Source organism: Chiloscyllium punctatum, chromosome 2 (genome assembly GCF_047496795.1).
Source record: "Chiloscyllium punctatum isolate Juve2018m chromosome 2, sChiPun1.3, whole genome shotgun sequence".
NCBI classification, from domain to species: domain Eukaryota; kingdom Metazoa; phylum Chordata; class Chondrichthyes; order Orectolobiformes; family Hemiscylliidae; genus Chiloscyllium; species Chiloscyllium punctatum.
In genome coordinates this window covers 113,292,721-113,436,899 of record NC_092740.1, presented here as the reverse complement: position 1 = coordinate 113,436,899, position 144,179 = coordinate 113,292,721, and the positions used below count along the sequence as shown (strand labels likewise).

The 144,179-nt window shown below is 41.5% G+C and overlaps 2 protein-coding genes across 3 annotated transcripts; one reads left to right on the top strand and one right to left on the bottom strand.

Annotated features, from left to right (window-relative positions):
• The first annotated feature begins 19,577 nt into the window (after positions 1 to 19,577).
• mlana (melan-A) lies at positions 19,578 to 28,149 on the top strand. Of its 2 annotated transcripts, none has more exons than XM_072591906.1 (5): positions 19,578 to 19,689; positions 19,962 to 20,059; positions 26,655 to 26,751; positions 27,239 to 27,355; positions 27,943 to 28,149. In XM_072591906.1, exons 2-5 carry the CDS (start codon positions 19,986 to 19,988, stop codon positions 28,009 to 28,011), a joined length of 357 nt encoding a protein of 118 aa, XP_072448007.1. In that variant the 5' UTR covers positions 19,578 to 19,689; positions 19,962 to 19,985; the 3' UTR covers positions 28,012 to 28,149. The 2 variants fall into 2 exon arrangements, with proteins under 2 accessions (XP_072448007.1, XP_072448017.1); XM_072591916.1 differs by having other exon boundaries at positions 19,639 to 19,689; positions 19,923 to 20,059.
• Positions 28,150 to 33,447: 5,298 nt separating this feature from the next.
• LOC140487939 (uncharacterized bromodomain-containing protein 10-like) lies at positions 33,448 to 133,363 on the bottom strand. Its single transcript, XM_072587389.1, has 8 exons — positions 132,150 to 133,363; positions 109,634 to 109,834; positions 88,446 to 89,896; positions 68,145 to 68,227; positions 58,042 to 58,131; positions 52,170 to 52,285; positions 48,973 to 49,157; positions 33,448 to 37,753 (listed from the first exon to the last, which is right to left on the bottom strand). Exons 1-8 carry the CDS (start codon positions 133,043 to 133,045, stop codon positions 34,122 to 34,124), a joined length of 6,654 nt encoding a protein of 2,217 aa, XP_072443490.1. The 5' UTR covers positions 133,046 to 133,363; the 3' UTR covers positions 33,448 to 34,121.
• Between the last annotated feature and the right edge of the window lie 10,816 nt (positions 133,364 to 144,179).

Here is a 144,179-nt window from a genome sequence, read left to right as displayed (position 1 = left end):
ATGAGGGTAAAGCAGTTGATGTGGTGTATATACATTTCAGTAAGGCGTTTGATAATGTTCTCCACAGTAGGCTATTGCACAAAATATGGAGGCATGAGATTGAGGGTGCTTTAGCGGTTTGGATCAGAAATTTGCTAGTTGAAAGAAGACAGAGAGTGATGATTGATGGGAAATATTCATCCTGGAGTTCAGTTACTAGTGGGGTACCACAAAGATCGGTTTTGGGTCCACTGTTGTTTGTCATTTATTCAAATGACTTGGATGAAGATGTAGAAGGATGGGTTAGTAAATTTACAGATGACACTAAGGTTGGTAGAGTTGTGGATAGTGACAAAGGACGTTGTAGTTTACAGAGAGATACAGATAAGCTGCAGAGCCATGCTGAGAGCTGGCAAATCAGGTTTAATGCAGAAAAGTGTGAGGTGATTCATTTTGGAAGAAATAACAGGAACACATAGTACTGGGCTAAAGGTAAGATTCTTAGTAGTGTAGATGAGCAGAGAGATCTCAGTGTCCAGGTATATAGATCCTTTAAAGTTGCCACCCAGGTTGATAGGGTTGTTAAGAAGACATAAAGTGTGTTAGCTTTTATTGGTAGAGGGATTGAGTTTCGGAACAATGAGATCATGCTGCAGCTGTACAAAACTCTGGGTCGGCCACATTTGGAGTATTGTGTACAGTTCTGGTCAATGCATTATCGGAAGGATGTGGAAGCTTTGGAAAGGGTTCAGACACGATTAACTAGGATGTTGCCTGGTCTGAAGGGAAGATCTTACGAGGAAAGGCTGAGGGACTTGATTGTGTTTTTGTTCAAGAGAAGAAGGTTGAAAGGTGACTTAATTGAGACATATAAGATTATCAGAGGGTTAGATAGGTTGAACAGTGAGAGCTTTTTTCTTCGAATGGCAATGGCTAGCACGGGGGGACATAGCTTTAAATTGAGAGGTGTTAGACATAGGACAGATGTCAGAGGTAGTTTCTTTATTCAGAGAGTAGTCGGAGCATGGTAGGCACCGCCTGCAACAGTAGTAGACTCGTCAACTTTAAGGGCATTTAAATGGTTATTGGACAGGCATATGGACGAGAACGGAATAGTGTAGGTTAATGGACTTCAAACTCATTCCACAGGTTGGCGCTAAATCGAGGGCCGAAGGGCCTGTACTGTGCTGTAATGTTCTATGTTCTACAAGTCTCTGTGCCAAATGTGTGCATTATTTAGAATTAGATGTGCACATGACCAGTCCTGACCAGTCCTGAGAAGTCCAAATGTATGCCTTATTTGGACTTATCCATGCACATGTCCAGGAGCAACAGGAGACAGAGTGGAGGTGACATTGGAGACAAGGAGGCTGCCGGGTAGGTAAGGGAACAGTATACATTTGGGCAACAGCTAAGCCCGAGATACTACCCGTGTAGTATCTCCCTCCCGCCCACCCTCCTCTTGCCAGAAAAGAAAGGACTCTGTAAGATAAGGGTTTTTTTCTTTCTTTTCTTTCATATATTTAAGTGCATTGTTTGGTTTTAGTAAGTTGATATATAGCTAAGCCTTACAATGGCAGGGGACCTCAGACCCATGGCATGTGCCTCTTGCCTGAAGTGGGATCTCAGGGAAGTGGCTGACTTCCCTGACTCTTAGACTTGCAAGAAGTGTGTCCAGGTGCAGCTGTTGTTTGACCATATGACGGCTCTGGAGCTGCAGATGGACTCACTGTGGAGCATCCACGACGCTGAGGAGGTCATGGATATCATGTTTAATGAATTGGTCACACCGCAGGTTAGATTTGCTGAGGGAGAGAGTGAATGGGTGAGCAAAAGGCAGAGAAAGCGTAGGAAGGCAATGCAGGTGTCCCTTGCTGTCATCTCCCTCCAAAACAGGTATACTGTTTTGGTTACTGTTGGGGGAGATGGCTCACCAGGGGAGGGCAGCCGTTGCCAGGATCATGGCACTGTGGCGGGAACTGCTGTTCAGAAGGGCGGGATAAAGACTCGTAGGGCCATAGTCATAGGGGATTCTATTGTAAAGGGAGTAAATAGGCAGTTCTGTGACTGAAAAAGAGACTCCTGGATGGCATGTTGCCTCCTAGGTGCTTGGGTCAGGGATGTCATCAATCGGCTGCAGAGCATTCTGAAAAGGGAGGACGAACAGCCAGTTGTCGTGGTGCATATAGGCACCAATGATATAAGTAAAAAACAGGATGAGGTCCTAAAAGCAGAATTCAGGAAGCTAGAAGAGAAGTTAAAGAGGAGGCCCAGGAGCGTTTTCTACAGCAGTATGTCAATAGTCCGACGAGGGAAGGGGAATGAGCCAGGCCAGGTGGTAGAAATTTCAGTGGGAATTTCTTTGAGAATAGTGACCACAATTCTGTAAGTTTTAGAATACTCGAAGACAAAGATGTGAGTGGTCCTAAGGGACGAGTACTAAAGTGGGCCAAGGCCAATTATACCAAAATTAGGCAGGAGCTGGGAAATGTGGATGAGACACAGCTATTTGAAGGAAAGTCCACATTTGATATGCGGGAGGCTTTCAAAAGTAGGTTGAAGATAGTGCAGGATAGGCATGTCCCTTTGAAAACAAGGGATAGGAAAGGTAAGATTCATGAACCGTGAATGACAGGAGAAGTCATGTGACTAGCCAAGAGGAAAAGCGAAGCGTACATGAGATCCAGGCAGCTAAGGCCTTGGAGGAATATCGGGAGAGTAGAACCAATCTTAAACGAGGAATCAAGTGGGATAAAAGGGGTCATGAAATAACTTTAGCTAGCACACTTAGGGAGAATCCCAAGGCCTTTTATTCTTATAGAAGACACAAGAGGGTAACCAGAGAAAGGGTTGGTCCACTAAAGGATAAGGAAGGAAGATTGTGTGTCGAACCTGACAAAATGGGTGAGATTCTCAATGATTACTTTACATCAGTGTTCACTGAGGAACGGGAGGTGGTGAACGCTGAGATTAGAGATAGGGGTTTGTTTACTCTGAATCACGTTGACCTAAGGAGGGAAGATGTGTTGGGTAGGCTAAAGGATATTAAGGTGGATAAATCCTCAGAACCAGATGGGAGCTATCCCAGGTTGCTGAGGGAGACGAGAGAAGAAATAGCTGGGGCCCTGACAGATATCTTTGTCGCATCCTTAAACACAGGTGAGGTGCCGGAGGGCTGGAGGTTTGCTAATGTTGTCCCCCTGTACAAGAAGGATAGTGGAGATATTCCAGGTAACTACATTCCAGTGAGCCTGATGTCAGTGGTGGGAAAGTGGCTGGAAAAGGTACTGGAGGATAAAGTCTATTTATATTTGGAAAAGAATGGGCTTATCAGTGATAGGCAACATGGTTTTGTGTGGGGTAGATAGTGTCTTACCAACTTAATAGAGTTCTTTGAGGAAGTGACCAAGTTGATAGATGAATGAGGGGCTGTAGTTGTCATATACATGGACTTTAGAAAGGTGTTTGATAAGGCTCCCCATGGTCAACTTATGGAGAAAGTGAAGTCACATGGTGTGCAGAATGTTCTAGCTAGGTGGATAAAGAACAGGTTGAGCAACAGGAGACAGAGAGTAGTAGTTTAAGGGAGTTTCTCGAAATGGAGAAAGGTGACCAGTGATGTTCCACAGGGATCAGTGCTGGGGCCACTGTTGTTTGTAATATACATCAATGATCTGGAAGAGGGCGTTGTTGGTCTGATCAGTAAGTTTGTAGATGACACAAAGATTGGTGGAGTAGCAGAAAGCATAGGGGACTGTCAAATAATACAAGAGAATATAGATAGACTGGAAACTTGGGCAGAGAAGTGGCAGATGGAGTTCAATCCAGACAAATGTGAAGTGATGCATTTTGGGAAGTCTAATTCCAGAGCGAACTATACTGTAAATGGAAGATCCTTGGGGAAAGTTGATGAGTAGAGAGATCTGGGAGTTCAGGTCCATTGTACCCTGAAGGTGGCTGCACTGGTGGATAGAGTGGTCAAGAAGGCATATGGTATGCTTGCCTTCATCAGATGGGGTATTGAGTATAAGAGCTGGCAGGTCATGTAAAATTGTACAAGAGTTTGGTTCGGTCGCATTTAGAATACTGTGTACAGCACTGGGTGCCACATTACCAAAAGTTTGTGGACGCTTTAGAGAGTGGCATAGAGGGTTTACATGGATGTTGCCTGGTATGGAAGGTGATAGCTGTGAAGAGAGGTTGAGTACGTTAGGATTATTTTCATTAGAAAAAAGGAGACTGAGGGGGCACCTGATTGAAGTCAACAAAATCATGAAGGGTATAGACAGGGTATGTAGAGATAAGCTTTTTCCCAGGGTGAGGGATTCAATAACGAGAGCTCAGGCATTCAAGGTGAGAGGTGAAAGGTTTAAGGGGAGCAAGTACTTTACACAGAGGATGGTAGGTGCCTGGAACGTGTTGCCAGCAGAGATAGCAGAGGCAGACACGGTAGATTCACTTAAGGTGCGTCTGGACAGAAGCATGAGTAGGTGGGGAGCAGAGGGATACAAATGCTTAAGAATTGGACGATAGGTTTAGACAGTGGATTTGGATCGGCTCAGGCTTGGAGGGCTGTAGGGCCTGATCCTGGGCTGTAAATTTTCTTTGTACTTTGCTCTTTGTATGAGCAACGCCAAATGTTTTGTTCAAATGTATGCATTATCTGGTAGAGGCAGCAGTTCCTGATTTCCTGCAGTTTTAACTCTTCTCAGACCAGACTGACTCATTCTTATTCCATTCACATGACACACCATTGTTAAGCCTCTTATCAATTCCTGTTATCTTCAGCCTTTTCCAACACCCTCTTAATCTTAAAAATTGAAATTTTTTTTCTTGTAAAGTATGTCTTCATTCACAATCCCTTTTCTTGTACAGGATCACAAACCCATTATTGAAAATCAAACCATAATTTCTCAGGTTGTCACTGAGCAAACCTGGAGTTCTTCCTCTCATGGATTCCAACGTTGTAGTTCCTCATCATTGTGCAGCCAACTTGTACCTGCTTCCCGACATCTACAAACACGAAGGCCTAGAAAAGTCCATCACTTCTTAGTCAGTTCTTGCCCCAACAAACTGGTTTCTTCTCATCTTCAACACTTTAAAGAGAGTCAGGGGACAGAGGTGAGTGTAGGGTCCATCACTAAGGCCAGGAGGGGCTGAAAGGTCTGAAGGCAGACAACTTTTTCGGACTGGATGAACTACACCTTAGAATTCTGAAGGAGATAACTAAGGAGATTGTGAAGATATTAATGGTGATCATTCATGCATCACGGAGTTAGGGAGGGTTGCAGAGGACTGGAAAATGGATAATATAACACCCGTGTTTAAGAAGGGAGGGAGGCAGAAAATAAGAAACTATAGGCCAATTAGCATGACCTCAGTCATGAATAAGATTTTACAGTTCATTATTAGCTACGAGAGTATGGAATATTTGGACGTGCATGGTAAAATAGGGTTGATTCAGCATGGCTTTGTAAAGGGAAGGTCATGCCTGACAAATCTGTTAGAATTCTTTGAGAAAGATATGAGCAAATTAGATAAAGGAGAGCCAGTAGATATGATCTATTTGAATTTCCAAATGGCCTGTGACAAGGTGCCAGACAGGTGGCTACTACGTAAGCACCTATAGGATTAGCGGCAAGATACTGGCATGGACAGAGGATTGGCTGACTGGTAAAGGCAGACAGAAAGTCGGGTCTTTTTTTCAGGATGGTAGCTGGTGACTAGTGGAGTTTCACAGGGCTCAGTGTTGGGATCACAACTCTTCAAGTTATACATTAACGATCTGGAGGAAGGAATTGAGAACATTATTGCTAAGTTTACAGGTGATATAAAAATAGGTGGAGGGACTGGTAGTGTTGAGGAAGCAGGAAGACTGCAGAAGGAATTGGATTAGTGGTGCTGGAAGAGCACAGCAGTTCAGGCAGCATCCAACGAGCAGCGAAATCAACGTTTCGGGCAAAAGCCCTTCATCAGGAATAAAGTTCACTGCCTTTATTCCTGATGAAGGGCTTTTGCCCGAAACGTTGATTTCGCTGCTCGTTGGATGCTGCCTGAACTGCTGTGCTCTTCCAGCACCACTAATCCAGTATTTGATTTTCAGCATCTGCAGTCATTGTTTTTACCTTGAAGAAGGAATTGGACAGACTAGAAGAGTGGGAAAAGAAGTAGAATATGTGAGAAATGTGAGGTCATGCAGTTTGGTAGAAAGGATAGAGGTATAGACCAATTTTTAAATGGGAAAGGCTTCATAAATCTGAACCACAAAGGATCTTAGGAGTCTGTTCGGGATTCTTTTAAGATTAACATGCAGGTTCATTTGGCAACTGGAGTGCAATGTTAGCACTCATTCTGAAAAGACTGGAATACATAGGCAGGCTTGTACTGCTAAGGATGTGTTAGACTCTGGTCAGATCAGATTTGGAATATTGTGTGCAGTTTTGCGCCCCAGATCAAATTGTTTTGGGACAAACACCAGTCTCAGAGTCAGAATCGGGGTTAAATGACAGAGTTTATTGCATAAGGAAATAGCGGAGATCTGAGGAAAGAAAAACACCAACAGCACAGTGGTCAGCTGCGAGACTTCTCTCGACCCAAAGCACATGTCAAGAAACCTTTATACATCTTGTGATACAATTGGTCAGTGATGAGATTATTGTCTTTGTAACATGGTTTGTTTATGGCAATCATTGCAGATTCGTTGATCGTTTCGATACAGCTTTTGTCAGTTCCAGTGCAACCTTTGTTAATTTCAGAGTGGTCATTGTCAGTTTTAATACTGGATTAGTGGTGCTGGAAGAGCACAGCAGTTCAGGCAGCATCCAACGAGCAGCGAAATCGACGTTTCGGGCAAAAGCCCTTCATCAGGAATAAAGGCAGTGAGCCTGAAGCATGGAGAGATAAGCTAGAGGAGGGTGGGGGTGGGGAGAGAGTAGCATAGAGTACAATGGGTGAGTGGGGGAGGAGATGAAGGTGATAGGTCAAGGAGGAGAGGGTGGAGTGGATAGGTGGAAAAGAAGATAGGCAGATCGGACAAGTCAAGGAGACAGTAACTGAGCTGGAAGTTTGAAACTAGGATGAGGCAGGGGAAGGGAAAATGAGGAAGCTGTTGAAGTCCACATTGATGCCCTGGGGTTGAGGTGTTCCGAGGCAGAAGATGAGGCGTTCTTCCTCCAGGCGTCTGGTGGTGAGGGAGCGGCGGTGAAGGAGGCCCAGGACCTCCATGTCCTCGGCAGAGTGGGAGGGGGAGTTGAAATGTTGGGCCACGGGGTGGTTTGGTTGATTGGTGCGGGTGTCTCGGAGATGTTCCCTAAAGCGCTCTGCTAGGAGGCGCCCAGTCTCCCCAATGTAGAGGAGACCACATCGGGAGCAACGGATACAATAAATGATATTGGTGGATGTGCAGGTGAAACTTTGATGGATGTGGAAGGCTCCTTTAGGGCCTTGGATAGAGGTGAGGGAGGAGGTGTGGGCACAGGTTTTACAGTTCCTGCGGTGGCAGGGGAAAGTGCCAGAATGGGAGGGTGGGTCGTAGGGGGGTGTGGACCTGACCAGGTAGTCACGGAGGGAACGGTCTTTGCAGAAGGCGGAAAGGGGTGGGGAGGGAAATATATCCCTGGTGGTGGGGTCTTTTTGGAGGTTGCGGAAATGTCGGTGGATGATTTGGTTGATGCGAAGGTTTGTAGGGTGGAAGGTGAGCACCAGGGGCGTTCTGTCCTTGTTACGGTTGGAGGGGTGGGGTCTGAGGGCGGAGGTGCGGGATGTGGACGAGATGCGTTGGAGGGCATCTTTAACCACGTGGGAAGGGAAATTGCGGTCTCTAAAGAAGGAGGCCATCTGGTGTGTCCTATGGTGGAACTGGTCCTCCTGGGAGTAGATACGGCGGAGGCGGAGGCGGAGAAAGTGGGAATACGGGATGGCATTTTTGCAAGAGATAGGGTGGGAAGAGGTGAAATCCAGGTAGCTATGGGAGTCAGTGGGTTTGTAAAAAATGTCAGTGTCAAGTCGGTCGTCACTGATGGAGATGGAGAGGTCCAGGAAGGGGAGCGAGGTGTAAGAGATAGTCCAGGTAAATTTAAGGTCAGGGTGGAATGCGTTGGTGAAGTTGATGAATTGCTCAACCTCCTCGCGGGAGCACGAGGTGGCGCCAATGCAGTCATCAATGTAGCGGAGGAAGAGGTGGGGAGTGGTGCCGGTGTAATTACGGAAGATCAACTGTTCTACATAGCCAACAAAGAGACAGGCATAGCTGGGGCCCATACGTGTGCCCATGGCTACGCCTTTGGTCTGGAGGAAGTGGCATGATTCAAAGGAGAAATTGTTAAGGGTGAGGACCAGTTCGGCCAAACGAATGAGAGTGTCAGTGGAAGGGTCCTGTTGGCGACGTCTGGAGAGGAAAAAACGGAGGGCTTGGAGGCCCTGGTCATGGCGAATGGAGGTGTAGAGGGATTGGATATCCATGGTGAAGATAAGGCATTGGGGGCCGGGGAAACGGAAGTCTTGGAGAAGGTGGAGGGCGTGGGAGGTGTCTCGAACGTATGTGGGGAGTTCGTGGACTAGGGGGGATAGGACAGTGTCAAGGTAGGTAGAGATGAGTTCAGTGGGACAGGAGCATGCTGAGACAATGGGTCGGCCAGGGTGGTCAGGCTTGTGGATCTTGGGAAGGAGGTAGAACCGGGCAGTGCGGGGTTCCCGGACTATGAGGTTGGAAGCTGTGGGTGGGAGATCTCCTGAGGTGATGAGGTTCTGTATGGTCTGGGAGATGATGGTTTGGTGATGGGGGATGGGGTCATGGTCGAGGGAACAGTAGGAAGAGGTGTCCTCGAGTTGGTGTTTGGCTTCAGCGGTGTAGAGGTCAGTGCGCCAGACTACCACTGCGCCCCCTTTACCCGCTGGCTTGATGGTGAGGTTGGGATTGGAGCAGAGGGATTGGAGGGCTGCGTGTTGTGAGGGTGAGAGGTTGGAGTGGGGGAGGGGGGACGAGAGGTTGAGGCGGTTAATGTCCCGGCGGCAGTTGGAAATGAAGAGGTCGAGGGCAGGTAATAGGCCAGCGCGGGGTGTCCAGGTGGATGCAGTGTGTTGGAGGTGGGTGAAGGGGTCCTCGGAAGGTGGGCAGGAGTCCTGATTGTGAAAGTAAGCTCGGAGGCGGAGGCGACGAAAGAATTGTTCGATGTCACGTCGTGTATTAAATTCATTGATGCGTGGACGGAGGGGGATGAAGGTGAGTCCTTTGCTGAGGACTGATCGTTCGTCCTCAGTGAGTGGGAGGTCTGGAGGGATGGTGAAAACTCGGCAGGGCCGGGAGCTGGGATCTGGTGCGGGTGTGGAGCTGGGAGTGGGGTCGGAGCCAGTACCTGGAGTGGGTGTGATGGTGGGGGGAATGGGGGTGGAGGCATGAGCTGGGGTAATGTTGCCCTCGGGGTTCTGGGGTGTGGGGATAGTGACAGTGGGGTCTGTGGGGGGCGTGTCAGCAGAATGCAGGTGAGTGGCGCTGGTGGGGGCGGAAGTGGTGGTGATCATGGCAGTAGGGGAAGTCACTGAGCGTGTGGCATCAGCGATGATGTGAGGGCCAGAAGTGGCTGTGGGAGTGGCCATGATGTGGGCGGAAGTGACATCATCACTCAGCGTGGGGGTGGTAGCTGCGTCAGCCGCATGGCTAATGGCGTTTCCGAGGCCAGGGGAATCTTCTGGAATGTTTCAGGAGCGCTGGTTATGGAGGTGGGTGGATAAAAGTTTGTTGTACTTACAGTTTTTGATGTTTGAGATGGAATTGAAATACTGTTTGTTGAGAGTATGAATTCTCCTGAGGATGTAGTACAGAGTGGGTCCTTTGCAATTCTGAGAGAGTGCTAATCCAGTATTTGGTTTTCAGCATCTGCAGTCATTGTTTTTACCTTGTTGATTTTAACCCTACTGCGAATCCTCTTCAAGGATGCCTGCCTTGAAGAAGTTTTCCTCCTCTCTCTACAAGAATCTCAGGGAGTCCCTCTCCCACTGCAACTCCCAGGTCAATTCCTCTGCTCTGAAGCTCTTCAACCATGTTGTGAAACAAACTCGGTACCACAGCCACATTTGCTTCCTCAGTGCATGCCTCCGTAACCAACTCATCCCACACGGACTCCAGACCACCTTTAAACCAGCAGAGTTCGGACCCGAACAGGACAAACAGTACAGACTACAGATTCAAAAACACCAGCAACAGTTCTCTTTCAGGATCCTCCGCTCCACGCTTGCAGCAATGCGCCGTCACCTAACCTCTCTCCAGTCAGCCCTGCCTCAGCTGAGGGCCACATTCTCTCAGAATTGCAAAGGACCCACTCTGCAAGAGGATTCATAGTAGGGTTAAAATCAACAAGGTAAAAACAATGACTGCAGATGCTGAAAACCAAATACTGGATTAGCACTCTCTCAGAATTGCAAAGGACCCACTCTGTACTACATCCTCAGGAGAATTCATACTCTCAACAAACAGTATTTCAATTCCATCTCAAACATCAAAAACTGTAAGTACAACAAACTTTTATCCACCCACCTCCATAACCAGCGCTCCTGAAACATTCCAGAAGATTCCCCTGGCCTTGGAAACGCCATTAGCCATGCGGCTGACGCAGCTACCACTCCCACGCTGAGTGATGATGTCACTTCCACCCACATCATGGCCACTCCCACAGCCACTTCCGGCCCTCACATCATCGCTGATGCCACACGCTCAGTGACTTCCCCTACTGCCATGATCACCACCACTTCCGCCTCCACCAGCGCCACTCACCTGCATTCTGCTGACACGCCCCCCACAGACCCCACTGTCACTATCCCCACACTCCAGAACCCCGAGGGCAACATTACCCCAGCTCATGCCTCCACCCCCATTCCCCCCACCATCACACCCACTCCAGGTACTGGCTCCGACCCCACTCCCAGCTCCACACCCGCACCAGATCCCAGCTCCCGGCCCTGCCGAGTTTTCACCATCCCTCCAGACCTCCCACTCACTGAGGACGAACGATCAGTCCTCAGCAAAGGACTCACCTTCATGCCCCTCCGTCCACGCATCAATGAATTTAATACACGACGTGACATCGAACAATTCTTTCGTCGCCTCCGCCTCCGAGCTTACTTTCACAATCAGGACTCCCACCCACATTCCGAGGACCCCTTCGCCCACCTCCAACACACTGCATCCACCTGGACACCCCGCGCTGGCCTATTACCTGCCCTCGACCTCTTCATTTCCAACTGCCGCCAGGACATTAACCGCCTCAACCTGTCGTCCCCCCTCCCCCACTCCAACCTCTCACCCTCACAACGCGCAGCCCTCCAATCCCTCTGCTCCAATCCCAACCTCACCATCAAGCCAGCGGATAAAGGGGGCGCAGTGGTAGTCTGGCGCACTGACCTCTACAACGCTGAAGCCAAACGCCAACTCGAGGACACCTCTTCCTACTGTTCCCTCGACCATGACCCCACACCCCATCATCAAACCATCATCTCCCAGACCATACAGAACCTCATCACCTCAGGAGATCTCCCACCCACAGCTTCCAACCTCATAGTCCGGGAACCCCGCACTGCCCGGTTCTACCTCCTTCCCAAGATCCACAAGCCTGACTACCCTGGCCGACCCATTGTCTCAGCATGCTCCTGTCCCACTGAACTCATCTCTACCTACCTTGACACTGTCCTATCCCCCCTAGTCCACGAACTCCCCACATACGTTCGAGACACCTCCCACGCCCTCCACCTTCTCCAAGATTCCGTTTCCCCGGCCCCCAATGCCTTATCTTCACCATGGATATCCAATCCCTCTACACCTCCATTCGCCATGACCAGGGCCTCCAAGCCCTCCGTTTTTTCCTCTCCAGACGTCCCCAACAGTACCCTTCCACTGACACTCTCATTCGTTTGGCCGAACTGGTCCTCACCCTTAACAATTTCTCCTTTGAATCATGCCACTTCCTCCAGACCAAAGGCGTAGCCATGGGCACATGTATGGGCCCCAGCTATGCCTGTCTCTTTGTTGGCTATGTAGAACAGTTGATCTTCCGTAATTACACCGGCACCACTCCCCTCCGCTACATTGATGACTGCATTGGCGCCACCTCGTGCTCCCGCGAGGAGGTTGAGCAATTCATCAACTTCACCAACGCATTCCACCCTGACCTTAAATTTACCTGGACTATCTCTTACACCTCGCTCCCCTTCCTGGACCTCTCCATCTCCATCAGTGACGACCGACTTGACACTGACATTTTTTACAAACCCACTGACTCCCAAAGCTACCTGGATTACACCTCTTCCCACCCTATCTCTTGCAAAAATGCCATCCCGTATTCCCAATTTCTCTGCCTCCGCCGTATCTGCTCCCAGGAGGACCAGTTTCACCATAGGACACACCAGATGGCCTCCTTCTTTAGAGACCGCAATTTCCCTTCCCATGTGGTTAAAGATGCCCTCCAACGCATCTCGTCCACATCCCGCACCTCCGCCCTCAGACCCAACCCCTCCAACCGTAACAAGGACAGAACGCCCCTGGTGCTCACCTTCCACCCTACAAACCTTCACATCAACCAAATCATCCACCGACATTTCCGCAACCTCCAAAAAGACCCCACCACCAGGGATATATTTCCCTCCCCACCCCTTTCCGCCTTCTGCAAAGACCGTTCCCTCCGTGACTACCTGGTCAGGTCCACACCCCCCTACGACCCACCCTCCCATTCTGGCACTTTCCCCTGCCACCGCAGGAACTGTAAAACCTGTGCCCACACCTCCTCCCTCACCTCTATCCAAGGCCCTAAAGGAGCCTTCCACATCCATCAAAGTTTCACCTGCACATCCACCAATATCATTTATTGTATCCGTTGCTCCCGATGTGGTCTCCTCTACATTGGGGAGACTGGGCGCCTCCTAGCAGAGCGCTTTAGGGAACATCTCCGAGACACCCGCACCAATCAACCAAACCGCCCCGTGGCCCAACATTTCAACTCCCCCTCCCACTCTGCCGAGGACATGGAGGTCCTGGGCCTCCTTCACCGCCGCTCCCTCACCACCAGACGCCTGGAGGAAGAACGCCTCATCTTCTGCCTCGGAACACCTCAACCCCAGGGCATCAATGTGGACTTCAACAGCTTCCTCATTTTCCCTTCCCCTGCCTCATCCTAGTTTCAAACTTCCAGCTCAGTTACTGTCTCCTTGACTTGTCCGATCTGCCTATCTTCTTTTCCACCTATCCACTCCACCCTCTCCTCCTTGACCTATCACCTTCATCTCCTCCCCCACTCACCCATTGTACTCTATGCTACTCTCTCCCCACCCCCACCCTCCTCTAGCTTATCTCTCCATGCTTCAGGCTCACTGCCTTTATTCCTGATGAAGGGCTTTTGCCCGAAACGTCGATTTCGCTGCTCGTTGGATGCTGCCTGAACTGCTGTGCTCTTCCAGCACCACTAATCCAGTATTTGGTTTTCAGCATCTGCAGTCATTGTTTTTACATTGTCAGTTTTAATGTCTGCTCAGAAATCTATTGCTGTGGTAATGGGCACTAATCGCTCTTCCTGAGAAGGCCAATTACTGCAGCCCTGGCTATTAGCATTTCAAATTGAGTCTGTATCAATCTGTTAGCATTTCTGTAAGAGGTGTTGGCTGGCCCCAGACAATTCGGCAGACAGTGTTGATTACTCATGTGTATTCTCTCCCCCATCCACCTTAAACTCCTCAACTGGGTTGTAACTGCATTGTGCTGGCATTCTGGTGGCCCCAGGCAGTGTCTATATCTGCTGTACTGTTTCTCTCCAAATTGCGATCCAGCAGCCATCTTGTGTGTCAAGTTGGCCAGCTAATGGCTCAGCAGCCATCTTGTGTGTCCGTCTTCAGAAAGAAGGACCTGCTGGCATTGGAGGCAGTCCTGAGGGGGTTTACAAGAATGATCCTGGGGATGAAAAGCTTGTCAAATGAAGAGCACTTAATGACTCTAGGTCTGTCCTCGATGGAGTTTCGAAGGATGAGTGGGGTCACAATGAAACTTTCAGAATACTGAGCGGTGATTGTAGAGAAGGTTCCACTAATTGGAGAGACTAGGACTGAGTGAATAGACAACCTTTTAGAACCGAGGTGATGAGGAATCTCTTCAGCCAGAAGGTGGCGAATCTGTGGAAGCCATTGCCACAGAACGCTGTGGAGGTCAATTCATTTAGTGTATTTACAACCACAATAGATAGGTTTTTGATTTGTAAGGGGATCTAAAGGTTACAGGAAAAAGTTGGGAGAATGGAGTTTGAAAATCATATCAGCCATGATTGAATGGCAAAGCAGGCTCAATGGGCCAAATAGCCTAATTTTGCTTGTATGTTTTCTGTCTTTTTCTCCCCTTGTCTAGTCCAAGACACTTCCAATTCCCCATGCCAATTTGACAGTTTTCATTTTTCTAGTCCTAACTGTTTTACCAGGGATATCCTGGTCCTCCATGTCTCCATTGTCCACCAGGATGGCTTGAGAGGTCTTGGCATCATGTTTGAATGGAGATCTAGCAAATCCTCATCCACCACCACACTCTTTTGACCTGGAAAATGTCTGCTTGCATTTGTGCAAACTCTCCTTTGACTATATGTGACCTGGCTATGCCTGCCTCTTCATAGGAAGAATTCTTTGTTCCAGTCCTAGTCTGGTTTCCTCTTTTTCTAGCACATTGACCAATGTATTAGTACTTAACCAGGTTGGAGATATCATTAACATTGTTTCAGATATATTCTCCTTTCTTATCTTCAACTGGTCCACCTCAAACTCTTTCCCTTCCCTGCTGTAACAAATATATTTTCTAGGCCCATTGATTTAATCCAGTAATGAGTCTATTACAATACTCCCAATTTCTCTGTATCTATCACTTTTTGATAATACCACTGACTACCTTTTTTATTTTTCAAGTTAGATTTCCCTCTGCCATAATTACCTATCTCATTTATTTCCCACACTTTGCCCTCACACTCCCAGCTGCACAAGAAAGTTCCACCTTCCCTCAGTGGATTTTTGCCCACCTCCTTTTCCAATCTTCACAGTAAAATTGATCAAGAATGGCTGTACTTCCAAAGATAATGTAGACAGATATAATGGCTATTCTGCATACTACACCAATACAGGCCACATTGACGACAATGATTGGCTAATCAGTTTTAAGTGCTTTAGATTGTGAGTTAAATGTTGTTCAAAACACAAGTCATATTGGATGCTTCCACATATCACTGTAATATGACTGGATAGCAGAATGAATCAAATTATTTTGGTACTTGGCTGTTTCAGTTTATGCTATGGGATATCCTGTGTCTTGAGCCAAATATGGTTTGGATGAACAAGCAGTGGGAAATTGAATAAAAGATACAAGAAAGCAATGAGCAAGTATGCGAAAATATAATAAAATAATAATAAACTTAGAATCAAATAAATAAATGATGCATACTAATTAAAGAGGGCACAAAGTCTGCTGATGGGAATGTTTGCCACATGACCAAAGTAGATTATTGAACATCCAATCCAAAAATGTCATTGAGCTGATAGGATGAACAGAATATAAGCACTACTGCAGTTAGGCGGTAGTGTGGGGGTTAGCAGTAAAAGAAAAAAGAAAAAAAAAGAGAAAAAAAGCAGGAGTGTCAGAGGTTCTATTCTCTCTAAGAGCTGGCTCTGAGGGAGCTGAAAAAAAAGAAAAAGGATGAACAGAATATCTTGATCATGACATTGGCTTCAGTCAGTAATATCTCAAACTCACTTCACACTTCAATTTGGAGTTCTCTTTCTTTCTGTTGGAAAGTTAATATTCTACATAACAGTAACACAAAGTTTGTCCCAAAAACATTTTCACTTTACACTATCAGAGTATAATAACTGACAATAACTAATTGTTAAGTGCAAACTGTCTACGTAATTTGCTGCCATCCTTTTGAAGAGGGTAATGCTCTTGATGTGTATATGGATTTTTTTTTAAAAAGGAGTTTGATAAAGTGCTTTTTAGAGAAAAGTTAGAGCTCATGGAATAAAAGGGACACACAAATATTAACTAGGTTGATATACAGAGCACAGAGATTACTTGTGAAGGATTTAAGATCATGCTTCCTAGGGGCAGTTTTAGAATCTATGTTCTTCCCAATACTTATCAATGACCTAGACTTTATAGGAATCACAATTTCTAAACAGGAATGAAATGAAATTTGGAATTATTGTGAATTGTGAGGACGATGGTGTTAAACAGTTATTTAGTAGTATATAACTTGAGATTTGTTGAAATAATGGCTTTTGTCAAAGCTTTTTGTCTTGCACTTATCAGGATTTTTCATAACAATACAAATTTAAGTGGAAAACCAACGTTTATATTGCATGAGGAAAACATTGATTGGTTGGCAATTGGACTCTGATAAAGATAGTGCTATGGAGAATGCACCCATTAACACTGATTGACAGTTAACAACCAAGCTTTGTTAAATTTTAGTCCAGGCAGGGATGATCAGTTGATCAGGCCCTGAGAAATGAACCAGTGAATAGGTGTCAACTGTTGTGTTGAATTGAAACAGATATAATACAAGTAAATAACATTTATGTCTGCAAAGAACAGGGTTCTGGGTCTGAATAAATGTAGCTTCTAGTATGATGAAGTGCACCATTCTCCTAACACCAACTGACTATCCTAAATTAGTTGTTTATATAATTCTTCACACATGCAGTACTATTCAGATGTTGTCCAACTGCAGAATTACATTAATGTTGAACACTTGTGTTGTGCATTTTGCAAGCACAGGCAGGTTGTGTTGGGTTAGTACCTTGATGCATACATCCAAAGGACATGTTATTTGATACAAACTGCCTGTCTTTAGGGCATACAGCCCACATACCTGGCATCATACCAGCACTGAAATTCATATACAACATTACAACATTACAGCATTTATGCAATAGCAGCATGTCTTTATTGCCTTGACAGTAGCTTCCTGTGAATGTTTGGACACAACCTGTATTGCTATATTTTCTGGAGTTTAGAAGAATGAGAAGACATCTAATTGAGGTATATAAGATGCTAAAAGGTATTGACAAATTCGATGCAGAAAGGATGTTTCCTCTTTTGGGGCAATCTTGAACAAGAGGTGATAATTTGGGTTAAGGGGTACTAAACTAAAGAGAGATGAACATAAATTACTTCTCTCAACAGGGTTGTAAATCATTACCACAGAGTGCAGTGGATGCTCAGCCATTAAGTAAACTGAAAGAAGAGATAGGCTGATTTTTAATTAGTAATGGGTTGAAGGGTTATGAAAAACAGGTAATAAAATGAAATTGAGGCCAAGATGAGATCAGCCATGATTCTATTGAATGGTGGAGGAGGCTTAAAGGGCTGTATTACATCCTCCTGCTCCTAATGGGCGGCACAGTGGTTAGCATTGCTACCTCACAGTACCAGAGACCCGGGTTCAATTCCTGCTTCAGGCAATTGTCTGTGTGGATTTTGCACATTCTCCCTGTGTCTGCGTGGGTTTCCTCCGGGTGCTCCAGTTTCCTCTCACAGTCTAAAAATGTGAAGGTTAGGTGAATTGGCCATGCTAAATTGCTCGTAGTGTTAGGTGAAGGGGTAAATGTAGGGGAATGGGTCTGGGTGGGTTGCTCCTCGGAGGGTCGGTGTGGACTTATTGGGCCAAAGGGCCTGTTTCTACACTGTAAGTAATCTAAAGAATCTAATTCCTATGTACTGCAGCAAGCAACATGAATCAACTAGTTTCACCTACAGCCTAAATTGTAAGATAATTTATCCTAGCACAGAAATCCAAGGTAGACAGGACACTTCTCACAATCAAGGACTGATTTCAAAAAAATTCAATGTCTTCCTATTTCTCAATAGAAACTCATCTTCTTTAAGTAATTAAATAAAAGTCAATAATAGGACAATTCGTGCATAATCTTTGGCACATGTGTACTTGATGGGCTGAATGGCTTTTGGCCTGCAAATGTTCCTACATTTTGTACTTTTTGCTGTTGCAGTTATAATTCTAAAGTTATTATGTATCTGTGTCAGTGTTGGGTATGACTCCAACTAACTGGGAGAGATGGTTTTGCAAAAGCATAACACATGTCTTACATAAATAGAAGGTTTTTATATAAACCAGGCTACTTTACATTGTCAATAAAATTATGACCATAGCTTCTCTACTGCAATAACACTTTATCTTTCAACAACGTACCAGGCAAAGGAATCAGTACATGTGCCTGCAAACAACATTTTCTAATCCTTTGAGATGTGATTAAATATTCCCAGTCATCTTAACTAATTCTTAAATACACAGAGGCAACAATGTGGTTGATTTGGACTAGTCTCTTAAATAGCTTAGCAAATCATCCAATTGGATCAAACTGCTACAAAGAACTCTAATAATAAAGCAAATGAACCCATCATTAGCCTAAGTACTAAACAAAACAAAGACACGTCATGTCCTAGCAACCTGCCATATCCATCTCACTAACATGTGGGACTTGTGCAAATGTTAGTAGTTCTATTATCTCTATGCCCTGGCAAAGTAAATGTTCATTAGTTAAAACTTTAACTAAAAGAGATTTCAAATCATTAAAGGTGCACAGACAGCATTGCTAGCTATTGACATAGTCTTAATAGTAAGAATCAATTCTGGGTTATAGTAATGATTACAATATCAGATTACAATACAGTCAGGTAAAGATTGTTATAGCACCTGATATATTGGCAAAGTAGACCAGGAATCTCTTCTGCCCCTATTGCTTACCATTAGTGTATGTTGGAATAATTTGCAGATTGGCATTGTTTGGCCATATGGTGGATGTACCTTGCTTGAAGATCAAGTTCTGGATTTGGACCTGAACCTGGATCTTCTGGCTCAGAGGTAGGGATGCTACCCACTGTGATAAGCTTACTCAGAGTTTATTTCAGAGTGTGGGTACGAGATCTAGGCTTCAGTTCACATAAGCTTTAATTATAGTTTTAAAGCAACAGCATGCATCACAAACTCTATCTTGGACTTGACAGTGGGAACCAGTTATTAGAAACAATTTGTTGTAAATGGAATGTGGTTACCAATCCAAGATGCCCCCTGCAATCTAACAGTCTATCTTACACCCTGGGCTCTCACAAATATCTATACGGATGTAACATCAACAGACTAAAAACATGAGCTGAACAAATCCCAGCATGAAGTAGAAACATTAAGAGTAGAAACATAGGCTCAGACTGGGATAAAAACCAATGCATAATCAGGAATAATGCTTAAGAACTCGTGTATGAATGATATGAATCTCCTTGAATTATATTGAGAGAAACATTGTCTGCCTTTGGAGTTGAAGCAATAATTAAATAAATGACATGCTGGAAAAAGCAACAAAGAGGTTCTGTTTGCACTAAAACTAAATTTTTTTTCTTCTGCCTATTCAGTGGTATTAAAACAGACAGTATATTGAATTGGTAGAATCTGCTAATGGTTCTCTTAGATTCCTGTATGTTGCTATGCTACTTATTCATGCCTATTAGAGCTAAGAAATGTCTAATGGTCAGGTCTCAGTCTCATGATAGTCATGAGAACTCTGCTTAGAGGAGGGAGGAGAATATTAGGAATGATATGAATAGAGTCATACAGCACGGAAAAGAGTAATACCATTGCTGCTCAGTTCAGGAATCAGGAGTCCACCAGACGTCAGCACCAGCTTCTAACACGGGTAAAGTTGCTTCTACTTATTATTGGTACAATTAAATTAGCTTGTGTTTTGTTTTTGTTTTAATTCAATTGATTAACATTTAAACAGAGGAAATTTGCTCAATGTTCAATGGTGTGACAAACTGTTATTTAATATACTTCATAACCTGAGTAATCATAAACTTACTGAGTATTGTCGTGCTTACTGTGAATCAAATGGTGGAAAGATCTGGCATTTAACTATTTTTTATTAAGGGATCTGTGCTCACGTTTATATTCTTCCCCCACCCCAAGACTGATTGACACTAAATCTCAGAGATGCCAAAAGGCGATTACATCGTGCCAGGATCATTTGGAGCTCGGAGAGGTGGACTTTACCTCAAATCAGAAGAGTAAGTTTGAGCATCCTTTACCAAGAAAGGCAGGCATTTTGATCACTTTCTCTACTGTAGTGTTATTCTGAGAGTTTATAGTCTCTACCATTGCCATCATTTGATGGCAGTCTTCCAATTTTGCTAAATTGGGTCACGTATTGGATGTAAGTTTGCATGCTGAGCTGGAAGGTTCATTTTCAGATGTTTCATCACCATACTAGGCAACATCATCAGTGAGCCTCTGGTGAAGCCCTGGTGTTAGTGACCTGCTTTCTATTTACATGTTTAGGTTTCTTTGGGTTGGTGATGTATTTTCCAGTGATTTCCATAGGAAATGACATCACCAACCCAAGGAAACCTAAACACAAATATAAAGTGGGTCACTAACACCAGCGCTTCACCAGAGGCTCACTGATGATGTTACCGAGTATGGTGATGAAACATCTGAAAACGAACCTTCCAGCTCAGCAGGCAAACTTTCATCTAGAATCTCAAACTGAGCTACAAAGTCTTCTCAAAACTGGGTCATATATTCATTTGGTCCCTTAGTTAAAACCTGCTTACATTCATCTGTAACTACCAAAATCAACTTTAGAAATTCTATTGTGAAAGGCCACAGATTTAGCACAGTTGATTTTAATATTGTTCTGTTGTTTGATTCGAGAGTGTGGTGCTGGAAAAGCACAGCAGGTCAGGCAGCATCTGAGGAGCAGGAGAATTGACTTTTTGGGCATAAGCCCTTCATCAGGACTGAATGGAGACCACACTGGTCCATTCCTGATCAAGGGCTTATGCCCGAAACATCAATTCTCCTGCTCCTCGGATACTGCCCAATCTGCTGTGCTTTTCCAGCAACATACTCTTGACTCTGGTCTCCAGCATCTGCAGTACTCACTTTCTACTACTCTGTTGTCTGATTGTCAATTTAAGCTCTGACCTAATTAACTTGTCTCTTCCAAGTTTCTACTATTGTTGCATGGAAACAAATATCTTTTCTGAATTCTTGGAAGAGGCTGTAAATGCATTACTACTTTGCAAACCTCCTTGCAACCTATAATGCAGATTTAAAATAGTAAATGTGGATTGTGCCCAGTAACCTTGATGGTATTATTTTTAAAAAGTCTATATTGAATTATAGACAATTAGTTGCAGCTCTATAACTTGCTTGCAAATTCAATTTGTACATGGAATTGATAGAAGCCTCTTTACTGAAAAGGTTCATTTAAAAATGATGAAAAGCTAGATAACCTGAAGGAGAAAAGAACAAAGGTATGTGATAGAACAAGATAGAAGTTATATGACAGCAGACTGGGGTGCAACACAGACAAGGACATTGAACTTCTGGAGATGGATATCTCATTTCTGTATTATATGTAGAATATAATTCTCCCAGATTCAAAGTTTTACAGCAAGGAAACAGGACCTTCAGCCCATTGTCTCCACACTGGTCATCAAGCATCTATCTACCCCACTTGGCTCTGTAGCTTGCACACTGTGGCATTTCAGGTGTTCATCTAAATAGATTAGATTACTTAGATTACTTACAGTGTGGAAACAGGCCCTTCGGCCCAACAAGTCCACACCGCCCCGCCGAAGCGCAACCCACCCATACCCCTATATCTACCCCTTACCTAACACTACGGGCAATTTAACATGGCCAATTCACCTGACCTGCACATCTTTGGACTGTGGGAGGAAACCGGAGCAAACCCACGCAGACACGGGGAGAACGTGCAAACTCCACACAGTCAGTCGCCTGAGGCAGGAACTGAACCCGGGTCTCTGGTGCTGTGAGGCAGCAGTGCTAACCACTGTGCCATCGTGCATTTTCTAAGGGTTACTGCTTTTATTACTTTTTCAACCTGTGACTTCAGATAAAACCTATCCTGTGGGGAAAAATAAATCCTCAAATTCCCTCTAAATCTCCCCCCTTTCCATTCTAGTTTGTCTAAGAATATCAAGGCTTAATCCTTGATTTCTATGCTAACACTGCATCGCTATTTGCTACACAGAAGATCAAAGTACTTTTTTTTCCACTAAAAGTTCACATTTGCTTCAATCTGGCTAGATTTAGACTCAGATTTCCAATGTTAAGGGATAGAGAACAAGTAGGCAACTGATTTGTTAAATAAATCTACATTATATTTTAAGAATAGAACATCCTTTACTGTCGCTTTTTTTCATAAATCTGTTCAGAGGTGTTATAACACATCTGGAGTAGATGCAACTTGAACACAGTTTTCATAGCCCAAAGGTTGGAATACTACTACTAGAACTCAACAAAGTACAAATCTAAAACCTCACCAGTCTTCTAGCTTCCCACAGACATTGGCAGGGCCTTATGTTTTCACTAGTTATCTCCTTACTCCTAATATACTGATAAACAGCTTTGGATTTCCTTTTTTTCTATTTGCTAATGGGTTTCCATGCCATTTCACTATTTTTTTTTCAGTAACCCCCCTGAACTTTCTATAGTTCCTATGGGCTTCTGCTGTTTTGAGCTTTCAGTCAGAAAATGTGAAGTTGTTCATTTTGGATAGGAGAACAAAATAACAGAATATTATTTAATTGGAGAGAAACTGCAGAAAGCTGTGACACAAAGGGATTTAGGTACAGTTCAGCATGAAAACACACAAAGCTAGCACACTGGTGCAGCAGGTAATCAGGAAGGCTAACTAGTGTTGGTTTTTATTTCAAGGGGGTCCAAGTATAAGATGAGGGAAAGTTTACTGCAACTATCCAAGTTTATGATGACACCACAGTGGAGCATTGTGAAATGCAGCACTATTTCCTCTCTTGTGGGACTTTCTATATGCTGGCTTAAAAAATTCTGCTGGACACATTTTAAGAATTCTGCCCCTTTCTAAGCTTTTCACATTTTGTTGATCCTAGTTGATATTGCAAAAGTTGAAATCTCCTACTATTACTATACTAATATTTTTGCACTTCTGAAATTTGATTTCATATAGCTATCCTTTTTCTCTCCCTGAACGTTTGGTTCTCTATATAACACTCCCAGCAATGTGATTCCCTTTTAGATTTTTAAAAAACGTTCTACCTGTTTGGGTCATTTGAGAAACTTTCAAAAACATCATTCATTCCTATTGCAATAATTGACTTCTTGCTCAATATTGTTACACCATCTGCTCCTCCAGAATATAGAGTTCTGTCCCTCCCTCAGTCATGCCTCAATGATAACACATCCCCATGTTTTGAGAAGGTTTGTAGCTCACGTTGAGGTTCTGGATGTAGGCTTGCTCACTGAGCTGGAAAGTTAATTTCCAGACATTTTGTCACCCTACTAGATAACATCTTCAGTGGGCCTCCGGACGAAGCTCTAATGATAATTCCTGCTTTCTATGTTTGGGTTGGTGATGTCATTTCCTATGGTGATGTCATTTCCTGTTCTTTTTCTCAGGGGGTTGGCAGATGGTGTCTAACTCGATGTGTTTATTGATAGAGTTCCGGTTGGAATGCCATGCTTCTAGGAATTCTCATGCGTGTCTCTGTTTGGCTTGTCCTAGGATGGATGTGTTGTCCTCCCTTATCCGTATGTAAGGATACCAGTGAGAGAGGATACATGAATATTAACTAGCCACAAAACATCATAACCTTCTCTCACTAGTATCCTTACAAACAGATAAGGAAGGACACCACTTCGACTGGGACAACATATCCATCATAGGATAAGCCAAACAGAGAAACACACAAGAATTCCTAGAAGCATGGCATTCCAACTGGATCTCTATTAACAAACACATCGAGTTAGACCCCATCTACCACCCCCCTGTGAAAAAGAACAGGAAATGGCATCACCACAGGAAATGATATCATCAACTCAAACATATAAGGAGAAAGCAGGAATTATCAGCAGTGCTTCACCTGGAGGCCCACTGAAGAGGTTAACTTGTAGGGTGCTGAAACGTCTAGAAACGAACCTTCCAGCTCAGTGAGCAAACCTACATCCAGACATCCCCATATATTAATCAACACACTCAATTCATTTGCCTTATCTGCAAGACTTCATGCATTGAAATAAATGTCATTCAAGCTTGCCATGCTCCCTTTTGTCTTAAGTTGAAAATGTGCACTTTACCTGCCAGATTGACTCAATTTTTCCTCTATAGTTATCGGTGCATCATCTTCAACCATACTTCCAACAAAATTAACTTAAACCTCACCAACTGTACAATGTCCCCCATCTCACCCTGCAAGCATGTTGGTTCCTCTGTTGTTCAGGTGCAAAATGTCAGACTTGTCCAGGTCCCTCCTTTCTCAGAAATAGTCCCAGTGCTTCAAGAATCTAAAGTCCCCTCTTCTGCAGTAACTCTTCAGACGCACGTTCATCTGTTCTATCCTCTTGTTCCTACACTCACTATCACGTGGCAATGGAAGTAATTCAGAGATTAAACAGTGGGATCTCAAAGGCTGTAATCTGCTACAGAACATTCTAACATTTTAATGCACAACCTCATTCCTCTTTCTACCCATATCATTGCCAGGTATGTGAATCACAATCTCTAAATGTTCCATCTCCTGCTTCAGATTTGCCGACAACTGTTCAGCGCGTTCTTTGACGTTGGCCCCCCCCACAATCCTGGAGTAAAATCTGTGGCCACAGAAACACTTGTCTGAACCCTTCACTATCACTCTCCCTGATTTTCCCCTCCCCTTGTACAATTTGGCCCCAGAGGAACAATCACAGTCACTGTATTCCAACACTGAATGATCTGTTCTTTAGTGAGACTCTCTGGAATTTTCCTGAATACCTGCCTACTTCTCTTCATCTGATAAATGGTCACCAATTCTTTCTCTGACTGTACTTCCTTGAGCTATGGGGTCTAAAAAATGAGATCCGTGTAATATTCAGCCTCGTGGATGCTGTGCATCTAGCCAATGCTCAAGCAATGAGAAATGGCCCTCAAACTGGTCACATATCCTGCAGATGCACTCTTTTAAATAAAGAAGTGACTTCCCAATTCGAGGCTGTGGAACACACAGTACTGAACTCTTCTGCATATCGAGTTAAAATACTCTTGACCTAAATTTAAGCTAAGTAGATAATTGTTTCTCTTTTTTTTAAAAAAAAGCTAAAATTGTTCCCTTTCCTTAATGCAACCTTAAAGAGAAACAACAGGGTGGCACAGTGGTTAGTACTGCTGGGTCAGTACCCAGGTTCGATTCCAACCTTGGATGATCGTGTAGCGTTTACATGTTCTCATCTGTCGAGGTTTTCTGCTCAGTGCTCTGGTTTTCTCCCACCGTCCCAAGATGTGGGGGATAGGTGGACTGGTCATGGTAAACGTGGGGTCGCAGTGTGTGGGTGGGATGCAGTTTGGAGGTACAGTGCAGACTTGATGAGCCAAATGGCCTCTTTCTGCATTGTAGGAATTCCGAGATTCTATAAACCCATTGACAATATGCTCACTTCTTTGCTTTGCACTAATATCACTTCTTTCAGCCTTGGGTTCTGGTGGTTTTAGCTGCTGGAAATGAGCTTGAACATACATAGAACATTACAGCACGTACAGGCCCTTTGGCCCTTGGTTACGCCGACCTATGAAACCAATCTGAAGCCCTTCTAACCTACACTATTCCGTTATCATCCATATGTTTATCCAATGACCATTTAAGTGCCTTAAAGTTGGCGAGTCTACTACTGTTGCAGGCAGAGCATTCCACACCCGAGACTTTTATTGACATACTCTGCTGCTACCATTCACTCTCAGATTCCTTTACTCCCTGCTCTTCTTCAAAAGTGTCTGAAAGACCGAGCAAAGAAAATCTGAGCTTCAGATAATAGGGAGCAGTTAACTCAGCTCAGTTGGCCAAATGGTTACAGTGCAATACAGAATGAATTCTAGAGTGTGTGTCCAATCCGCATAGCAACTGAGATAATTCTCGAGGCCTGCCTCCTTCCCTTGACTCACGGTGATATTGTGGCATAAAACACCATTACTAATCCTCAATCACAAGCATGTGGAAAGTAGCCACTATGGAAATACTGTAATTTCTATTATTTCTAAAAATGCATTTGCATTACGAGAGATGTATGTCAGTTTAGAATGTCATGGTTCCAGCACCTCACTGTCCTCCATCTCAGGTTTACTCAGGTCTTCAAAAAAATCTTCTCCGTGCATCTCAGCTTCTACAGACCAGAAACATGAGTGCATCACTAAACAACAAAAAAAACAAAGAACTTTGGATGTTGGAAATCAGAACCAAAGAGAGAAATTGCTGAAAAAACTCAGCAAGTCTGGTAGTATCTATGGAGAGAAAGCAGAGTTAACAATTTGGGTCCAAAACTGAATAGAGTCCAAAACCACAATTTTGAAGCCATTGACAAAGGTGACAGAACATACGTTGATGGGTTAATATGCAGGGTCAGCCATGATTTAATTGGTTTAGTGAAGGGTTGCACAATCTAGGAAGTTGTAAAGACTGAAAAGCCTACATTAACTTTTCCAAATAATCACTGCTAAGAGATGTACTTTTTGGAAAACAAGAAATGAAAAGATTGCATTTGGCATTAGAGAAAAAGAAGAGAACCTTAATATGATACTTGAACTGATAATTCTGTTTTTTCTTCCCCCCCACCCCCCCTCCCTTTCAGGATTATTGGCATTGTTCTTCTGGTTATAATTCTTGTATTTCTATTGATAATTGGATGCTGGTACTACAAGAAACGTAATGGATACTTAATTCTCCAGGTAACCTAAAAAAAAGCTATTTGACTGCAGTTGTATTCAACTTGAAGGTGCTGTGTATATTGTCAAGACAATTTACAGGGGAATAAATATAATGTCTGATTTTTAATTATTTAGTGGTTAGGTCAGACCTCGTGTGGTTTTAGTCTCAAGATTTCAGCAATGCTAAATTCCATTAGTTTATGGACATTATTCTGGATCTTTGTTCAGTCTTGTGCATGGATTTTGCAGTTTTGATTGTACTTGAATTAGCAATTGCATATTGGAGAGATTAACACGAATTGCATTATAATTCCCTGAATGTTTTATAGCAAGGCAACAATTCAGCTAAACTAGGTAAATATTTAGAAGCAAACAAATCTCAAATGTGGGAATTGAAAAACCACATCCCAGTTAACTCATTTAGTTATGTGCTGCATTGCCTATTTGATATTGCATGATTGGGATTTCACTCTTCAAGCTGTATTTGTTAATAACCTTCTAATTTCAGAACCGACACTTGTCTAATGCTGTTATGGGTTCTTTGATGACAAGATACCATGACAATGAAGAAGGAACCCCACTGGAGAATAAAGCATCATTGAATGATTTCACAAATTCAAATCTGGTAAGACTTTTTCCCCCAAAAAACTTATCTAATACCTTTCAGACTTGGAAGTTTGCACTACATGACTTACAATTTTGGCTCTTCTGGAAAACTGAAGAGGTGGCATTTTGTGTAATCAAAAAGATTGAATTTTAACACCTCGTGTTAAAATATGATCGCTCTGAATAACAAATTCAAAAGCAATGTGCGCTAAACCAATCAGAACAGAAGTAGATCTCTTAATGACATCATGGCTGATCTGCGGACAACCTCATATCCCTTAATATCTTTGCTTAACAAAAGTTCATCTCAGATTTAAAATTAGCAACTGATCTAGCACCAACTGCTATTTGTGGAAGAGTGATCCAAATCTCTACCACAGTGTGCAGAAGGGTTTCCTAAAGGTACGTACAGACTAAATTGAAGTGCCTTCATATTTTTCAATACTTTAATTAATTTAAGATTACTATGCTCCCACATACCTGTACAAAAAAATGTTAAGCCTGTTGTGAATGTCATAAATCATCCATCAATTCCTGTTGATTTAATCTATCAGATTAAGCATGCAAGTTAATGTAAAAAAAACTGTCATTATCTTCTCTTAACAGATTCCAAATGCTCCTCCTCCATACGAGAAAAATGCTTCAGAACAACTTCCACCAGAATATTCCCTTTAAATTGTCAATGGTTATGAATCCAGTGCTTCTGATGAGTTATTATCCCAAGCTTGGTTACACAGCAATGTAATCTTTGTTTTCATTTCACATTAGTTGCTCAATCCTGATTTTTGCATGAAATAAACTGAAATTAAGTAACTTGTTTAAAATTTGAATTGCATTTAGCTAGACCCTTTAAAAATTTCACCAGACAAAAGCCCGATATTTATTAAAATGGTTGAACTTTTACTAACTGAACGACATGGGAATCATACACATTAGATATATGTTATTATGTGAATTACAACTAGTGCTCAGAAGCTTGGCTTTCTTTAAGATGGAAAGCAAACTGTGGGTTTACAATCAGAATTTGATTTTGGGGAGTTGTTCACAGAGGTCAACTTTGTTCCAAAAAAATTTAACTAACAGAACAAATGTTGTTATTATATTAAATTCCCTTCTAGTAAAATTAAAAAAGGGCGACAAGCAAGATTCACCTTAAATGGGTTTCTGCATCAAGTGCTATGAAAATTATGGGGAGTTGGTTATCGAGTGAAGCTATGGAATTTCATTTTGCTTTTTAGCTATCAGTTCATTCATTAAGTATTTTATTGTATTTTACCTAACATAAGATAATTAAGTGAGGAAATCACAGGGAAGCTCCACATTGTTGAGGGGCTGTTTTGGCCAGCATGGTCAACATACAACATGTTCAAGTAGCAAACCACCAGCTGCAACCACTGCACTCCCAAATGTGCCACCAACGGGGAACGTAAGGTAAAACAAAAATCAGTTAATTTCCTTTTCTCTGCTCACCTCATCCCCAGACAACCCAGGTCTATCTTGTATTACATTTAGCATAGAATAATAGAAAGCCATTAGCAAAGATTTTGCACATTTATTACAAAACTTCTTTATCCCCCTGTACTATCTAAAAACAGTAGGACAGAAATTTGGTTATTACAATTATCTAGTCTAATATTAGTTGTAGGCAAGTACATAGGATCTGGCATGAGAGACAGAGTGACTGATACTTGGAGAAATGAGGTGATCAATACCAGCCTAAACTTGAGAGGGCAAGTCATGTCTGATTTAACCGAGTTAAATATTCTTGAACAGGTCACAAACATGGTTGGTAAGGTACTATCTATGGATGTTAACTCTATGAGCTGAAAGAAAGTGATGAAGTAGAGAACAGGACAGCAAAAACCTAAGTAAAAACAATTGTAAGTAATCTTGCAACACACTGAAAATTGCCTAGAAGATCAGAGATAGACAAAAGTGCACACATGCTTTGATTGGCAGGATGCAATGTGTTCCCCATAAAATTACAAAAGGGATATTGATTGAATAAGTGAATGGGCAAAACTGTGACAGATGAAGTTTGATGAAAGCAAGTATGTGGTTATCCATTTTGGGCTGAAGAAGCATAGATAAGGGTCCTTTCTAGATGGTATGAAGTTAAATAAAGTAGATGTCCAAAGAATTTGGGGGTGCAGGTGCACAGATCTTTAAAACGCCACAAATAAGTGCAGAAAATAATCAAGAAAGCAAATAGAATGGTAGCCTTTATATCTAGAGGACTGGAGTATAAGGATTTAGAAATTACACAAAACCCTGGTTAGACGCCACTTGGAGTGCTGTGAACAGTTTGGGCACCGCACCTTAGGAAGGAAATATTGGCCTGGAGGGAATACAAAATTCGTTTACAAAAATAACTTAATCCCTAAAGTACATATATGAGATTATTCAAATTAAGTCAGTTTTCTTTAGAAGATTCAGGATGATTTGATTGAAGGTTTAAAGATGTTATGAATAAAAGACAGGGTGGATAAACTATTTTTGTTGGTCAGTTATCCTAGAATTAGGGCTTACTGGTTAGGAATAATATTAGGAAGCACTATTACACACAAAGGGTGGTAGATATCATGAATGAATGCTGAATCAGTTGTTAATCTTAAATCTGAGCTAGATGTTTGTCAAGCCAAGATATTAAGGAATAGGGATCAAAGGCAGATTTATGGAGTTAGATGACAGATTAGCCAGGATAGGCTAAAGGGACTGACTGGGTAAAAACAATAACTGCAGATGCTGGAAACCAAATACTGGATTAGTGGTGCTGGAAGAGCACAGCAGTTCAGGCAGCATCCAACGAGCAGCGAAATCGACGTTTCGGGCAAAAGCCCTTCATCAGGAATAAAGGCAGTGAGCATGAAGTGTGGAGAGATAAGCTAGAGGAGGGTGGGGGTGGGGAGAGAGTAGCATAGAGTACAATGGGTGAGTGGGGGAGGAGATGAAGGTGATAGGTCAAGGAGGAGAGGGTGGAGTGGATAGGTGGAAAAGAAGATAGGCAGGTAGGACAAGTCAAGGGGACAGTGCTGAGCTGGAAGTTTGAAACTAGGATGAGGTGGGGTAAGGGGAAATGAGGAAGCTGTTGAAGTCCACATTGATGCCCTGGGGTTGAAGTGTTCCGAGGCGGAAGATGAGGCGTTTTTCCTCCAGGCGTCTGGTGGTGAGGGAGCGGCGGTGAAGGAGGCCCAGGACCTCCATGTCCTCGGCAGAGTGGGAGGGGGAGTTGAAATGTTGGGCCACGGGGCGGTTTGGTTGATTGGTGCGGGTGTCTCGGAGATGTTCCCTAAAGCGCTCTACTAGGAGGCGCCCAGTCTCCCCAATGTAGAGGAGAACACATCGGGAGCAACGGATACAATAAATGATATTAGTGGATGTGCACATCCACTAATATCATTTATTGTATCCGTTGCTCCCGATGTGATCTCCTCTACATTGGGGAGACTGGGCGCCTCCTAGCAGAGCGCTTTAGGGAACATCTCCGAGACACCCGCACCAATCAACCAAACCGCCCCGTGGCCCAACATTTCAACTCCCCCTCCCACTCTACCGAGGACATGGAGGTCCTGTGCCTCCTTCACCACCAGACGCCTGGAGGAAGAACGCCTCATCTTCCGCCTCAGAACACTTCAACCCCAGGGCATCAATGTGGACTTCAACAGCTTCCTCATTTCCCCTTACCCCACCTCATCCTAGTTTCAAACTTCCAGCTCACACTGTCTCCTTGACTTGTCCGACCTGCCTATCTCCTTTTCCACCTATCCACTCCACCCTCTCCTCCTTGATCTATCACCTTCATCTCCTCCCCCACTCACCCATTGTACTCTATGCTACTCTCTCCCCACCCCCACCCTCCTCTAGCTTATCTCTCCACGCTTCAGGCTCACTGCCTTTATTCCTGATGAAGGGCTTTTGCCCGAAACGTCGATTTCGCTGCTCGTTGGATGCTGCCTGAACTGCTGTGCTCTTCCAGCACCACTAATCCAGTAAAGGGACTGACTGGCCCACTATTTCCATATTCTCAGGAATCTGCATGAGAATGGAAGTATACAGTTTATATCTGATTTTGCAGATACGTTAGTGGGACAGTAAATTGACCAGTTTTTTTACATTTATTCATGAGATATGGGCATCACTGGCAAGGCCAGCATTAATTTGGCATCCTTAAGCTTCTGAGAGCAGTGGGAAGGCTCAAGAGACATCTTTAAACCACTGCAGCCCTTGTTGTGTGAATCAGAGTGATTTTAGGTTGTTCCAGGATTTTCAGCCAAGTACAATAATGGAACAGTGATATACTTTGAATGAGTGACTCAGCAGAATATAGCAGATAAGTGGTATGCCTGTACTTCTGCCCTTACCCTTCAGTTCATTGGTTTGGAAGATTCTATCAGAGGGGCCTTGTCAAGTTGTAGCAGTGCACTGTGTAAATTAGTACCTCTTAAACATTGTCCCAGTGACCCCATTATTTATTTTGCAAACTGTAGCAACTCCTTATTCAGCAGTCAGAGCAGAAAAGACTAAGTAGTCTGGGAAGTAGGGAAATGGGGGCAACTATCATGGCCTTAAAAGCTCTTAAAGTTCCAGTTCGTAATTCCATTTGAGACCCAGAATCTCTACTTTGAGAAGCCCCGATGTAGATGATACACATTTTACCATGAAAATTCATCTGCATGTATCATCTTTGAACTGATGATGCAATTATATCCTTTCTCAAATAAGAATACCAAACCTGTACTCAGATACAATCTCATTGGCAGCTGGAGCAATGTCTCCCTACTTTTGTCGTCAATATCGCTTATAGTAAATGAGCATTACAATTTCATTCTTAATCACTTGCTCTAACTGCATACTTTTATAATTCATGTACCAGGAAATTCAACTTAGTAGAATAGGCATTGACAAACGCATCAACTGTAATTTGACATTGAAGAAAAAAAATACAAGCAGTTCTCTTCATTTAAAAAAAAATTCCTTCAAAAAATAAATTTACTAGACTCTTTGAAGACAAATGAAACAGTGTTTCAAAACTAGCCTGAAGCAGTATTAAGTCAAACTAATGCCAAGTTGAAGCATGCAAATTGTTGCTACTGTTACTAATGGGCGAAAGAAACAGCCACAATAAAAATCTGAGACTCAAATTTTGCCAGGACAGGGTCCATCAAGGACAAAACATGTAGGAAATACAATCCTCTACATCATGTTACATCGTCATAAATTAATCATTTTAAGTTTATTTAGTAAAGTTCCTAAAATTTTAAGCAAAAAAACCATGAAGAAATTTTATCATACCTAAATAACATGCTAACTTAACCTTGTGCATATTTATTCACAGATATGATTATCTACTCAAAATTAAAAACTTTGGGACTCTGTTTCCTGAGTGATTGAATACAGGAGCAATTTTAGATAAAGCAATGCAGTGAGAGAATTATCTTTTTGCCAGAAGAGGTAAAATTGATGGGTCATAAAATGCATGCTCATGCTTTGATTTCTGTTTTGGAAGCTAAATAATTTTGTACGAAGACAAGAATTTCATTAAAAGTGTGATAGTGGTTTGCAAAAACCTAACCTTATGTAAGAACATATGGAGATAAAAGGTTAATTTTGGAAATTATTTATAAATCAGGACAAAAAGTTATTTTCTTCACAATGTATCAGAAGAGAGTAATGTCCATAATATAGAGAACATGGAGTTATTCTTACAATAGCATTTGTCACATCATACTATCAATAGAAAATCTCCTTGAATAGGTTATAAACCTCCAATGTATGATTTAGAATTGTAAATGGCTGGAACACCCACTTTCTTACGCCAGCACTTTCCTTCCCTGTCATTATTCACAGCCCCATAATTGCCCGAATATGGTAACTCTGTATAGAGTAGTTTCACAAGAGATTATAAAAATGGCAAAACAAAAACAAAATGCACAGCTTTACAGGACATCATTCCCCTCTAATATCCAACTGCAATGCAGTTAAGAAATACAGAACGTAGCCGACTTAGTCAAATTCTGAGGTAGGTATTACTACTGGAGACTTGGAATTGGATTAACAGAATTATAATTGAAGTGGGAAATTAATTCAAATAAAAACATAAGATCGGAAGTAACAAGTGCACACATTTTTAATCATGCAGATTTGACTGCATTTTTCTAAACACTGGTCCGTAAAAGCTACTAAACAGCTTAAAAACCTATACATTATATAAACAAGAAACAAATAAATTAGCAAAATTCTTTTATACATTCACTTTAGTACAACTTGAGTTCAAAAGTATTTACAACTGTACAACAGACTGAAGTTTCTATATTAAATACTTAAAAAGGAAGCAATAGCATATAAACAAGTCATGTGGGTTTTTTTTGACTGCACTTCTTAAAAAAATCACACTTAAAAGTGGAACATTGCAGCACACCAAAGATATGGACATTGATAACAGGTTGTACTGCTTGTGTGCAAGAAGCTTTTGAGTGCACAGTAAGCAATCACTAAAATTGCTATGCTTTAGTTAAAATTATAAACCAGGAAAATTTACAAGGTCATTCAAATTTGCTGTCTTACAATTTTTAACAATGTTTTGTACATTGAAATACACAGATTTCACAGGTAAAACACAGGGAAAACAGCTTTGCAGACTAAATAAATACTTGTGCCTCTCAAGACATCTTAGTTACTGTTAATAAGTTGTGCCTTCTCCAAAACCAAAATATAATTAGAGAATGATTTCAATTGTACTGATGGTTCTCATAATCTCAGTTATTTGGACATCTTACAGTTGTAGTTTATAGACTAGAAGATGCAGAAACAGTTCTAGTAGGATCGAGTACTTCTGATGCCTTAACTGATGGAAAGACTACAGCAGGACTTGCACTTGAACTTCCCAAAACATGAGTTAGAGAGGACTTTGATGCCACTTTTGTAACAGGATTAACCACAGTGTTAATAGCATTTAAAACAGCCCCTTCTGGGCTGACCAATAACTTATTGAAAGAAGTGTCTACTGGAAGACCTAGGGCACTCTGGCTTGTAGGGACTTGGAATTTGCATACTGCATTCTGAAGTGAAGGTCTTGCAGTAGGGCCATGTATTGGTGTTGATCCTGTTGTAAGTTGAACAGGTCTGGAGACAGCAGTTATTGTTTGTGCAGCGCTCTGAACACACAGCGTTTGAAGCAGCTTCTCAGGTGAAACATAAGGAGATGGAAAGGATTGACAATGATGGGATAAAGCAGATACTATCGTTGTCTTTTGACTTGCAGATGTAACATCAGTTCCCGTGAGAGATCCAGGGCTTAAACTTACTGCTCGAGAATTACTTGGTTTCAGTGTATTGGAAATCAGCAGGACATGGCTACCAGATCCAAGACCTTGAGGTGGAACTACAAATCGATGATTGTTAATGACTATTTGAGTCCCTGGTGCCAAAGGTGTACTTGTGTTGATAACTATTCTCTGCCGTACACAAGATTCATTTAATGGTTCAGAAACTTTGCTGATAGAAGATGGCACAGTTGCTACAGACTGTATTAGTGAAGTAGATGCCATAACTGTTTTAGGACCGACTGGATGTTTTGTTAAACTCTGTACTGTTGTTTGATGGGCCAAGCTAAGACCCAAAGAAGCAGCAAACACGTTACCAACAGTTGATGCACTCAGCCGAGTAGCTGCTTGCACAGCTGCTGATCTTGGAACAGTACTTGTATTGGTTGGTGATGCTATTGTGTTTGGATTAGGAAAACGAATGACTGTTTGAGAACTATCCTTTGAAAAATGTGCAACTTGTGGGGAAAATGTTGTACTTATTGGTTGAGTGTTTGTTGGTACCAACTTTGAATTGACTGTGTTTGGGTTTGGTAAAGGAGCTGTAATTGGCAAGGGAAGAGAAGACAATGACTGATGTGACATCTTTGGCTGTGGAGATGCAAGAAGCATTGAGGATGCAAGGTGTTCTGCCTTCACTGTTGAAATGGCAACAGGGAGTCTAGTTGCTAACACCCCTTGATTAGATCCAGAGATATTATCATTTCCTTTAAGCATAGCAGTGGGAAGAGAACCAAATGTTGTAAAAGTTGGCGTTGGCAGAGTTGTACCTGTAGCTGCTGTTGCTACTGTATATGCGTTTTGAACACACATTTTGATTCCTGTAGAATTCCTGAAAGGTGGAGAGCTCTGATTTCCCACCACAACTGAAGGAATTGCTGAAGTACTAACACAACTTGTTGGTAAAACAGCATTCTTCATAGATAATCCCTCTCCTACTTTTGCAGTGGGCAGAATACTGATTCCTGGAACTTTCTGGATGCTGTTTCTTATAAGATTTCCCTTTTTAACTTCTTTCATTTGAAATGAGCTGGGCAGTGGATTGCCTTTAATTGGTGTTTCCCCAGTATAAGGTACCAGCACCACCTGATAAGGATCTGAATTTTTCACTGGCATTTGTGATGCGTTTAAAGGCGTTGCAGGTTGTTGTTGGGGTGGTTTGGTTAATACTAAGTTGGAGGATGAGGACATTGAAGACACAGATGGACTCATGAAGACTAACTTTTGAGGCTGAGCATTTGTGGGTGCCATGCTGACTTGACTTGTGCCACAAAGTGTAGCAGGAGGATTTGGAACCAACAGAAATTTCGGCATTGTAGTTCCAGTCAGGAATGTGCTACCTCCTGACTTATTACATTCAGGTGGCGTTAAAAATAACTGCTTGCCACTTACAGTATCAAGTGAGAATTGCAATGATGGTGCTTGAGTAACCGTTACCTTATTCTGGACTGCACTTTCACTAGATAATCCACCAACAGGTCCACTAACTAAATTCAAGGCATTGTGGCTACTGGCGTGCACAGTTGGATTCTCTGAAACAGTTGACAAGACTGTTGGCAGAGGCACAGGTACAACAGGTACTACTCCTGCATTATTCACAGTTTTGCAAGAGCCTAACTTAAGTGGTTCCGCACCCAACTGGTTTAGACCCAAAGAAACTGATGAAATGGAATTGGAAACAGGAAGCTGACTGATGTTTGTTAGGGAAGTCTGCGCTGGAACGAGGATAGAGGTCAATGGCGACAATGGTTGTGTTTTTGAGACCACAAAGTTCTGAACTTCCGGTAAAAACGTGAATATTGGTCTTGGAGTAATAGCATTTGGTGAGTTTTGATCAGAGTTGCTTTGCACCTTAACAACGCCTGTGTTTCCGCCACGTGTCATGACTAAAATGGACTGAGAATCTCGTATACATACAGTTTTAAGTTCCTGCTTTGTTTCATTTGATTCCTTTGACTGCTGTGGGTTAAAACTCTGAGCAGTTCCAGTATTACCTGACTTAGTTTGTGTTTTTGTTGGCATTACTGGCTCATTAGCTGTTGACTGACCACCTCTAGCATTTGATGTCATAACTGAAGGTGCTGTAACTTCTGCCCTTCCTTGTGGTGCAATAACTGATGATGCTAAAACATTACAAGATGATACAACTTTTGTTGGCTGACTAACAGAAGTTATTACTGTTGTTAAACTTGCAGTGCTCTTACTCGGCCTTAAATTAGAAACCTGTGACTGCACCTGAACAGATGACAGAGGCTGAAGGTCTACTGTAGGAGAATGGCCTAAATCAGCTGTTTGAGATCCAACTGAAGCTCTTTTCTCCACCTCCTTTAGTGCCTTGGGCAGACTTCCTTTCTCAGCATACCTTCCATCTTGTTGTTGGGCTAATAAATTTTTGGGTACAATAAGTACCTGCTGCATGATCCTCTCTCCAGTCTTTGCATCAATGACAGGTTGGACTGCAATCTTAATCTGGCTGCTACTCAGATCAATTGGCACACAAGATCCATCAGGCATTTTGTACACCATTTGCAGTGGCCCTTTTGGAGATGAAATAGTCGGTAAACATGACTTTGTTGGGCTTGGATGAGGTGCGATTGCAGTTACTTTCTCTTCCGGACTGCTCATCTCTCTCACAGAGGAGGATGTCTGACTGGTTAAGGTCACTTTGTTCCCATTATGTTTTGCAAGTAAGGCTTGAATAGGTTTGGTCCTTTTCTGAACAGCTGATCTTGATATATTAGATATCTCACCTTTTGAAACATCTAACATCATAGAATGTTCATCTGGCTTGTTCAAGTTGGTAACTGATTCAACTGGAAGCCGCACTGTTGCAGATTTTGATTCAATCTCTTGGTTTCTGGGCTCAGAACCGGATGACATTTTTACTGGGCTGTGTCCTGCAGCAGCTTCATTTGTGCTTAATTTCATCTTTTTATTTGGGGAGGATTCTTTGCCACATTCATCAAGATCACTGCATTTCATTTGCCTTTTAGGATTCTTGGAAGTTTGTTTCTGTGTTTCTTTATTAGAACTTTCTCTTCTTATGGGCTTCGGTTTACCTACAGATATCGCCGTGTCAGTCTGCATCATGTCATCTGAAAGACATCAAAATATTTAACACTAAACATTAGAAACATCAATAATATCAGTAGATCAGGATATGTGCACAATTGCACCACAGATAATTATTTAACTATGTTTATGGCATGTTAACCATTACGTTGAACAACTACAATAACGGCTAGTCATGGTAAGGTAATCAGAAAAACTAACCTAACAATTTGGAAGTGATTTACAGATTAGCATTTATAGTATTGTGTTAAGCAATAAATTAGGCAAGAATGTTAACAAGATATTCTTTTATGGGTGTTAAGATATCGTGTTTATTAAATTAGAGACCATTGTATTACTCAACAGCATGATCATAGCTAAACATACTGGAAATGCTGTTGTCAAATGAACAAAAATGATAGATTATTAATGTCATTTCTGAAAAATCTTTCAGCAGCTCATTTGTTTTAACTAATAGAAGTATTATTTTATTCAAAATTTCTGAAAATTTAGAATGTACAGTTGAAAGCCACCAGCTTACTTCAGGTAATGGAATTCAAGTCAAGTATTGTACTTCTCCTAAAATCCCTACTTTAAAGCAAGTCTTTAAGCAACTCATCTAAATTTGAGCAGATATTTTCCTGTACAAGTTACCATATTAACCTAATAATATTATAGTAATTTTCTTGATCTGGCTAAGGTGCACATTTTGAAAGTTAGACACATGCTGTCTAATTCTCATCACTAAATACAGACAAAAATCTTAGCTAGAAATATCACTGAAGTGGGAGATAGACAACCACCATAGAAGATTCCATAATATGCAATGAAAAGCATTTTTGTGTGGCTTTTTCCACTTTCATGATCAATTTTTGGCTCAAAAAATTGAAGTTGTGCAATACCTTAAGCAAGAGTGTAACTGTGTACCAACATAACACAAAACTCGGTTAGAGTTAGCTAAACTAATTTTATCTATGTGCCTGAATTAAGTATTAATGATTAGTTTCAAACTGAGCGCCAATGAACTTTTCTTCTGCTTCTTAGATGCATATACATCATATAGAACTGCCCCTAAATTGACACCAGCCTCACGTGCCAATATAAAAAGATGATTGAATTGAAGATTAATACTTTTTCCAAGTCTGATCAGAGGGCTTTGCCAACAATTTAACCAACAAATGAGTAGATCTGGAAACATGTGAATTTAAGAGAAAGGTTCATATTTAATCATTTCTGTGAATTCCATTTCGAAGGATCATGGACATATTGGAATAGTTTTTAAGAAAAGTCAATGAAAAGACATATTGAATTTTTTTTTGTAAAAGCAAGGCTTGTCAGAAATGAATATTGTGATAAACTGCTGATCTTGGTTACTTGAATGCATTTCAGGGAAAACATCTGACTGTTTTAAGAAGGGGCTTTCAAGCTGTTTCATTTGAACAGTGTTTGCAGAATTGCAGTTCGTCTTTTTGGCTCGTCAACTGAGAAAAAAACCTGCTTCAAAACAAGTTGCTCAGCTCACATCTCATTTATGAAACACCTTTGCTGTAAGATCAGGGTGAAACCTGATTCATTTACTCTTTCAGAAGAATGAAAAACTTCTGAATATTTCCTGAGTTTCATTTTCCCACATCTGCCAAGGTCCTAGAGACAGCCATGAGCAATAAGTGACTTAGCCACACATGTAAGAACACCAGATTGTCAGACTTCAAACATTCTGACCTTATTTTTTTGCCTTCAAGTTTAACTTCCATTGGCCAGAAAGTTTTTTTTAAAAAAAAAGTTAGTCTCTGCAAAAAGAAATTAATTTTTCACATTCCCTGAAGAACGAGAGAGATTGTGTGCAGGTGCTGGTTTTGAATTAGAGGTTTAAACATATACACGTTTACATCACAAAACACGTTAACGAATTCTGCATCTTCACTGAATGGGCTTTGTTTCATAATAAATCAATAACTTTATAGTTATTATAGAACTTTTGGATCTTTTCATGTTTTAAGTAAAAATTTGTACTTTTAACTGCTCTCACCTTCTTCCAATATCTGAGCATGGGTACCTGCACGGGCCCCGATAATGGCTACCTCTTTGTCAGCTATTTGGAACATTCCTAGTCCCAATCCTACCTGGGTGCCTCTCCACAATTCTCTCTCAGGCACATTGATCACATCATCGGTACAGCTTCTCACATTCTGAACTGGAAAAATTTACTAATTTCACTTCTAACGTCCACCCCGACCTTACCTTTACCTGGCCATCTCCAAATCCTCTCTTCTTCGGCATCCTCTGTTTCCATTTCTGAGAATAGACTGGCCACTGATTCCATTACAAACTCACTGACTCCCATAATCATGTCGACTATAGCTTCTCACCTTGCTCCATGTAAGGACTCTATCTCATTCTCCCAGTTTCTCTGTCCTATTTGTTTTAACAATGTCAATTCCCACAGGAGGGCCTCAGAAATGTCCATCTTTCTCCTCAACAAACTGTCCTTTGGATGCAGAGCCTGGTGGGGTGATTAGTGAGTACTAGGGAGACTCTATCATTGTTGTGGGAGGAAAGTAATGGGGGTGAGGGCGAAAGTTGAAGAGATGGGTCAAACATAGCTTAGGGCCCTGTTGCCCACTGTAGCAGGGGAATCGCTGTTGAGGATAAAGGTGGACATTTCTGAGGCCCTTCTGCAGGAACTAACATTGTTAGAACAAATCGGACAGAGAAATTCAGAGAATGAGATGGAGTCCTTACAAGAAGTAAGGTGAGAAGCTATAGTCAACATGATTATGGGAGTCAGAGAGTTTGTAATGGAATCAGTGGCCAGTCTATTCTCAGAAATGGAAACAGAGGATGTCAAGGAAAAGAGAGGAACTGAAAATGGATCAGGTAAAGGCGAGGGCAGGGTGGAAATTAGAAGTGAAATTGGTAAATTTTTCCAGTTCAGCCACCATTTCCGTCACCTCCACAGAATGCAATGGCCACATACGTTTCCCCCACCTTGTCAGCACCTCGCAGTGATCATTCCCTTGCAATTGCCTAAGGTGTAACACCTGCCCATTTACCTTCTCACTCCTCACCATCCAAGGCTCCAGACATACCTTCCAGGTGATGTAATAATTTACTTGTACTTCAATTAATCAACTTTATTATATTTGCTGCTCACAGTGTGGCCTCCTTTACATTGGGGAGGCAAAATGCAGACTTGGTGAACACTTTGCAGAACACCTACTACTTGTCCACAAAAATGACCCTGCGCTTCCAGTCATACAGTCATGAAGTCATAGAGATGTACAGCACGGAAAGAGACCCCCTGGTCCAACTTGTCCATGCCGACCAGATATTCTAACTCTATCTAGTTCCACCTGCCAGCACACGGCCCATATTGCTCCAAACCCTTCCTATTCATATACCCATCCAGATGCCTTTTAAATATTGCAATTGTACTAGCCTCCACAACTTCCTCTGCAAGCTCATTCCATACACGCACCACTCTCTGCATAAAAAAAGTTGCCCCTATCTTTTCCCTCTCACCCTAAACCCTCTAGTTCTGGACTCCCACACCCCAGAGAAAAGACTTTGTCTATTACCCTATCCATCCCCTCATGATTTTATAAACCTCTATAAAGGTCACCCCTCAGCCTCCAACGCTTCAGAGAAAACAGCCTCAGCCTATTCAACCTATAGCTCAAATCCTCCAACCCTGGCAACATCCTTGTAAATCTTTTCCAAACCCTTTCAAGTTTCACAACATCTTTCCAATAGGAAGGAGACCAGAACTACATGCAAATGTGGCCTAACCAATGTCCTGTACAGCCACAGCACGACCTCCCAACTCCTGTACTCAATACTCTGAACAATACAAGAAAGCATACCAAATGCTTTCTTCACTATGCTATCTACCTGCAACTCCACATTCTAGGAGCTATGAATCTGCACTTCAAGGTCTCTTTGTTCAGCAACACTCCCTAGGGTCTTACCATTAAATGTATAAGTCCTGCTAAGATTTGCTTTCCCAAAATGCAGCACCTTGCATTTATCTAAATTAGACTCCATCTGCCACATCTCAGCCCATTGGCCCATCTGATCAAGATCCAATTGAAATCTGAGGTAACCTTCTTTGCTGTCAACTACAATTTTGGGTTATCTGCAAACTTATTAACTATACCATTTATGCTCACATCCAAATCATTTATATAAATGAGGAAAAGTAGAGGACCCAGCACTGTTCGTCATGACAGTCCACTGGTCACAGGCCTCCAGTCTGAAAAACAACCCTCCACCACCACCCTCTGGCTTCTACCTTTGAGCCAGTTCTGTATCCAAATGGCTAGTTCTCCCTGTATTCCATGAGATTTAACCTTGCTAACCAGTCTCCCATGGGGAACCTTGTCGAATGCCTTACTGAAGTCCATATAGATCACACTTACCACTCTGCCCTCATCAATCTTCTTTGGTACTTCTTCAAAAAACTCAATCAAGTTTGTGAGTCATGATTTCCCATGCACAAAGCCATGTTGACTATCCCTAACAGTCCTTGCCTTTCCAAATACATGTAACATCCTGTCCCTCAGGATTCCCTCCAACAACTTGCCCACCATTGACGTCAGGCTCACTGGTCTATAGTTACCTGACTTGTCCTTACCACCCTTCTTAAACGGTGGCAACACATCAGCCAATCTCCAGTCTTCTTGCTCCTCACCTGTGACTACTGATGATAAAAATATCTCAGTAAGAGGCCCAGCAATCATTTCCCTAGCTTCCCATGGAGTTCTAGGGTACATCTGATCAGGTCCTGGGAATTTATCCAATTTTATGCATTTCAAGACTACCAGCACTTCCTCCTCTGTAATATGGACATTTTTCAAGATCTCACCATCTCTTTCCCTACATTCTGTATCTTCCATGTCCTTTTCCACAGTAAACACTGATGCAAAATATTCATTTAGTATCTCCCCCATCTGCTGCGGCTCCACATAAAGGCCACCTTGCTGATCCTTGAGGGGCCCTATTCTCCCCCTAGTTACCCTTTTGTCCTTAATGTATTTGTAAAAGCCCACTGGATTCTCCTTAACTCTATTTGCCAAAGCTATCTCATGTCCCCTTTTTGCCCTCCTGATTTCCCTCTTAAGTATACTCCTACTGCATTTATAGTCTTCTAAGGATTCACTTGATCTCTCCTGTCTATACTTGACATATGCTTCCTTCTTTTTCTTAACCAAACCCTCAACTTCTTTAGTCATCCAGCATTCCCTATACCTACCAGCCTTTCCTTTCACCCTAACAGGAATACACTGTCTCTAGATTCTCCTTTCTGAAAGCTTCCCATTTTCCAGCTGTCCCTTTACCTGCAAACATCTGCCCCCAATCAGCTTTTGAAAGTTCTTGTCTAATACTGTCAAAATTGGCTTTCCTCCAATTAAGAAATTCAACTTTTAGATCTGGTCTATCCTTTCCATCACATTTTAAAACTAATAGAATTATGGTCACTAGCCCCAAAGTGCTCCCCCACTGACGCCTCAGTCACCTGCCATGCCTTACTTCCCAAGAGTAGGTCAAGTTTTGCACCTTCTCTAGTAGGTACATCCATATACTGAATCTGAAAATTTTCTTGTACGTTCCTCTCCATCTAAACCCTTGAGAGACAGAGAGTGCACCAGAGACAGAGTGTGTGTAAGAGTGAGCGAGAGCGCTTGCGGCTTTTCTGAAATCAGGAAGCATGAAAGTTTCCCAAACACATTACTGCTCCTTAATTTTTTTATTTGGCGGTTTCCTCCCTATATTCAGCCTGATTAATTTGATGTCTGGAATCTAATAGTGGTGGTAGAAGATAGCAGTGGAAGTTGTTATTTACACAAAGGCTGGAGAGAGGATCATACAGCTAACCCCAAAGACTGAAAGATGGAAGATATGCATTTGGGGTTAGGATTTACTGGGTAGCTTGCTAATACATATTCCAACTCATGCAACATACAGCTTTATTATATTAACTAAATGGCCATCCCTCCTCATCTGTGTCGTTTGGTCATCCACTCCAATATTATCTCCTTTCTAGTGGTTCTGACGTTGTAGATTTTTCAAATTTAACCTCTGAATCAACCAAACCCACCTGTTATGGAAGTTACGATTACTCAAAGAAATGGAAACGTTACGATACTCTAGCTGGATACTGCTAAATGTAGCAGGCTAAATACTCAAACTAACAGCTACATTTTTAAAGTTTGTTGTGAAATTAAACTGAAACCACAAACCACTTACCACCCAAATGATTGATTTACACCATTCCCACCCACCCCACACTACCACCTATTATCCTGCAAAGACACATAAGTGGGGTCACATTGCTTAGAAAATAAGTAACCAAATATTTCTCACTGCCCACGGGTTAGTTAATCTTGTTTCCTCATCCCATATTCTCTAACCAATTTGGGAGTCAAACCAAGTACCTTAAAGTTAGGAAGAGATTGTCCTGCACGGAAGTCATCCAATCAGTTGTTAGAACAGACAACTAAAATGCACTTGAGAAAGATCTATGCAGTGTACCAGGATTACTTACAATCACAGCTTTGCAGCCACAGGAAGGCTGAAGCCTACTCCCAAGTTTGCTCCAAAATAAGCAATGTCACTGACTACCCAGTCACCAATTATTGTATCACTGATAAAAATGAGTAACTATCAAGCTCCTAAATAAATCTGCCATATATACATCCATAGCCTCTTCAGGCATTTAAACAAAATTCTGATACGTTGTGGCAGGGAGTTAAAACAATTGAATGATTTCTTGACTTAAATCAGCAAGTCCCATGTATCATCACATTAAATTATTAAATCAATGTTTTGCACATGCTAACCTCAGAAGCCAATTCTCAATGTATGAAATATGTTGGGAAGTCTGAATCATGTAAATTATAAAATTAAACTGAAGATTCAAATGGAAAGAAGAGTAATCTCCAAACATTTTGCATTATGAATTATTTACTACAGAGGTGTGAAAGACAAATGGTTGAGCATAAAACCAGAGGTTTTGTTAAAAAAAATAATTGTTACCTAAATGTACCCCAAAGTGGTAATGATCATTTCAACATAACATCTTTTCATCAGTCCAAATATTAGCTATCACTGGAATAACCACCAACTACATTTATAGTCTTTCAACAACTAGGGTTTTTCGGGATTTGGAGGCAGTCATTAACCTTTTTATAAAGTAAATTATAATAGCACCAAAGTTTGCAGCTACTGAAGAGTTATCCATATACTTTATTATGAAATCATGTATAAACACAATTTCATAATATTAGAGAAAAATGTCTGCAATCATTTGCGATCGAGCAAAGGCAGAAATAATCTAGCCTCCAAGCTATCATGGTTTCTGTTCTTTACTTGAAAAGCTGCTCCAACTTTCAGTAATAGCACAGGAACTAGTGAAGGCATTGGGGGAAGTCGGTGGTGTCCAGACTAGAGGGCATAGGTTTAAGGTTAAGCAGGGCGAGATGTAAAATGGACCTAAACGGCTACTTTTTCATACAGAGGGTGGCGCATATATGGAATGGATTACCAGAGGAAGTAATGAAGGCTGGTACATACAATTACAGCATTTAAAAGGTATCTGTATGGGAATGTCAATAGGAAGGGTTTCGAGGCATATGGACCAAGTGGTGGCAAATGGGACTAGGTTAATTTAAGATGTCTGGTCGGCACGGACAAGATGGACTGAAGGGTCTGTTTCCATGCCGTACATCTCTATGACTGTATAAATGGTGTTTACATGGGAGAATGTAATACAGTGGCAATATCACTGGACTTTCCAGTGGCCCAGGCCAACATTCCAGGGATACTGACTTTAATTCCACCATAGCAGCTGGTGGCATTTCAATTCTATTAATAAATCGGGAATATAAACCTAATCCCAATAACTGGGCCATGTAACTACCGTTGTAAAATTCCATCTGGTTCACTAATGCTCTTTAGGCAAGGAAATCTTCCACCTTTACTTGAAATGGCTAGGCAAAATCTACACACCAAGAAAATTGAAGGAAGAGAAAAGACAATATGCAAACCTTCAAAATATCACGAGTTGCACAGGTAACTACAAAAGAGACAATCTACTGCTTTGATTTGCTCTGGTTAAATGCTTATCCGAATAAATCATTTAGACCAACATCAAGACAGTAAACCACTAATTCTGCTCAACCACACACACCAGCTGAATTTATAATGTCAGTGCCATGTATCTGGCTACCTTAATGCCTTTTGTTTTAATCAAATACTTGCTCCTACACAATTGTCCTAAATGTCACAAATGGCATGTTTGTTAGAGTACAAAAGACTGCAGCTGAAGTTGTTTTATTAAATGATTTATGTTACTCTCATGTACTATGCTCGCCACTCTGTGTGAAGTGGCTGAACCCACAGATTCAACTGGCTCTCCCATACACAGTGTAGGTGACAATGCCCGAGATCACTTTAAACAGGGATAATTGCAATGTTCTGAATAAACTCAGAGCTTTGAGGTGACCCTGAAAGCTAATACCTGGAGGAGGACATATACTTGAACTGTAAAGATATTGGAGATTAGACCCTACATTTCCTTATGACCCTACCAACACTCAGGACCCAGATGCTTCTCACTGCATTCCAATAGGTCTCTAATCTGACTGTCTGTTCTCCTTTTTTACTTCACGTCCCAACACCCAGTCCTTCCTTCACCTCCAATGGCCCCAAACCTCCAAGCTGCCATTCTCTTGCTCTCCTCCCTTTAGCAGAAGAGTTAAACAAAGAAAATCAGGAGCATAAAACATAACTACACAAAGCTGACTGTTCCATACCATCTATAAACACTGAACCAGCTGCAATGACAAATTAAAGTTCCATTGATTTTACCTTGAAGGTAATTAAATAGTTTGACTTTAACGAGTACGAGTGGCATACAAATACATTATTTATGATTGTTGACACAATGCTGGCCTTTTTACCAGGTTACTGTGCCTTTGAGCTTTTTTTCCTCCAGAGAGGGGGTAATTGGCCAGGCTCCAACTAGGCTGGCTTTGAAAGATTTATTGGGGCCCTTTTTGTTCACCCTTAACAGATCCTTCCTCCATACGAAGGCTTTCATGTCTTAAAAAGCCCAGTATAATCAAAGGGGAGTGGCCAGCTAGCTGTGTAGCTAGCCTTCACTTAGATTAGAGTTTTGATTCAGTTCAGCAGCAGTGTGCAAGAAGAAAGGCTGCTGGGGCATGTCCAGCTGGGTACTCTCTCTCTCTGTAACATCAAGACTGTAAGCCCTGGTTTGTTTCATTTTCACTCTGTGCTAAGGATTATGTTTATTGGGACTGTTGCAAGTATTTTCAGAACAGCATCATTAAGTTGGGATAGTCTGTCGGGTGTTTGGATAGGATAAGTTATCAGGTGTTCTATTTTCTGTTCTTTGTGTTTCAATCCGTAATTTTGTAAATAACTTCTATTTGTTTAAAACCGAACAGTTGAACCCGCTAATTCACTCCGGGATTACCCACTATACATTTACCTAAATCAAATAGCAAAGTTATGGCCTGGGCTACCTGCTTAAAAATGTTTTGAGGGGTCGGACCTGGTCCATAACTTTGTGTTGCCAACTTTCAAACAAATGCCATCTGTAAATTTGCTAACGGCACCACTGTAGTGTGACAGATACTCAACATTGATGAGTCAAAATACAAAATGGAAATAGAGGACTTGGTGGTGCAATGAGAACAACCTCCCTCTCAATGTCAGCAAAACTAAAGAACTGATCACTGACTTCAGAAAGAAAGGAGAACACACCCCCATCTACATCAACGGAGCAGAGGTTGAGAGGATGGAGAGCGTCGAATTCTTTGGAGTGACTGTAACTGACCACCTGTCCTGGACTTCCCACGTGGATGAGACGGACAAGAAGGCACAACAACCCTTCATCCTCAGGCAGCTTAGGCATGTCTGTAAGGCCCCTCACCAACTGCTATACATGCATGACTGAACGCATGCTGTCCTGGTATGAAAATTGTTTTGTTCAGGACCTTAAGAAACTACAGTAGGTGGTGTGCACAGCCCAAACCATCGGGGAGCCAGTGTTCCATTCATGGACACAGCTCGCTTCCACAGGAAGACTACCAACATTATCAAAGACCCATTGCATCCTGGTAATGGTCTTCTACGATCTCTTGTCGGACAGAAGATGCAGAAGCCTGAACATTCACACTGATAAATTCAAGAACAGCTTCTTCCCAGCCATTATTAGACTGATGAATGGATTCTCTAGCCTCAAATAATGCTGATCTTGCTCATACAGATCTCACCTAACGTACACCCCATGTAATGTAACCTGTATACCTCTAATTCTTTTGATCTGTACACCCTTGCTTACTATGATCTGCCTGTACTGCTCATAAACAAAGCTTTTCACTGTACTTCAGTACATGTGATAATAAAGCAATCAATTTCACAGGCTGAGAGAGGCTCAACAGACCACAAACACACAGCTGACTTAATTTAAACATCTCAGCCAACAATCACGAAAGAGAGACTTTGCATCTTGTTTAATTCAGTCACCATCACACATAACATTCCTTGCTCTTGCGGGCTTGATAAAATCCGTCCCCATTATCCCCAAAGCTACAACTTATTTTTGTAAAGCAAAAATATTGCTACATATTCTAAGGAACAAGGTCTAAACCTTATTAGAGGGGAATTTCAGGAGACAGAATTGAATTTGCTCACATCAAATCTACAATCTGAGCTGTGCAAGTACCACTGACAGACATGTATTAAGATGTAGGGAGAAAGGCAAAAGTATGAGCAATTTCCAGTCATTTGCAGATTAAGATTTTCTTCAGTAGTTGACAATGATACTAACATTCCAAGAATGAATAAACCGATTTCTTGTGTTAGTATGAAACCATGATCAGTTGTTGCAACTAATCAGCCATTAAGGCACATGATCTGTGGGATTCTGAGTACAGTGAACTGTTTGGAACTTATCTTTGAACATTTTTTGTATCCAATTTCTGAGACGGTTCTAAGATTGAATACAAGGTAATAGGACTTAAACCCTCTTAGTTTTACAACAGCCCTATTTATCATATCTGGAACGATGTACAAATTTTGTTAATGTATGTTTTCAGTCCAAATAACTACACAAAGGTCCGTCATTACTTACAAAAGGAACAGAATTCTGCTAAATAATTTCGCTACAAGTGGTTCATATGAATTTTGTGCTTGACTTATATTTGATCTAAATTCAATGCTAAAAAGATTAAAATACCTATTTCAAAGCATTCTTTTGTAATTATTTCTTGATGGTCAGCAAAATTTGAAGATCCTGCTTCATTTGGACATACGTCTTTCATAAGCTCTCCATCCACTTCTTCACTAGGCACGGTGTCTCTAAGGAACACATCATTGTCCGGCTGTTTTTTAAAGTCATCAAAGTCTTTCTTCATTCGAGCCCTTCAAAAGATTTTTTAAAAATGAAGTTTTATTAATTAGACTTTCAGATTGCTAGTCAATATGTAAATAATTCATTTGTTTTCGACAAAGGTGGGTAATTGAGAAACAAAGATGCATAGCGCAAAGTTGAAGATGAAATATCAATCTGAGATCTTCAAACAATGATGATTGAGTTCAGGAAAATATGAGAAGCAAATGAGAGGGTATTATTGTAAAAATTGACAAACAGCAACGACAAAATAAAGATTATGTTTTCCTCTGAAAATAAGAAAGGGTTGCGATCAAAAAGTTAGGAGAACTTCCTGCTCTTTGTATAGTGAGGCCTTTAATGTCACAGGCTCAGTCTAACATCTTTTATGAACAGGACAACACTTTATCAAATGTATGTTTGCTGCAATTTCCCCAAACCTACGTATTGCACATAGTCTGTGATATAATTTTGTCAGATCAACATTCTCTAAGTCAGGGCTTCTCAACCCTTTTGCATGAGTGCTCTTCCTGAATTATAAAAATTTCACACATCTTCATAACACAACAAAACTTAGATATGCACAGGCACGATAGGTTTCCTCTATGCAATACAAGTCCAGGAAAGTTGACTGACTCTTTACAGTAGAAGTACAAATGATGCTGTACTTCAACCTGAAGGAACAATTCCTCAGAATGCATGTAACATTATCAGGAATCTATTTCTAAAAAGCAAGAATAAGATTATGCCACAAAATGTACAGAAATCCTAACCAGCTCACAGATCTCAAAATTGCAAGTGGGTGACCCAGAACCACCACCAGAAAGTTGGCATTTAGTGATAGCTCTGGGATATTGCCTTCATCAAGCACCACAATCTCTAGCATTATTTGAACTAAAAACAAGCATTCATTTGTTTAGATAGAATTTATTTCTATATAATACATAATTTATGGAAAGATTTAAAGGTGTCCACTTAAAGTTAGGATGCATGCATTAAAACAATTAAGATGATATACAAGCTGTATTTACAATCCTGTAATAGAAGTAAAGTTGCTTAACATGTTTGGTAATATTCTTAATAGTTGTGTTTATTAATTGAAAATATATCAAGAAACCAACTAATTAGTCAAATTTACACACATTTGTAACTTTGCTCTATTAACAGAAACTGCATGTATTATATAAGAAGTAAATTTAAAGCAATGACTATCAAATACAATCATCAAATATTCTTTGCTCATTAGATAAATATTTACATTTCCAGACTGACTGAGATAAAAGAAATATCTCAACACTTAAAAGTTAATATTTGAAAATTTATGGTATAATGCAAAATGAGAAATGACCACATTTGAACAGGTTGTCAGTCTGTCACTTAATTCATCAGAATCATTGTACACGCTATTATTTCAGACAAAATAGTTTTAAAACGTTGGTCTGTTCCTGGAGATGCAATTTCCATGTCATAAAAAAATCTACAAAATATTCTTGATACAGCATTCCTATTTAAAGCTGGGCAACTTTCTAAAACACTACATGGGCTGACTGGGAAATCATTCAAGGATATCAGCCGAGTGTAGAATTTAAATTGGATGCTCAAAGTAAACAAATACACCAAACACAGCCTGTCAAGATTAAGAAGCTCTTTGCAACACGCTGACATTTTTGTGTATCAATTTCTTTATTTCATTAAGTGGTTACATGAGCAACATTCACTGCTTTCAGAAGGTTGCCTCACTGTGACACAATATGCAAATGGAAAAGGCATAGAAATATATCACTTAAGAGAAAAAGGGGTGTACAGACTTTTGAGTCTTCCTCTGTCATTCCACAAGTTCATGACTGATAAGGCCTGTGGTCTGAACTCCACTTTTCTAACTTCATATGTATTTCATTCATAGCTCCTCATACCTATGGTTAACAAAAATTGATCAAGCCCAGATTTCAAATTAGCAATCAACCTAGCATCAATTATCATCTTCCCAAATCTCTTAACTTTAACTCATCCCTCTCCCCACTAACTGGCTAAGGCTAAACCAGATTATTGGCAGTCAGAGCACTATATCTGAACCAGAAATAAACTGGCAATCACATTTCCACATCCCACTCTGCCTTGCCTCAGCTGATTGGCTGCTGAAACCAAATCCATGCACATTACCTCTGTAGATTTCAGGGGTACTATTAGCTGGCATCTCATGTTCAATCTTTTCTAAACTGGAGGACTGCTAAAAGTTTGTCCCCTATTCACAAGTCCCCATATGCTCAAAAACCTATACAGACTTTCTTTTAAGAAAGAATGGTAAATTCAAAACCATTGTCTTTTTCAAATTTTGCTGCACTTCCATATTCTTCTTAAACCCAACAACTCCAAAATATCTGTACTCAACTAATTCTGATCACTGGAGTCTCTACAATTTTAAACATTCTTGAATTCCTACTTTAAACCTTCCCACCTTTGTGATTTGCCCTAATATTGCTTTGCGGTTCAACATCAAAATATATTTTATAATTCTTTTGCATGAAATGTCTTGGGACATTACGTTAATGTGCTGTTGCTATTACAGAAGTGACTTTCAAAGGTTTGAATCAGCAAAAATTTCCATCCTGATTATTATTGCCTACTTTGAAATTAATGTACATATATGGATACTGTTGCAGGACAAGAATTTCAGAGGTATGTTGTTGAAATTTGAGATGACCACAAAAACAATTAAATTGGAGACTAGAAATATGTTTTTCTAAGAAAGTGGAATTAATGCACCCACAAACTGTTACTAAAGCAGAGACAATGCATTCTCTCAGAACAAAAAATAACTGCTTGAGAAATAATATTGAATAGTTTGGGAAATGGGAAGGAGGATGGATTAAATGGAGTGGAGAACAACAATACTCGAGAAGAAATCTGTTTCTATGCTGCAACATATGATGGTTCTATGAAGACAAAAATATGTGAAAGTTCTCCTCAGCCTGATTAATTATCTTCTAAGACTGCTAGAAAAGGTGAAGACAGGAGGACAAAAGGAACACCAGGACAAAAATTACCGATTTCTCTGATGGGCTTTGATTAGTTTTTGTTCCCATGGCAACAATTCATTCAACAGTCGTCCTAGGGTACCATGCAAATCTTTTAAAGCTTGTCGTCTGTAAAACCATTTTTCCTGTAGATAAAAAAGATGATTCTCACATTATACAATAATAATTAACTCATAACGCCAACATTCTATCATGACTCGACAAGCTCACCTTTTGACACCTAATGCTTTAGAATATTTGAACTGACATTTCTGATTTACTAATCTGTATTTCTCTGTACTGCATCTCTACATTTTTTTTAAATTAAAGTTTATTTCTAAACTGCACACCATTAACTTTTGGGCACAATAGCATTTCAAAGAGTAATGAGGAACATATTCATAAATTTACTAATTATTGCAATTAACCTTTTTGCATTATAAATTAATTTTTCCTTAACTGTCTAGAGAACTTCTATAATTAGAGAATGGTTCAATTCTCACCTTGTGCTCCTAGGGAATCAAATATTCCAATGTCAAGAATACAACACAAATACAAATGAACCCCAAATTGTTAATAGCCTTTGCCAAAGCACATCTGAGTTTTATTTCTGACACCAGCCAAGCATGACAGTGAGCAAGATCAACTGCAAAGAAGTGCTGACTTTGTGTCAAGAGGTGCAGCAAATGATCTGAGGTTACAGAAATAATTTAGTATAGAAGGACAGAATTAAACAAAGTTTTAACTCATCAGTGGAAGCTAAATTTATATCTAGATCAGCAAAGTGAAAAAATAGCGTGCAAACCAATTCCCCATGGTTACGATTTTGTTCATGCCTTGCTTTTCTCCCAGCGTTCTCTGACTCCACTAGAGTGAGCTTCACACTTTGAGATTCAGAATCCTATCTTATAAGTCAGCATAGGTTTAGTAACTGACTCATGATACTGGAAAAAGTCAAGATTTGGAGATGCCGGTGTTGTACTGGGGTGTACAAAGTTAAAAATCACACAACACCAGGTTATAGTCCAACAGGTTTAATTGGAAGCACTAACATTCAGAGGGCTGCTCCTTCATCAGGCGGTTGTAGAGTATTCAATTGTAAGACACAGAATTTGTAGCAAGAGTTTACAGTGTGATGTGATTGAAATTATACATTGAAAAATACCTTGATTGTTGGTTAAGTCTCTCATTTGTTAGAATGACCATGTTAGTTTCACTTCTTTCAGAGGTAAATCACAAAACCTTTTTTTAAAAGTTACATTCTAGGGTTAACTTTAACAATTGGTGTCAGCCCAGATAATGTGTTGAAGGAGTTAGCCCCCTGTGTGCTGCTGGCTGTGCCATAATGTTTAGACTGATTCTAATTTAAAAAATGAATTAACAGAATCTTACATGGATTCGTGTAGTTTTTGAGTAAAGTACAATGTAACTCTGCAAGTATCTGTGTGTGTGTATAGTTCAATGATGGTCACCTGTAGTGTGACATGAACCCAAGGTCCTGGTTGAGGCCCTCCCTATGGTTACCGAACTTAGCTATCAGCCTCTACTCGGCGACTTTGCGCTGCTGCCTGTCTCGAAGTCCGCCTTGGAGGATGGTTACCTGAAAGTCCGAGGTCGAATGTCCTGGACTGCTGAAGTGTTCTCCAACTGGGAAGGAACACTCCTGTCTGTTGACTGGTGTGTGGTGCCCATTCATCCCTTGCCATAGCCTCTTCTCTCACAGACTTAGACCCTTTACACATACACACACACTCACTCTCTGATACTCTCAGCCCCCCTATCCCCTACACACACATGCACGCGCACACACACACAAACACCCACATGTATACGTACACACATACGTTTGTGGGGTGAATTTGTACTTGCAGAGTTACATTGTACTTTGCTCAAAAACTGCACAAATCCATGTAAGATTCTGTTAATTCATTTTTAAAGATTAGAATCAGTCTAAACATTATGGCACAGACAGCAGCGCACAGGGGGCTAACACTTTCAACACATTATCTGGGCTGACACCAATTATTACAGTTCACCTGAGAATGTAACTTCTGAAAAAAGTTTTGTGATTTACATATGAAAGAAGTGAAACTAACATGGTCATTCTAACAGATGAGAGACTTTACAAACACTCAAGGTGCTTTTAAATGTACAATTTCAGTTACATCACACTGTAAAATTTTGCTATAAATTCTGTCTCTTATAATTGTCTACTCCACAACCATCTGCAGTGCTCCGAAAGCTACTGCTTCCATCTAAACCTGTTGGACTATAACCCGGAAAGAGTCAAATGTACTTAATCTTTCAGTATATAAAAACACAAGCAGCTACCAGGTAAGTTAAATAGTTCATTAGGTTTATTTACTAACGTAGGATTCAAAATGAAGGGCAATGAGAAACTACAGAAATTATAGTGAAATTACAGACAAATGGAAAAGTCAACACCTACAATCCAACTATGGGTAAAGTTGTCTTAGTCCCAAAGGACCTGAGGGCTTCTCTCATTAGAGACAGCTCAGGGCGGTTAAACCTGAAGGTACCATACCTCTGGCAAGGTTGTGATAGTAGGATCTCTATGGTAATCTTAGGGGTAACATGAATTGAACTCATGCTCTTAGCACCACTATCGCAAACCAGCAGCTCAGCCAAGTGAGCTAACTTATAGTCCAACTATATTGGTTAGTTGGAAGAGGTTATAAGTGCAAATACAATCTACTGTCCAAGTCTGACACAAGCGAGATCACGTGAAGTCATATTGTTTTGAATGAAAGACAATCTAGCTCAATGTCCAGTTCATTGTAAAATGAAAGTAAAACACTAAACACGAGATCTGAAGTACAAACTTAAAATGGAGAAACTCAACAGGCCTGGCAGCATCTGTAGAAAGGGAAACATATAATTTCGAGTCTAACACAACTCTTCTGTTAACAGCCACTCCACAGACTTGTTGAGTTCTCCACTGTTTTCTGTTTGCATTTCATTCTCAACAAGTTTTGCCCCAATAATAGTAACCTCCTCTATTAAAACCTCAGTTTTGAGAAGCTCAGGAATTCTTATATATGGCACTATTCTTACATCCAGTGCAGACTACTCCAAATATTTATTGCTTTGCAAATAGGCAAAAGAATATATCCTTTGCCATGCAGACAGCATTAACACTGAATATCATTTTAAGATCCAGTTTATACCTCCCCTTGAAAGACTTAAAAACGTTAATAAGGTCACAAAAAGCTGTTTTCTTCCAGTACAAATATACTTCATACTCTTAACTAAATTGAGTTGTACGAAAGGCTTATGTCCAACAACTCATGCCCAATCTATTTATGAACCTATATGATCTCTTTTGTACTCTTCCATAGTCAATATGCCCTCCAAGGCAATATTCAGTAATTAATAGAACTCTTCAAGATGAAAAGTTTTCTTTTAAAAAAACACACTTAGATTCTGGAATACTTGTTCTAACCTCAAAACTGTAAGATTCAAAATCCTAATTTGCTTTTTCACCACTGTTGAAAATTACATTCTCAGTTAAGGAACTTTCCACAAAAATCCTCAATTCCTTCACTCCTGCCCCACTTCATAAAGACTATCACTGATTCTTCAAGTGACACGCTTTGGTAGAAAGAGCAGGAGCAATATCAATCACCTGGTATCATTCTTATGGAGGTTCAGAAACAGACATGCTGGGGGTATACATAGACAAACTTTTGAAGGTGGCAAGACAAATTGAGATGGCTGTTAGAAAATTAAACATAATCCTTGGCTTTATAATCACTGCAAAGAGGACAAAGGCAAGGGAGGTATGGCAAAATTTCAAAGAACACTGGCCCCAGCAGACTAGTCTGCACAATTATGGAGCAATGTACTTTCAGAATGATGTCAAGGCCCTGAAGAGGTGACTTATCAGGAATATATGATTTTATTGAAAGACTGGAGCGACTGGGCTTGTATACCCTTGAGGTTAGAAGACCGAGAGGGGATCTGATTGAGACATATAAGATTATTAAAGGATTGGACACTCTGGAGGCAGGAAACATGTTTCCGCTGATGGGTGAGTGACGAACCAGAGGACACAGCTTAAAAATACAGGGTAGACCATTTAGGACAGAGATGAGGAGAAACTTCTTCACCCAGAGAGTGGTGGCTGTGTGGAATGTTCTGCCCCAGAGGGCAGTGGAGGCCCAGTCTCTGGATTCATTTAAGAAAGAGTTGGATAGAGCTCTCAAGGATTGTGGAATCAAGGGTTATGGAGATAAGGCAGAAACAGGATACTGATTAAGGATCATCAGTCATGATCATATTGAATGGTGGTGCAGGCTCAAAGGGCAGAATGGCCTACTCCTGCACCTATTGTCTATTTATATGGAATGGAGAAGTTGAGATTGCTCTTCTTTGAGTACAGTAAGTTTGGGGATTTGACACAGGTGTTTAAAATCATGAATAGTTTTGTCAGAGTAAAGATGTGTGGCCTTGTGGCACTTAATCAGATTGATTAAAGCAATCTCAGTAAAGAAAAGACCGCTTGTGGTAGTAGTGCCTCTATCTCTGAACAAGGAGATGTGGGTTCAAGCTCCACTTGTGCCAGAGGTGTGTAACAACATCTCTGAACAGGTTAATTATTTTATTTATTCTAAGAAATTTTCAACTTGCTCCAAGTGGCAAAGAGTGAGGAACCAGGAGAGATGGATTTAAGGCAACTAGTAGAAACACTAGAATCAAACAAAGACCAACATCTGTTTAACATGAGTTATAATGATCTGAAGTCATAATCTAAAAGGATAATGGAAATAGATTCAATAATTATTTTCAAAAGGAAATTGAGCAAGTACTTGAACCAAAAATAATTGTAAGGCTGTGGAGAAAAAAACACAGGGACATGTAATTCACTGAATAGTTCTGACGAAGAGCTAGTATAATGGAGCAAAACGCTACCTTTTGTATCATTCTTTAAATCCTTCAGAATCACACAGCTCATTTTCGGACATTACTTTTATGACTTTATATTTTTCAACACTGAACAGCTCTGAGCCTAACCCCCATGACTTCCCAGATCTCTCTAGTTCACCAGTTCTCAACAGTTTTAAAAAAACACTCTCACCCAATTTATTATTAGCAAACTGTCAAGTTTTCCTTATGAGCTGTGCTCCAAATCATCAACCATCAGTGTGGCTGCTCATCAATTAGCCTTTGTTTCTCTTATCAATTTCAAGGGAACTGGGAGTGTCTGAACTTTAGTTAACTACACAACAAAGGTAATCTTTGGTTCGAAAAACTAAAAGCAAGCAACAAAGGCAATTTGAGCAGAGATCCAGAAGTGCAAGTGGAAGGAGGGGTTTAAAACTGAAGAAAAGTAATTCATAAATTGTGAGGGGTATATAGCAAGCAAATCTTATTAGTCCCAAAAACGATTTGCTCAGAACTGCAACTTTAGATAGTTTTAATCAGTCTATTTGGATATGCTATATCATGCATCTGAAGGCCTTGTACCCAAGCCTTCTGGCCAGAGGTAAGGGATCACTGTGTGACAACAGGCCTGAACGAGATTTTCAAGCTTCATTTCAATGTAAAATGGCAGCATTATTTAAAAATACAATCTGACAGCAGTTGGAGTTCTGCCATATTTTAGATATGTAATTATACACTATAGTTTCCTTCTACAGAAAAAAAGCTGAAGATGTATTTGAGGAGTGTAAATTAAGTTCTAAACTGCTCAAACTACTATATCTAAGTAATGTTTGACAAAGCCCAGAAACACTTCACACCAATTGATGCAACTTATAATTGAAAATGAACCAGCATTCTGAATCAGCAACATCCAAAAGGGAAGAAAACAGAAGTACAATTCGTTGGAACATCTTTGACATTCAAGTTTTGTTCCAGAGCAAACAGATCAATTACTTACAGATTTCTTCTTATTATTTTCCAGTTCTTTTAGCTCTCCCTCCATTTTGGCAATGAGTTCCCTGAGTTCATCAAGACTAGTGCAAATGAGCTATGGGGGAAATTTAATATAAAAAATTACTGACTTCAAAAAGAGCTCTTATCAGGCTGTATGAAGAACAAAATATACAAGTCACACTTAGAGTTACTGGCACAATTACAACTTTACACAAACTAATTTCTTACATTTCATGTTTTGTTTCTGATGGAAATAAATCTGGCATTTGAAAATAATGAACTTGCAATGTGAAGAAAACTAAACAGAAAAAAGTATTATAATTACATCAAAAGTTTAACAAAGCATGTATACGGACACTTGTCAATTTTGAACCGAAAGAAAATTAGTAAATAATATATTACTGCGAATATTAGGAAACAAAACTCATTTTAAAAATCAACACAAGCTGTGCTTTCAGATAGCTAAACTACTTAAAGTATTAAATTACACAGTACACAAAGAATGCCCCAGATAGGTTTGCAGCCTTTCTCAATGTTACCTGACCTTGTTAAGGAGGTCAAAGTGGAATTCAAGCTGACTTCAGTGAACCTAGAATCATTGACAGGGAGCAGTGCACAAACACAAAGGTAATAAGGACACAATCCATCAAGGTACTCAGTGCTCAAAGACCAACAAGGCCCAGCCCAAGGTACATAAATGCTGACTGAGGCAATGTTAAAAATCACACAACACCAGGTTATAGTCCAACACTATTTAGAAGCACGAGCTTTTGGAGTGCTGCTCCTTTATCAAGTGACTGTAGAGTAGAAGATCATAAGACACGATTTATAGCAAAAGTTTACAGTTTGATGCAACTGAAATTATATATTGACAAAGACCTGAATTGCTTGTCAAGTCTCTTATCTTTCAGAATGACCAATTTTGTTTCAGTTCTTTCATATGTAATTACCAGAACATTTTTAAAAATTGCATTTTCAAGTGAACTTGAACAATAGGTGCCATGTCAACTCAGATAATGCATTGAAGGTGTGAGTATCCTGGGTGAGGCTGTCTGTGTCCCAATGTTCAGACCAATTCTATTTCTACAAAAGGGATTTACAGAATCTTTCATGGATTCATGCAGTTTTTCAGCAAAATGTATATGGGTGTGTATGTGTGTGTGTGGGGGGGGGGCGGAATGAGTGTGTCTGCGAGAGTCTGTATGTATATACGTGCGAATGTAAGTGTAAAGGGGTGCGTGTGTGGGGTGTGTACGTGAGAGTGTATGAGAGAGGGCTTGTGTATGGGGGTGGGGGGGGGGGGGGCGGGGGTCTGCATGAGCATGTTGGTCTGTAGAAGTCAATTTATCAGACCACACCCTTCAACCAAAAGAGATTGAAGTTCTTAGCAGGGGTCTCAATTTCTGCCCCACCACCAAAATGGGCCCTCTGCATCTTGCAGCAGACATGGAGGAATTCAGATGAATGAGACTCTGGGAATTCTTTCAAGATGCCAGCAGTGATCGCAATGAGCCCACCAATGAACCAGAACAGTCATCAAAGGGATCTGTAGAGGGGCGACTAAAGGAGGAGTCAAATTGGACCCCACCACAGGGCCTTTCCCCTGGGCTTGACATGTATGCTCAAGCTGTCAGGAATTATATAAATGCCAGATTCATCAACCGCAACCACAAGATAGAGTAGAACATCACCCAGTCACAACGCAATGCCATCCAGGCTCTCAAAACCATTCACAACATTGTCATCAAACCAGCAGATAAAGGGGGAGCCATCATTAATCAGAATAGAACAGATTACTGCAAAGAAGTGCACCGACAACTGAACAACCAGGAACACTACAGGAACTACCGGCCGATTCGACCAAACAGCACACCCATGAACTAAACACATTGATCAGTACTTTGGATCCAGTCCTTCAGAGTTCTCTGGACGCCCTCATCCCACATACTTCTCGTGTAGGCAACTTCTACTGCCTTTCGAAGATATGCAAAGCCAACACATCAGGACACCACATCGCATCAAACAGTGGGACGCTGTGTGAGAACCTCTCTGGCTATGTCAAGGCCTATTAATTTATAAAATAGTGATGGAAAAGGATAGACCAGATCTAAAGGTTGAAGTTCTAAATTGGAGAAAGGCCAATTTTGATGGTATTAGGCAAGAACTTTCGAAAGCTGATTGGAGGCAGATGTTCGCCTGAAAATAGGAAGCCTTCAGAAATGAGCTAACAAGAATCCAGAGAAAGTATATTCCTATCAGGGTGAAAGGGAAGGCTGGTAGGTATAGGGAATGCTGGATGACTAAAGAAATTGAGGGTTTGGTTAAGAAAAAAGGAAGCATATGTCAAGTATAGACAGGACAGATCAAGTGAATCCTTAGAAGAGTATAAAGGAAGTAGGAGTATACTTAAGAGGGAAATCAGGAGGGCAAAAAGGGGACATGAGGTAGCTTTGGCAAATAGAATTAAGGAGAATCCAAAGGGTTTTTACAAATACATTAAGGACAAAAGGGTACCTAGGGAGAGAATAGGGCCCCTCAAAGATCAGCAAGGCGGCCTTTGTGTGGAGCCACAGAAAATAGGGGAGATACTAAATGAATATTTTGCATCAGTATTTACTGTGGAAAAGGATATGGAAGATATAGACTGTAGGGAAATAGACAGTGACATCTTGCAAAATGTCCAGATTACAGAGGAGGAAGTGCTGGATGTCTTGAAACGGTTAAAGGTGGATAAATCCCCAGGACCTGATCAGGTGTACCCGGGAACTCTGTGGGAAGCTAGAGAAGTGATTACTGAGATATTTGTAACATCGATAGTCACAGGTGAGGTGCCGGAAGAATGGAGGTGGGCAAACGTGGTGCTACTGTTTAAGAAGGGCAGTAAAGACAAGCCAGGGGACTATAGACCGGTGGTGGGCAAGTTGTTGGAGGGAATCCTGAGGGACAGGATGTACATGTATTTGGAAAGGCAAGGACTGATACAGGATAGTGAACATGGCTTTGTGCGTGGGAAATCATGTCTCACAAACTTGATTGAGTTTTTTGAAGAAGTAACAAAGAAGAGTGATGAGGGCAGAGCAGTAGATATGAACTATATGGACTTCAGTAAGGCGTTCGACAAGGTTCCCCATGGGAGACTGATTAGCATGGTTAGATCTCATGGAATACAGGGAAAACTAGCCATTTGGATACAGAACTGGCTCAAAGGTAGAAACCAGAGGGTGGTGGTGGAGGGTTGTTTTTCAGACTGGAGGCTTGTGACCAGTGGAGTGACACAAGGATCTGTGCTGGGCCCTCTACTTTTTGTCATCTACATAAATGATTTGGATGAGAGCATAAGAGGTACAGTTAGTAAGTTTGCAGATGACACCAAAATTGGAGGTGTAATGGACAGTGAAGAGGGTTACCTCAGATTACAACAGGATCTGGACCAGATGGGCCAATGGACTGAGAAGTGGCAGATGGAGTTTAATTCAGATAAATGCGAGGTGCTGCATTTTGGGAAAGCAAATCTTAGCAGGACTTATACACTTAATGGTGAGATCCCAGGGAGTATTGCTAAACAAAGAGACCTTGGAGTGCAGGTTCATAGCTCCTTGAAAGTGGAGTCGCAGGTAGATAAGGATAGTGAAGGCGGCGTTTGGTATGCTTTCCTTTATTGGTCAGAGTATTGAGTACAGGAGTTGGGAGGTCATGTTGCGGCTGTACAGGACATTGGTTTGGCCACTGTTGGAATATTGCATGCAATTCTGGTCTCCTTCCTATCGGAAAGATGTTGTGAAACTTGAAAGGGTTCAAAAAAGATTCACAAGGATGTTGCCAGGGTTGGAGGATCTGAGCTACAGGGAGAGGCTGAATAGGCTGGTGCTGTATTCCCTGGCTGGGGCTGGATGTTGGAGGCTGAGGGGAGACCTTTTAGAGGTTTACAAAATTATGAGGGGCATGGATAGGATAAATAGACAAAGTCTTTTCCCTGGGGTTGGGGAGTCCAGAACTAGAGGGCATAGGTTTAGGGTGAGAGGGGAAAGATATAAAAGAGACCCAAGGGGCAACTTTTTCACGCAGAGGGTGGTACGTGTATGGAATGAGCTACCAGAGGATGTGGTGGAAGCTGGTACAATTGCAACATTTAAGAGGCATTTGGATGTGTATATGAATAGGAAGGGTTTGGAGGGATATGGGCCGGGTGCTGGCAGGTGGGACTAGATTGGGTTGGGATATCTGGTCAGCATGGATGGATTGGACCGAAGGGTCTGTTTCCATGCTGTACATCTCTATAACTCTATGACTCTATCTTGAAACCCATTGTACGGGGACCCGCAGCTTCGGTCGCGACACGACAAATTTCTTACATAAACTCAGCACCCACGGACCAGTCGAATAGAGAACATTCCTCGTCCGAATGGGCGTTTCAGCAATCTACACCAATATCCCCCACAACGATGGCGTCACGGCAACAGCTTTCATACTCAGCACCAACTGCCAATCTCCAAGCGCCATCCTACTACTTATCTGCTTTATGTTCAATCACTTTTTCACCTTTGACAACCAGTTCTTCATCCAGACACACGGAACAGCCATTGGGACCAAGTTTGCACCCCAATGTGCCAACATTTTCATGCACAGCTTTGAACAAGACTTTTCTTCTATGCAGGACCACCAACCAAGAGTACACACCAGGTACATTGATAACATTTTCTTCCTCCGGACCCATGGCGAGGAGTCATTGAAACAACTACACAGTGATATCAACGAGTTTCATCTCACCACCACACTCACCATGGACTACTTTTTAGTGTCTGTCTCATTCTTGGACACATGCATCTCTATCAAGGATGGGCACCTCAGCACCTCATTCTACCGCAAACCCATGGATAACCTCATGATGCTACACTTGTCCAGCTTCCACCTGAAACATATTAAAGCAGCCACCCCCTATGGACAAGCTCTATGCATAAACATGATCTGTTCAGATGAGGAGGAATGTGACAGGCACTTGGAAGTACTCAAGGTTGCCCTCATAAAAATGGGGTACAATGCTCAACTCATCAACCACCAGTTCTGACGTGGCACTGTGAGAAACCGTAATGACCTCCTCAGAAGACCGACACGAGCTGCAACCGACAGGTAACCCTTTGTTGTCCAATACTTCCCAGAAGCCAAAAAACTACTGCATGTTCTTCACAGCCTACAAATCATTATTGATGAGGATGAGCATTTCGCCAAGACATTCCTCAGGCCTCCACTTCTCGCCTTTAAACATTCACCAAACTTCAAACTTATTAAACTGCCCAGCTATCAGGACAACACCATACAACCCTGTCACGGTAGATGCTGCAAGATGTATCAGAGTATCGACACAGATACCACCCTTACACATGGGGACACCACCCATCATGTTATGTCGCATGTACTCATGTGACTTGTCCAACATTATCTATCTCATACGCTGCAGGCAAGGATGCCCTGAGGCATGGTACATTGGCGAGACCAAGCAGACGCTATGGCAATGGAAGAATGGACACAACACCACAATCACCAGCCAGGAGTGTTCCCTCCCAATTGGAGAGCACAACAGTGAACTTGGGACATTCGACTTCGGACCTTCAGGTGACTATACTCCAAGGCGGACTTCGGGACAGGCAACAATGCAAAGTGGCCAAGCAGAGGCTAATAGCCAAGTTTGGTACCTATGAGGATGGCCTCAACTAGGAACATGGGTTCAGGTCACATTACAGGCGACCCCACTGCACTGCACACACACGACGCACACACTCTTATAGACCCATACACTCACGCAGACTCTCTTTCATACGCTCACACACAAACTCTCACAGACACTTCACACCCTCCCCCCCCAAACACACACACACACACACACAGTTTGTGGGGTGAATTTGTACTTGCAGAATTACATTTTATTTTGCTCAAAAACTGAATGAAAAAATCTAAGATTCCGTTAATCCTTTTTTTAGAAACAGAATCAGTCCGAACATTGGGGCACAGACAGTCTCACACAGGGCACCTCACACCTTCAATGCATTATCTGAGCTGACATGGCACCTATTGTTAAAATTCACTTGAGAATGTAACTTCGAAAATGTTCTGGAAATTACAAATTAAAGAACTGAAACCAACATGGTCATTCTAACAGATGAGAGACTTAAAACAATCCAGATCATTTTCAATAAATAATTTCAGTTGCATCACACTGTAAACTTTTGCCATAAATTATTTATCTCATGATCGAAGGGGGAGATGGCATGGGGCAGGGTAATACTAGGCACATGGACACACAAGATGGCCACTGAGCCATCAGTTGGCCAACTTAACACACAAGATGGCCACCGGATCACAATATGGAAAGAGATAGCAGAGCAGATATAGACACTGCCTGGGGCCACCAGAATGCCAGCACAATGCACTCACAACCCAGTTGATTAGTTTAAGGCAGGTGGGGTAGAGAATACACATGAGTAACGAACATTGCCCGCCAAAGTGTCTGGGGCCAGCCAACACTTATTACAGAAATGCTAACAGCTTGATACAGACTCAATATGAAATGCTAATAACCAGGGCTGCACTAATCATCCTTCTCAGGAAGAGCGATTAGTGCCCATTACTACAGCAATGGATTTCCGTGCCGACATTGAAACTGACAATGACCACGTGGAAATTAACAAAGGCTGCGCTGGAACTGACAAAGACTGTATCAAAACTATCAATGATTCTGCAATGACTGCCATAAACAAACCATGTTACAAAGACAATAATCTCATCACTGACCTACTGTATCACAAGATATATAAATGTTTCTTGACATGTGCTCTGGGTCGAGAGAAGACTCGCAGCTGACCACTGTTGCTGTCTCTCTCGTTCCCCGGAGTTCGGGTATTTCCTTGTGCAATAAACTCTGTCATTGAACCCTGATTCTGACTCCGAGACTGGTGTTTTTCCCAACAACAAATGGCGCAACGAGTAGGGGGTCTTATTACTGGTGCCTGGTCAAAGACCATGATCGGGGCCAGGTTAAGAACCAATTTGTAACTGCAAATGGGAAGCGTCAGACCGGACCAAGGACACAGTTTTAAGGGTATACCGATTGTAATGTCTAATTTGCTACAGTAATGAGTTAAATTTTAAGTGCATGTCTGTGGAGAATAACTGCATTTTCTGCTGTAAGAATCTGCTGCTTGTGCTGGAACAGCCAAAGGACAAGGTAGTGCCTTGTATCAAAAGCCCCGCCCTAAACCGGTTATTAAGTGTGGTAGCTGGGAGGGGAAGCAGTCCCACCGGTCGAGAGCACACCGAGCTAGAGGTAGGTTTCTGAGCCTATCGGGAAGCGTTGGGTCAGTAGAGGTAGCCGGGAGGGTAAAAAGCCCCACCGGTAGAGAGCACATGCTAATGAACCAGCATTCCCAGTCGACCGGTAGGTACCGACTAGTAGTGGCGTCCAGGAGAGTAGAGAAGTCCCACCGGTAGAGGGCATACCTTGCTCGGAGGTTGTTACAGCTGTACGGATGGTGCTGGGACAGTATTGTTGACCTAGACAAGTGGGCTAACGGGATGTAGGATGCAGGATGCAGAAGCTCCCGCAACAAAGACAAGACCTGACAAAGCAGCTTACCGGAATGGAGACGAGAATAGAATGAAATGATCCTGCCACAACTGTGGCTGGCAGGGACAATTTGCTAGAGAGTGTAGGGTCCCATGAGCAGGAGATAGACCAGGGAAAAATGTAAGATACTGCATCCACTGCGAAAGAATAGGACATACAGAAGCAGTGTGCTGGGAATGTATGGGGCACCCGCAAGCACCACCTGGACCACCACAGAACTGCAGGAGTCCAGAGGACAGCAGAGCTGACAACCAGCTGGCCCCATTCAGGAGGGTAAGGGACAGGGGAGACTTTATGTACCCACAGTAATAGGAGGGGAAAAAAAAGTGAAATGCTAGTGGATACAAGAGCGGCTCTATCCATCACAAACCTACCCTTAACCCACACAAACAATATGATTCACTTAACTGGGGTAGGAGGGGATAAAACACCAGCTTATCTAAGCACAACTACCCTCGTAGAAATAAACAACATATATATCCCCATTAGATTCTATGTATGTCAAAATAACGAGGGCACCATAATGGGATATGATCTCATGAAAGAATGTAATGTTCTAATTGATTGTGCAAAAGGAAAATCCTGACCCAGACAGGATGGTTGGAAGACTGAGATTGGGAAACTTACAAGTCACTATTAAACTATTAAAGTGGCTACCGTCATGAGTAGGGACTGGAACCTCGAAAATGGGGGATTCGGAGCCATCTGCGCCTCCGTCCCTGGAGCCTGGGCAGAAGCAAAGTTAGATACAGGTTCCCGGACCGCAGCATAAGCCCCACCGGCAATACCCAAAAAAACCCGAAGCAGAACAAGCAGTTGTGAAGATAGCACAAGGACTAGTGAAACAGGGAACCCTGGAAGAAATTGCAAGTACAACTAAATCCCCAACATGGACAGTAATAAAGCTTGACGGGAGCTACAGGCTCAGCATTGATTAGACAGGACTAAATAAGGTCACCACCAAATTGCAGCAGACGCCCCCCCCCCCGCCCCCCCTCCCCACCACCACCACCACCATTTTAAACAGCTTGGCCCCCGAGCACAAGAAAAAACAGCTGTAATGTTTTAGACATAGCCGACGGCTTCTGGTCTATTGCGTTACACCCAGAGTCCCAGAACAAATTCACTTTTACAGTAAGAGGCAGACAGTACACGTGGACTTGCCTGCCACAAGGATTCCACAACAGTTCCACAAGGCCCATGGTGTAGTACCCTACGGGCCTTCTCCTGCTAACATGGTCTTGGGTGACCACTGCAGAGTAAAATCCTCCTGCATTATTACAGTGGATGTGAAAGTCCTTGCTGGGATCTGGCAGCCCTAGCCTGCGGGTCGATATGAGCCGAGTTTTAAGCTGACTCTATGCCTCCTCCTGTTCTTGCTCCCAGGTTACAGGTTCCAAGGCAGACTTGCCTTCTTTGATTAGTCTCTGAATCAGATCAGCCAATTTTGCAAACTCTGGTTTAAAGTTTGACTGTAGTTGAATGGCCCGTGACCTTTCTAACTCCCCTGACAGTGGCAGGTCGTGGCATCAGTTGGATTGCCTTCTTGAGTTCGCTGGGCATTTCTTTGAGTCCCTACGATATGAGGTGTCCGAGGTATAGGCCTTATGTTGTGCCAAGCTGCGCCTTTGTGGGGCTGACTTTTAACCTTGTGGTTGTCAATTCCTGCAATACTAGCCCTAAAGGTTCCTGATGTCCTGACTCGGACTCTGAGGAATTAGGATATCATTTACATATTGGAGGGCAATGCTACCCTCTGGTAAATATATTTTTTTTAGGATGTCACGCTTCAATTTGTGATATTGCGGTCATAGTTTGACTAGTGACTTGTATAGTTTTAGTAATATCTCTCTTTTTTATACTCCATTCCCTTTGAAAAAAATAATTTCACTTGTCCTTCCAATTATCCACTGAATTTCAATGCTAGCTTTGTGATTCATTCACTTGGACCCCTGCACCATTGTACTGCACCTAATGGGATCTTTGTCTATTTAAATAATGTGCAACACTTGTATTCCTCACATTTTTCCTTATTTTTCTTCCACCTGCCAAGTTTTTGCCATTCATTTTAACTCTCTATATCCTTCTGCAGGCACCATCACCCTCACTATTTGCCATCTGCGTATATCTGCAAACTTGGTGATAGTTCATTAATTTCCATAGTCCAAGTCATACATACAGAGTAAACAACTGTGACCACAGACCCAGTGCAAAACCAGGATTAAGATACTAGATAGCAGACCAGAGTGTCTAAATAAGTCTGTAAACAATCATGCAATCTGGTACCAAAATTTCTAGAGGTGATGGCAGGATACATGTTGAAAAATATAAATGGCATTCATTGTTTTGAAAAATTCTCCATTAAATTACATCCATCACTTTAAAATTTACATGATTACCAATACTAATTACTGCAACTAGAGAGTTTGATACTAATTTCAAGTTTCACGTTATTTCCTAAAACATTGCTGATGTGTTAGTAAACTCACCTGAAACTGTGGCACTGGAGGCAACTGTGGTGATATTAATTTTTTCTTCTTCTCATCTGCCTTTTCAGAATCTGGCTTCTTTGCTGAGAACAAACATGAGATAAGCACATTTAAATAACTGCAGCTCTTCAAAATATTGAGCATCAGTTAATGCTCTACAGAAATTTACCTATCAAATTAAAATTGTTCTTGTAATTATAATGAGAAGTTCACTAAGAAAAATGTTTCACAGGCATTATGTATTTTGACTTTATACAGATGGTCATGTATTCTCCATTGATTTCATGCTGAAAGTAAAACTTAACTGTCAAGGTACAAACATGGTCTCATCTTGTCATAAACACATGATGCTTTTGATCATTTATTTCCAAATACCACAGTTAAGATTAAAAATATATTTGATGAATAGAGCACCATGGTTTACTGGGTTGCCATTTAGTGACATTCAAATACCAATGTACATTCAATTATTTCCACTGGGCTCTTCAGAAATCGAACATCCCGTGCCTCACTAAAGGGACAGCAGAAACGAAGGATAGAAAAACCTTGAAGAAGAGCTGTGCAACAGTAATGATGCTGAATGAACTTGGTATGGCAGAGGTACGCACTCAGTGCCATCTTTATTTGTCTAATTCTGAGCTAACTGTTTTAAGATTTTTCAATTCATTAGGATAAAGTGGGGAAGGGATGAAATTACATGCTATGAGTGCACAATTGGCATTTGCTTTATTTCCAATAGTCCAGTCTTCAATAAGGGAACAAACTTGGAAGATGAACTTGCCAAAGCATTAGGCGAACATGAGGACTGCAGATTAGAGTCAAGAGTGTGGTACTAGAAAAGCACAGCAAGTCAGACAGCAAATGAGGAGCAGGAGAGTTGACATTTTGAGCAAAACTGAAAATGTGTTGCTGGAAAAGCGCAGCAGGTCAGGCAGCATCCAAGGAGCAGGAGAATCGACGTTTCAGGCATAAGCTCTTCTTCTGGAATGAGGAAAGTGTGTCCAGCAGGCTAAGATAAAAGGTAGGGATGAGGAACTTGGAGGAAGGGCGTTGGAAATGCGATAGGTGGAAGGAGGTCAAGGTGAGGGTGATAGGCCGGAGTGGGGTGGGGCGGAGAGGTCAGGAAGAAGATTGCAGGTTAGGAAGGCGGTGCTGAGTTCGAGGGATTTGGCTGAGACAAGGTGGGGGGAGGGGAAATGTGGAAACTGGAGAAATCTGAGTTCATCCCTTGTGGTTGGAGGGTTCCTAGGCGGAAGATGAGGCGCTCTTCCTCCAACCGTCGTGTTGCTATGGTCTGGCGATGGAGGAGTCCAAGGACCTGCATGTCCTTGGTGGAGTGGGAGGGGGAGTTGAAGTGTTGAGCCACGAGGTGGTTGGGTCAGTTGGTCCAGGTGTCCCAGAGGTGTTCTCTGAAACGTTCTGCAAGTAGGCGGCCTATCTCCCCAATATAGAGGAGGCCACATCGGGTGCAGTGGATGCAATAAATGATGTGTGTGGAGGTGCAGGTGAATTTGTGGCGGATATGGAAGTATCCTGTTCCTTGGATGCTGCCTGACCTGCTGTGCTTTTCCAGCAACACATTTTCAGCTCTGATCTCCAGCATCTGCAGTCCACACTTTCTCCTCGAAGATTTTGGGCAAAAGCCTTTGATCAGGAATGAGGCCACGAGCCAAGTGGGTAGTGAGATAAATGGGAGGGTGGAGCTCGGGGGAAGGTAGCTGAGAGTGCGATAGGTAGATAACGGTGGGGGTAATGTGATAGGTGACAGGGGAGGGTGGAGCGGATAGGTGGGAAGGAAGATCGACAGGTAGGACAGATCATAAGGACAGTGTCAAGTAGAAAGGTTGGATATAGGAATAAGGTGGGGGGGGGGAGAAAATGAGGAAACTTATGAAATCCATATTGATGCCATGGGGTTGGAGGCTCCCGAGGCTGAAGATGAGAAGTAATTCCTCCAGATGTCGGGTTGTGAGGAGTGGCGATGGAGGCAACCCAGGACCTGCATGTCCTTGGCGGAGTGGAAGGGGGAATTGAACTGTTCAGCCACAGGACAGTGGGGTTGGTTGGTTGGTTGGTTCTCTGAAGCACTCTGCAAGTAGGCTTCCTGTCTTCCCAATGTAGAAAAGACTGCATCAGGAGCAATGGATATAGTAAACGATGTGTGTGAAAGTGCAGGTGAAACTCTGATGGATGTGGAAGACTCTTTGGGGCACTGGAGGTGTGGGTGCATGCTTTGCAATTCCTGTGGTGGCAGAGGAAGGTGCCAGGTGGGGAGGGTGGGTTGGTGGGAGGGTGGAGCTGACGAGGGACTCGCGGAGAGAACAGTCTTTATGAAAAGCAGATAGGGGTGCGTAGGGAAATATTTCTCTGGTGGCAGGTTATAGATGGTGGAAATGGCAAAGGATGATGCGGTGTATATGGAGGTTGGTGGTGTGGAAAGTGAGGACCAGGAGGTTCGGTCCATGTTGCAATTGGAGGAGTAGGGTTCGAGGGCGGAGGTGCGGGAAATGGATGAGATGAGCTGGATGACATGGGAGGGGAAACTGCTGTCTTTAAAGGAGGTGGCCATCTGGTATGTTCTATGGTGGAACTGGTGCAGGAATTGAGAATAAGGGATAGCATTTTTACAGGAGGCAGGGTCAAAGGAGGTGTAATCCAGGTAGCTGTGAGTTTGTAGAAGATGTCAGTGTTGGGTCGGTCACTGTTGGAGATGGTCCAGGTGAATTCAAGGTCAGCATGGAGCGGGTTGGTGAAATCGATGAGCTGTTCAACTTCCTCGTGGTGGCACCAATGCAGAGAAAAAAAGTGGGGAATGGTGCTGGTGTAATTACACAAGATGGACTGTTGCACATAACCGACAAAAAGTCAGGCATAGCTGGGTCCCATGCGGGTGCCTGTAGCTGTCCCTTTCGCCTGGAGGAAGTGGAGAATTCAAAGGAGAAATTATCGAGGGTGAGGACCAGTTCAGCCAAAAGAATGCGTGTGTCACTTGAAGGGTACTGATGGGGATGTCAGAAGAGGAAGAAACGGACTGCTTGGAGGCCCTGGTCATGGCGTATGGAAGTAATTAGGGACTGGATGTCTTAGAAGAGGTGGAGGCAGTGGGTGGTGTCCCGAACATAGGTAGGGAGTTCCTGGACCAGTGGATAGGACAGTATCGAGCTATGTGGAGATTAGATCGATGGGGCAGGAGCAGGCCAAGATGATGGGTTGGTCGGGGTAGTCAGACTTGTGGATCTTGGGTCGGAGGCAGAATCGGGCAGTGCGGGGTTTCCAGAACCAAGAGCCTGGAAGCTGTGGGTAGGAGATCCCCTGAGGTGATGAGGTTGTGTATGGTCTGGGAAAGGATGGTTTGATGATGGGAGGTGAAGCCATGGTCAAGGGGGCAGTAGGAGGAGGTGTATACGAGTTGGCGCCTGGCTTCAGTGGTGTAGAGGTCAGTGCGCCAAACTACCACTACACTCCTCTTGTCTGCTGGTTTGATGGTGAGGTTCGGATTGGAGCCAAGGAAGTTGAGGGCTACACGTTGCGAGGGCGAGAGGTTGGAGTGGGGGAGGGGGACGGACAGTTTGAGGCAATCAACGTCCCAGCGGCAGGTGGAAATAAAGAGATCGAGGGCGGGTAGCAAACTGGCACGGGTGTCCTGGTGGATGGGGTGTGTTGGAGGTGGACGAAGGGATCCTTGGATGGTGGGCAGGAGTCTTGATAGAAAATGTAATCCGGAGGCGGCATAAGTGTTTGATGTCACAATGCGTGTTGAATTCATTGATCCAGGAGCAGAGGGGGATGAAAGTAAGGTCTTTGCTGATTACTGACTGTTCGTCCTCAGTGAGGGGGAGGACTGTGGAATAGTGAAAACTCGGCATGGCTGGGAGCTCGGACCTGGTATTGGGATGGAGCTGGGAGTGGGGGTGGAGACTGTAACTGGAGTGGGAGTAGTAGCAGAGGGACTGGGGGTGATGACAATTATGGAAGGGACGTTCACCCAGGGTGTGGATTGCGCTGTGGGATCTGCAGGGTGCGTGTCGTCAGCAATCTATCAGCGATGTTCAGGTCTGTGGCATCAATGAGGGTGGAAGTGGTTGTCAAAGCATTGGATAGTACTCTGGTATAATTCACACAAAAAACCTAGTTGCATCTTGAATATTCTAGCATTTCACATGGAAATTAGATAAGGAAAAATTTGTTAAAAAGACATTTTATCTAAACTTTTCATCTTCTCATCAAGACATTATTACCATAACATTAGTATTTTAATGAAAGTATAAAACAATTGCTCCCTTTACTTTGTTTTAAGTAGTTCATAGGATGTGCGTCTCATTGGCTATCGTAACTTTATTGCAAATCCCCTTATTGCGCTTGAGAAGGTGGTGATCCATTGTACTCTTTGGCATGCAACAATAGCCACAGAGCTGTTCAGGAATTTTAGGATTTGACCCAGTAACAGTGAAGGAACAGAAATACAGTTCTAACTCAGGATGGTATGGAGCTTGGAGGGGCAATTTGTTGGTTGTAGTTTTCACAAATACCTGCTGCGCTTGTCTTTGCAAGTTACAGGGAGTAGTTACAGGTTTGAAAGGTGCAGAAGGAGCCTTGATGAGTTACTGCAATGGATTTTATGGATGGCACACACCGCTGCACCTGTGCGTCAGTGGTAAAGGGAGTGAATGTTGAAGTTGGCCGATGGGGCACCAATCAAATATGCTTTGGAACTTTCGTGCTTGGAGTGCTGTTAGAGCTGCACTCATCCAGGGTGGGGTATTCCAACATTGATATTCTTGTAAATGCTCTGATAAGAACAAGACAGAGTTTTTACAAAATGTGTTATTTTTCAGTATTTATCGAATACTGTTTCACCAAATCTTAACAAAGAAAAATATTAAAGGCCATAAGAAAACAGTGGAGCCGGAGTTGTATTTGTGATGATTTAATCTGTGCAATGCCTAAGTTCAAGCATGTAACATCTACATTCAGTCTGGTTCTTGGTTGCAAATAGTCTAATCTGATATAGAAGAGAGATTGTTAGAATAGTCTGTTGTCTGCAAGATCTGGAGGAGTTCCACACAGTAAAAGCAGATCAAGACTTTGGGCAACTCTAGGTCAGCAGTATGTCCCAAGGATTTATTGTGCCAATACAGCATTGAACATTTTGCACTCATTCAGGAAAAGCCAGTGCTCAATCACAAAATAGATGACTTTCACAACTGTGCCTATTTTTCTATGCTTGTTCTAAGTTGCCCACCATAGACAAATGTATTTTGCTTAAGATGTCAATTTGGCAAACAAAATATTCTTGTGGTTCCTGAATATATTGTGTCAAAAGGCTGCCAGATTTGCCCAGTTTTTCTCTTGGAGAGAATTCCAATTTTGCCTCTACATGTTGGCAGTGATTTGTTTCTGTTGGTTTTATTTGCATCCCAACATAGTCATCTCGAGTAGAGTGCTCAACCTTTAGGGATAGGATTCCAGGACAGAGCATTCTCGTCTTTGATCTAAATTTTATTTCAACTTATTGGTCCATCATTTGTGAATCTTGTGTGTGCAAAAGTTTGAAAGGTTTGCTTACAAGTGAATATATCCAAAACAGATCACCAATCTATGCTAGAATCAGCAACTTGTTACATTTAAGTCACTGGAACATTTATTTACTTTTAAATGCAGCTTGAGGTTTTATTAAGCTTACACATAAAGCTCATATACACTACTGTTTGATAGCCCCATTTTAATAATGCATGCCAGTACTACCATACATAGAACCATAGAAATTACACAGCATGGAAGGTGTCCTTATCATCACCCTGTCCATGACAAAGATAAACAGTTGCCCTTGCTAATTTCATTTTTCTGCACAGGTCCAACACCCCTGGAGTATATATATCCAGGTACTTTTTGAAGGTTTAGAGTCTCTGCCACCATCACCAATTCAGGTAGCGAATTCTGGACACCCAGCACCTCCCACGTAAAAAAAAAACAATTTTCCTCATGTCCCCTCTGTTCCTTCTAACACTTAGCTTGAACCTAAAACTCCTAGTTTTTGAGTTCTCTGCAAAAGAAAATCGGTTCCCCTGTCTACGCTATCTCTACCCCACACAATTTGGTATACCTCAATAATGTCACCCCTCAGACTTTTGTTTCAAGGAAAACAACCCCAACCTTTCCAAACTCTCCTCATAGCGACAATTCTCCAGCCCTGGCTTCATTATAGTAAATCTGCTTAGCAATCTGTCCACAGCAATTACGTCCTTTCTGAAACATGATGACCAGAAATGCACAGTGTCTTCTACATCCCAGTGATTAGTTATTCCTTTACATGTAGCTTCTTGATGAGGCCAGTCTGACACACACTCTCCAGATTCATTGTGGGATCTTGTATCATTGACTTCAAAAATCTTAAAAATACACAACTCCAGATAGGATGATAATACTGGATTCAATTCTATGACCACCTCCAATAATAAAACTGAGGTCTAGTGTGCTAGGCTACCAGTGGGTGTCACAAAGCTAGCCCTGTTTTTTTCCTAAAAGCTGTTCCTTGGCACAAGGATACTTTGTCCTTGATTTTTTTCAGAGGTTAATAAATCAGGCTGGGCTCCGATCAGACTGGTTTGGTACAGAGATGAAAAGGATTTTGAGAGGCCTTTTGTTAATATGTAAACAGATGGGATTTCAGGCCAAAGTGGTCATGTTTGAGAAGTGACCTGCAGAATGAAAGGGGAGTGGTCACCTCTCTAGCTGAGCAGTTTAGTTCAGTCCAGAACTGGTTGCAAGTTCAACAGTGAGCTGTATGGAAACTCTCTCTTCTGCCCTTCAAACTTCAACCTGTAAGTATTGGACCCTTTTCTGTACTGTGTTTTAAAGGGGGCTTGCTTATTGGGACCATTGTCTAAATTCGGAACAGCATACTTAACTCTAATTTGGATAGACTGAGTTCTATAGGCTTTCTTTGTTCTATTCTTAATGTTTCATTCTGTAATTTTGTGAATAAATGTTTTGTCTGTTTTAAACCTGGTAGTCAGCCTCGCTAACTTAATCCAGGTAACTTTCACTGTACACTTACCAAAACGAATTGCAAAATTATGGTGTGGGCTGCCTGCTTAAGAATATTTTGAGTGGTCTGGCCTAGTCCGTAACGGTAGGTTACATTAGATTACACGGTGTGGCACGGTGGCACGGCTGCCTCAGCACCAGAGACCCGGGTTCAATTCCCACCTCAGGCGACAGTCTGTGTGGAGTTTGCACATTCTCCCCGTGTCTGCGTGGGTTTCCTCTGGGTGCTCCGGTTTCCTCCCACAGTCCAAAGCTGTGCAGGTCAGGTGAATTGGCAATGCTAAATTACCCGTAGTGTTAGGTAAGGGGTAAATGTAGGGGTATGGGTGGGTTGTGCTTTGGCGGGGCTGTGTGGACTTGTTGGGCCGAAGGGCCTATTGCCACACTGTAAGTAATCTAATCTAATCTGTTACCAAAGTTTGTGGTAGAGAAGTGAACCGAGAGAAAAAAAAGCAACAGGACACCAAGTATAAAATATAGTTTATCGGTGATAACTTAATGGCCCAGATTGTCCTGCCAAAGCAATGCAGAGTTCAATAACAGTATTAAGTAAATTGTAGAGAAGAATGGAGATACATTACAAGTTATTTAACCATTTACAGTGCCTGCTATTAGCCTCTCAAAGCAACAGGCACGCATCCTCTACCTCCCACGAGTTTAAAGATGTTTCTGCACATGGCTATTTATTACCAATTAAGCTCTGCAAACAAGGTTAGGATTGTTACTTAGCAGTTCAAGTATTCATTAAATAAAAGTATCTTCCTAGAATATTAATAAACCTTTGCACTTGAAAGGGAATTACAAAATCTCAGTATCATTCTGAGATGAAGCTTTCATTTTGTTTTTTTAAAAAATATTTTTCCACTTTTCAACCACTTTCTCCTTCTGTACCACTATGATCAAGTGCCTTCTGCAGTAAAATTGTTAAGTCAAAAAGCCCATAATTAGTATCAAGTGGAATTTTCAAATAGTCTTGGAAGCCTTTTTTTAAACCCGATTTGCATGTAAAAATTGTGCTTAGAAAAATAAAAACAGTGGAGCAGTGCCCTTGTTCTTCAAATCGTTCACACTTCACAATGGCCTCACATTGTACAGTTAAACCATTGAAAAATATTAGGAGTTAGCATTGGAAAAAGTATTCTGGCCTTTTGTATCACATTCAAGGAGTCTGCCATGTTTGATTGACATGGTTTCTGTGCTTTTGAGCTGCAGTGCAAAATCCCATAGCATCGCCATGGTGTTTGCAGCTACAGCTAGATGATTAAGTAGATATTCATTGGGCTGTTTGGGTTCATCAGGGCATTAATCTTCCCTTTCTTTGAAGCTTAGATCAGGAATGCAGACAAACCGTGTCAATGAAAGTAAATGTACCAGAGGGGTTAACCAGATGACTTTGTTGATCTCGTGCTGCATGGCATAACTCTCTTCCAATTAGTAGGCGTAGCCAAAAGACAAAAATGCCTGAATTCAACTAATTCAGTGTTACCAATCTGTAACTCTGGCTTGTCAGAGTGCATCTTTCTCATAGATTTCCTATTCTGCTGCCAGGAATAGGTGGCAACTTAGCCACAACTGTAGTTTCGGTTTATCAAAATTTGACTCAAGATTTCACTTTTCTATTTCTCACAATCCATAAATTTCATTTATCAAAGTGATACATTTTAAAGTCAGCCAACAATAAAATGGTAACTGCTTCTGCCTTTTACACATCTCTGCCGAACAGAAGTTTGATTTGAATACCTATTAAATTGGGAATATACTGTCGTGCATCTTTTAAACTCTGGAAATAATAGTTATATTGAGGAATTTTCTTTATATCAACTGGTTAGGAAATCTACAAATAGCTCAGTACAAATAGTTTACATCAATACAACTATGGAAGGATACTTCAGATGCTGTTAGATCCAAAACATGTTTTAGCTTTCAGCAACAGCATAAGTGGTTGACTACAAAAAATATTCCATATTAAAACCAGTCCTGGTGTAAATATATCATTGAAGATCACATCACGTTAAGCTTCAATCAGACAAGAACTATTTACAATTGTGCACCACTATTTTTGTAGAGATCCACCATTATCTGTAAAACCATTTGGGCCACTTCTATATTAAGGTACATGTGCATTCTCTGACAAGGGGTGTCCAAAGTTTTGCTTAATTGGTCATAAAGCTGCATATTAGAGCTCCAAGGGCCATCTAAGTACTGATGGATGACAAAAGATCATTGTCCATCTTGCTTGTCTTCTAGCATCTTGGTAACAGCAGAATATATTAGGAACAATTAGAAAATAAAAGCATTAAAAGCAATTCATTTATATTCATAGTTAAAATAATTTAGGTAATTAAATCTTGCACAAGATCACCTTGCAGGGAAATAACACTCTCCAGCAACACCAACACTTCAGACCAGGTTTATCCAAATGTTCAAATGCTCTAAAATCAAACAAGTAAATTTATATTCTCAAAATATGGACTAGATTTTAAGAGATGGGCCACCTGGGCTTCATATATTGACTGTAACTCAAATACTGTAAAACGTTTGTGCAAATACAATTTCATTCCTGCAGTTGAAAGGCAGACAAGATACTTGCTGTAGATGGCTGCATGAAAATAAGCTGTAGACAACTTTCAATGGAAAATCTAAATTACTTGTGGCAGGATAAAACCATGCTGCAAATAGAATCAGTTCTGACATAACGCAATAGTTCCGTTCTCATGCAATCTCACGTTAAGAAAACCGTGCAATAGTTGCGCCATTTAAACTAAAGGGGCCAGATTCACATAGCCAATACAGGTAAGGAAAGCTTGAATTCTACAAATAATGGTCTACATTCTTAAATCGTTTTAAAGCCAATTTGCATAGACAAAACACATGTTGTAGCAGGACCGACTATACTTATTTTTGTCAAGTCTTCAGGTTTTCAGCTGGAGGTGTCTTCAAAATGGTGGCCACGTTCCTTTGGATAGGTTCACACATCACTATTGACAAGTTGGACCAAAGGTTCTGTTTCCATCTCTATGGATTCTTACTCCAATAAACTGTACCCATAACAACTAGCTCTTTCAAATATAAGCTGCAAAAGACCACTGTTCCCTTCAAAAATGCACAGCACCTTTTAGCTTTTTTGTTATAACTGTGCACATGCTAGTATGGGACAAGCCTGCAAAACACTTTGCAGATTGCTGCATTCCTGTGTACTCGTGCAGCATAGCAGGAGCATTGTTCGAGGCTCACCAACATTCAGTGATGGCACTTAAAATCAAAAGCAACATTTAGAAAACTCCCTCTGCCATCTCAGTGCATGAACATATTTTAACATTTTGCCCACGATTTTTAAAAAATTCATAAAGTACATTAATACCTTCTGGACTCTTGGAACCTCGTAGATTCATAAATTAATCCAAGCAGCACACTGGATCAGGTGTTAGAACTGCTGCCTCACAGCACCAGAGACGAAGATTTGATTCTCGGTGACTGGCTGTGTAGAGTTTCCGCCAGGAGCTCCAGCCAAAAATGTGTAGGTTCGACAGAAATAGCCAAGCAAAATAGTCCATGGGGTCCAGGGGTGTGCAGCTTAGGTGAATTAGCCATGGTAAATACAGGGTTACCGTGCTAGGGTTGGGAACTGGGTCAGGGTGGAATGCTCTTCGGAGGGTTGATGCAGATCCAATGGACACTGCAGGGATTGTATATGTGATTTGAAAGTCAAATTTCAAAGCAAGCTCAGTTCAATTCCAGGATAACAGCAATGGATTTGAAGGTTTTTTTTGAAAAGTTGTTAGTGATTTAGAAAGCATGGTGGCCATTAGCTTTTGACAAGGACTATTTGTTCTTTTGCACTCAATCATAGAGATGTACAGCAGGGTTCCTTTTATATCTTTCCCCTCTCACCCTAAACCTATGCCCTCTAGTTCTGGACTCCCCAACCCCAGAGATAGGACTGTCTATTTATCCTATCCATGCCCGTCATGATTTTATAAACCTCTAGAAGATCACCCCTCAGCCTCCGATGCTCCAGAGAAAACAGCCCGAGCTTATTCAAACTCTCCCTATAGCTCAAATCCTTCAACCCTGGCAACATCCTTGTAAATCCTTTCAAGTTTCACAACATCCTTCCAATAGGAAGGAGACCAGAACTGCATGCAATATTCTAAAAGTGGCCTAACCAATGTCCTGTACAGCCGCAACATGACCTCCCAACCCCCATACTCAGTTCTCTGACCAATAAAGGAAAGCATACCAAACATAATCTTCACTATCCTATCTACCTGTGACTTCAAAAGAGCTATGAACCTGCACTCCAAGGTCTCTTTGTTCAGCAATGCACTTTCAATTAAGGGTATAAGTCCTGCTAAGATTTGCTTTCCAAAAATGCAGCACCTTGCATTTATCTAAATTAAACTCCATCTGCCACACCTCAGCCCATTGGCCCATCTGATCAAGATGCTGTTGTTATTCAACGTAACCTTCTTTGTCGTCCAAAACACCTCCAATTTTGGTGTCATCTGCAAACTTACCAACTAAACCGCTTATGCTCACATCCAAATCATTTATAAAAATGACAAAAAGTAGCGGACCCAGCACTGTTCGTCATGACAGTCCACTGGTCACAGGCCTCCAGTCTGAAAAACAACCCTCCACCACCACCCTCTGGCTTCTACCTTTGAGCCAGTTCTGTATCCAAATGGCTAGTTCTCCCTGTATTCCATGAGATCTAACCTTGCTAAATCAGTCTCCCATGGGGAACCTTGTCGGATGCCTTACTGAAATCCATATAGATCACGTCTACCATTCTCCCCTCATCAATCCTCTTTGTTCCTTCTTCAAAAAACTCAATCAAGTTTGTGAGACATGATTTCCCATGCACAAAGCCATGTTGACTATCCCTTGCCTTTCCAAATACATGTAACATCCTGCCCCTCAAGATTCCAACAACTTGTCCACCACCAACGTCGGGCTCACTGGTCTATAGTCTATAGCTCATTGGCTTGACCTTACCACCCTTCTTAAACAGTGGCACCACGTTAGCCAGCCTCCAGTCTTCCGGTACCTCAACTGTGACTATCGATGATACAAATATCTCAGCAAGAAGCGCAATCACTTCCCTAGCTTCCCACAGGGTTCTAGAGTACTCCTATTCAGGTCCTGGGAATGTCCACTTTTATGCATTTCAAGACATCCAGCACTTCCTCCTCTGTAATATGGACATTTTTCAAGATGTCACTATCTATTTCTCTACATGCCCATGTCCTTTTCCACTGATGCAAAATACTCATTTAGTATCACCTCCATCTGCTGCAGCTCCACACAAAGGCCACTTTGCTGATCTTTGAGGGGCCCTATTCTCTCCCTAGTTACCCTTTTGTCCTTAATGTATTTGTAAAAAACCCTTTGGATTCTCCTTTGCTCTATTTGCCAAAGCTATCTCACGTCCGCCTTTTGTCCTCCTGATTTCCCTCTTAAGTATATTCCTACTTTCTTTATACTCTAAGGATTCACTCAATCTATCCTGTCTATACCTGACATACGCTTCCTTCTTTTTCTAAACCAAACCCTCAATTTCTTTAGTCATCCAGCATTCCCTATACCTACCAGCCTTTCCTTTCACCCTAACAGGAATATACTGTCTCTGGACTCTGGGTATCTCATTTCTGAAAGCATCCTATTTTCCAGCTGTCCCTTTACCTACGAATAGCTGCCCCCAATCAGCTTTTCAAAGTTCTTGCCTAATACAGTCAAAATTTCTCCAATTTAGAAATTCAACTTTTAGATCTGATCTATCCTTTTCCATCACTATTTTAAAACTAATAGAATTATGGTCTCTAGCTCCGAAGTGCTCTCCCACTGACACCTCACTCACTTGTCCTGCCTTATTTCCCAAGAGTAGGTCAGGTCGGTATATTCAAATACAGAATCTGAACATTTTCTTTTTAAAAGAAAATGTATTTTTAAAAATTCTCTTCATCTAAACCCTTAACACTATGGCAGTCGCAGTCTATGTTTGGGAAGTTAAAATCCCCCACCATAACCACCCTATTATTCTTATGGATAACTGAAATTTCCTTCCATATTTGTTTCTCAGTTTCTCTCTGACAATTTGGGGGTCTAGAATACAATCCCAATAAGGTGATCATCCCTTATTTCTCAGTTCCACCCAAATAACACCTGGATGTATTTCGCCGCAGTTGGGACAAGATTGATTTGGGATATCTGATTGGCATGGACAAGTTGGACCAACGGGTCTACTTCCATGTTGTACATCTCTATGACTCTATGAATATCCTCCCCTCAGTGCAGCTGTAATGCTATCCCTTATCAAAAATACCACTCCCCCTACTCTCTTGCCTCCCTTTCTGTCTTTCCCGTAGCATTTGTACCTTGGAACATTCAGCTGCCAGTCCTGTCCATGCCGAGCCACGTTTCTGTATTTGCTATGACATCCCAGTCCCACGTTCCTAACTGTGCCCAGAGTTCATCTGCCTTCCCTGTTAAGTTAACTTGCATTTATTTCAATGCAAGAGCGTATCAGTCATACCTTTTTCTCTGCTTTGTCCCTGCCTGCACTGACTATTTGACTCGTTTCTTTTCTCAATTGCACCAGTCTCAGATTGATGTATTGCATCACTGTCTTTCTGGGTCCTAACACTCCAGAGGTCCAATTGTTTTGGTGATTTCAAATTAAAATACTTCCAGTGTGGAAATTCTCATACTGCAGTGTAACCTTCCAACCCTACAACGTTTCAGTATCAATCCGAATTCAGTGGTGCCAAAATTGCAATTACAGTCAGCATAAGGAAACATCCTGCTTTCAAAAAGATGCAGAGACAGCCATTGCAAATTATGGACAGCCTTCAACATACCAAGAAGTCTGCAACTTAAGACAGTGGACACATGCAACAGTGAAAAGAAATAGTTGAAAATGGAGATTTTCTTACCAAGCATGCATAGCAGAGAAAACCCATCATCTCAAACTGAATGGTTGCAAAGCTCTGTCACTAAAGTAGAGGGATCTCTTTGCTGTTATGGAGGAGTAAATAGATAGCCATCTCACAAAAGCAAGGAACACCAGTCATGGGATGGGAATTCTCACAGCTGAAATTGAGCAGGGGTGCAGGAATCTTGACTGTGGGTTTGGGGCAAACAGGTGAAAAGAATGGTTTCCTCTTTTTCAGTCTTGTCCCTCCTCTTTGCCTGCTCTTATCAACAGCCATTTGAATGCAATCATAAATAAAGATTCTCAACTTCTCAGACTTTGTTCATTAAATACAATAACTTTTTCCAAACTGTCCAACATGAGTTAAATGTGGTCACAACAGCAAGTGGCCAAATCTCCAAGACTAAAAAATAAATGAATTGGCAATCTATATCACCAAGACATCAGATAAAGATCAGGTTGACTCCTACTCCATCCCCTATTACTTGAAGCATTAGCAGCTGCAGTCCTCAGAGACAAGGACTCCCATGCAGATGTTTGGAGGACTTTCATACCTCTAATTTGGCTGGGATCAGCTCAGTATTCTTGCCATTAAGCAATTTATCTTGTGCAGGTAGCTAAAAGAGCAGATTCCAAAATCAAGATAGCATTTCCTTGATCGAAATTGAATGGTTATTGCAAAGACATTGGCCATAATTCTTGAGCATCAGAGTCAACCAAGACGGCTGATTTGGAGAATGCTATTGATGTGGTACACATGGAATTCCAAAAGACATATGAAGTGCAACAAAAATAGTTTGGAGCAAAGTCATTATAAATGTCATTTATAACTTTCTCTTTCCTGAGAAAGCCTCACCATGCAAAAGGTCTTGAATACCTGCTCACCCATTGTTCCCCAAACATTCACATTTTTAAACAATAAAAATACAGTATTGAGATAACAAACATGTAGACGGTCTCCAAGATAGTAAACGATTGAAAAAGACCTTGGGATGGCAATAAACTGGAACTGGAACAGTAAATTAAATGACATCGCCCCCTGCTGGAAGGGCTCCAGAATCCACATTTTAAGGACCTTCAGCATCAGAATTAGTCAAAATAACAAGCAAGGATGACAAAATGAAATACAGTATGAAATACAACCAATTTGGAAATATTTGCTTCTTCTGTTTTACTGCTCAGCAATTAGTTTTTCAAAATCATGGACATTTTCAAATAAAAGGACCTCTTGAACAAGTCTCTTGGGTCTCCCCAGTTTAAAGGTTTCATTGTACCATAACATTTTTTTTTCAACATTGCATAGTCAACTCCCAAATATAAAGTACACAATTGTTGTCTAATATGGAACAAACTACAAATTCACTGACATTAGCATGGAGTAAGAAAATCTGTTTTCAACTTTAGCATAAAAAAGCATCAATAATGGCAATACTGTGTGATATGTTTGATTTAGTGATTCTGGTAGACCATTCCTCCTAATGTAACAGACAGTAAACAAGTCAGCACAATTTCACCGTGATTGAATATTTTCCTCCACAGCTAACTTAACCTCATCTCATCACAATAATACACACACTCATTTATGCTTTTGAGCTTGGGGCCTTATTCTCCCAATTTTCTCCTCCTTGACCTAAACACCATATCTCCATAAACTTTACATACTTTGGAATTCTACTGCTCGTGGCTTCTGCTGGAAAGCACCTACATTTAACAAAGCAACCTTGTGAATTACATCTCCGTTGCAACAATTTCAGGATCTTCACTCATTTTCAAATCCCAACTAGAGAATCTAACTTAAGCATACATTCTAACCTGAACTCCAGAATATGGTTTGCTTTGTTTGGATTCCACCAGAGATAATTACAGCTATTATAATATTGCAGTCTGGTAGATGCTCTTGAATATTTATACTTAGATTCCCTTTTTCCAAGTTCAAATACATCCTATTACTTCACCCTTCTTCAGTTAAATTATCACCTTAATAAATCCCACTGTTCTCTTCTCACTGTTAAGCTATCTCCACAATGCCACAAACAATTAAATTTGCATGTATAGCCAACAGATTTGGATGCTGTCATTTATTCAACAATACTGGTTAACCCAGTGGTTATTGATGTAGAGGTGCTGGTGTTGGACTGGGGTAAACAAAGTCAAAAATCACACGACACTGGGTTATAGTCCAACAGGTTTATTTGAAACCACAAGCTTTCGAAGCCACACTCTTTCGTCAGGCAGCTAGTGAGAAAGAACACATCGGACACAGAATTTATAAGTAAAATTTCAAAGGGTCAGACAACTTATGTGAATGTATTGAACAAACCTAGATGGCTATGAAGTCTTTAATCAGTTAGAATGAAGATGCAGGTTTCGATTGATTACCATGTAAATCTCAGATTTTCTTTCAAGTGACTGCCCCAAAATAACTTAAAGCTTTATCAGAATAAAGGTGACATCTCAGGTCAGACAATGCATTTTAGGTGTGAAGTCTGTTTGCATCTCAACTTGGAGTCAGACTGGTTTTATTTCCAAAGTAGGAATTTATAAAATTCTATATTGACTGACTGTCTACAGATTGCGTGCTTTTTGAACAAAACAGAATATATCATTATACTGATAAAACCTCAAGTTATTTTGGGGCAGTGACTTCAAAGAAATTCTGGGATTTACAAATTAATCAATAGAAACCTGCTTCTACATTCTAACTGATTAAAGACTTAATAGCCATTTAGATTTGCTGAATACACTCGCACAAGGTGTAAAACCCTTTGGTTTTTTTACTTATAAATTCTGTGTCCAATGTATTCTCACTCACTAGCTGCCTGAAGGAGCAGCGGGGCTCCAAAAGCTTTAAATAAAACTATTGGACGATAACCTGGTGTCCTGTGATTTTTGACTTTACCCAGTGGCTAATAACTTAGCTACTTGGGGGAATATGTTTCCAGCAGTTTATTTATAATCACTTCAGACTATCCACTTTGGTACTTAGTATAAGTTTTTTTACACACTTATCGTATTGAGCCAAAGCTAGCCTCTCTCTGTAGCTCAACTACAGAGTCACACAGCACAGAAACAGACCCCTCAGTCCAACTCATCCATGCTGACCAGGTTTCCCAAATTGAATTAGTCCCCGTTGCCTGCATTTGGCCCATATTCTTCTAAATCTGTCCACTCCATGTACCCATCCAGATACCATTTAAATGTTGTAATTGTATCAGCCTCCACCACTTCCTCTGGCAGCTCATTCCAGACATACCAGTCATCACCCTCTGAATGGAAATGCAGTCCCTTTTAAAACTTTTCCTTCTCACCTTAAACAATGCCGTCTAGCTTTGGACACCCCTACCCTGGGGAGAAAAGACCTTGGCTATTCACCTTATCTATGCTTCTCATGACTTTATAAAGATCTACAAGGTCATCCCTCAGCCTCTGACGCTCCAGAGAAAAAGTCCCAGCCTCTCAAACCCTCCAGTCTCATTAACATCTATGTCAATCTTTTCTGCACCTCTCCAGTTTACATTCAATTAAAAGTTTCCAATGTTCAAAACAACTGGTGATCTGGTAACAATAAATATTCCAGGCAAACACTTTGCTAGTCTATCATAATAAGGGAGAACTCCAGCTAAAGACTTCACTTTGCTTTGACCTAGTCCTTGAGTGTATTTGGAAAATCCAAGAAACAAAATTGTCAAGATCAAGTTAATACTGTACATAGTTTTCCTATGACATCTAGTGGAAAGACAGCACACTGCATAACGATAGGGAGATAGTTCTCCAGAGAGATGTCTGAACCCTGTCTAATTGATTCCCACCTTAAAGTATGTTTATCAATCACAATTTTGCTGTTTGATATTTTTCTAAAATGTAACCAGAACTTTTACCATATAGCTCATGGAATAAAGGGGAGTGTAGCCAGAGTGATAGGAAATTGGCTATGTGACAGGAAATGGTGGTTGACAGATCTTTTTTGGACTAGGAAAAGTTTGTAGGAGTCCCTCAGGGGTCAGTGTTGGGACCCCTCTCCTAGCCTTTTGCGTACGGTGAAGAAATTCAAAACCTGCAGCTGTGAAACTGCAAAGAATGTGAACTGAAGGGCAGAATTCTAAAAATCAGCAGTACAGATGCAGAGGAGCCAGGTGAGGTACAAACCATGAAGGTGGCAGGACAGTCTGAAAGTACAGTCTACAAACCATACAACACCTTCGGCTTTAGTAATAGGTGCACAGATCATTAGAAAAAAGCTGTGTTAAATCCGTATATAATACTAACTAAGCCTCAGATGAAATATTGTTACTACAGGAAAGATGTGAAGTCATGTGACAGAGGATAGAGGATATTCATGAAAATGATCCCAGGGATGAGAAACTCAACTTATGTAGATAGAATGGAAATTGTCTTCCTTGGAGAAAGGAGGAGATTTTATAGAGTATTCAAAAATCATGAGGGATATGGAGAGTGGAGAGGGATGTTGTAGAAGGATTGTTATCAAAAGGTTATAGATTTAAGGTAGTGACTGTTGTATTAATGTCAGCATGAGGAATAACTCATGCAAGTGGTGTCTGGAATGCATTGCTCAAGTATGTGAATGAGTAGAGATTAATCATGGCATTCAATAAGTGGAACTGGCCTGTGACCTGCAAAAGGAAGAAAGAGGTGGTGGTCAGGCAGCAACCCTTGTTAAATTACTCAAGCAGAGTGCTGGAAGAGACTCGACAGGCCCAGTGCTCTAACAATTTTGTGAATTGTCAAGGGGAGTACAGCCAAACTGAGTAAGTTACACAATAATTGTATCATTATAAGTGTAGAAACTGTCAAAACTAATAAGGCGACACTATTAATAAGGTGATGTGAGGGTATAGGATCCCCATTAGTAATCAAAAACACAATCAAGAAATAAAGTGCAGCAGACCCAAAATATAACAAAAATAATGAACAGGATGAAACAGCTTAATTATGATATGCTTTAAGCAAAGTACATTTCCAAACCTGAGTGGGTTAACGGGTATTCTAACAGACTTGCAGAAGATAAAACTAAGAAAGGATATATTTAGCATCAAATCTCTTTCTAGCAAAGAATTCAGAGAAACAATCATAGAACCCAAACTAACCAATTAAGAAAAAGGCATTTGTAAATGTCTGCCAAGGGGTACCCAGAGCACCCCAAGGAGCCTTACTGTGAACAGATTATTTTAAAAATGCATTTACAGTTATATAGACCAATGTGACAGTCAACTTGTGCTCAATCTGCTCTCATAACCAACACATGGCAAGGGAAGTCTAATTTTTGTGATTGTTCCTTTTGCTGCCTAAGGTGGAATGTTAGTGAAACAGCTCTTCTTCCAATATTGTAGGATTGGATACTAATTGGATGACAAGTTTCAATATTCAATTTCATTGTGAAATCGAAATTGAACATCAGCCCTGATTTGTTCCCAACTATCATGAAACAAAAAGTGCCTGGAGAAACTCAGCAGGTCTGGCAACATCTGTGGAGAGAGCAAATTTACATTTCTAGTCAAAGATGACTCTTCTTCAGATAGAGAAGGATAGGCTGAACAGCTCATCTTTGTGTTCATCAAAACACAATATTCCTCCAACTTTTTACTGGTTGGTTTTTCTTTTCTAATATGTCACTTTTCTATCATCTGAAAGGTGACACTTCTGCAGGATAATGAATCCACTGGTGTCAGCAAACCTCTAGCATCTCCTCCAAACGGTTGAACTTTGAACTTTTATGACCGATGTTATCCAACACATTTAGTATTCAATGCACCTCCAAATCCATGTAAAACGCAATTTGACGCATTCTGGGAGAGCAGAATAATGCAAGCAATGCCTTATCTGAAAAACTCCCAAGTAAAGCCTGCACTGTTCTTTAACACAACCAACCAGACGCTACTTTCTAGGAATAAGAGTAGCTACCAATCCTGACCACAAACAAAAATCTCCATAACAGCTTTGAAAATTGTTTACAACAAACTCAAAGTGCAATGGTTTCTATCAAACCTCTTTGTGCTTCAAAGCAAGTCAGTCACTTTTAAACTTACAATATTTGTACACATATTTAACATGTACAGTATTCCAAAAACACACAACCACTGGCTGAAAATGTTACTTGCTATAAAATGAAAACAGTTATATAATGCACTTTCAGCTATTCACTATGGTAGATCGCTAAATAAAAACATTTAAGATGCCTCATGTTTATTCTCATTCTTGAATGAAACAAACAGTTGTTAGCAATGAACCCTGCTTACTAGTTTCTTTCTAGCGTCATTTATCTTTTCAATTATCTACAAAATAGAAAACCAGAGGCCACTAACCAGATTTGTGCTTTTTGTGTTTTGTTTTCTTTTTTAGCAATAGGGATTTCTTCTGGATTCCTGGTTTCTGAATCTTCATTAGATTTTGGCAAACTATATCTGGCCTCAACTGTGAAATCTTATTCACAGCATCTTTCAGTTTCTTTTTCTTCTTCTTCTTTTTCTTGACATGAAGCTTAACTATCTCAAGCTCCTCAATTTTTTCCAAGAAATGTTTTGCAGAAATATTATTTATTTTACCAACTAGACAGCTTACATCCAAATTTTCAGTATGGCTTCCATTAATAAGTGTTTTGCAGCTTTTGATTGCCTTCTCAGTCAATGGTCTCACACCCTTTCTTAGCTCAGGGTCATCTGTACAAAATTCACCATTTTCAGTTATTCTAATTTCTCCTGGACTAAGAGGCTCCCCATACCCTACAACCTCTCCAGGGCTAGCAGGCTTCACTAAATTTTCTTTACAAGATCCAATATTTTCTTTTTTCACTGCTGACGTTCTATGGTTTTTACATTCACAGTTTAATTTTATTTCTTCTTCACCTTCTTGAGAAGGAAATTCTGATCCAGATTCCGTCCTTAAATAAAAATCCTCCAGGTCGCTAGAGTCAAGTCCTTCATTGGACCTTTTAGAATCAGTTATTGTTTTGGTAGTAGTTTCCTTTCTTTTATTTTTTGGTTTCTCATGGCTTTCAGAAAAAAGTTCACTTTTTGTCTCTTCTGATCTCTGCTGTGAAATCCTACAGATTTTGATAGGTGGAATAGGGAATTCAGGAGGTGGAAGAGGAGACTGTTTATAAATCCTCAAATCTGCACCACAGAACTGTGGGAAATGGACATAGGCATTCTCATGAGAATCATATCCCAATATCACTTCTCTGCATTCATGGATGGGTTGCCCCAAAACAGCATCTTGAACCTCTTTCTGGGTTTCATAGACATAATCACATAAGCCTTTAAGTAACCAAACTCGTTTGTAAAATGTTAACTGGTGAAAAGCTTTGGCTTCCAAAGGGCTAGTTTCCCCCAGAACGCAGAAAAACTGTGGACATAGTCCCAATTTCTCAGCATGCAGGTTGTGATTTTCTGCTTGACTGACCACTACATACCAATGGAGAACTCTTCGTTTCAGTGCTGCTTCCCAAATTTTGTAGGGAAATGGTGGCTTCCGGTGTAAAGTGGCTCGGCGATGGTGAGGGCTCAATAAAGAGGTCATTATTTTAGCCAGAAAACCACTACACTGGGGCATTAGAAGGCATCGCTCAAGATCAAAATAGACAACTTCAGGCAAATTAAGGATCTGCTGAGCCAGACACAGAAAATGACCAATTGCAGGGATCTCCCAAAGTGTCTCCATTCGGGTTGGTTCAGCCAAGGCTCGTAGACTCTTCTCCCATTCTTCAATTTCTTTTTGCACAGCTTCTTCTGCCTCCTTTCTCTCTTGTTCACGTAATCTGAAAATAAAAAAAGATTAACAAATGAAGATACTCATATCATTTAGTTGCTTGACAGCACAGAGTGAGGACACAGCTGAAAAAAAAAGACATGATCATAGAATCACTACACGGTGTGGAAGCAGGCCATTTGGCCCAACAAGTCCACACCGACTTTCCAAAGAGCCGAGCTGGGAATTTGTGTTGCAGACATTTCGTCCCCTGTCTAGGTGACATCCTCAGTGCTTGGGAGCCTCCTGTGAAGTGCTTCTGTGATCTTTCCTCCGGCATTTATAGTGGTTTGAATCTGCCGCTTCCAGTTGCCAGTTCCCGCTGTCCGTTGCAGTGGCTGGTATATTGGGGCCAGGTCAATGTGCTTATTGATTGAATCTGTGGATGAGTGCCATGCCTCTAGGAATTCCTTGGCTGTTCTCTGTTTGGCTTGTCCTATAATAGTAGTGTTGTCCCAGTCGAATTCATGTTGCTTGTCATCTGAGAGTGTGGCTACTAAGGATAGCTGGTTGTGTCGTTTCGTGGCTAGTTGGTGTTCATGGATGCAGATCGTTAGCTGTCTTCCTGTTTGTCCTATGTAGTGTCTTGTGCAGTCCTTGCATGGGATTTTGTACACTACATTGGTTTTGCTAAGGACCAGCTATCCTTAGTAGCCACACACGCAGATGACAAGCAACATGAATTCGACTGGGACAACACTACTATTATAGGACAAGCCAAACAGAGAACAGCCAGGGAATTCCTAGAGGCATGGCACTCATCCACAGATTCAAATCAATAAGCATATTGAGCTGGACCCAATATAAAGACCACTGCAACAGACAGCAGGAACTGGAAGCGGCAGATTCAAATCACTACAAATGCTGGAGGAAAGATCACAGAAGCGCTTCACAGGAGGCTCCCAAGCACTGAGGATTTCACCTAGACAGGGGACGAAACGTCTGCAACACAAATTCCCAGCTCGATGAACAGAACCACAACAACGAGCACCTGAGCTACAATTCTTCTCGCAAACTTCCCAAAGAGCATCCCACCCAGACCCACCCTATCCTCATAACCCCCCATTTCTCATGGCTAATTCACCTAACCTGTACATCTTTGAACTGTAGGAGGAAACTGGAGCACCTGGAGAAAACTCAGACTCCATCCAGACAGATAGTCGCCTGATGCTGGAATAGAATCCAGGTCCCTGGCGTTGAGAGACAACAGTGCTAACCACTGATACACGCGTGCTGCCCATACATCCTGCTAAAGATTTTTGTCTTGCATCTTAACTAATGCACAAGAATGCCAAATTTCAAAGGAACAACAATTTGTACTGCATGAGAAAATGAGAAAACATGAAGTAGTGTCCCCCATGAGTTTAATTCTAAATAAAATTCAATGTTGGACACATTCTGTTTGCAGAGAAGATTCTGGTACATGATTATATGTCGCTTCAGCAAACCACCAGAAAAATGTTCAAATGTGAGATAGTCATATTGCTAGTCAGTCTGATAACCTTATATTGGTTGTTAGTGTAATTCTTAGCACAAAATGTGCCTTTGTATAAGGAATGCTGTAAGAAGTAACCTGGGAATTGTAGACCTGTGTGTCTGTGACATCGGTGGTAGATAAATCTTTGAAGGTGATTCTGAAAGACAGGATTTCCACTGATCTGGAGAGGCAAGGAATGCTTTGGAATAGTTAGCATGGTTTTGTGTAAGAGAAATAGTGTTTTACAAATGTGATTTTTTTAGTTTTTGAGGAAATAACCAAAAAGATTGTTGAGGGCAGAACAGCAGATGTTGTTTACTTGGACACTAGTAAAGCCTTTTAAAAAAGGTAGACTAATTAGCAAAATTAGATCACATGGCATTCAGGGTAAGCTTGCCAACTGGATACGAAATTGGCTTTATGGTAGGGCACAAAGGGTAGGGGTGGAGGGCTGTTTTTTGGACTGAAGGCCTGTGACCAGCAGTGTTTCACAGGGATTGATAAAGGATTGACTTTTGTTTGTCATATACATAAATGAATTGGATGAGATCATTCAAGGCATGATTAGCTAGTTTGTGGATGACACCTAAATTAGTGGCATAGTGACAGTGAAGGTGGTGATCTAGGATTACAAAGAGATCTTGATCAATTGGATCAATGGGCTGAGGAATGGTGGATGGAGTTTAATTTGGATCAATGTGAGGTATAAGGGCAGGACTTATACAGTTAATGGTAGGGCTTTGGGTAGTGTTGTAGAACAGAGAAACCGAGGGGTTCAGGTACATATTCTTTGAAATTTGCGTCACAGGTAGACAGGGTGATTAAGACAGCGTTTAGCATGCTTGCCTTCATTGCTCAGACCTTTCAGTATAGGAGTTAGGATCTCATGTTGAGGTTGTAAAGGACATTGGTGAGGTCTCTTCTGGATTCACGTGTGTAGTTCTGGTCTCCCTGTATCAGTAGGAGGATATCAGTAAACTGGAGAGGGTTCAGAAAAGATTTACCAGGATGTTGCTGGGATTGGAGGGATAACGTGGATAGACTGGGACCTTTTTCAGTGGAGTGTAGGAGGTTGAGGGGTGACGTTATAGAGATTTTAAAAATCATGAGGGGCATAGATAATGTGAATCGCAAAGGTCTTTTCCCTAAGTTGGAGGAGTTCAAAACTAGTTTTAAAGTGAGAGGAGAAAGATTTAAAAAGGACATGAATGACTTTGTTTAAAACAGAGTGGTGCGTAGAATGAACTGCCAGAGGAAAGACAAGTGACAACATTTAAAAGACCTTTGAATTAGGACATGAGTAAGGAAGGTTTGGAGGGATATGGGGGTCGAGAATGTAGTGCTGGAAAGACACAGCAGGTTAGGCAGCATCCGAGGAGCAGGAGAATCGACATTTTGGGCATAAGCCCTTCATCAGGAATGGGTTTATGCCCGAAACATCGTCTCTTCTGCCACTCGGGTGCTGCCTGACTCACTGTGTCTTTCCAACATCGCACTCTCCACTCTGGTCTCCACCATCTGCAGTCCTCACTTTCTCCTTGGAGGGATATGGGCCAAACATAGGCAGGCGGTATTAGTTTGGTTTGGGAACATGGTTGGCATGGACTAGCTGACCTTAAGGGTCTGTTTCCATGCAGTATGAGTCTATGATAGCACATTGAATAAAGACAACCTAACTGAAATCACAGAGACATGGCTGCAGAATGACTAGGAGAAAGTAAGGACTGCAGATGCTGGAGATCAGAGCTGAAAAGGTGTTGCTGGAATAGCACAGCAGGTCAGGCAGCATCCAAGGAACAGGAGAATCGACGTTTCGGGCATCAGCCCTTCATTCCTGAAGGAGGGCTGATGCCCGAAATGTCGATTCTCCTGTTCCTTGGATGCTGCCTGACCTACTGCGCTATTCCAGCAACACATTTTCAGCTGCAGAATGACTAGGACTAGGTTCTGAATACTGATGGGTTGTGCCACATTCAAAGCATAGAAAATTAGATAAAGGCAGAGAGGGGTGTAACTCTGAATTAAAAGATGCAATTAATTTGTGCAATTATTAAAGGTGGCCTTGGTTCAGGAGATCAGGGATGTACCATCAGTTTGGATGGAGATTAGGGAGTAGGAAAAAGTAATCACTTGTGCAAGTGATCCATAGGTGCTCAAATTATAAACATAATGTAGGATAAATCATACAAGAAATAATAAAATAAGTACTTATTTTAAGAGCACTTTCAACCGGAAAAGTTAGACAGGCTACAGATAAAAAATTCTTAGAATGGTTTTGAGATAGTTTCTGAGAGCAGATTGTTCTGGAATTAGCCAAACAGTAGGCTACACTACTTTTGGTATTAGGCGTTCTGACCTTGGATTAAGGGAATTTTCATGTAGCAGTGATCATAATATAATTGAATTTTATATTCTGTTTTAAAGGGTGAAACCTCAGTCAAAGTCTAGTATTTTAAAATTTAAAGGGCAACTAGGTGGGCATGAAAGCTGAGCTAACTGAAGTGAACTAGGGTATTAGGCTGAGATATAGATAAATGGAGAGCAGTGGCAGACATTTAGAGGGATACTTTAGAAAACTCAGAATAAGTACACTCTTTCAGTGAAAAACCTTGCAAGGAAAGGACTATCGGTGGTTAACTGAGGCATCTACATCAAACCCAAAAGAAAAATCGTAGAGTCACACAAAGGTAAATGACAGGTAAGATGTCAAGTCAAAATGCAAAGAATAGCAGAGAATGAGTAAGAGATTAATCAGAAATAAATTCAAACAGAAGGAGAGGCAAACTAGATAGCAACAGATTTTGTAGATACCGGGTGCTCCGGTTTCCTCCCACAGTCCAAAGATGTGCAGGTCAGGTGAATTGGCCATGCTAAATTGCCGGTAGTGTTAGGTAAGGGGTAGATGTAGGGGTATGGGTGGGTTGCGCTTTGGCGGGTGCGGTGTGGACTTGTTGGGCCGAAGGGCCTGTTTCCACACTGTAAGTAATCTAATCTAATATTTAAGAAAGATAAAAAGCAAAGTGAGTGTCTGTCCTCTAGAGGGTGAGATTAGTGAGTTAATGTATGATAAACAAATGGCACATGTAATTTGCAAATATTATGCTCCAGTTTTCATGATACAAGATTAAAAAAATTCAGTAATACCTGCAAATCAGGAGATGGGTAAACGGATCTTGGTGAAATTATTACTAAAGAAATTACACTAAGCAAATTGACAGAGATGTGGATTAAGTCTCCAGGTACTATTTAATTTTAATCTGGGGCTTTGAAAGATGTAGTGAATGAAGTGGTAGGTATGGTGTTAATTTTCGAAAATTTGCTCAATTCTGCAAAGGTCCCATTAGATAGGAGCATAGCAAATATAACTTCTCTATTTAAGAAGGAAGAGGGTTTAAAATTAGGAAACAATAGGCCAATTGACTTGACAAGAGTCACAAGAAAGCTGATAGAACTGATCCTTAAGTAGATTATGACTAGGCACTTGAAAAGCTGAAAGTAATCTGGAGGAGTCCCCTAGTTGTGAAAAGAAAACTGTTTTGCACCAATTTATCCTTTCAAAAAATAACAGGTGCTGCAGATGAAGGGGGAGCCTATTGATGTACTGTACCTGGATTTTCAGAAAGCACTTGACAATATTCCACATAAAAGGTTATTGGTCAATGTAGTTAATTGTACAGGAGCTCCCAATTTATAAACATGCAATATACAAACTTGAACTTAAGAACATAACTCCTTACAGGGGAGTAATTTTAAGGATCCAACGTACAAACTTTTCCTTCACCTGCAAACAGCTATTTTATATTGTCCTGCACTGTATTCCAATTTGCATATAAATTGACTTGTGAATGGACTCAAAATCAGAACTTGTTCGCAACCCAGGTGCCTGTATAGAGGTAACATAATAGCATGGATAGGTGACTTTCTGGACAGAAGAAAACAATATGCAGAAATGTGTTAATTTCAGATTGACATGTGATAAATGGAGCCCCACTGGGGTCCACTTTGGGCCCTCAACATTTTGTAATTTATGCCAATGACTTAGTTGAGAATATTCAAGGTATGGTGGCTAAATTTGTAGATGACAAAAAAAATTTGCATAACACATTGTGCAGATGACATGAGGATACAGACGAGTGTAGAGAATTTATATTTGCCAGGATTTGATGTTGGAGAGACTGTTAGGTCTGAAGGTTGATAAGTCTCCGGGCCTGATGGTCTACATCCCAGGGTACTGAAGGAGGTGGCTCGGGAAATCGTGGATGCGTTGGTGATTATTTTCCAGAGTTCGATAGATTCAGGGTTGGTTCCTGAGGATTGGAGGGTGGCTAATGTCATACCACTTTTTAAGAAAGGTGGGAGAGAGAAAGCAGGAAATTATAGACCAGTTAGTCTGACCTCAGTGGTGGGAAAGATGCTGGGGTCTATTATAAAGGATGAAATTACGGCACATCTGGGTAGGACAGTGTCAGCATGGATTTACGAAGGCGAAATCATGCTTGACTAATCTTCTGGAATCTTTTGAGGATGTAACTCTGAAGATGGACGAGGGAGATCCAGTAGATGTAGTATACCTGGACTTTCAGAAAGCTTTTGATAAAGACCCACACAGGAGGTTAGTGAGTAAAATTAGGGCGCATGGTATTGGGGGCAAAGTACTAGATTGGACTGAAAATTGGTTGGCTGATAGGAAACAAAGGGTAGTGATAAACGGCTTCATTTTGGAATGGCAGTGGGGTACCGCAGGGATCCGTGCTGGGACCGCAGCTTTTTACAATATATGTTAATGATATAGAAGATGGTATCATCAATAACATTAGCAAATTTGCTGATGATACAAAGCTGGGTGGCAGGGTGAAATGTGATGAGGATGTTAGGAGATTACAGGGTGATCTGGACAAGTTAGGTGAGCGGACAGATGCAGTTTAATGTGGATAAATGTATGGTTATCCACTTTGGTGGCAAGAACAGGAAGGCAGATTACTACCTAAATGGAATCAATTTAGGTAAAGGGGCAGTACAGAGAGATCTGGGTGTTCTTGTACACCAGTCAATGAAGGCAAGCATGCAGGTACAGCAGGTAGTGAAGAAGGCTAATAGCATGCTGGCCTTCAAAACAAGAGGGATTGAATATAGAAGCAAAGAGGTGCGTCTGCAGCTGTACAGGGCCCTGGTGAGACCACACCTGGAGTACTGTGTGCAGTTCTGGTCTCCAAATTTGAGGAAAGACATTCTGGCTATTGAGGGAGTGCAGCGTAGGTTCACGATGTCAATTCCTGGAATGGCGGGATTACCTTACACTGAAAGACTGAAGCAACTGGGCTTGTATACCCTTGAGTTTAGAAGACGGAGAGGGGATCTGATTGAGACATATAAGATTATTAAAGGATTGGACACTCTGGCAGCAGGAAATATGTTTGCGCTGATGGGTGAGTGCCGAACCAGAGGACGCAGCTTAAAAATATGAGGTAGACTGTTTAGGACAGAGATGAGGAGAAACTTCTTCACCCAGAGAGTGGTGGCTGTGTGGAATGTTCTGCCCCAGAGGGCAGTGGAGGCCCAGTCTCTGGATTCATTTAAGAAAGAGTTGGATAGAGCTCTCAAAGATAGTGGAATCAATGGTTATGGAGATAAGGCAGAAAGAGGATACGGATTAGGACTGATCAGCCGTGATCATATTGAATGGCGGTGCAGGCTAGAAGGGCTGAATGGCCTACTCCTGCACCTATTGTCTATTGTCTAAATCAGTTAAGTCATTGAGCAAATATTTGGCAGTTAGAATATAAGGTGGGAAAATGTGAAGATGCTCATAGTCAAGAAAAATAACAGTACAGTATCACTTGAAATGAGAACAATTGCAGAACTCTGATGTACAAAGATCTAGATTTTCCTGGTACAAAATTTAGTATATAGGTGCAGCACGTAATCAGAAAGGTTAATGAGATGTTAGCTTGAATGTCAAGATGGACTAAACACAAAAGTAAGGATGTTATGCTTCACTTGTAAAGGGCACTAGAAAGACCACATCTCGTATACATGTAGTTCTGTGAAAATGCGACAGCTGTGTTCCTCTGCAACCTTGTAGAAAATTGCGCTGCAGAAGATCGCTAATAGAAAATTGCTATACCCATTTAGGAGAGAGTTCGCATTATCCAAACAATGTCCACAATTCATCAATCACATTACAGCCAATTCGTGCTGATGAAATGAGTGTTATAGCAGAACGACCTGTACTGTGCACTGTTTTGGCTTACTTAAGCAAAGATGTAAATACATTGCAGGCAGTTCAGAGGAGGTTTACTTTTCTGATACTTGGAATGAACAGGTTACCTTATGCAGAAAAATTAGACAGACTGGTGCTGCTTTCACTAAAGTTCAGAACAGCAAGGGGTGATTTGATTGTTCTTTAATTCATACTGTAATCTTATCCACAAGACATATAATTCTCCACAATGCATTCTTCAACAAAACAAAAACAATGAAGCATCAGCTCCCCTGGGGGTTGTGATAGCGTACACTGTACAACAGAGAGCTAAAATGTGGGCTTTAAGTTCACCCCCACCATCATCAAAGTACTCTGCCATGCTACCCTAAGCAAAGTAGTTAAGAGACACTTCTACATCTAGGGGAAAAAAAATCCAACCATCATGAGCTTGTTTCAGGGGTTTAGGTACCATTGCATTTTGACTGGCATGGCAATCAAGAACAAAGTCAAGTGATACAAGTTTATTCTCCACCTTGTTTATCCATTATGGTTAGAATAAGATGGCTCTTTTAGTAATGCCTGGTTTGTTTTAATCGTTTTGACTTTGCTTAGCTTCACATTATAACTGTTCTCACATTTTAAAGTAGGAAGTTATTGTGAAACAAATAACAACTACACAAACAAATTTCAGACAAGACACAATCAATATTTCTAAACATTATCCTTTAAAACTTCACAGAAAATATTAAAAACATGATAAATATAGTATGCAAGTAATTAATACCAAACATTTATGTAAATATGGTTTGTGGGCAAGTGCCCATTTTTATTAAGTCTTTCCCTGTCTAACCATATCAGTTTCAATCATTCAAAATTTGAGAATGTTGTAAACCAAAACTGATTGCCTTTAGATCATTGATACTATTTGAATATAAATTATGTGCCAAATAAATGTTAAGAGCTTTGCAAATTAGTTCTAAAGCAGTTCTAATATTAAAGTAAGGTGGTGCTGTAGATTACTTAGTGTGGAAACAGGCCCTTCAGCCCAACAAATCCACACTGACCCTCCGAAGAGCAACCCACCCAGACCCATTCCCCTACACCTAACTCTACGGGCAATTTAGCATGGCCAATTCACCTAACCTGCACATCTTTGTGACTGTGGGAGGAAACCTACGCAGACACGGGGAGAATGTGCAAACTCCACACAGACAGTTGCCCGAGGTGGGAATTGAACCCGGGTCTCTGGTGCTGTGAGGCAGCAGTGCTAACCACTGTGCCACCATGCGGCACTATGTAGTAGCAGTGACTAATGGAATAGAATTCCAGAACCCCATACTAATGTTCCAAGGACAAAGTTTCAAATTGCACCATGGTAAATGGTGAAATTTGAACGGTCACTTAATTTTCTGTGTAACCACTAGCAGTTATCATAAAAACCCATCAGGTTCACTAATGTCATTTAGTGAAAGAAGTCTAAATCTTAATTGGTCTGGCCTACATGTGACTCCAGACCCAGAGTGATGCGGCTGACTCTCAACGACTCTCTGAAATGGTCAAACAAGCTGCTCAGTGCCAGGACATCTACATCCCCCAATTCATAAATATATTGGCAGCAGAAAAAGCTGCTATTGTGAGGCCGCAGTTGTTTTCTATCAGTAAACTATCCATAAATAAACAGAGATCGAGGACTGGGATTAACAAAATGGAGCAGGAGAGTTCAGCCTAACAGGAGAGTAAGACAACTTCCTGAAGTGTGCAGTGTGGACTAAAAGAAATCAATATTTCAATACTGATTACACAAGACACCAATTTAGACAATTTTTCTGTTCAACTTCCATCAATATCTGTACCAAGACAAACTTTAAATGAATTCTCGTCAACAAAAGTGGCTTGGGTTACTGGGAAAAAAGCCTTGAATTTTTTCTTGATATGCGCATTTCACTCAAATGAATAGAGTGAGATGTAAAGCGTTTAAATCGGAGCTCATAATCTCCTTAATGCCATTTTCCTACACAGATCTGTAGTTCTTGAGATCATTTGTTACTAGAAATCTACTGATTCCTGCCTTGAAACTACTCAATGATTTAATCTTACAGACCTCTGGAATTCATAAGACTTACCACCCCGAAGTGAAGAAATTCCTCATCTCAAGCTTAAATTACCTGCCCCTTATCCTGAGATTGGATCACCTGGTACTAGACTCAAGCCAAAGGAAACAACCTATCTATATCGGCTCTGGAATGCCCTACAAGAATTTTCTAAGTTTCATTAAAATCATCTCTCATTCTTCAAAACTGTAATGAGTATATACCCAGCTTTCTCAATCTCTCCTCTTAGAACAATCCATTTATATGAGGGATTAATCTGGTGGGTTCCTGTTGCACTCCTTCTATGGCAAATATGCCCTCCATATTTTTCCAGAAGCAACCCAACTAAGATTGATAACATGATGAGGGGAAGGTATTATAGTTTCTCCAACTAAAATGTTGCACTCATACTTGCAGCATCTGCTATGATTGCTCATTCATTTTTTTACATGCTTTCTACAATTTGAAATTTAAGACATTTCACAGATATTTGAAATTATTTTGCAACACTATGAGAAGACTGTTTTACAACACTTCAAATGCCATGAAAGACAAGTTTAAATTAGCAGGAGAAAGTGAGGACTGCAGATGCTGGAAATCAGAGCTGAAAATGTGTTGCTGGAAAAGCGCAGCAGGTCAGGCAGCATCCAAGGAGCAGGAGAAACAACGTTTCGGGCATAAGCCCTTCTTCAGGAATGAGGAAAGTGTGTCCAGCAGGCTGGACACTTTCCTCATTCCTGAAGAAGGGCTTATGCCTGAAACGTCGATTCTCCTGCGCCTTTCCAGCAACACATTTTCAAGTTTAAATTAGTAGTCCACCTTTTAATGAACGATAAAAAGACAACTTTTTAATAGACTCAGGTGCATGGATTTTTTGTTTTACTAGCACTTTGCATGAAAGTTAGAAATTCCACATTTTCCTATGATAACTATAAATTTATACTTTGGCTCTTGATTTCTTTCTCCTTTTTAACTCCCTCAACCACAATCACCTGCCCAATAACATTTAGCCAGACCTCTGTCGACCTGCAGAGGGGAAGCTTTTTAAAATTTTAAAATTTGAGGGGTATGGATGTTTGATAACAAGACTAGTTTTTGTTGCTCATTGCTAAATCACATTTGAACCAAATGGATTTACAGGTCATTTCAAAGGGCAGCTGAGAGTCAACCACATTGTTGTGGCTATGCAGTCACATGCAGGCCAGTCCAGCAAGGGCAGATTTCCTTCCCTGCTTGACATTAGTGTCCCAGTAGGGTTTTCACAACGATCGATTGTTATTATAGTCATCATTACTCTGTACAAAGCTAGAATTTATAAGCTTAATTTAAATTCCACAGGCTGCATGGTGGGATTAACTCATACCCATAGACCATAAGCCTGTGTTTTTGGATAAATGTTCAGTCACATTACCACCATCTCACTATTTCCCCCTTCACTTTAGCTACTTTAATCACAGCCTGCTAGGACCCCAAAATCTAAGAAAATCTGCTATCAATGTTCACTGCCACATTTACTTTAATGATCACATGAACCAGAATATATTTGAGTAACCAGACTCTTAAAAAGTAATCCAAAAACAATCATAACAAAATTCTGCAGTCCTATCATTGTCATCAATTTGCCACTGGCTATGACAAAAAGGAGCCATGAGTATCCCCATTCTGAATGACGGCAAAGCAGAGTTCTACAATATTTTGTGAACACCTTCACCTGGAAATGCCAGGTCTGTGCTCTCCCTGCAATCTAGACCTTCTTAGAAGTGATAAAGGAAGATTGAGAGTATTGAATGCACCACAGGCTATGGGTCCCAATAACTGCCCTAGTAATGAAGACTTGTGCTCCATAATAGGTTGCACCTTGAACTATGATTTCAGTCTAGCTACAGTGCTGGAAGCTACTTAACCTGGAAAATTGTTCAGATTTGTCTTGTCCCAAACAGCAATCTCAATTTTAGTCATTACCATCTCAAACAAAAATGGAAATTGTTGGAGAAACTCAGCAGGTTTGGCAGCAGATGTGGTCAAAAAACAGGAGGTAATGTTTTGAGTCTGGTGATTCTTCATTAGTTCTGTGTCCACACAGATGGTGCCAGACCTGCTGGGTTTCTCCAGCAGTTTGTTTTTGCTTCAGATATCCAGCATTTGCCATTCCTTTTATATCATTACGTTTCCAGTCTACCTCCAAATTGTTAGTAAAATAACGGATATGGTCAAAGTGCTTTTAAGCAGCATTTACTCAAACCTAATCAGCAACACTCAGTTTGGATTCTACCAAGATCACGTAGTACCAGATCACGGATCTAAACTGGACAAAGAAGCTGAATTCCAGGCTTCAAGTGAGTATGTGGCTTCTCAACATAAAGGCATTTTTTGCTACAGTATAGCACTAAGAAGCTCTAGCAAAACAGAACTCAATGGAAATTTGGAGAAGAACACTCCCCTACCTCGATTTTATGAAGTGCAGAAACTAAGAGATTTAGATTGGTGGATGACATTTATCTCAGATCTGGGACATCTCTGTAGTACTGCCCGACTCACGTTTCACTGCTTTAATAACCTAACCTCAGACCGAAGTTCAGAAGTGGGGACATTTGTTGATAATTGCAAAGTGCATGGTATCATTCACAACTCCTCAAATACTGAAGCAGCCTATACTTTCATTTGGCAAGACCTCAATAACATTCAAGCTTAGGCTAATAAGTGGCAAGTAAAAGTCAAGCCACACAAGTGGCAGGCTATGATCACCTTCAACAAGACAGCCTACTTGATCACCTTCCCTTTAATAGTATTATCACCAGTTGAAAAGGTTGACGCTGGAAAAGCACATCAGGTCAGGCTGTATCCGAGAAGCAGACGAGTCAATGTTTCGGGCATAAGCCCTTCATCAGAAATCTGGATGAAGGGCTTATGCCTGAAATGACGACTCTCCTGCTCCTTGCATGTTGCCTGACCTGCTGTGTTTTTCCAGCGCTATCCTCGTCAACTCTGATTCTCCAGTATCTGCAGTTTCTCCTCAGTTAAAAATCACAACACCAGGTTATAGTCCAACAGGTTTATTTAGAAGCACTAGCTTTTGGAGTGCTGCTCCTTCATCAGGCTGTCGTGGAGTATAAGATCGAAAAACACACAATTTATAGCAAGGGTATACAATGTGATGTAGCTGAAATTATATGTTGAAAAAGACCTGGATTGTTTGTTAAGTCTCTCATCTTTCCGACTGAACATGTTGTTTGCAGTTCTTTCATATGTAAATCGCAGAACATTTAAAACTTACATTCTCAAGTGACCTTTAACATTTGTGTCATGTTGGCCTAAATAATGTATTTAATTTGTGACCTGCCCTGTGTGAGGCTGTTTATGCCACAATGGTCTGACTGATTCTAATTTAAAAAATGTCTCCCAAGGAGGACATTAAGGTTCCTCGCTGTAGCACGTCAGAACTGGCAGTCAATGAGTCGAGCATCGTACCCTGTTCTTATGAGGGATGCATGACACTCAACTCACTGCCAGTTCAGACGTGCCACAGTGAGTAACCGTAACGACCTCCTCAGGAGACAGACACGTGCTGCAACTGACAGGGTACCCTTTGTTGTCCAGTACTTCCCAGGAACTGAAAAGCTACACCATGTTCTTCACAGCCTGCAACACATTATCAATGAGGATTAGCACCTCGCCAAGATCTTCCCCACATCTCCAATTCTTGCCTTTAAACAACCACCAAACCTCAAACAAACAGATAATTGTTTGTAGCAAACTGCCTGGCTTTCAGGACAACACCACACAACCTTGTTACGGTGGGTGCTGCAAGACCTGTCAGAGTGTTGACACTGATATCACCATTACGTTTGGAGACACCTCCCACCACATGCACGCCAGGTACTCATGTGACTCAGGAGGAAAAAACAGAGGGCTTGGAGGCCCTGGTCATGGCGGATGGAGGTGTAGATGGATTGGATATCCATGATGAAGATCAGGCATTGGGGGCTGGGGAAACTGACGTCTTGGAGAAGGTGGAGGGCGTGGGTGGTGTCTCGAACGTATGTGGGGACTTCCTGGACTAGGGGGGATAGGACAGTGTCGAGGTAGGTAGAGATGAGTTCAGTGGGGCAGGAGCATGCTCCCTCTACACCTCCATCCGCCATGACCAGGGCCTCCAAGCCCTCCATTTTCTCCTCTCCAGACGTCCCCAACAGTACCCTTCCACTGACACACTCATTTGTTTGGCCAAACTGGTCCTCACCCTTAACAATTTCTCCTTCGAATCCTCCCACTTCCTCCAGACCAAAGGGGTAGCCACGGACACACATATGGGCCCCAGCTATGCCTGTCTCTTTGATGGCTACATAGAACAGTTGATCTTCCGTAACTACACCGGCACCACTCCCCACCTCTTCCTCCACTACATTGATGACTGCATTGGCGCCACCTCATGCTCCCGCGAGGAGGTTGAGCAATTCATCAACTTCACCAACACATTCCACCCTGACCTTAAATTTACCTGGACCATCTCTGACACCTCCCTCCCCTTCCTGGACCTCTCCATCTCCATTAATGACGACTGACTTGACACTGACATTTTTTACAAACCCACGGACTCCCACAGCTACCTGGATTACACCTCTTCCCACCCTACCTCTTGCAAAAATGCCATCCCATATTCCCAATTCCTCCGCCTCCGCCGTATGTGCTCCCAGGAGGACCAGTTCAACCACAGACCACACCAGATGGCCTCCTTCTTTAGAGACTGCAATTTCCCTTCCCACGTGGTTAAAGATGCCCTCCAACGCATCTCATCCACATCCTGCACCTCCGCCCTCAGACCCCACACCTCCAACCGTAACAAGGACAGAACGCCCCTGGTGCTCACGTTCCACCCTACCAACCTTCGCATAAACCAAATCATCTGCCGACATTTCTGCCACCTCCAAAAAGACCCCACCACCAGGGATACATTTCCCTCCCCACCCCTTTCCGCCTTCCGCGGAGACCGTTTCCTCTGTGACTACCTGGTCAGGTCCACGCCCCCAAACAACACACCCTCCCCTGCCACCGCAGGAACTGTAAAACCTGCGCCCATACCTCCTCCCTCACCTCTATCCAAGGCCCGAAAGGAGCCTTCCACATGCAAAGTTTTACTTGCACATCCACTAATATCATTTATTGTATCCGTTGGTCCCAATGCGGTCTCCTCTACGTTGGGGAGACTGGGCGCCTCCTAGCAGAGCGCTTTAGGGAACATCTCGGGACTCCCGCACCAATCAACCACACCGTCCCGTGGCCCAACATTTCAACTCCCCCTCCCACTCTGCCGAGGACATGGAGGTCCTGGGCCTCCTTCACCGCCGCTCCCTCACCAGATGCCTGGAGGAAGAACGCCTCATCTTCCGCCTTGGAACACTTCAACCCCAGGGCATCAATGTGGACTTCAACAGCTTCCTCATTTCCCCTTCCCCCACCTCACCCTTAGTTCCAAACTTGCAGCTCAGCACTGTCCCCATGACTTGTCCGGACTTGTCCTACCAGCCTGTCTCCTTTTCCACCTATCCACTCCACCCTCTCCTCCCTGACCTATCACCTTCATCCCCTCCCCCACTCACCTACAGTACTCGATGCTACTCTCTCCCCACCCCCACCCTCCTCTAGCTTATCTCTCCATGCTTCAGGCTCTCTGCCTTTATTCCTGATGAAGGGCTTTTGCCTGAAACATCGATTTTGCTACTCCTTGGATGCTGCCTGAACTGCTGTGCTCTTCCAGCACCACTAATCCAGAATCTGGTTTCCAGCATCTGAAGTTATTGTTTTTACCTCGATGAGTTTACTTGATGTCTGATAAGGAAGGGAGTGTATTGAAAATCATTGTTACAAGAAGGGCTGCCTTTCATATAACTCAGGGAGATAAGTCATTGGATCTTGGCTTCCTCTGTTGCAGGCCCACTAACCATATCTCTCTCTTCTCCAATATTCTTCTTCCTTTCGCCTTCCTGATGCTCTATATAATAGGTTAATGCAGCACAGAAGGGAGCCATTCAGGTTCACAAGTCTATGCCGATTCTTTTGAAATAAAATCCAGTTCTACCAAGAAGGTCCACTCCTCTCCTTGTTTCTTCCTCTTTTTTCCTGTGAGGATTTATCCAATTGTCTTTTGAACATTAATTTATTTGTATCCATAACCATCACAATATCAGGGACAGGCTGAATTGCAAATCCTAACCACTCCATTTTAATGTTTTACTTGCATTACCTCTCGTTCCTTTGATGATCAAACTAAATTAAATTAAATTTTGGCCATCTGATGGTACATCTTTCAGTGATTAGAAACAGATTCTATTCATTCTCGAACATGTTATAATTTTATTTATCTCTATCAATCCCCTCAAATTTCTTGGTTCTATGTAGTTTCTTAGAACTGTTCTAGCAAAGTATATAACAGCAAAGAACTGTAGATACTGAAAATCTGCAACATAACTAGGAAGCGCATGAAATACTTAACAGGCTAGGCAGCATGCTTCAGGTCTATGACCTACACTAGCTCTTATCAAAAGGGTCAATGGCTTCTGCTACTCTGCTGCAGGCATGCTAAACATTTCCGAGTCACCTCATTTCTACCAGAGTAAAAATAACACCCTTTACCAACTTGCAGAAAGCAATCAGACTTCTTGTGAACCTCTTATTGCCCATAGCAGCAGCTGCCTGAGATCTGGTTTAGTAGCTGGCACAACATTAAATATGAATTTCAACAAAAAGAAATTAAGAAAACAAATTGCTGTGTAAAAGAGAGTAAACAAAATTAATAAAAATTATTAAAAACTGCAAAACAGAAGAGCTAACTGTAAAACCAATCTTGTCATTTCACTTGAACAGACCTTATTGAAGAGGTCCTGCCTCCTGGCCACTCATTAGGGAAGAAGGAAGACGACTAGATCAAGCGGAAGAATTGGGCATGAATAACACCTTTTTGGTGGTGCACTCACTGAGCTGATCTCGGTAGAATTGACAAGCATGTGAGGTTCTGAAACTGGTTTGCTTTAAACCTGGGTTTTCTTTGCCTCAGATGTAGAAATAAACTGCAAACAGAACCAGTATAAATCCTGACTTCACTCAAGGCACTGGTCGCTTGGAAATTGTTCTAATTAACTGCAACACCGAACAAGAAGCTGCAAAAAGAATCTGGCTGATCTTTGCATCTCTCCTATTGTTTGCTCAGGAACCCAAAGTTTACCAACCAGAATCAGGTCATCTTTTTCTCTTACTGACAAAACTGTACATGTAACAACTGTCAGCACTTTACAGTTTTATGATATATCATTGATTATAATGAAAATCGTATACAACTTGGAAATGACGGCATTATTTCCAATTTCTTCTCATTTCACACTTTTTGGAAATTCAACTAATTTTCCTTCCTCCCTTTCAGCAATTTCAAAATGATAATTATTTCCAATTTTGTTCTTCCAACAAATTGTGCCAAGAATGGGGTTTTGTGTTTTCACTGTGTTAGGGATGCACACCTCACCTGCATCAGTGTGGTGTTGGTTCAAGGCAGCTGCCAAGTTACACCCTCTTCATCAAAACTGTCTGTGGTCTGGAGGGTGCTGGCAAAGGACTAGGAGAGGAGGTTTCATTTGTACCATTAAGTCTATTAATACATCTCATTACATCTACCAAATTAGAAGGCCGCATCCAGGAGCTTAGAATCAACAACACATTCATACTGGCAGATATGACAGGTTGGCACAGGGCAATTTACATACATCATATGACGACATTTCTTATAGGTTTGCCTCCACTTATAAATTTATAAGAAAGGAAACATGCATTTGGGAACTTCATCAGTGATGGTGCTGGGTTCTCACACCAGCAAAAAGAAAGCAATACATGTAAATAAAAAAAGAAATCACAACATTACAAAGTTTTCTTTGGTCTCTAAAGTACTTGCAGTTAAGCAACCTGGACATCTATTTCACAGGGTGCAATGAGCATTTGATGCTCTCAATACCCATACAGCAGGAAATAGCAAGTCAAGCAAAGTCCAAACACCTTCCCTCACCATAAACCCCCATAGATTAAGATAATATTGAAACAAAGTAATCTATTTATCAATCACTGAAAAGTACACTGAAAAGAGTACAGACGCGTTCCAATTCAACGGCTGCCAATTACAACCTCATAAATTGGGTACTCAATGATTAAACACAGGTTTTAGTTTACACGTGAGACACACCACAGCAATAGGTCCAAATCGGAGGGCAGTTGGCAATTTTGGGACACAGCAGTGAGAATATTTAAGACCAGAAAAAGTCCAAGTCAGTTGTAAATACTCCAAATAACCAAGCGATCTCAATAAGGATAGTGAGTTTATTGAAAACAGTTAACTGTCTCAAACCTGGAAGTCAGTAGCCTGATCAATACATTTCACAAGTTACAACCTAACATGCAACATCTCAGTTCATTGCTTGCTGCCACCTTTTTTAAAAGCAAAAAAAATTCATTATGCAAAGCATGGGCTAAGCAATGGAGAATGCCCATTCAGAATAGCATCATTTACCAATAAAACATACCGGTATTACATTCACAAAGAATGGGATTAACTGATTAACCAGCACATGCAGGGATGCAACAAGTTAACTGACTGCCCCTATTAAAAATATGAAGTTCTTAAAATTGGAAGGATAAATCTCAAAAACAAATGACAAGCTTTGAAATGCTGTTTTGCAATTAATTAACTTTCAGAAATCTGAACTAATTTCTGTAAGATAACAAAAAAATTAGCAAACAAATTTGATAACCATATCTGAAGTCTATTTGTCTTATATAAATTGCTTGTTTTAAAGCTATCTCTATTCATAAATCAGAATAAAAGTGAACTGCTGATGCTGACGATCCATCAAAAACAGAAATTGTTGGAGAAACTCCAGTCTGGCAGAAACAGGGTCACTGGACTTGAAATGTTAACTCTGCTTTCTCTCCACAGATATTGCCAGGTCTGCTGATTTTCTCCAACAATTTCTGTTTTTATTTCACAAACCTGAATACTTGTTTGAAGCATACTTACAGTAGCAATGTTTTGTGCATACAATTTTTGTAATTCAAACTCTTTGGTAATTGAGTTCTGAGATAGCATGGTTAGGAATCAAATAAAAATCCCTCATGGATATACAAATTGACAGCAAGTCCTCCAAGGTTCATAGTTGGTTAGACAAAAGTTCTCTTATCACCCACTTGATGTTAAGACTTCAAAGTAAAACTAAATACTTCAAGTAAAACAGGATGAACTTCACACTTTGCAGAATTACCATTCTGTCTAATGCAGTTGAGAGTCAGAACCTTGGTCCCTCAGGTGAAATACATTGTCAACCAGCACTATACATTACTTTGAATTCAATCTATAATTATATGATAATTAACACAATTTTATTGCGATCGAAGAGCAACCGTATAAGTTCTTAATTTTAATAAAAGTGCAGAGAACAGTGAAAGCAATAGCCAGACAAAACAAAAAAAGGGGGCATTACTCACATTTTCTAATACTTAAGTATTTTTTAATTAAGAGGGGAGTCAGAATTTAGAGTATGGTGCTGGAAAAGCACAACAGGTCAGGCAGCATCTGAGGAGCAGGAAAATCAATGTTTTGGGCATAAGCCCTTCATCAGAAAGCCCTGGATGAAGGGCTTGTACCCAAAACGTTGATTCTCCTGCACCTCAGGTGCTGCCTGACCTGTTGTACTTTTCCAGCACCACACTCTCAACTCCAAGCTCTAGCATCTGCAGTCCTCACTTTCTTCCAGGGAGAAAAAATTTGCTGTATGTATGCACATATGGATATGGAAGCAGAGACTTCTATTCAAAAGGGAACCAGGCATGAAGGGAAAAGTAAAAACTTAAGAAGGCAGGGAAATGATTTTGGAAGAGATTGTTCCAAGTAACAGGTTGTTATTACCAACCTAGGGTTAATTTCCAACATTTTGTTGAATATCTTACCTCTTTTCTTCCCTTGCTCGCTGCTGTTCTTCTTGTCGCAAAGTCTGAATCATTATGGATTCTGTAACACCTGTCGACATGCCTCCTAAACTGCGGGGTATAGAACGTCGACGAGTAGAAGTGCACAGGGCTCCTCGCTCCTCTTCTATACCATAACGGCCTTTTGATGTTACCGCGATGGTTGTCTTCTCTCTTAGTGGCCTTATATACAAAAGAAACTGCAATCAATGATGCAGAAATAGTAGCACAAAGTTGACTTAAGGCATTAATTATGAAGAAAGTCATCCCCTTAGGCTTATTAGTGTCAATGCACAGATTAGGTCATAGAAACTACTCATCTCAAAACTTAAAATTTTTAATCACAAAGTTGTTCCCATGAGATTGCCGATAGTAACAAATCAAGAGCTGTGAAAAATTTGCCCAGATTCACATGCTGCTCAATTAATAGTCACAAAAATACCAATATGCATATTCTGTGACAATACTCAAGAAAAGTGAAAGAGATTGGTAAAAAGTGTACAATTTTGAGCAAGATAGATTTTGGCATATTATATTGATATACTGTGCCTTTTCTTAGAAGGAAGCTGGAGGGCATGTTCGATAAAATGTGAAACATATATTCAAAGAGACAATATATTATTGCAATATTAGGAATATAAAGAATGTTGTTCAAATTAAGGCAATAGAAAAAAATACTAAAATTGACAAGCTGATTTGCACTAGACTTTTTTTCTAATTCCCCCAATTTTACTGGGCTTGTATTTAAAAGTGGAAAGCTCCGGTGAAGTGCTGGTTACAGGAATAGGACTTGGGTGCCAATCCCATGGCCAGGACAGCAACCATGCTGGGTCATTTACAGATTTTTACTGAAAGAATCAGCCTCACAGCTCAACTGCGACAGCCTCTCTGTAGCCAATCCCAGTAAATGGTCAGGTAGGAGAAAGTGAGGACTGCAAATGCTGGCGATCAGAGTCTAAAAGTGTGGCACGAGAAAAGCACAGCCGGTCAGGCAGCATCCAAGGAGCAGGAGAATCAACACTTCAAATGCTGTAGTAGCAGGTAAGAGCTTATGCTCTAATAGTCAACTCTCCTGCTCCTCGGATGCGGCGTGACTGGCTGTGGGTTTTTCAGTGCCACACTTAGACACGGGTAAATAACCGGTTTGGTACCCAGCCAGTAAACTACAGGTTAAGGGGTTTCAATCCATGAAGATTAAATGAACAATAAAGCTAGGATGTCATCTTCCAGGCTTTAACAAGGATTCTCTACCTGCATCTGTGGACTCGGACAGAAATAAAACATAAGCAAGGTTTCATAGACTGTGACAGAAGCAGTTGTACAAGACCAGGACTAATCCACCACTGTAATTCTGATGGAAGGAGGACTTTTATATTCTTTATATCACTTTGCATTCTGCATTTCCAATGATTCATGATGTCAATAATTTAGACTGAAGTCATGAACCACTGTTGCACATTACAAAGGTTCTACATGTTTGTCACTGAAGGAAAATTTATTTGAAATATCAACACTTGTCAGCTTGTATAGAGTGAAGCTTTAGGATACTACATTTGAAGTTTTTGTTTTAGTTGTTTTATAGTCAGTTTTTAAGATTGAGTTAAGTAGCTCATAAAAGGGAAAATTATATTTGAAGAGGCTACCCAAGGTAATCTAAGTTCACAAAAATTCAAAGGTCATCCGGAATAGGTGAGAAATGGAATATGCCCTCAATTGAAGAAGCCACTTTGGCCCTGGGCAAAAGACAAATGGCATACTTCTGCTGCTAATTCACATGAATCTATAACCTACCCAGATCAGACATGGTTAGTAAATGAAATACTATGGGTTAACTCACCACAATAACATGGCAAAGCTAAGGAACAATGAAGAGAAAGTACTTGTTCACCATTTCTTATAAATAGATGCAAATAAACTTCAAATCATGGTATCAGCACTTATTGCTCAGAAGTATTTTCGAAAGTGCATTTAACGAAATATCAAGGTTCTATATAGATCAGCAGGAAGCTGAGTTTCATGTACTAGGACTGATCACAAAGCTTATGGTGTGGATTTCCATTACACTGAGAGAATATATCAATCCAGCATTCCGAAAATAAATTTCAACATGAAGACTGCTGTAATAATGCAAACACATACATGATAATACTTATGGAAAATTAACTTGTTCTTAGAGCTATCAAATTTCGCTACTACATACTTTACTTGGATTTGCAAGAGATCAAGTAATAAAAAAAGGCTTCCTCAAGACATCTTCACCAGGCTACTTAAAATAAGAGCCTAGCACATTACTTCTGTTTTGGTTTCACTAAAAGAATTGGTAAACATTGTATAAACGTCTTTTGAAAAATAGGCTCACATATGAACTGAAAGGAATTTAAAACCATTTAATATTTCTTAATTACACAGCAAGGGGATAATAAACCATATTAAATAAACATTAATTTAATCAACAAAACTCAGTCAGTTAGCCAGGTGATTTATTTGAATGATTCAAATTCTTTCATTTATTTTTAAAATCTGAGCAAACATCCATTCACACTGAAAATATAAATTGCGATATGCAATATTTTTTCCTGCCCAGGTCTTGCCTCTACCCTTATACGTCCTGAGCTTCTCACCAAACCACAACTCTCAGGATACCGGAGGACAAAACTGGAGCACGATCTTGCCTTGGTTGTGAGAGAAATGTTACTTTAAATGTGATCTGCTTCTGAAGTTACATTGACTCACTTGTGTCATGCCAATGAAACAACAGCTTACTGACAATTGCAGGCACAATGAAATTTGAAGGCTGAGTCCAGCAAGTCAGGAGCAGTAACTTTAAATTTCTGCAAAATTCAAAATTCAGTAAACTGTAGCAAGTGTCCAAAATAATACGGTTACTTTCCAAATCAAACTATCTCTGCACATTGCCTTTGGGTGAAAATTTCCATTAGCTCCCATACCTGCAGCTACATAATATTTCAGTGATGGGAGAAATCCTACAAAATGAACAACTATACCCGGTCAAACCACTTAACAGCGGATGCAACAGAATTCAAGTATTTACCCAGGCAACAAATAACCTTGCAGAGACATTAGCATTGGAGATAAAGTATTTACAAACTAAAAGCATGATATGAGTACACCTAAGCTTTATTTTCAAATTCCACTCTGCCAATACTTGTGATTTTTTTCTGTACTGACAAAGAGAAAGGTTAGTGCAAGGACAAAGAATGGAATTCATATCTCACAATTATCACCAGTATAATAATTTCAGAAATCAAATGTAATGCTGAGGAGCTACAGAGTGAAGCTCCTTTTACACTGCTAAGTGATGAGACTCAGGACGATCTCAGAAGACTGCCATATTTCACTACAGTACTCTAAGTACTTGTTTTTCATCCTTGGGGCCTAACAGCATCAGTTAGCGCCAAACCACTGGTACTATGCCAATAAGGATTGGGTCAAGCTGGTCAAACTCATTTTGGTTCGCATTTGCTTGTGCCAAAGGAAAACAAAAGCTGCATTAAAATTCTTTTAACCTCAAATTAATAAATAACCCTGATTTCAAAGTGAAGAAACCCAAAAGCATTCATATTAGGCAAGCTTAATAAACTTATGGAGGGAAATTACAATTATTGCATAAGCAAGGGGCTTCCACCTTGGGACACTCCAATCACACGGAATCAAACTAGATTTCATCAGTTTCCTCATTTTCCCCTCCCTCCACCTTACCCCAGATCCAACCTTCCAAACTGGCACCGCCCTCTTGACGTGTCCACCTTCCTTCCCACCTACCCGTTGCACCCTCCTCTCTGACCTATCACCTTCACCCCCACTTTGATCTACCTATTGCATTCTCAGTTACCTTACCCCCAGCCCTATGCCCCTCCCATTTATCTCTCGGCCCCCTTGGGCCAACCCCTGATTCTTCATGAAGTGCTTTTGCTCAAAACGTCAATTCCCCTGCTCCTCAGATGCTGTCTGACGGGCTGTGATCTCCAGCATCTACAGTCCTCACTTTCCCCTTTTACATTATTAAAGCAACCAATCTCAGTACAAGTTTCAGCAAGAATATAACACAGTGAGTGGTCCATCTGAAAAATTAAGGGTCCTCAGGTTTATTTTTGTTAAAACAACTAGCTTGTTGCTATTCTGGTTTTTGATTTTGTTGGATTAAATCAGAGCTACAAAGAGTATTACATGATCAAATTGAGACAAAGATTCAAAATTCATAGGTGACCCAAATCTCCATAGTATATATTAACACAATCAAAGATTAAAATGCTTTGAAACTCCAAGTCTAACTACAGATGCTAAGACTTTGGAGAGAGCACAAATTAGCAGCATAATACTAGTGATAAAAGAATTCAGTTACATAGAAGACTAGAAATGTTTCAAGATTTCTGTTATCACACAAAATGTTTCAGAAAACTTGCATTTTATGTGGTGCCTTTCACAATCAGGACTTTATAAACAGCTTCACATACAATGAAGTACTTTCTCAAGTGTTACCGCTGTACTAACTTTCAAAAGGGATATATAGTATGAATATGTATGAGTTAAGGAAAAATGCTCACGGGTATGGTGAAAGGTTAGGAATGTGGATCTAATGGAATGACACATTTACACTTGTAGCATAGATACAGGAGGCCAAACAGTCATCATCTATTACAATTCTCTTATTGAAACTATTTTTGCCCAAAATACACCTAATACCTGTCAATGGCCATGTGTCTGCTGACATGTAAAAGCATTCCTATATTAAAAGATATCCCACACAAGGCATCCCAGAGGAATATAACCACCCATTTACATACCACCACCCTTGCAGTAATCAGCGAGAGGCAACAGGACAGGATTCAGACATCTGCAAGTCCCTAGCTTGACACCAACATATATATCAGTGGTGGTACCTACCTCAGTCATTTCACTCTTGGAATAGAAACAGAAGACCATTTTGGCAACTTTTTTTCACGGCTGAGCAGTCCTCTTCAGAATCTACTCTGCTCACTCTGCATGAAGGAACTAGAAAGGATACCCTGAAAATAGTTAATTCCAACATTAACCTGGCTGGAAACCTGTATCCATCAGGGTCATCCACCCGAATACCAAAGTCAATCTCAAAACGTGGAATATACGAATCCTCATGGATAATGAGCAAAAGAATCATCTGACCCTTGTTGCCTAAGAAATCAGACACTTCAACATTTGATATCACTGCCCCATACAGGACTCACAAGGCAGGCAAAGGACAACGAAGGGAGAGTAGTGGCAGTGGTTATACTTTCTTCTGAAATCCTAAGGATCAACCCAGGATGTATGAAATTATATTCACAATCAAGAACAAACTCAACAGACTCACGGAGCTCAACAATTTTTCAGGACTTTCCTTCTATAACTTGCCAAGAACCAGCAGGCAACAGTAATATGAGTACCTTTGCACCAAGCCATGATGCCACAGATGATACAAAAAGGAGGTTTCCATTCTATCCTGGAACCTATTCACCAAGATCCCTAAGGAAGATAAAAATATCTTTCTGGAAGACTTCAATGCCAGGGTCAAAAAAAAGGACTCCCAACTCTAGAAAGGAACTATCGGAATGTAAGGAGTCAGGAATTGCTACTCTAATGCGATTCTTTCCCTTACCAACACAATGTATTTCCAAAAAGACAAGTTCAAGACTTCTTGAAGATATCCAAGAGCAAAGCACCGACAACATGAGCATCTATGACATCATTTGATCCCAAAACCAAAAAAAAGGTTTCACTACCAAAGTGATGATCATTACCGACGACTGCTGGACATAGACTACTGCTCATCCGTTCCTATGACCATCACATACCACCAGAAGAGCTGAAGATGATGAAAGCACTCAGAAAAAAGTTCAACACTTAGTTAGTTCAACAGCTGAGCAGACTAACAAACTTCCAACAATGCCTTTGCCAAATTCTCCAAAGACTCATTTTAATGGAATGGAGACAATCTGCAGAGAGTTGAAAACAGCCATAATCTCCTGCTGCAAAGAAACTGTCTGCCACAAGACCAGGAAACACGCTGATTCGAGAATGACCACATCACTCAAGGACACATCGAGAAGCGAAAGAAAACTCTCCATTCCTGGCAAAACAATCTGACGAGTGAGTCAAAAAAAATCTCAAACAGCAAATGCGAAGTTACAAACAAGAACTGGGAAACCAAGGACCAAGTGTCAAGGCAATACACACAGCCAACATCCTTGGGCTCAAACTGATGTGGTGTGAAGATAGAACCCATGTGAGAGACAGAGGAAACAACCAGAAAGAACACCTGAAAGAACTCCTAAACTGTGACACAATTGTCAATGTGTGCGTGTTTGAGGAAGTTCCCCAACTCCCAATCAAAAATGATCTTGGACTCCAACCTAGTATGGCAGAAGTTGAAGCCACCATTAGACATAAAGACTTTAAAAGTCACAGGAATGCGAAGGCTTCCGCTGTAGTTTTTTAAACTTGGAGAAGCAGAGCCTGTCCCTTATCTCCTTCATTAGTTCCTGAAAATCTAGGATAAAGAAGAAATCCTTGTAGGTCTCAAGGATGCTGCCAATGCCATCACCTTCAAGAAAATAGACAAAGTGGACTGTGGGTACTATCAAGGAACGTCTCCACTCTCCATCACTGGAAAGATCACTGCCGAGCACCTCTCCAGGAACCTCAGTTTGAGGAAATCCTTCCTTAAAGTCAATTTGGCTTTGATCAAACGGTGGGAACTTGAGACATAATTTTCTTCAAACTGACCAAGGTTTCTGCATCAGTTAATCAGAAAATGTAATGGAAAGCCCTGCCAAAGGGCAGCTGTTCAGGGAAATTCAAACATTCACCTCCTCCACAACAAGCTGTCAGCGACTGTCCTCACTGATGGTAATATGACAGAATATTGAGGTCAAACTGTGATGCGTCAATGCTTCCACCTTTTTTTCTATATTCATTGCCACCATTCTTCAATGTGTCAAGAACAAGTTTCCCGGTGGTCTGTACATGGCCCACAGGATGGACAGAAACTTTTCAAGTTTAGTTGTTTGAATCAAAGAAGAAAATATTACTGACCTTGCTTGTGGAAGTTCAGTATGCAGGTGACATCATCATCTCTGCTCTCTTTGAAGAGAATCGTCAAGCATTGTTCAACACCTTCATGGAAGCATACCAAACAATTGGTCTCAACCTCAGTCCCAAGATGACGCAAATTCTTTACCAACCTACCCCAAGTTAAATTCCAGTCCCACCCTCCATTAAGATCAATGGAGAAATTCTCCCAAGCTGAGACGCTACCTCTCATCTAAGGCAGATATCAATATGGAGATTCAGCATCACATACAATCTGTGAGCACTGCCTTTGGATGTCCAAGGATGAGAATCGTTGATGATTGTTACATCCGTGCAGATACCAAGATCCTGCGTATAGGGAGTCATCCTTCTGTCTCCTCTGTGGCTTTAAAACTTGAATTACACAGAGACTGCTGCATAGTTCTTGAGAAGTTTGATGATGGATTCTCATATCAGCTGAGAGGACAGGCATATTAACATCAGTGTTCTTGAAGCAGCCAACAGCATAAGCATCAAGATCACAATCACCTGAAACCAACTCGACTAGCCCAGCCACATGTTGAGGATGCCTCAATTCTGACTGCCAAAATAAATCATCTTCACCAAGCTCAAGGAAGGGAATCAAACAAGAGGAAGACAAAAAGGAAGCATTTCAAAGACTCCCTGAAGGCTTCCCTCACAGATTACAATATAGATGTCATTACATAGGAGATTCTCTCTCAGAAGAAATTGAATTGGAGGAAGCTCCAATATGAAGGGACAATTCTTTAAGAATACCCATTGGCAACACGAAGTATGAAAGGAACCCGAGAAAGGAATGCCAGTGATTTCAAGGCCAAGGTCCAAATCCAACTCCCAGAAACATCTGCCAGATGTGTGACAGGAGATGCAGCTCTGGAATCTGATTCATCAGCCACACAAGGACCCACAGAATCCATGACCAGTGACACAGAATTTCCTAGATGGATAATCGTAGCGTGCAACTTCCAATGAGATACAAACAGTTGCACAACGGATGTCAACATTAACTCTTCATGAAACCAGTTTCTACTTACACAGAATTAGCAATCATTTAACATAAGTACTGTCACTTAATCAGCACTAAGCAGCAAAGATGGACAGATTTAAAAAAAAAGATTCTAAGCTGTAAACAATTCTTCATAATCATGACCACTAAATCCCAATTCTTAATTTGAGGTATGCTTTGGATAATAAAACTGAAAAAAAGTTAGGTTTTTAGTTAAGTAAATTCTCTTACAGAACTTCAACTAAGTTGGCTAAATGGCTTGAGTGTGAAGCAGACTACCCTTGTCTTGGTTGCAAAATGGTCATGGAAACCTGCTTCTTCATCTCGCTCCACAGATTTTGTGAAGTGATGTCTCTTAAGCTGCACAAACAACTGTTTCTCTCTCATGGTGAGATATGGCTATCATTTACGGCTAGTTATTTAGTCAAGGGATTGTGGTGATGAGATTAATTCAGGTGGGGTCAAAAGGACAAATTAATCACAAAGACACTTGTCAAAGTCATCCAGTAGGACTGAACAGCTGAGGAGCAGGGAAGCAACTATAAGCCAGAAGTTTATCTTGGTTAAATGGCCTCAGGGTACACTGCCCACTAAGTGGCATTAGCAAAATGAAGGAATGAGGCATTGTCCCCTTCCCCTGCCTCAGTTGAAGCAAAACGCTCAGAGACCACAGTAGCTTTAGCTTCTTCATCTTTATTCCGGGCTCCAGAGGGACAGAGAATGATCGCCCACATGCACAGAGACATGAGTTCATTGTCTTCTCTGGAACAGCAGTTTCTCAATGAACAATATAAAATTTTACAGAGGGGAGCATCCAGATAAGGCAATATACATATTACTTGGGTGACCATTACAATCAATGAGTATAATAGCAGAGACCAAGCCCTTTACTGTTATACAATGAATGGTCTTAACCAAGTTAACTGGATTCAGACAATGGATACTTTCCCCCTTGTTAGCTGACCTTATATACTGAATGCTTCCAATATTGTTAAATGGCTCTACATAATGACTGCTTTTCCGCCTTGTTAACCCATTACCCTTGCCTCCATCACCCATTGTTAACTGTAAGTTCTTATCTGATCTGAGTCATGCTCAGCTGAACTTCTTGTTTCAAAAAACTCAGAACTTAACTCTTTCCCTGCCTGCATATACCCTATACACATTCTCAGAGGGATAGTGAAAAATCATTCTTAAGACCAAGAGTCGAGAGATCTGGGGTAGGGTGAAAATGGAAGACCCTAGGAAAGGAGACGTGAAAGATGCAAGATAACAAAACAGCACAACAAACCTAGAGCATCTTCGAACATTAGACATTCTATGAACCAACACAAAGGAGGACAATTTTGCTTTACTAATTTAAGAAAATATGGTAGCATTAACACCTGCAAGAAGCAGATAAAGAGCAAAACAGAGCAACATGAGCATGATTAAATCCCATTACAATGGATAAAATTATAAAATCTACAATGAAAAGTTTCAACAAAGAAATAGAAATTTAACTTGTGTATCACGCCAAATAGCACATGTAGGCAGTTTAGCAACGGGACAGGTATAGACTTAGGTCATATTAAAGCCCAGACATCAGTAGAAAAAATAAAATTCAGCTTGAGAGAAAGCAGACTTCAGCCTGGGATGCGTAAGCCACCAGTACTGTGGAACAAGTGACCTCAAATTTCAAGAGAAAATGAATATCAGAACTGCCTTAACCATAATGTAAGATGCAGTTAAGCAGAGTATCATAGCCATAACAGATGATTCCAGGAACACAAGTGAAAATGAATTAAAGAAACTTGGAAAATGGAAATATGTTCTATACAGGAAACCTTCACCTGTAGATTGAACTAAAATTTAGTCACTATATTGGAGAAGGACCTAAGCAGAGATGGGGATAAACGTGAAAAGATGAGAAAGCAAGGTGCAAAGAAAGGGAGCTTATTTGGGAGCGATCTGCTTAAGACAGACATACAGTTACTAATGCATTTACAAAAAACCCATCAATAATACAATACATATTTGCCTTATGGAAGAAAAAGGTAGAATCAAACAGTTGCAGGTTCATTGATTCACTTTAAAGTAATTGAGTTGATTCAAAAACACAATTATATTGGTGTATGAAACTGTGCTCCCCTGTGATTGGCTGTCATTGAGATTAACAGGACCTAATTTAAAGTTGCGCTCAGATTGATTATAGCAGTGATACAAATACAAATGTTACAAGGAACTTGTTTTTATAGAGTTTGAATGACTCAAGACTGCTAAGTAGAAGGCAAGGATCTGCTGGCTATAATTCTTACTCAATGGGGTGGATAATGAGATAATTTGCCAAGATTGGAAATATAAAACATGAGTTAGAGTTGACACAGCAACTAACCAACTTAATCTGACCATTTTAAAAATGAACATTTAAATAACCTGTACATTAACAATAAACAAAAGCAGAATTAAGCTTGATTGGGAAATTCAACCTGTCTCATGTTCCTTTTGCTTACCCGGTCCTTCCACCAACCTCCTCTAACTACAACTTGCTAAATAAATATCCTAATTTAAGATAAAGTTCACGGTTCTGTGAAACTACATTGTGATAGGAATTAGATAAGAAAGAAAAGTTTAAATAGGGTCAGAACTTGAGAAGAAATGAAGCCAGCAAAGGAACATTAACTGCTTTAGAATGATTTTTCACCAATGTCTTTTCATATGGCCCCTGCATACAACTTGCCAAAATCATAAGCACACTGGAATTCTCTCCCAATTACTTTAGGCTATAAGCCATTTATGCAAAAAATCTAACAAATGTTATACATTATAAATTAACTGGCTACAATTTCAGAAGTGTAAATGAAACCATAGCTACAACGTAGTATGAAAAAAAAGTGACAATTTCAATTACAAAAATAAGACTGTGTACCTTCTAGCTGCACATTGACCAAACAATAAATCTTCACTCACCACCTTGTCCTCATCTTCATCTGATCCATCTGACTCCTCCTTTCCTCAACATCTATTTCCATTTCTGAGGATGGGTTGTTCATGAAAATTATTATAAATTCCTACAGTTACTGTGATTATACATCGTCACACCCTGCTTCCTACTCCACCCCATTCTCCCAGTTTCATCGTCTCCTTCACATCTGTTCTGATGAAGCCATCTTTCATGGGGGAGGGGCCTCAGAAATATCCACATTTTCCCTCAATGGAGAATTCCCTGCTACTATAGTCAACAAGGCCCTCAGCCACGTGTGGCTCACATTTCTGCTGTCACCCTGTTCCCTTCCTTCCCCTCCCCTCCTACAACAACAACAGGGCCCCCGAATCCTCACATACCATCCCACCACCCTCTGCATCCAAAACGACTGCCAGCCAATTTCCATTGCCACCAATGGGCTACCACAATCAGACACATAATCCCCTTTCCTAAGGACACTGCTTGTCACTGGCCACTTGGGTGTTTCTTTTCTTCCTGGTGGTGGAAATTGAATAAAGATTCGTACACCTTATCTTGCACTGCGTCTCACACCTGCACACACACAACATGGGTGCTGGGGAAAAAACAGAAAAGAAAATAAAAACAGGTGTATCAGGAGGTTCAGTTCACTCAGAGTTGGCCCTTGAGGGAGCTGGACCAGTGCCAAGGACTCTTCCTTTTTTGTAAAAAAAAATCCCCTCTCCTAAGGGCACTGCTTGTCACTGGCCACTTGGGTGTTTCTCTTCTTCCTGGTGGTGGAAATTGAATAAAGATTCATGCACCTTGTGTCTTTCACTGTGTCTACACACACACACACACGGGTGTTGGGGAAAAATAAGCACTATCGCAGTTAGGCAGTAGTGTGGGAAAAAGAAACAAAAATCCCCTCTCCTTCTTTATTGCACAGGGACCATTACCTCTAACACCTGGGCCTCTCTTCCTCCATTCCCAACACCTCGCCACAGCCTCATGGCACATTCCTATGCAATCACAGAAGTTTCAACACCTGCCCATTTACCTGAACACCATTCAAAGCTCCAGACACACCTTCCAGATGAAGTAGCAATGTTCTCCATACTTCATTCTATTATAGATGCTGTTCACAGTTTGGTCTCCTTTTACATTAGGGAGTTGAAACACAGACTGTGTCACCACTACACTGTCTGTAAAAATGACCCAGAGCTTGCAGTCACCTGTCACTTCAACACATCATGTTACCTTTGCAGACCTGTTGCAGTGTTCCATTAAGCCTCAGCTTGAAGGGCAGCATCTCATTTTCTACTTGGGGACCCTGTAGTGTCCTGGACTCAACATCAGAATTCAATAACTTTGGAGTCTGATTCTATCCTTCTAGATATTTTACCCATATGCCCAGTCCTGTTTTGACATGGAATGCGTTTAGAACAGCCAACCCATTTTCATTTACTCTCAGGCATATTATTACATTGCATGGTTACTTTCAGCACAGATTACTCATTCTCTGTTACACTCTGCTCTCATTTTCACTTATTCAGATTCTCCTATATCCTGATCTGTATTTACCCCATTCATACCTCACTCTTTCTCACTCGTCGGAATCAGTCTTCAGCTATCCATTCACCTCATGTGCCCCATCATGCACCAAACCTTGTCTTCTGCCCGATTACCAATTTCTGCTAGCTGCTTCATCAGACTTGAAACATTAACTTTACCTTCTTCCCACAGATGCTGCTACATCTTTCGCCAGCAATTTCTATTTTTGTTTTAAATTTCATCTTTACCTACTACTTTGCAATTGCAGTTTAAAAACAAACATTGACAGTAGGTTCTTGCAGTAAAGGAAAAATGTTTCCATTTACGAAAAAAGTAGAGAGCCAGAGGAGATATATTTAGAATGAGTAGTAGAAGAGTCGAAAGATGATACGATGAAAAATGCCTTCAAACAGCAAGTGTTAAGGATCAGGAATGGAAGGTTTTGCACTACAATGTATGGAAAGTCAACTATAGTTTTCAAAGGAAAACTGGATCAGCTACTAACCAGAGGAAAAAAATTAGATTCTGTGATTAAGCAACAATTTTTTTTTAAAATGTGAGTTCAGATTATATAGTAAATTGTGAATAGCAAGTTGCATTCTTCATAGATACTATTGATCATGATTTGGAGGTGTCGGTGTTGGACTGGGGTGTACAAAGCTAAAAAGCACACATCAGGTTATTGTCCCAACAGGTTTATTTGGAAGCACTAGCTTTCGGAGCAGTGCACCGAAAGATAGTGCTTCCAAATAAACCTATTGGACTATACCTGGTATTGTGAGATTTTTAACTTTGATATTATTGATGTTATAGTTTACATATTTATGTCAGTCAACAGAAGCAGAACATTAACTGTTAATAGTTCTGAAATGACAAACTGTAAAAAATTTGCATGATAAAATAAAATTAGAACTGAGTTTAGGATACACATAATTGAATCTTGCTTCAACTGATAAATAAAAATACAAAAGATAGAAATACAAAAGATAGATATCACTGTACCAAACTTTAAAGACCTGAAGTGTTTCAAGGTGAGACATGAAACTGCGACCTAAAGGTTCAAGCAGTGTGAAAATGACAATGTATATTTCTTGCTGTATGTTTTCGCTTCAAACACAGATCAACACAAACTTATTCAAATTTTTTCCCCAAATGTTATCACTGACACCACTATGGTCAAGAAACATCACTCTTCAGCATTACAGAAAGAACAACTTTTATTATGTCACATGGTATAAATTGCTTTCCATGTGATTGTACCTGTGCCTCAATGGATTAACAGATTAGGTGCAATTAGTTTGAGCCAAACAATGAAGAGTCAAAATTTATCACTGCTCTTTGTAAAGTAGTAATAAGAATGCACGGATTTGCATCCAAAAAATGAAAAGGTGCAGATAGCGATAGCAATAAAATTGGCTTGGATTACTGCTCTTGATTATGACAAAGATGCCTCAATGAAATAAATGTACACAAATCAGGACAGATTTGGCAGCATCAAGACATACTTTGTCCCAATTCTTGAGTCTCCTTCAAATATTAACTAGCTGGAGGTGAACCCAGGAAGGATAGGGAACAGGCAGTTGGTGAACTTGTATACATGCTCCAGATTTCAGAAAATGGGACAACAAAAGTAAATATCACGAAGAGATGGAGACTCAGTGGCCAAATTTTTTTAATATATAAAAAGGAAGAAATATGGAGGTCTACTGCCGATGGATTATTAATCCAGGTTAACATTCTGCAAAATGGGCTCAAATCCCAACATGGCAGATAGTGGTCTATGAACATAAAAAAACACTGCTAGAGTTAAAAGGTGGATATGAAAGCAGTGTAGAGTCATAAATATCACTTGGTTGACCAATATCTTTCAGGGAAAGAAAACTGCCATCCCCCAAGGTCCCGTACTTCCCGCGGGAGCCTGTGCCCCACAACCTGAGCCACCTCCGGAATTTTAATTTTGTCTCATTCAAGGATGTGAAAAGAAGGGCCCTGTATAGACTGCTGCTGCACACCGTCCACCTCTTCTCCCTCATCCACCGTCCGGACACGCCTTGGCGTGCCCATTTGCCACCGGGCAGTGGAGATCCCCAGTGGAGGGCTCTCTATGCGGGAGTCCTCCTCCTTTCTCTTGGGGATCTGGGGTGGAGGGTGCTGCACGCAGCAGTCCCCTGCAACCGCAGGTTGCGGTGGTTCACGGACTCCCAGCCCAACTGCTTGTTCTGTGGCGATGTGGAGTCCATGAACCATGTATATATTGGGTGTGGGCGTTTGCACTCCCTTTTTGATTTTCTTAAAAACCTCCTCCTCTGCTTTTGGTTGCACTTCAATCCCACGCTTCTGATCTTCGGGCACCCGGTACGGAGGAGGGAGGGCAGGTCCTAAGACCTCCTCGTGGGTCTGCTCCTGGGCCTGGCCAAACTGGCCATCAACAGGTCCAGGCAGCGGGTCGTGGAGGGGGTCGTTAGGGCCGACTGCCTGCCCCTCTTCCGGGGTTACGTTAGAGCTCGGGTGTCCTTGGAGAAGGAGCACGCGGTGTCCACCAACACCCTGGAGTCGTTCAGGGAGAGGTGGGCGCCGCAGGGAGTGGAGTGCATTATTTCCCCGTCCAACTCTATTTTGATTTAGTCCCTACCCTCCCCTTCACTGTTTTGATCACACAGCATTGCCCTTTGATGTGAAGGGCAGTGCTTGTCACTGGCCACTCGGGTGTTTTTCATATCTTCCTGGTGGTGGCAATTGAATAAAGATTCATGCACTTTGTGTCTTTCACTGTGTCTCACACCTACACACACAGACACCATGGGTGCTGGGGAAAAATAAGCACTACCGCAGTTAGGCGGTAGTGTGGGGGATTAAAAAAAACAAAAAAGAAAAGAAAAAAATAGAAAGTAAGAGCACAACTCTATAGAAAAAAAAAGGAAAAAAAAAGAAAACTGCCATCATTACTCAGTCTGGTCTCAACGCCATTTTAGACCTATAAAAAATATGGTTAACTTTTAAATATCCTAACAAACTAGTCTTACCAAACTGCTGAAAGTCTCAAAAGTTACAAAACCAGGTGGACCAAATTTAGACCTAGGCACTAAAAAGAACAGCAAACTCAGCAATATATTCCTGTTCAATACCTGAGGGTGAGCGCTAAAATCTGACAGTCTTACAGATGGAATCATACATTCTAGAAAATACTGCAAGTATCATCATCAAAATCCCAGGGAACTTCCCACCCTTAACGGTAACAACTAGCACAGTCAGGAGTGTGGGGCCCTGGGAGTCTTCAACATTGACTTCCGGCCCCATGAAGTCTAATGGCATGAGATCAAACATGGGCAAGGAAAATTCCTGATTACTGCTGAACAAAGGACAGAACCCCTCCCGGTCCTCAGCTTCCACCCCGCCAAACTCCAGATACACTCATTATCCTCCGCCATTTCTGCCACCGACAAACAAGACCTCACCAGCCGGGATATATTTCCCTCACAATCTCTATTGCGTTCCAAAGAAACCATTCCCTCATTGACTCCCTTGTTAGGTCCACACCCCCCACCAACCCACCCGCCACTCCTGGCACCTTCCCGGCCACCACAAGAAGTGCAAAAGCTGTGCCCACAACTCCCCCAAAGACTTGTTTTCCAGAATGTGCTAACGAGCCAAGCTGTTCCAGTACAGTTACAACACCGCCATCTACCCAACAAAATAGTACATTGCCAAATATGTTCTGTACCCAAAACGTAGGACAAATGCAAATCGAGCCAATCACTGCCTTATCAGTCATCAGTAAAGTTATGAAAGACATCAGAAATATCAAACAGCATTTCTAGTAAATAATATGCTCACTGATGTCACCAGGAGTACTCAACCAGTGACCCCTTTTCAGCATTGGTTCAAATAGAAAGATGTGAATTCCAGAGGCAAGACCATATTTGAATGTAGCATCAGGAGACCTAGCAAAACTAAAGATTAAGAGCAGCAGAGGGCAACTCTCCACTTGGAATCATAGCTCGAAGAAAGAAAACTAGCTGTTGGAGATCAGGTGTCATGGCTGCAGAACATCTCTGCAAGTGTTCTTCAGGGTAGGTATTTGTATGGTTTTTAAGACCCTTATAGTTCCTCATGGTAACTAGAGTAGCCAACCTGTTTGGAGAAGTGATCACATCTCAAGAGCTGGTAGGATTTGAACTTACGGATCAAAAATAGGGACACTACCACTGCACCACAAAGTCATTTAGTTCCTCAGGGCAGGTATTTACTTTTCAAAAAACAAACTGTTCAGAGATGTCATTACACACAACTGAAGCAGATGGCACCTGAACTTGGCTCAGAAGGAGACACTAACACAAGAGCTATGTAGTTTCTCAGGGCAAATACTGCACACCTGTGGAGCAGGCAAGACTTCCATCCATCAACAGGTTAAATGTGTTACCATTTAACCTGGTGTGAAGAAGTGTCCAAGACACAATGGAAGTGGGAACAAGTGATGAAATTAGTTGAAGAGTTAATTAGCTTTGAATTGGTTATATAAAATGAGGAGAAAGTAAGGACTGCAGATGCTGGAAATCAGAGTCGAGAGTGTCATGCTGGAGAAGCACAGCAGGTCAGGCAGCATCAAGGAGCAGAAGAACTGATGTTTTGAGTATAAGCCCTTCATCAGGAACATCAGCTCATTTCTGATGAAGGGCTTATGCCCGAAACATCGAATCCCCTGCTCCTCAGACGCTGCTGGACCCCATGCGTTTCTCCAGCACCACACAGTATAGATGAGAAGCAGTGCACAATGGGACAAGAATTTTATGGAGTGGAGCTTAACTGAAATAAAGCTCTCACTTACAAGGAATGACATGAAAAGTGGGGAGGCAGTAGGTTAGTGATGATGTCACATTAGTATTCAAAATGTTCTTGGACACAAACAGACATTGCTGGAGAAACTAGGAGAAAATGAGGACTACAGATGCTGGAAAAGCACAGCAGGGCAGGCAGCATCCACAGGAGTATCAATGTTCGGTCATAAGCCCTTCATCAGAAATGAGCTGATGTTCCTGACCTCCAACCTCCTTGTAAATCTTTTCTGAACCGTTTCAAGTTTTCCTACAGTAAACATCCTTTCCAAAGTAGGGAGACCAGAATTGCACAAAGTATTCCAAAGGTGGCCTAACAATGTCCTATACAGCCACAACATGACCTCCCAACTCCTATACTCAATACACTGATCAATAAAGGAAAGCATACCAAACACCTTCCTCACTATCCTATCGACCTGCAACTTTACTTTCAAGGAACTATGAACCTGCACTCCAAAGTCTGTTTGTTCAGCAACACTCCCTAGGACCTTACCATTAAGTTTGCAAGTCCTGCCCTGATTTGCCTTTCCAAAATACAATATCTAAATTTAGCTTCATCTGCCATTCCTCAGCCTATTAGCCCATCTGATCATCATCCTGTTGCATTGAGGTAACATTTTTCGCTGTTTATTTTACCTCCAATTTTGGTGTCATCTGCAAACTTACTATGTTCACATCCAAACCATTTATATAAATGACAAAAAGTAGTAGATCCAGCACCAATTCTTGTGGCACATCATTGGTCACAGTCTACAAGTTTGAAATGCAATCCTCCACCACCACCAATCCTCTGTCTTCTACCTTCGTGCCACTTATATATCCAAATGGCTGGCTCTCCTAGTTTCCATGTGATCTAACCTTGCTAACCAGTCTATCATGAGGAACCTTGTTTAATGCTTTACTCATCCATATAAGATCACATCCACTTCACTGCCCTCAAGCTTCTTTGTTACTATGAGTCAGAGTCCTACAGCACGCACACAGGCTTTTTGGCCCAAATTGGTACATGCCAACCAAAATGTCCAACTACGCGAATCCATTTTCTCCAAAAAACTCAATCAAGTCAATGAAATGCAATTTCCCACAGACAAAGCCATGTTGACTATCCTTAATCAGTCCGTGCCTTTCCAAATACATGTAAATCCTGTTCCACAGGATTCCCTCCAACAACTTGCCCACCACCAATGTTCTTTGATTTGTTTTATTAAAATGTTCTGTAGACACTGGCTCCAATCCCACAATAGCAGATAGTGAAATTTGAATTCAATATAAATTCTGTAACAAAGTTAACTGAAGGATAACCATGTAACCATTGTCAATTGTTGTAAAAGCCTGTCAAGTTCACTGATGTCCTTTGGGAAGGAAATCTGCCATCTTGACCTAGTCGAGTTTAGATGCGACTCCAAAACCACAGCAGCACGGTTGACTCCTAACCGCCTCTGAGCAATAAATGTAGGCCTAGCTAGTGATAGCAATGAACAAATTTTTTAAAACTTGCGATCTCCTTACATATGGTTACCTTTTGGAATGTAACAAGTATTGGGGACATTTGCTGACCATTGCGAACTTAGTGTATAGTTTTCAACCTCATTTGCAACCCATCAGATATTGAAGTTTATGTTCAAATGCAGCAAAACCTGAATAATACTTGGCTTAGTCTGACTGGTAGAAAATAACTTGCATGCCAAATAAGCACAAGGCAATGATCAACTCCAACAGAACAGAATCTAACCATTATCCTGTGACTCTCAATGTCCATTACTATCACTGATTTCCCCACTATCAACATCCTGGGAGCCCTCATTAATCAGAAATTGAAGTGGATTTGCCATATAATTACTGGGACGCTAAGAGTAGGTCAGAGGCTAAGAAGCTTGCAGAAAAAAAACTCTCATTGTGACTCTTCAAAGCCTGCCCACCATCTACAAAGCAGGAGTGCTGCAATACTCCACAATTAACAACAGCTCCAAAACCCCTCAAGACGTTGATGACATTCAGAACAAAACAGTCCACTTGATAGTGATTGCCACCATATCCAAAACCTACCTCATCACCAACTCACAGTAGCAACTATCTACAAGTTGCACTTCGGAAATTCACCGACATTCTTTAGATAGCACCATCACAACTTACAACCACTACTATCTAGTACAAGAGCAGTAAATACATGGGAACAAAAACACCTCCAATTCCCCTCCAAGCTACAGAGCATTCTGATTTGGAAATCTATCGCTGCTGTTCCATCCAGGTTCCTGGGTCAAAGCCTGAGAAGTCCCTCCGCAACAACATTGTGGGTGTACCTTCACCAAATGGACAGCAGTGATTCAAGAAGGCAGCTCACAACCAGTTATGAGCAATAAAGGTGGCCCAAACAGGGAAGCTGACATCTCGAAAATGACTAAACAAGTTGATATTCTTCAATGCTAGATAGTTTTTCTTACCCAGGTAGCCCAGTCAGACTCAACAGAGTGTCAATGTGGGTTAAGTACTTTTCAGAAACTCAATAGGGATAGACAAACTACTCTAAAATTTATTGGCTAGTGTACAAACATTTATTTTACGTTAGGGTTTTCCAGCTAAAGAAGACATAACTATTTCTCTTGATCCTAAATTTGCTAAGTACACCAAGGTCTTATTCACATCAAATCCTAAATAAAAATAAAATTGGTAAAAGCTAAACAAAGGAAAGTAAGTCAAAAAATTAAACTGAACAAAACCAACTAGAATCAATGACTGAAATCTCACATTTATAAGAAATGGACTACCAAAAGTAAATCTATCAAATGAAACCAGTTATCTCAACAGATGCCAGGAGAGAATGACCTGAAGAATAACTCATCTTAATTATACAATAGGAACTGGACAAGATGATACAATCAAGAGACCTCAAATATTCCACAGAACACCAACTTCTGCAAATTACAGTGTAAACCGAAATACATCCTAACGTGGAGTGATATAGTTGCTTTCCCTTCACTGGTGCTTAATCAAATGCTTGCATTTGCTTCCGAACAGCACAGCAAAAGTTCAAGAAAATGACTCACTACCACCTTCAAAGAGCAATTCAAGATTGGTAAATATTGTCTTTGCCAGTATGCTGCTATTCTATGAAAGAACACAGAAAATGCTTCTTGCGCCTGCAAACTATTACTACATGTTCAGCAAATGTACAGCATGGAGGCTCCATGGTTAGCTTGGTTCCACCCTCGGATAGCTATCTGTGTGGCGTTTGCATATTCTCCCTGTGTCTGAGTAGATTTCCTTCTGGTGCTCCAGTTTCCACCCATAATCCAAAGATCTGCAGGTTATCTGGATTGGCTGTGCTAACATGCTCTTGTATTCAGAGATGTTCAAGTTAGGTGGATTAGCCATGGAAAATGCAAGGCTAGAGGGAGGGGGGAATGGTGATGGTGCTGATGCTGTTCAGAGAGTTGGTGTGGATTCGATGAGATAAATGACTAAGGATTCTATAAAAATAACTGCCTAAAGTTCATTAAAATAAGCAGGTGACGTAGTGTTCTTTGGACCAAAACCTTTTGCGGACACTGTTTAACATTAAACAGTTTCAGATTCCACCAATTGATACTGAGGGTTGCACTTGTGAACCCAATTGCAGCATAGCAGTTGTGCAGAACATGCAAGTTAAATTGTCACTAAAATGCTAGGCAATATGTATTTGGGGACAATGCAATACATAAACTAAATATCTAAGCCTCACTTAATTTCAGTATTAAACTAAAGCAAAAATTGCATTATCAGACATGCATCTTTATTTGTAGAAAGTTATAGTTACATAGTGTTTAGAGAAAGCCTATGCAATGAAGTAGTGACATGCATTTTGAAATTGACACAAATCAAAGCACATGCAAATTTGACACAGGGATAGGTATTCACACTGAAGCAGAGGGCTATGAATTAATTCTCATTCAAGAACATTACTATAAAAGCAAATATTTTTGTGTGGAGAAACGGAAGACAGCATTCACACTTTAAACAGAATCTCCATTTGCTTGTTCGGGTGAATCTGAACCACGGCATGGCATTTAAAAAGAACAGGGAGTTCTAGTGGTGCTCTGGCCAACATTCCTCAAACAACCTCACCACATCATGTTAAGTGAATATACGACTGAGTGCAAACTGGCTGTTGTACCTCTACACCAAATTCACAGCCATGAGGCACAAGAATGTCCGTTTATATGCCCACCACAAAAACAGTACTGTTCAAGGAGCAGCTCTGCTTTTTAGATTTTAGAAACTACCTTGTTTACCTCTCGGATTTTAGAAAAGCAGAAGTACCAAATCAGTTTGCAATGCGCAACTATTTATAAGTTGTAATTGCAATAAGTGTTCCTTGCAAGGACCAAAGTTTCCAACGGAAACCTTAATTTTCTTTTCTGCTTTAACCAGAATCCTGCTTCAGCCAGAAATTATGGCTTACATTTTGTTTACTCCCCTTCTGAAGATAAAGCAATGTAGTTGTCATTACTTCAGGGTAAAAACAGTAAACAGAAAATCACTTGATTTTCAGTGAACACATCAGGCAATTACATGTCTCTGTCTCAATACATCTGCAATAATTGTCCCCCACCCCCACAGAGTAATCCAGAGTAAAGTGATACATTTGGGCAAGTGAACAGTTTATGCCATCAGGTAACAAAACAGCTGCCTTCTTGTACCTGTTTGCTACAAAAGCTCCCGCAGAATAAAAAGGCAGGAAATGAAGAATCCATGACAAGAGCCAGCTTTAGCAGAAGCCTCTCAGCTGTTAGTATTCACATGCTTCAATTCTTCCTGACCAGGAGATGCAAAACAATCCTTCCCAATGACCTCCCAGTCAACTTGTACAAGAATTTTAGGATGGGTAACAATAATGAGGGTGAGTGGCATAGAAATCATAAAACATAGATGAATTCAGAAGAATGCCAGTGTTAGAATCTGGCAACATCTGTGGAAAGTGAAGCAGAGTTAATGAATCCAATAGGACTCTTGTGAAAGACAATGGGTAGGGATGTTGGGTAGCCTCTCTTGGGTACCCTAAAGTGGACAAGAGATGTTCAGGAAGCCAGAACCTTTCTCGTTTTCCCTTCTCACCTTGACAACAGCGTCAACTTCTGCTCCAGCATCATCTCCAGCTTCTGAGCCTGTCTAGAGAGCCAGTGGTCCACACCGTGCAGCCTGTAGCAGCTCTCCAGCATCAGCCTGAAGTCTGCCACGAACTCGGTGATGCCGCCGTACTGATTGCGCTGGAATTTCTCTTCCATGGTGTGCAGCCAGATAGGAGATGGCTGAAGAGGGTCAGTCGGCTCTCCTCCACCGGCCTGGGCGAACGGCGCCGTCAGGTTGCGGTGCTTGTCGAGCAGGAACTCGTTGAGGATACGGCGGCCCTGCTGCACCTCGTAGGTCGGGTCGTCGGGTTCGTCGTCGTCCTCCTCCGCCTCCTCCCCTTCTTCCTGCTGCTCGCTCCCGCCTCCGTCTCGATCCCGGTGCTGACGGTTCCCGAGCTCGGGGGCAACAGGTTCGGCGCCGGCCCCGGCCCCACTACCGTCTTGCGGCCTGCCCGCTACCCCGTTCGCCTTGGGCGAGAGCTTCCCGCTGGCCGACCGCGTCCTGGGCCCTGTCCCCTCGACCCTTCGGGATAGAGGCTGTCCGCCGGCCTCGGCCCTCCCCAGCGAGCCTCGGTCCTCGTCTAGGGGAGACCCGGAGACTGGCGGCGAAGGAGGAGGTCGGTCATCGTTGTCGTCAAATGCCGGGCCTTCATCCCGCGGGGGTGATGGTGCCACCACTGCCGCCCCGGCTCCGGCTCCGGCTCCATCTCCATCTCCTCCGGCGCCGCTCTGCTCCTCGCCTGTAGGCCTCGGCCTCTTGCTTCGCCTTCGACCCGACGCCTCATCCTCGGCCCGATCGAGCGCTTCATTGTCCCGTCGCCCGAGAGCAGCTTCGGTTGGGCTTCCATCACCTTCAGCCGCCGCCGTCGCCGCCGCTTCCATCCCGTTGCCCAAGCCCACCCCCCTCCACCTCCGGGCCTTGGAGAGAAGCCGGGGAGGTGGTGGGGATGGAGGGGCGGTTTGATGGACTCAAGCCCCCGGAGCTGGGGTCTCGCTGCCTGCTGGCCTCCCGGTCTGTTTTCCTGTCTGACTGTGTTCACAGTAAAGGGGGACGGGGGGTGAAGGGGATAAGGGTCTCCCCTGACTCGGCCTGTCGCCGACCTCCCCCCCTTGGACTCAGGATCTGTTCGTTGTCCGCTTATCTGCACACTGCGGGACTCCGGCCTGGCCTCCACTCGGGCTCGCAGTCCCGTTCACTCCCATTGGCCGGCGCCCCTGTGATTGGCGGCGGTACTCCGGATGGGAGCCGCACTCCATTGGTTGATGGACATTTGATTGACAGGGGACCGCCGGCGCGTGTGGGCTAAGAGGTCGTTCACTTTCTTCAGGTTTGCTACCTGTGCTCAGGTGTCACATCCACATGTGCAGCGCTGTATTATTTCTGACACCACTGGTTGACTTGCGAAAGAGGAGGTTGCTTACCACATCGGTAGGATTTAATGACGGTCCTGTTTGCTGCAATAATCCATGTTCCTCTGGTCGAACAGACGTTTTGCAACTTCTCTTATTACAATTTCCCCGTCTGTACCCTCCAAATCATTCAAATTTTATGCATTCTCGGCATGTGTGTTGATATCCAGCTCTCCCCCACGCCCCCAAACTTTTTTTTTGGCAGTTAATGTTTTACGGGGCGGGCTGTTTTCTACGGCAGCGCAGGCTGCTTGATGAGCTGGGCTCGGAGAAAATAGTTTTTGCATCACCTTTTCCTGACTTTTGGAGAGCGTCCGGTGCATCATCAGTTTCTGAGAGCAAGCTTTTAACTTCAGCTCTGGCTCCTTTTCATATGCTGCACGAGCATTCTTTTCCAAACTTACTTTGGTTACACCTTTTAATGCAAAAAAATTACAAAGCTGTAAAAGCTCAGCATGTCAGATAGCACCTGAGGTGAGAATATTTCTTGAGCTGCTGAGTTTTTCTTTCTCCATCTCAGATATCCAGCAACTGCAATTTTCCGTGTTTGTAAGAATTCCACCTTTGAATATCGTAATTTTTCTCTCTACCCCGGGTTATTTTTCCACGACTATTTTTATTCGCCTCTACACATAGTTATACATGTACAGCACGGAAACAGACCCTTCGGTCCAATGCCGACCAGATATCCCAACCCAATCTCGTCCCACCTGCCAGCACCCAGCCGGTATCCCTCCAAACACTTCCTATTCATTTAGCAAAGGGACAAAATGTGAAAATATTTTTTCAGCAACCAAGCCGTTTGTTTCAATGAGGGTGCAAATCGTGGCTTTCGAGGGAAAATTGGACAAGCACTTGAGATGAACAAAAATGATCTCACTATCATGTGGAATCAGGTCATTCGGCCCAACCAGTCCATACCAACCCTCCAAAGAGTCCACAGCCAAACCCACTTCCCACTGCTTAATGCACTTACACAATGGGCAATTTAGCATGGACAATTCACCTGACTTGTACATCTTTGGACTGTGGGAGGAAACCCACACAGACACAGGGAAAATGTGCAAACTCCATGCAGACAGTCACCCGAGGCTGGAATTGAACCTGGGACCCTAAGGCAGCAGTGCTAACCACTGAACCACCACGCAGCTTCTTTAATCTAAAATAAGTAACATCGTTTTTTCTATAATTCTATTAACTATCTGTCCATTAGTAAAACTATTAACTCCAATTTGTTCCAGACAGGCAGTTTAAAATTGTATACCTGATTTGTTTGTCTCATGCCTACAAGTGGACAGAAGGGACAATAGCCCTAATACCTTTCCTTGTGGAACACCACTTCTGACCTAGAGAAGATCAACCATTCAAGAGTGATTTCCTAATATAAAATTTAAAGAGAAAATGCTGCAGAAATTCAGCTCATTTGGCAGTATAGGGTGGAGAGAGAAACAGAAACAGGTGTTCTGAAGAAGAGTCATATTGAACTCAAAACATTAACTATTTCTCTCTCCACAGATGCTGCGGGGCTCACTTGTTTCTTGAGCATTTTCAGATTTCTAGCATTGGCAGAATTTTCATTTTGATTGTTGAATATATTTGCACAGACCCCAGGGCCACCAAATGTTTTGTGTTTCTGAGAGATACTTCTTGTTAGAAAGTTTAAAACTGGAAATGTGAGGCAGTTCTGGTGGGGTGTATTGACACAATCATTCATATTTTGCTTTTATGAGCATGAGTCAATATTTTTCACCTTTGTTGGTAAATCACTTGAAAATTGTCAATTTAATTCAAAAACCTCTGTGCAGTCTGAGAAATGTCAGCTTGGATGTCAGATCACGTTTTCCTGTCCAGACATTGATGCAACTTTCTATTGATAACTGCTCTCAGCGCACATGTTGTTTCTATACTTGGCCCATTGCCACCTCATTTTTTTATTGTGTCATCAACTTTTGTTATTTAATCTTTCTTCCCTTCTATCCCCTTTTGGTTTTTTTCACCTTTCTCTAAGTTTCCCTGTCTCTGTACTTGCTTAAAACCTGATATATCCTTATCATTTTCCAGTTTTGATGAAAGGTTGTGACCTGAAATGTTAACACTGTTTTTCTCTCTCCACAGGTGCTCCCAGAATTACTGAGTAATTCTAGCATTTTCTGCTTTCATTTCAGATTTCCAGTGTCCACTGTATTTTCTTTTTCCTTTTTAATACTGCATTACAATGCTTACCACATTGCGGAAGAGCATGGTGTCATATTAATTTCATTTTTATGGACAGCAAAATGACAATATTGGTAGACCTAGAAGCGTAAGCCTGCATTTCTGTTTTGCTTGGAATCCAGCACAGAAACAGCTGGCTGAGATCTAGGAGCAAGCTGACTATTCACCAACATTGCCAAGAATGGTACGTGGCCTGGGAAACTGACTGTTGAATTAAAGGAAATAAAATGCATTGTAAATAAACTACAATTAAGAACAGTATTTGCAGCATTGGATAGACCATGCTGACTTGACTTATCTCTGCTTCACTAGGCTGCATTTTATTTTTTAGCTGACTGAATTGGTGACGAGGGGAATTGAACAAGCTGTGTGTGTTCTGATCTGAGATTATTGAAAAAAATCATGTAGAAGTACATAAGCTTAAAAATGGTGTGTCTGCAGTAACTCTCCCCACCATGGGCAAAAAGACAAGGAAATACAGTGGGTATTTAATGGAGGTGACTGGGGTCTCACCTGCTGGCTCAAGACCAAGTGAGGGCACTACCTTAGGGAAAACCTGTCAGATTAAGTGCCACTCAGGGATTTATCTGGATGAAGGGAGGTTTTCCCTGGGATCAAGTGCTTCAGGACCTGATGCTCCTCCCACCAGAGGCCAGCTGTTCTATTGAAGAGCAGCGCCACCAGGGAGGCAGTGGTTCCTGCTGGGCAAGGCCAAGCATTGTTGTTGGATCCCAGGTTGTGGGTGAATAATGATGATGTCGAGGATGATAGTGGGTGATAGGTGGTTGTGGACTAGGTGACTGACAGCAAGGTCAGGAGTTGGTGCTCAGTGCACTTCTTTCCTTTTCCTATTTCCTGGACACTCCATCAGGGACTGAGTCCCTTTGAACAAGGGATTTCCTATGCATCATATCACTCCACCCGACAATGGGAGTTTGTGAATCTAGAGAGCAGTTGAAACAGGATTATTGGATATTTTAACACAGTAAGACAGATTCTTCATTAACAAGTACATGGCGGCATTGAACATTGACAGAAAGTAAGGCTGAGTCCAGAACCATAGCAGTCGTGATCATTGAAAAATAGGGAGAGGTCTTGAGGGCTTATTTGTTGTACTTTGTTCCTGCTGGCACTGTTCTTTTCTTACCCAAAGCACTACCGTACTCTTCAGTCTTCATATATATTTTAGTAGCTTAGCAATTTACCTTTCCTTGAATTCCCTCACCACCCACACCCTATATCCCAATCACTTTGAAGCTCTTACTTATTTCAATTGATGAAGGCATGGTCACAGTCCAGTCTGAGTCGACCTCCCCAGAGGTACACCTTATCCTCCCCAATGGCTTACCCTCTGAGCCATACACTTCATTTTCCCTTTATTCATTTATGAGTAGTTCAGTCCTGTTCATGCATTTATCTTATGTTCGTTGCAGTGCTGCTTATGCATTTTGTTCTTAGCTCCTCAAACTCTTTCATCAGAACCTCATTCCTAATTCTGCTTAGGTCATTGGCTCTTCCTTTGATCATGGGCCAGCCTAGTGGCTCAATGGTTAGCACTGCTGCCTCACAGTTCCTGGGATCCAGGTTTGATTCCAGCTTCCATACTGTCTGTGTAGAGTTTGCATGTTCTTCCCCTGTCTGAATGCTTTGTTTTCCTCCCACAATCCAAGGTTGTGCAGATAAGTGGATTGGCCATGCTGAAATTGTCCGTAGTGTGAATGGATGTATAGGCTAGGTGGATTAGCTATGGTAACTGTGGGGCTACGGGATACGGTGAAAGTCTGCGTCCAGGTGGGATGTTCTTCGCAGGGTCAGTGTGGACTTGATTGGCTGAATAGCCTTCTTCTGAACTTCAGGGGTTCAATGATTCCATGAGCTGAATCCTCCCCCTCCTAATCCATGAGAAGATGTCTTAAACCCTGCGTCAGGACTGCAACATCACCTTAAGAAGTCCGAGTTACACTACAAAGACCTTACTGCCCATCACCATTCTAAGTCACTCCCACCAATTGTATAACCTCCTGTATCACTGTGTCATAGTCAAAGTACTTATTTAGTCTGCAGTCTTTAGTGAATTCTGTACAGGCAGCAATAAGCACATAGTTCATAGATTAGGGTAAAGCCCAACTCTGCTTTAGCGCTGCAGTTTGGTGTCCCCATTACCTGCCTGATTTCTGGTTACATCCCCTTGAGTTGAATACTAACCAGGCCTTCACCACTAATTAACCAAAGAGGTATGACGTCCTTCTGGATAAAGTGAGCAAGTAACTCTCCCTAGCTGATGGTCTGCAATGTGTGTACCTCAGACTCCAGCCCAACAACTGGGCTAAATTTCCTCAGGATTCAAAAGCTTACTACAAATGTGCTCCACAAATAGTGCAATTCCATCACATGACCTGCACTGCCATCCTATATTACCTTCTTCTGTTTAGTTGATTAACATAAAAATCAGAGCTCATTTGTTGTTTTATTCAGCCATGCACTTTATATTTGTTTCTGAACTCCTTTATTGATTAAATTATGTAACTTTTTTTAAAAAATGGTATATTTATCAGATTATAATTTAATGAAAGTTTGGAATATTTTAATGTTGACTTTCTCTAATTAAATTTCTATTCCTCCCCTCCCCCAGTTCTGGTTAATATATCAAACACTAAAACTAGTTATGTGATAACTTATACATAGAGTTTTGATAGGTATTATTATCATGTTTAAACTTATCATTCATCCATAGTTGTCAGTTCTGCCTTTGTTTTGATGCAGCTTTAAAGAAATTAGACAATTTTTTTCAGGAAGTCAAGGCATTAAGAGCATTTTTAGAAACTTGGATAATTCTCTACTACTTTTCAAATTTAAGTTGGGAGCACTCTTTGTGTTGCTGCAGTAAAAGTCAGTCCCATCACAATTTGCGTTTTTTCCCTTCTTGAACACTATAAATCTGTTCCATCACTACAATGCTAAAGATTTTCCTTTGCTATCTGCTCTTCAAGCCTGCCTTCCAATTACTGCTTTGCAAGTCTATCATATTTAATCAGGTAAAAATTGGAATTTGTTATCTCCAAAGATCAAAATTGAGGACATAAGAACATTAGTAATAGGAATAGCAGAGACCTCAAACCTATTTTGCCATTCAGCAAGATTATAGTTAATCATGGCCTCAACTCCAATCTCTTACCTGTTTTCCAAAGCTCTTGACTCTCCTGTAGTTCAAATTTGACAATCTCAGCCTTAAATGTATTAAAAGACCAAAGCCTCTGAACTCTCTAGGGTGAAGAATTCTAAAGGTTAACAAGTCTCTGATAAAACAAATGTCTAATAATAACTTTCTTAAATGGGGGTATCCTTTATTCTCAAATTATGTCCCCTACTTTAGAGTGCCCCACCATGATTAATTCCACTCTCTCAGCATTTATACTGCCTCCTCAAAATCTTGTCCCGATAAGATTACCATTTATTCTTCTAAGCATTTTCTGATGAAGGGCTTATGCCCAAAATGTCGGACTCTCCTGCTCCTCGGGTGCTGCCTGACCTGCTGTGCTTTTCCAGTGCCACATATTTTGACTCATTCTTCTAAGCTTCAATGCGTATGGACCCAACCCTTCCTCAACCTTTATTCATTAATCAATGTACTGAACCTCCTCAGAATCCCTTCCACTGCATATATATCCTCCTTAAAAAAGGAAACCAAAACTGTACACGATGCCATTGTACCGGCACTTTGTTTTTGCTTCATGTGCAACAGCAACTAGTGTTCACTGTACTAACTCTTTCTCATTTTACTTATTTTAGTTCATGGAATGTGCGTTTGCACATCTTAGAGGGCATTCCCTTAATTGCCCTCTAAGATGGTGGTGAGCCAAATCCTTAAACTGCTGCAGTCTTTGTGTTATAGGTGCACCCACAGTGTTGTGAGGGAGGAACTTCCAGGACATAGTCTTCATCACTCATGATCAGTGTTAGATGTGCTCCCTTCCCTTTTCCCTTTTTAATTGCAGCTGGATTTTACCCAAACTTGTTCCACTTTCCCTTGAATACCTCAGGTAGATATTCAGCTTCTGCCATACCCTTCTGCCATACCCTTCTGCAGCTCTTCCAGAATCTGGTAACCAGATTCCTGGGTCTGTCCAGTTAACTTTTGTCACCTAGCCAGTCCTTACTTGTCTTTTTCTTGATTAATGGCCTATTCTTTTGTGTTCTGTCTTTACCCTTTCTGATTGGGAAGGCTCATAGTTTGCAATCCTTTATTGCAAAAGAAATTGAACATAAGATTAAGGGTTTTATGTATCAATTATACAGGGCATTCGTGAAACCACACCTTGAATACTGTGTCTTCTTATTGAAGAAATAAGTCAATGTGTTAGATGTGGTTCAGAGGTGTTTTCCTCGACTGATAGCTGGAATGAGTGGAATGTCTTATGAGAATGGACAGGCTGGAATGGTTACTACTGGAGTTTAGAAGCATGAGGGATGATTTGATGGAACTGTGTAATTTCCTGAGTAGTCCTGATAAGGTGGAGGTGGAAAGGATGCTTCCTCTTGTGGGTTAGTCGAGAACTAGGCGGCATTGTTTTAAAATTAGGAATTGTTCTTTTAGGACAAAGATGAAAATAAATTTTCTGTCAGAGCATCCGACAACTTTGAAATTCTGCATCAGAAGGTAGTCGCAGCAGGGTCACTGAATATTTTTATGGAAAGGGTAGCTAGCTGTTTGTGGGCAAGAGGTTTCAGAAGTAGATGGGAACGTGGAATTTGAAACAGATTAGCCATGACTTTCTTGAATTTCAGAATAGCTCGAGGGGCTGACTGGCCTACTTCTGCTCCACATTTGTTCACATGATACTTCTCATCTGCGTTCAGCCCTGTTTAGTTCAGTTGGATCTTTCTGGGCCACCTTATACCTCATGGACTTTACTGTGCCTGTAGAATTAGTGAACCTCTTAGTTCCTGTCTTTTTTGCTGCTGGTCCTCTCCCCAACATTACCAGCTTCTCTGAACTGCCCTTTTATGTTTGGGGAAAAAATCATGCTTTCAACCAAGTTATACCTCAATAAAATATGTTTCCTGGCATTGGCAAGATTGGGACTACACCCACTGTTGCAGCATACATGATAAGTTCACTTTGCAAGTAAACTTTAACCAGTGGGATCTCTATACTTTTCTGTATGAATCCTTTTATCAGTGTACTGGAATTGAACTTACTTTCATGTGACAATACTTTTATTCTCCCTATTAGCAATGCAGGCAAGTCTCAGAGAATGCTGAATTCGCTCTCTGATAGCCAATGGTCACCATTCCTCTCAACATAATTCTCCTAACAGCCATCCTGCTCAACAGTTATGCCTGAGCAGACACTGACCACTTTTAATGCTACAATTACTAGTTTAGTAGCCAATAATTTTCCTTTTCAAGCTCTTTAAGCCCTGCCTTCCCATAGTGGAAGATCTTGGGGCAGACTTCCACCTGTCCTTTCTCCAGATCCATTTTAATGGTTGAGGGTGGTACTGCTTTCTTTCTGGTTTCCCTTTTTATTCCAGCTTGTGTCAGGAGTATTTATTTCCCTCTTCACACTCTCTCTCTCTTTGATAACTGATAGTTTTCAGACTCCTTGGATTTATGAGTTTGTGTGTTAACTCAGTTAACTCATCATAGTTAACTACTATCCTCTATTTGGCTACATATATCTGAATTGGAATGGGTACTGAGGCTCCGTACTCATTGATGAGAATTGCCTGACAAAGGTTTTTGTAAGTTGTCTCAATATTAAGTGCCCATATCCATTTAGCAAAAGAGCATGGTTGAATCCATTGAAATTCAAGGTATGTCTGGTCAGACCGTTTCTTAATAGTATAGGATTTTTGCCTGCTCTGCAAACACAATGTCCTTGTTGTACTGGCAACTTTAATTTCTCTGCTAGACACGTGAAAGGGATGAAAAAGATGTCTACTTCTTCCTTATCAAATTTGGGAATTAAATGGGCAAATTTGAATCCTTCAGCACTGAAGTGTAAGTATACTTCCCTTCTAGAGCTGCCGTCAATGAAACTTTTCCTTCTCAGCATAAGCTGTTTAAATTTAAACTCCTCTTTCTTTTCCGTGAAATTCTCTCTCTCCTTTCCGCTCTCTTCTCTCTTTTTCCTTTTCCTAATCTTTCTTTCTCTTTTTCTCATTTGAGATTTTCTTTCTTTTTTGCATATTGAAATTGCAGTTCTAATCTGAGTTGTTCTAATTTTAATGTATCCATTTCACTACCCTCCATTTCCACTAGAGATTTTGCCATCTGTCTTGCAATTATGTTTTCCTGGCTTTTAGGTAGAAATTTTGCTTCTAAATGTCTGGCCTTTCAAATGTGCCTTTTAATTCTTCCAAGAATAATAATCTTTTTTTTCTTGCCACTTAATTCACTATTGTTGTACCTGAGACTACAACTGTTTAGCTGATATCTTGAATCCTCAGCAGCAACAAATTTTATGGAATCTGGTGTTTTAGATGGTGAGATGAGAAATAGCGGAAAGTTTTTCCATCCCTGCTATTACAACACATCCTCTCAAGATGGTGGTGGAGTAGGAGGCTCTAACCAGAACTCCTCCACTCCTTTTGTTTCCTTCTCTTTCTTTCTCTATTTTCCCCGCTTTGATCTCTCGGTGGGTTCCAGCCTGGACTCTCAGCAGCTTATGATGGATCCCGGCCTGGTCTGCTGACAGCTTGTGGTGAGTCCCAGCCTGTTTTCTTGGCGATTTTTGGTGGGCCCTGGCCTGGTCTTACAGCGGCTTGTGGTGGGTCCTAGCCTGATCTCTCGGTGGCCTGTGCCAGCTCTCAGCCAGGTCTTTCGGTTGTATCTCATGGCAGTGTCTCTGCTCGGTATGCGAGTGGATCCTGCCCAGGCATTTTCGTGAGGCATCAGGGAGATCAGAGAGATGGCAGCTTCAGCATCAGTGATGTATCTGCAGCAGCGGCATCAAGAACAGAGAGCCAAGGTCTCCCAGAGAGTGAGACAAACGGAGGTCTCATCAAAGCCTGTTGAACTTTGAACTTATTCCTTTATTTTGCAGGTTTAAACTACGAAAGACATTAGTGTAAACTATTACCTATCCCTTTCTTTATTTCTTATTCTATGAAGTAGTGGTTAACTTTTTAACTCTCGTTTCTCTTACAACTTAAGCTAAGCTTTTTTTGTACCTAAGCTTTGTTTGTACCCAAGTGCCTTCGTACCTAAGATGGTGCTATGTGTGGTGACATTATACACTTTTCACTGTACTCCTGTACTTGAATATGCATGACAATAAAATCTAAAATCTTTGAGTTCTCTGTGAATGGATGTTTTTGGGATTTGTTTCGTAACTTGTTCTGGTGGTTTAGATGATGAGATGAGAAATATTGGAGACAGAGTCTTCCCATCTCTGCTATTACAAATCAATTTTCCTTTTTCCCTATCTGATGACCAAGCAACTACTGAAATATGTTTCATTTGTGTATTTTGAGTCTGGCTCCATAGTCTTTCCAAACTGGATAGTTGCAGGCAGCCCTTTCCTATCTGCTACGTGAAACCTCTTACAGATGTGGGTGGCACGGTGGCACAGTGGTTAGCACTGCTGCCTCACAGCGTCAGAGACCCGGGTTCAATTCCCGCCTCAGGCGACTGACTGTGTGGAGTTTGCACGTTCTCCCCATGTCTGCGTGGGTTTCCTCCGGGTGCTCCGGTTTCCTCTCACAGTCCAAAGATGTGCAGGTCAGGTGAATTGGCCATGCTAAATTGCCCGTAGTGTTAGGTAAGGAGTAAATGTAGGCATATGGGTTGCGCTTCGGCGGGGCGGTGTGGACTTGTTGGGCCGAAGGGCCTGTTTCCACACTGTAAGTAATCTAATCTAATCTAATCTAAAACCGATGGTGCAAATTTCTTGATGTCTGATTCAGTTGAATGGTTTGAACATCTTTAGCTAAAATGGTAATTTCAGTACAGGTAATTATATTTATTCCATATCAGTTTCCTGACTCTACCTCAATCTGTGGTCAGATGATTGCTGCAACCATTTTAGCACACTTTTCTTCCATCTTAGTCTCAGGTATTAAAATCAGATGATGGACATTGAAAACTTGATCATCTATATAGTACCACTATCGTTACCAGTTTCTGGTTAAAGCTAACCTGCAGGGTGTTAATAGTGGGACACTCATCAATGGTAATGCCACTGTGCCATTCAATGTCAAGGGAAGATGGTTAAACATTCCTTCCCACTCGTCTAAACTCATCGGTATCTAATATCAGACACTGCTGGTGAGGTAAATAATCCTTGTTAATGTCTGGCCAGCGTTAAGTTTGCTAATGCCTTCCTTTAAAGTTAAGAAGAAGGAAGTGGTTATTAATTCTGAGTCCATAAAAGTAGGGAGTAGTTTTA

Excerpts from the sequence above, each read along its gene's own strand:
- mlana (XM_072591906.1), top strand. The coding sequence starts at position 19,986 with ATGCCAAAAGGCGATTACATCGTGCCAGGATCATTTGGAGCTCGGAGA. Across the intron at positions 20,060-26,654 it reads CTTTACCTCAAATCAGAAGA|GATTATTGGCATTGTTCTTC; the intron begins GTAAGTTTGAGC and ends CCTCCCTTTCAG. Across the intron at positions 26,752-27,238 it reads ATGGATACTTAATTCTCCAG|AACCGACACTTGTCTAATGC; the intron begins GTAACCTAAAAA and ends TTCTAATTTCAG.
- LOC140487939 (XM_072587389.1), bottom strand. The coding sequence starts at position 133,045 with ATGGAAGCGGCGGCGACGGCGGCGGCTGAAGGTGATGGAAGCCCAACC. Across the intron at positions 109,835-132,149 it reads AAGTTGACGCTGTTGTCAAG|GCCACTAAGAGAGAAGACAA; the intron begins GTGAGAAGGGAA and ends TTTGTATATAAG. Across the intron at positions 49,158-52,169 it reads AAAGCCCATCAGAGAAATCG|GGCTCGAATGAAGAAAGACT; the intron begins GTAATTTTTGTC and ends AATCTTTTGAAG.